The sequence below is a fragment of the Caretta caretta genome, chromosome 10, assembly GCF_965140235.1.
Source record: "Caretta caretta isolate rCarCar2 chromosome 10, rCarCar1.hap1, whole genome shotgun sequence".
NCBI lineage: Eukaryota > Metazoa > Chordata > Testudines > Cheloniidae > Caretta > Caretta caretta.
Window position 1 is genome coordinate 37,590,045 of NC_134215.1, and position 129,956 is coordinate 37,720,000.

General features: G+C 45.7%; 1 protein-coding gene and 2 long non-coding RNA genes across 8 annotated transcripts; 2 read left to right on the forward strand and 1 right to left on the reverse strand.

Moving 5' to 3' along the window:
• Positions 1-20,445: 20,445 nt before the first annotated feature.
• Positions 20,446-55,045, reverse strand: LOC125644313 (uncharacterized). Its single transcript, XR_007358959.2, has 3 exons — positions 54,873-55,045; positions 23,512-23,625; positions 20,446-22,240 (listed from the first exon to the last, which is right to left on the reverse strand). It is a non-coding gene; the product is annotated as an uncharacterized LOC125644313 (long non-coding RNA).
• A 5,320-nt stretch (positions 55,046-60,365) lies between these two features.
• On the forward strand, positions 60,366-118,318 carry TBC1D24 (TBC1 domain family member 24). Of its 6 annotated transcripts, none has more exons than XM_048868032.2 (8): positions 60,366-60,534; positions 77,505-78,539; positions 83,218-83,235; positions 100,458-100,616; positions 107,301-107,364; positions 110,089-110,184; positions 110,682-110,916; positions 112,562-118,318. In XM_048868032.2, exons 2-8 carry the CDS (start codon positions 77,581-77,583, stop codon positions 112,714-112,716), a joined length of 1,686 nt encoding a protein of 561 aa, XP_048723989.1. In that variant the 5' UTR covers positions 60,366-60,534; positions 77,505-77,580; the 3' UTR covers positions 112,717-118,318. The 6 variants fall into 6 exon arrangements, with proteins under 6 accessions (XP_048723989.1, XP_048723990.1, XP_074988992.1 ...); XM_048868033.2 differs by having other exon boundaries at positions 60,366-60,529; XM_075132891.1 differs by having other exon boundaries at positions 60,366-60,519.
• Positions 88,428-97,143, forward strand: LOC125644307 (uncharacterized). The gene is made up of 2 exons (XR_012670175.1): positions 88,428-91,295; positions 91,577-97,143. It is a non-coding gene; the product is annotated as an uncharacterized LOC125644307 (long non-coding RNA).
• Positions 118,319-129,956: the final 11,638 nt, after the last annotated feature.

The following is a 129,956-nucleotide window of genomic DNA, read 5'->3' on the forward strand; positions in this document are numbered from 1 at the left end:
GTGGTCCAGGCAGACAGAAAGGACCCCTCACAGGTGGCGGTGGTGGTATCTGCAACAGTAACGGCTGGGGCTGGGATCCCTCATTCCCCCCTCTGGGGAGCGGGCCAGCAGCCCTCCCCCAAGGGGCTGTAGTTGGAGCAGTAGCAGCACCCGAGGGTGGGGGGGTCCAGCAGCCAGCCAGCAACCAGGTAGCAGAGAAGGGAAGCAGCTGGAGCAGCAACAGTGGCAGTAGCAGCAGGGAGAGCCCAGGGCCTAACAGCAGCACCAGCAGCATCAGGAGCAGCAGCCCTGTCTCTCCTGCCTCCCTCCAGGCCAGAGGGCTACAGGAGAATGAGCCCACTACTAAAGGACCTCCCCACCGCCGAAGGGGAGTAACCACAGGTCTGGGATTCCAAGTGAATATGGGGGACAACTAAAGATAGAACAGGGACAGGAGTGAGGTCAGAGGGCTAAACGAAGGGAACGTGATGGAGGACACTGAGCAGAGAACCCCAGACAGCGCCCACTGCTCCTTGAAGGTGTCGAGGGAGACGAGGACGCCACCTAGAGGAACTCCGCCCAGATGCATGAGTGGACATAGAAGCGGAAATAGGCCCCATAATCACAGGAGACCCCGTCTGCCAACCTCCTCTCCCTGGTCTTGTAGATGGCCATTTTGGCCAGGGCTAGAAGGAGGTTGACAAGGAGGTCCCATGACTTCGTGGGGCCATGGATAGGGAGTGCGTAGATAAGGTGAGGGGAAAAGTGCAACCACAAACATGATATTTAAGAGGAGCCAGAATAGGGGCTGCAACCTGCCATGGACCAGTTTTCAGGTCTGGAGGAGGTCCTGGTAGAAGACCGGCAGCCTAGAGAGGTCTCGCATAAGACCTCTTGGATGGAGATAAAGGAGCTACCGGTCATATTGGAGCCCTCAGAAGCGGCGCAGGAAGGCGTATGCCAATACTCTCCACATCAGACTACCTGCACCATAAAGGAGCCTCTGCAGGGCCTGGAGGTGGAAGACATGAACCTGAGTGCGTAGGCACTTCAGGCCCTGCCTTCCCTCCTCCAGGGGCAGGTGGAGGACCCCTGCAGAGACCCAGTGCATTCCTGGCCAAAAGAAATCCAGAATCAATGTCCGGAGTTTGGCCAGGAATCCTGGGCTGGGACCAGGGTGTTGAGCTGGTACCAGAGCATGGACAGAACTAGTTGATTGAGCACCAGCGCCCTCCCTCCCTGTCCATTTCTAGAGCCACTCTGTCACCCTGCCCTCTAAACCGTGCCAGTTCTCCGGCGGAGACAGATGTGTGGCAGAAACATAAACACCAAGATAGAGCAGCAGACTCATGCTCCACCAGATGGCCTGAAGCGTGGGTGGGAGGGAGCTCGCTGTCCACTAGGAGCACGTCTTAGGAGTACACAGACAGGACCAGCCGCAGCTCCAGCTCTCACAGCACCAACCCTGTCAACCTCTGATGGAGGCCTTAGAGCTGGAGAGGCATCTGGCTGCCAGCCCTGAGGATACACCCCTCTGTGGAGCATGCCAGGAGAAGCGGGAGGAGCTCCGGGCCCTCGAAGAACATCGGGCCCAGGGTGCCTTTGTTCGATCCCACATCTGTCTCCTTCGGGAAATGGATTGCGGCTCCCGCTTCTTCTACGCCCCGGAGAAAAGGAGGGGGGCCAAGAAGCATGTCACCTGCCTTCTGGCAGAGGACGGCACCCCCCTCACAGATCCAGTGGAGATTGCGGGAGGGCCAGGGCCTTCTACGCAAGACTTTTCTCCCCGGATCCGACTGATCCTAACACTTGCAGAGTGCTCTGGGATGAACTCCCAATGGTCAGTGTGGGTGACCGAGACCGGCTAGAGCTGCCTCTCACTCTGGCCAAGTTCTTGGAAGCCCTGCACCGCATGCCCACCAATAAATCTCCGGGCATAGACGGGCTGACCATGGAGTTCTACCGTGTGTTCTGGGACGTCCTCGGCCCAGACCTAGTCACCGTCTGGGCCGGGTCTTTGCAGAGCAGGGTCCTCCCTCTTTCATGCAGGTGAGCCATGCTCGCCTTATTGCCGAAGAAGGGGGACTTCCACGATTTATGAAATTGACGTCCCGTCTCTCTCCTCAGCTCGGATTACAAAGTCGTAGCGAAAGCCATCTTGCTGCGGCTAGGGTCTGTGCTGGTGGACGTGATCCACCCAGACCAGACCTACACCGTCCCAGGCTGCACCATCCTTGACAACCTGTATCTGGTCCGGGACCTCTTGGAACTCGGGTGTAGGGATGGTCTGTCGTTTGCCCTCTTGTCCTTGGATCAGGAGAAGGCATTCGACAGGGTGGACCATGGGTATCTCCTCAGCACTCTGCAAGTGTTTGGCTTCAGACCCCAGTTTGTGGGTTTTCTCCGGGTGTTGTACGCCTCCGCAGAGTGTCTGGTCAGGCTCAATTGGACCCTGACCGAACCGGTCAGCTTCAGGCGAGGAGTACAGCAGGGGTGCCCCCTCTTGGGCCAGCTGTACGCTCTGGCAATCGAGCCCTTCCTCTGTCTCCTCCATAGGAGGTTGATGGGGTTGGTGCTGCGGGAGCCGGAGCTGCGACTGGTTCTGTCAGCATACGCCGACGATGTGCTCCTCATGGTCCAGGACCCTGATGACTTAGTGCGGGTGGAGGCTTGCCAGGCCATCTATTAGGCAGCCTCCTCTGCCCGGGTCAACTGGGTCAAGAGCTCTGGCCTGGTGGTCAGGGACGGGTGGCAGGCGAGCTCCTGTCCACCCGCGCTTCAGGCCATCTGGTGGAGCACAGATCCGCTGCTCTATCTCAGCGTTTAGCTTTCTGCCACGCACCCGTCTCCGCCGGAGAACTGGCATGATTTAGAGGGCAGGGTGATAAAGCAGCTCCGGAAATGGACAGGACTATTCTGATGCCTCTCCCTTTGAGGGAGAGTGCTGGTGCTTAATCAACTAGTCCTGTCCATGCTCTGGTACTGGCTGAACACTCTGGTCCCAGCCCCGAGTTTCCTGGCCAACCTCCAGACATCGATTCTGGAGTTCTTCTGGTCAGGACTTCACTGGGTCTCTGCAGGGGTTCTCCATCTATCCCTGGAGGATGGAGGGCAGGGCCTGAAGTGTCTACACATTCAGGTTCATGTCTTCCACCTCCAGGCCCTGCAGAGTCTCCTTTATGGTGCAGGTAATCCGGCGTGGAGCATACTAGCACACACCTTCCTGCGCCGCTTCTGAGGACTCCGATACGACCGGCAGCTCCCTTATCTCCACCTGAGAGGTCTTCCGCAAGACCTCTCTGGGCTGCCGGTCTTCTACCAGAGCCTCCTCCAGACCTGGAAGCTGCTTTCAATGACCAGGTCCGTGGCGGCCACCGTGGGGGCAGATCTCCTCGCAGAGCCCCTGCTACACAACCCCCAGCTCCACGTGCAGGTGGCAGAGTCCCCCTCGGTGCACCAGAGGTTGGTCCTGGCAGAAGTCACAAGAGTTGGAGACCTCCTGGACTACAACTGGGGAGACTGGCTGGATCCCTGATGCTCGCTCAGTGCATGGGGCTCTCCAGACCTCGTACTCTCCGGCGCGTATTTCAGGAGGTGAGGGCCTCTTTGCCACCTGCTGCTCGGGTTTACCTTGACCAGATCCTGCACAAGGGCATGTCCCGCCCACCCTCAACCCCAGGCCCTCCAGACCTTTTCATCGGGCCCCTACCCCGTGGACCCAACCGAGCCCCCCCCCCCCCCCCCGCCCCTTCACCATGAGCTGGCTGCATGAGCTGTAGCCAGTCTGCTTCCAGACCGCACCAAGGAAACATCTATACACCCTCATGCTCCACACCCTTCATGTCCTCACCCTCGTGTCCCGCCCCGATACAAAATGGCAGGACCTCCTGCCACCTCTGGAGGGTGAGGAGCCACAGTGGGCCAGCCTATATTCCACCTTGGTCCCGAGGCCCGCCAGGGATATCAGTTCATGTCTCCTTCATGGAGCCATGAGCACAGGCACGTACTTGGCGCGGTTTGCCCCTTTTGCGGCGTGAGGGAAACCCTGGCACACATATATATTTCCAATCCTCCATCCATTCATGTATCCGGGCGGAATCCACTGACTCCCTTGACACCTTTGAGGAGCAGTGGGCGCTGTCCGGGTTCTCTGCTCGGTGTTCCCACCCGGTTTCCTTCGTTTGACCCTTTGACCACACTCCTGTCCTTGTTATTTTATTAGTTGTCCCCCGTATTCATTTGGTTTCCAGGTCCTGTGGATCCCCCTCTTAGGCTGTGGGAGGGGGGGATCCTTTAGCAGTGGGCAGGCTTTGCCTGCCCATTTCCTGGATCCCAATAGGATCACTCTCCTGTAGCCATCTGTCCCGACTCTGTCACAATATATAGATGAAGTGGGCAATTAATGTGTGTGTGTGTATAGTTGGGATTATGTATATATTAGTTGGGATTATGTATATATATGTTGACTCTTCCACAGCCCATGCGCCCTTTTGTACCATTGGGAGGGGATCCCTAGAGCAGACACAAACACACATCCCTCCAGGACTCAGAACATGCACCCATTGTTTCACACTGCACTCATGGGAGACGCCCACGGCCACACAGGAATTGGGAAAGCAGAAATGCAGGAATTAGCAGGCCATGCTGGAAGATTCACACCAGGCTAGCATGGATTGCAGTGGGCTGCTCATTGAGCAGTGCTCCTCGCAGGCAGCACATGGCCCCTACTCTCCAGAGGTGGTGCTGGCTTCCAGTTCATTTCCAACTGCAAATCAAGCTGTTGGGTTTGATCTTGATGTAAGCAGAGTCAGGATGAGCTCCACCCTGACATCTGGTGGTGAGGTGTGGCAAATTGTGGAAAAGAACTTCAGGGGCTGATATCATTTGCATAGGCTCACCCACCCCGCCTAGAATGAGGCCATAGCTGCCCAAATGGTCACTTTGGCTGTTTTGGGATCCCCAGTGTCTCTGTTATTGGGGCAGGAAGAATAAATTGTTATTACCCTGATTATGGGAACTGTGCATGGAACTGTACTTGGCCTTTTGTTATGATGGAGGGACTCACCATCAACTAAGTAGCACTCGCTAGGCAAGGGACATGGGTTCCAAAACTCTGTGAATTGAGAGAGGCTTGAGACAGGCATTAGTACCTGGTGGTGTGGGCCTCTTTATGAGGGCCTGAAACACCAGTTGCACCTCTGTCTCTCTCTATGGTGGAATGTCAGAGCTAATTTTGGGTCTATTAAGAGTCTTGCTACAGGTATTGTGCTGAATTCACTTTGGCCTTTTGGTGCACCAGCACTAAGGCTCCCACTACTATGAGCTGAAATCACTGAGCGCTGTGTCAAGTAATGGGGAGCCGGAAGATCTAGAGTGCAGTGGTGCTGTTTGTGGATAGGCTGGTGGAGCGTTTGTGAGATGGTGAGCTGAGCTGTGCAGAGTGGCGCTGTTTGTGAGATGGCGGAGCATTCGTGAGACGCCGAGCTGTGCAGAGTGGAGCCCTGTGGGGCAGTCAGTTTCAGGTCACGTAAGGTGCCCCTTACCTCTTCCCCCCCCCCCCATAGGCACATTTTTAGCCAGACTGGGGAGTAACGCTCTGCAGATGAACTTTTGAACTCTGGGGCTGGACTTTTTGGACTTCGGATGATTTGTGGATTGCTGGACTCAAGAGACGTTTGGGTTCTGGGACTCAAGAACCCGAGGGAAAGGATGTGGCCCAATTAGCTGGGGTGGGTCTTTGCTCATGGTTTGGTTAATGAACACTAGTTGTGGTGTTTCCCCAATTTAATGCTGATGTCGTTTACCTCATGTTAGTAAAGATTCTCTGCTACACCGAGACTCTGTGCTTGCGAGAGGGGAAGTATTGCCTCTTTGAGGTGCCCAGGGGGGGTGTAAGATTTTCCCAGGTAACTGGGTGGAGGCTCGAGCCAGTTTTGCATTTGCTTTGATGAGAGGGAACCCCTGTGTACTGAACCTGGCCCTTGCTGCTATCAACTTGGCCTGGCAGAAGGGTTACATTTAAAGCCCTTAGTGCTTGGGCCCTGGATACCTTAGTGATCACTTTCTCCTTTCACTCTCATCCAGCAGTTGACATTAGCTGAGGTGCTAGAGCTGACAGTCCCCAGATTTAAATGGGAGAGGACCTATTCTCAGATCCATTCCAGAAGCTTTGCAGTACTACAACATTCCTTCTGTTGGTTCAACACAGGGGCCATGGCTGGAGCCAAGGAAATGCAGCTCTGACCCTGCTGGCAGACTAGATGGACCATTGGTCTGACCCAATATGGCTGCTCTTATGTTCTTATGTACAGTGCCAGATGCCTCCAACTTCCTCTGACACTCTCGCTGCCCAACCCAAACATGCAGGGTATACTGCCTTTATCTATCCAGGTGCAGGCGGGAGAGAGACAGAGAGCTGCCTGGGACTTGTTTCAGAGCAAGTCAGTTGCATGCGCCCACCTGCCCACTTCCCCTGCTGTTCCCACATGGCCTGCAGCTTCTTCTCTTCTTGAAGAGATGGTATACTGCTCAGGGGCCCTCTTTCTGCATCCTTTTCAAAGTCAACATTCCCTCCAAGAAATAACCTTATTAACTACAAAAGGTGAATTTTAAGTGAATATAAGAGATAACAGATTGAACAAAGCAGATTACTGAGCAAATAAACACAAGCTAAGATCAATATATGCAATATACACAAGCTAAGCTCAATATATTTAAGAAACAGGTTACAAAATGTAAATTCTCACCCTAAATGTTATTTTAGGCAGGTTGCAAAGTTTCTGTGGTTCAGAGTTCCAGGTATATTCTTTTTCAGACTGGATACCTGTCTCAGTCTGGACTCCCCCCTTGCCTTCCCTTCAGGTGACTTTAGCAGTCTTTCTTCTTGGGCAGTCAGGCCATGGAAAGAAGGAGTCCTGTTTGCCTTCCTCCCCACCCTTAAATAGGATTTACATAAGGCAGGAATCCTTTGTTTCCCAAACTTTACCCCCCTTCCCTTCCAGTAGAAAGTTACAAGAAGTCCCAGGTAATGTTTAGTATCAAGTGACAAGACCACCTGACTCTGTAGCATCACAGCGTCCATGAGTCAGTGGCAGTAAGGCATGTCCACAGGAAGGCTAAGCCTTTTCACAGTCCACCATCCTCGCCAGTGGGTCATCCACCCTGTCTGGCTTTTCCATTGTTGTACCTGAAGTGTTAGCAGTGGGCATTACCCAAAGTAGCATAGTTGAAATACAGATACATAGTCAATATTCCTAACTTCAGATACAGAAATGATACAGGCATACAAATTGGATAATCACATTCAGTAAATTATAACCTTTCCAATGATACTTTATGTCAGGGTTTCCTCCTCACTCTGAACTCTGGGGTACAGATGTGGGGACCCACATGAAAGACCCCCTAAGCTTATAAATACCAGCTTAGGTTAAAAACTTCTCCAAGGCACAAATCCTTTCCTTGTCCTTGGATGGTATTGCTGCCACCACCAAGCGATTTAGACAAGATTAAAGAAAAAGACCACTTGGAGTCCCTATTTCCCCAGAATATCCCCCCAAACTGCTTCACCCCCTTTCCTGGGGAGGCTTGAGAATAATATACTAACCAATAGGTTAACAAAGTGAGCACAGACCAAACCTTTGGATTTTTAGGACACTAAAAATCAATCAGGTTCTTAAAAGAATAATTTTATTAAAAAGAAAAAAGTAAAAGAATCACACCTGCAAAATCAGGATGGAAGGTAACTTTACAGGATAATAAAAGATTTAAAACACAGAGGATTCCCCTCTACGCTCAACTTCAAAGTTACAAAAACAGGAATAAACCTCCCTCTTAGAATAGGGAAAATTCACAAGCAAAAACAAACGATAATCCTTGCTATTACTTACAATTTCTATAATTTTAGATGTATCATTTCAGGACCTTTTTAGGATCCGGGTTACTTGCTTGGTCTCTCTATTTGTCCCAAGAGGGAACAACGAAGAGAGCACAAACAAAACCTCTCCCACCCCACCCCAGATTTGAAAGTATCTTCTTTCCTTATTGGTCCTTTTGGTCAGGTGCTAACCAGGTTATTTCATAGAATCATAGAATCATAGAATATCAGGGTTGGAAGGGACCTCAGGAGGTCATCTAGTCCAACCCCCTGCTCAAAAGCAGGACCAATCCCCAATTAAATCATCCCAGCCAGGGCTTTGTCAAGCCTGACCTTAAAAACTTCTAAGGAAGGAGATTCAACCACCTCCCTAGGTAACGCATTCCAGTGTTTCACCACCCTCCTAGTGAAAAAGTTTTTCCTAATATCCAACCTAAACCTCCCCCACTGCAACTTGAGACCATTACTCCTTGTCCTGTCCTCTTCTACCACTGAGAATAGTCTAGAACCATCCTCTCTGGAACCACCTCTCAGGTAGTTGAAAGCAGCTATCAAATCCCCCCTCATTCTTCTCTTCTGCAGACTAAACAATCCCAGTTCCCTCAGCCTCTCCTCATAAGTCATGTGTTCCAGACCCCTAATCATTTTTGTTGCCCTTCGCTGGACTCTCTCCAATTTATCCACATCCTTCTTGAAGTGTGGGGCCCAAAACTGGACACAGTACTCCAGATGAGGCCTCACCAATGTCGAATAGAGGGGAACAATCACGTCCCTCGATCTGCTCGCTATGCCCCTACTTATACATCCCAAAATGCCATTGGCCTTCTTGGCAACAAGGGCACACTGCTGACTCATATCCAGCTTCTCGTCCACTGTCACCCCTAGGTCCTTTTCCGCAGAACTGCTGCCTAGCCATTCGGTCCCTAGTCTGTAGCTGTGCATTGGGTTCTTCCGTCCTAAGTGCAGGACCCTGCACTTATCCTTATTGAACCTCATCAGATTTCTTTTGGCCCAATCCTCCAATTTGTCTAGGTCCCTCTATATCCTATCCCTGCCCTCCAGCGTATCTACCACTCCTCCTAGTTTAGTATCATCCGTAAATTTGCTGAGAGTGCAATCCACACCATCCTCCAGATCATTTATGAAGATATTGAACAAAACCGGCCCCAGGACCGACCCCTTGGGCACTCCACTTGACACCGGCTGCCAGCTAGACATGGAGCCATTGATCACTACCCGTTGAGCCCGACAATCTAGCCAACTTTCTACCCACTTGAGCTTCTTAACCCCTTACAGGTAAAATGTTTCTGTACCTCTGGCCAGGAGGGATTTTATGTTACTGCATTCATAAAGGTTGTTACCTTTCCCTTTATATTTATGACACCTTACAAGACCCATCTTGCATAAAGTACATCTCAGTTATGTCATATTCATATCATAAGCATATTTTCATAAAGAATATGGAGTGACACGTTACAAGCACCTCTTAAAATTGGGCCCCAGGTATTTCAGGCTGAGCACCCATACACCCAAAGGCCCTTACTTAAAATGGTGGCCTATGTGATGGGAGCCTGCTGGTTTACAGCCACCCATAGGCCAAGCCTGTACCCAGCTCAGAGGTCTGAGTCTGAGCCCTGCCAGCAGTGGGTCATCTGGGAGGTGTGTTTCATTTGCAGACACAGCCCTTCCTTCCTTGGTATCAATGGGCTTTGCCATGCTAATCACCAGTGTTTTAAATAGGGCGTGTCTATAGCCTGCTAATATTCTAGAGCTGCTGCCTGAATAGGATTCAGAGTAACAGCTGTGTTAGTCTGTATTTGCAAAAAGAAAAGGAGGACTTGTGGCACCTTAGCGACTAATCAATTTATTTGAGCATAAGCTTTCGTGAGCTACAGCTCACTTCATCGGATGCATACTGTGGAAAGTGTAGAAGATCTTTTTATACACATAAAGCATGAAAAAATACCTCCCCCCACCCCACTCTCCTGCTGGTAATAGCTTATCTAAAGTGATCACTCTCCTTTCAATGTGTATGATAATCAAGCTGGGCCATTTCCAGCACAAATCCAGGTTTTCTCCCCCCACACACACACACACGCAAACACACACAAACCCACTCTCCTGCTGGTAATAGCTTATCTAAAGTGACCACTCTCCTTACAATGTGTATGATAATCAAGGTGGGCCATTTCCAGCACAAATCCAGGGTTTAACAAGAACGTCTGAGGAGCGGGGGTAGGAAAAAACAAGGGGAAATAGGTTACCTTGCATAATGACTTAGCCACTCCCAGTCTCTATTCAAGCCCAAGTTAATTGTATCCAATTTGCAAATGAATTCCAATTCAGCAGTCTCTCGCTGGAGTCTGGATTTGAAGTTTTTTTCTTGTAATATCGCAACTTTCATGTCTGTAATCGCGTGACCAGAGAGATTGAAGTGTTCTCCGACTAGTTTATGAATGTTATAATTCTTGACGTCTGATTTGTGTCCATTTATTCTTTTACATAGAGACTGTCCGGTTTGACCAATGTACATGGCAGAGGGGCATTGCTGGCACATGATGGCATATATCACATTGGTGGATGTGCAGGTGAACGAGCCTCTGATAGTGTGGCTGATGTTATTAGGCCCTGTGATGGTGTCCCCTGAATAGATATGTGGGCACAGTTGGCAACGGGGCTTTGTTGCAACTGCTGACTCATATCCAGCTTCTCGTCCACTGTCACCCCTAGGTCCTTTTCTGCAGAACTGCTGCCTAGCCATTCGGTCCCTAGTCTGTAGCTGTGCATTGGGTTCTTCCGTCCTAAGTGATGTCCTGGCTGATGTGATTGGGTTCTTCCGTCCTAAGTGATGTCCTGGCTGATGTTATTAGGCCCTGTGATGGTGTCCCCTGAATAGATATGTGGGCACAGTTGGCAACGGGGCTTTGTTGCAACTGCTGACTCATATCCAGCTTCTCGTCCACTGTCACCCCTAGGTCCTTTTCTGCAGAACTGCTGCCTAGCCATTCGGTCCCTAGTCTGTAGCTGTGCATTGGGTTCTTCCGTCCTAAGTGCAGGACCCTGCACTTATCCTTATTGAACCTCATCAGATTTCTTTTGGCCCAATCCTCCAATTTGTCTAGGTCCTTCTGTATCCTATCCCTCCCCTCCAGCGTATCTACCACTCCTCCCAGTTTAGTATCATCCACTTCCTGGACACTACAGTGCTAATAAACGATGGTCACATAAACACCACCCTATACCGGAAACCTACTGACCGCTATTCCTACCTACATGCCTCCAGCTTTCACCCTGACCACACCACACGATCCATTGTCTACAGCCAAGCTCTGCGATACAACCGCATTTGCTCCAACCCCTCAGACAGAGACAAACACCTACAAGATCTCTATCAAGCATTCTTACAACTACAATACCCACCTGCGGAAGTGAAGAAACAGATTGATAGAGCCAGAAGAGTTCCCAGAAGTCACCTACTACAGGTCAGGCCTAACAGAGAAAATAACAGAACGCCACTAGCCGTCACCTTCAGCCCCCAACTAAAACCCCTCCAACACATTATTAAGGATCTACAACCTATCCTGAAGGATGACCCAACACTCCCACAAATCTTGGGAGACAGGCCAGTCCTTGCCTACAGACAGCCCCCCAACCTGAAGCAAACACTCACCAGCAACCACACACCACACAACAGAACCACTAACCCAGGAACCTATCTTTGCAACAAAGCCCGTTGCCAACTGTGCCCACATATCTATTCAGGGGACACCATCACAGGGCCTAATAACATCAGCCACACTATCAGAGGCTCGTTCACCTGCACATCCACCAATGTGATATATGCCATCATGTGCAGCAATGCCCCTCTGCCATGTACATTGGTCAAACCGGACAGTCTCTATGTAAAAGAATAAATGGACACAAATCAGACGTCAAGAATTATAACATTCATAAACCAGTCGGAGAACACTTCAATCTCTCTGGTCACGCGATTACAGACATGAAAGTTGCGATATTACAAGAAAAAAACTTCAAATCCAGACTCCAGCGAGAGACTGCTGAATTGGAATTCATTTGCAAATTGGATACAATTAACTTGGGCTTGAATAGAGACTGGGAGTGGCTAAGTCATTATGCAAGGTAACCTATTTCCCCTTGTTTTTTCCTACCCCCCCCCCTCCTCAGACGTTCTTGTTAAACCCTGGATTTGTGCTGGAAATGGCCCACCTTGATTATCATACACATTGTAAGGAGAGTGGTCACTTTAGATAAGCTACTACCAACAGGAGAGTGGGTTTGTTGGGGGGGGGGAAACCTGGATTTGTGCTGGAAATGGCCCAGCTTGATTATCATACACATTGAAAGGAGAGTGATCACTTTAGATAAGCTATTACCAGCAGGAGAGTGGGGTGGGGGGAGGTATTTTTTCATGCTTTATGTGTATAAAAAGATCTTCTACACTTTCCACAGTATGCATCCGATGAAGTGCGCTGTAGCTCACGAAAGCTTATACTCAAATAAATTGGCTAGTCTCTAAGGTGCCACAAGTACTCCTTTTCTTTTTGTGGCACCTTCGAGACTAACCAATTTATTTGAGCATAAGCTTTCGTGAGCTACAGCTCACTTCATCGGATGCATACTGTGGAAAGTACAGAAGATCTTTTTATACACACAAACCATGAAAAAATGGGTGTTTACCACTACAAAAGGTTTTCTCTCCCCCCACCCCACTCTCATGCTGGTAATAGCTTATCTAAAGTGATCACGCTCCTTACAATACAGAGAGTGATCACTTTAGATAAGCTATTACCAGCAGGAGAGTGGGGTGGGGGGAGAAAAAACCTTTTGTATTGGTAAACACCCATTTTTTCATGGTTTGTGTGTATAAAAAGATCTTCTGTACTTTCCACAGTATGCATCCGATGAAGTGAGCTGTAGCTCACGAAAGCTTATGCTCAAATAAATTGGTTTGTCTCGAAGGTGCCACAAGTACTCCTTTTCTTTTTGCCTGAATAGGAGTAAAAGCAACAGCTCCAAGATTCAGAGCACATGGTTATCTGCCTCTTGCCTGCATATTCCATCCAAGTCTGGAGAGAAGGATTTGGCGGGGTTGGTTGTTGCAGTTTTCAATACATGGGAAACAGTCGCAGGTTTGTTGGCTTGGGCTTCTCCTTTGCAAAGCTCAGACCACCCTTAGGGGTCAATCTGGTGGCTTTTCTCCCCCTCTGTGATGCCTAGACTGCCCTTGCACCCACTGACCTCTTCACCGGTGACATGATGCATGTGGTTTAAGCTCAAAGAGGCTCCTTTGGGCATGTTCTTACATCTCGCATCTCAATCATCTGCAACTTAAATGAGTCCCAGGCTACCTTCCAGTGCACAGGCATGGAATAAAACTGACACCATTTGTGGCCATCTCGCCTGAAAGACTATGGGGAGAACTGGGCAGGAGTTCTCCATCAGGGTGATACAACAATGGAAAACGCAGTGTCTGAAAAATCAACATTTTCTGTAGGTAAATGGCAATTTTGCCTTTTTTTTTTTTTTTAATTTCTGTAGCAAAATCAAAACAAAAACGTTATGTTAGTTTGGTTTAGCCTGGAACAAAACATTTCAGCTTGTTAAACTGACCCAGAATGTTTGTTTTGAGTCAGTTCAACAGAAAATGGCATTTCTCTGCTGTGGCACATTGCCGCATGATTTGGGCCCATTCTCTCCTCTAGGCATGACTCCCTCAGCTCCCCTGAGGCAGTGCTGTCTAAAGGGGCGAGCTGCACTGTGGAAGTCACACACCTGTGGCCCATATAGCTGTATACAATTTCAGAGAAAGGAGGTCAGTATCAATCAAGACAGTACAGCCATTCCGGGAATACACTGCAACATGGATACAAGGATTACAGTTCAATGCACCAGGGCTGCAGGGCAATTGGCACAAGAGCTAAATACATCCCTGTAAGACCCAGTATGTTCACTACATAATAAAGTTTTCCTGCAGCTTAACTAGGCCATTGGCATGGGGTAACCTTTGAGAATATAGTCTAGTGGGTTGAGCACAGGGATAGGAGCCAGGAGAAAATGAGTTTTAATTCTTACTCTGCCTCTAGGTGGCCTTTGCAAGTCACTTGATCTGACTTAGCCACATTCTCTGCTTGGGAGCAGGGACACAAAGAAAGTGGCTGCATCTCCCTGATTCTGGACGTAGTTCTCTGCACATCCCAACCCTGGGGTACATGGGAGCAGCCTGGTGTACTGATGTTGACTTTACTTAAGCAATACCGATTTTCACCAGCTGAGGATCCGGCCCCCTATTTTACAAAGAAAGCCAGCTCTACAAAGCACTCCAATTAGACAGCCGTAAAATGGCTTAGCTGGCTGCAGGGAGATTCCTCTTCCCAAGAGCAGAATGTGGATCTGGGCCATGTTGCCTTTCACCAACAAGGCTGCTGCCCCCATACCTTGTCCCTATTATCTTCCACCCTCATTTCCCTACCATAAGATCATTAGGGGTTGCCCGACTGGATCATCCAGTGGCCTGTGTACTGCAGTTGTCTCTGACAGTGGCCAGGACAAACTGCTGCAGAGGAAGATGCAAGAAACCCTTCCGGCAGCAACAGTCCTGTGATAACCTGCTCCCAGGGAAAGTTCCCTCCTGACCCCCAATAAGCATAGATTGGCTCATGCCCTGAAGCAGGAGGGTTTATTCCCCCCACTCCTTGTTCCTCTCTTCCCCTGTCTCGTGTCCGCATCCCTCCCTTGTGTCCTTGTTAATTACATGCAGATTTTGGCAGAGATGGACTCATCTCCTCCAGGCTAGTTAAACACACAGGGCCAGATTAGGTCCCTAAAGAGATTTATTCAAGTCTTTCCATGAGAGCCGGGCACCTATCTGCATCTTCAGGCACCCAGGTACATTGGCCCCCAAGGCCATCCATCTGATCTCAGTTATAACAGTCTGATACCAGTGTAACTCCACCATCTTCACTGGACTCATCTCCCGATTTGCCCCATTGTGAGTGAGAAGAGGATCAGTCCTCCTGGTTTCCATCAGATTGCCTGTACTTCTAGGTGTGCCTCAAGTCCAACCCCAAGTGCTTTGGAAACCGTGTATATCTTGTAGCCTAGCAACAGTCTGCCAAGCCATGACATCATCACACAACCTGCCCATGACCCTGTCAGCCCAGTTTCCAGCCAGCCACTCAGGGACTCATGAACACTTCTTAACAGGCCAGTCGAAGGGGTCGTAACTAATCCAGCAAGGGAGCTTTGCGTGTAACCAGATAGCTTTCAAGGGACACCTCTGCAATTACTGCCAGTCACTCACTTTGCCTCGTGTACACCCTCTCTGACATACAAGATCATTTTAACATTCAGCAGCAGCAGCTGAACCAGAGGTTGCTCTGCCAGCTGCTGCACCAACTCTCACCTTAGCGGGACCGGGGCACAAAAAAACTAACAAACTGAGCACATCTCGTGATTTTAGAATGTTGTGCCATGACACTGCTTCAAACCTGAAGACATTTTGGGATGTCTATATCTAGAGGGATCCATCTGCAGGGACTGCACCCAGGACCTCGGGATCCAAAAGCACATACCACTACTCCTGGAGCTAAAAGACCATGTTAACAGCGTTGAAGGTAGTAGCAGATTCATAAATTTCTACAAGTGGCCCAGCCACTAGAGGGAGACAAAGAGCCATCCTGGGGGATACCTGCAATGTTATGCCAGTTCCATGGCTATAATAATAATAATGATAGTTATTTAATGGTTATGTGGCACCAAAAGGGTGAATGGTGCTCTGCAAAAATAAAAAACATGGCCTATGACCCCACCTAGCCAGCATACTCACTCCCTGTGACATGCCTGGAATCACCTCTCTGCCAGGCGACACACACCCTCCCCCTACAGGTCATAACTGATCCGGAAAAGGGCACTTAGCATGGAGCAGACAGCCCAGGACAGCTTCACCCATCATACGTTAACAGCTCGATGCAGCAAAATGCCAAGCACTCATCAAATGAGTTTTGGTAGCAAAGGCCAAACGTTTGGTGAGGTGGGTTGTGTCAGGTGTGTAAGTAACAGCCTCAGTGTGAAGAGTCTGAGTCAACCATGTGGCTGGTAGAGAGGAACCCCTGGACTAATTGGCTGGAGCTGGTGTCCTCGACCCATAGCCAGAAAGGAGAAGTCCAAATGTGAAAGATATTGAATTCTGTGCGTGTGTGGATATGTGCACATGCACAGAGCATACATGTGCGTGGGTGTATGAATGTGCGTAATGTATGCATTTGGGTGGGTGTTCATGTTCATACTGCATATGTGTGGGTGGGTGTGCATGTGCATAGAGCATGCACATGGGCATCTAGTGCATGCTTATAGATGGGTATAGAGCATGCATGTGGGTGGGTGTGCACACGTTTAGTGCATGCCTGGGGGTAGGGATGTGTGCACATGCATAGTGCATGCATGGGGGCAGGAGCGTGTGTGTATGTGTAGTGCATGTGTGGGGGTAGGGGAGTGTGCATATGTGTTGGACAGTGTTCATGTACCTTTGCGTACACACATCTGTTGGTATCACTGAGAGCCAGAGCACCAGAGTTCCTAAAGCAGGTTGCCAACAGAACCAATAAAATAACAGAAATGTCACTAATTCCCCTGACTGTTACTCAGGCGTAGCCCTGTCCTCCGAAAGGCATGGGAGCAGTGCAAGAAAATGGGTGCTAGGAGAGTGGAGCACTCAGCTGGTAGGTGACTTCACAGAGAAATCACACCTACAAGATATGTTCACAGTGTTGCCAACTCTTGCAATTTTTGATATTTTTCTTGAAGCCGCAGCTCCTACATTTACGTGATTGCAGGAGAATTTCAGCTTTCACTAAAAAAGTAAGTTTCTAGCTTTCAAAGCTGCAAAGAAAGCTTGTAAATGTCACATGAGTGCACCCTAAAGACTCAAAAGCCACAGGGCAAATAAATGAAGACGAAAGTGTATTATTTTTGTATGTCATGATTTTTGAACACTGGGTATGGCAAGACTGCTGGGGAGGGAGCGGAGGAGGGAGTGGGGGGTAGGTCATTAGGGCCTTGGTAACAGCGGCTGCAGGAGCCCAGAGGCTTGCTTTGGGTGGAGAGCTGAGCATGAGCAGGGACCCTGATCAGTACTGAGAAATTCTGCTGCATATAGCTTAGGGTTACTGTCTGGAGGTGACTGTCAAGGAGGTGACCCTCTGGCCGTCCCCGTAAGTTGTTACTCACAGTTTCATTTCCCACTCTTTCGCAAAATGGCTTTTTTATGCTTCTTGGTGATTTATGAGGAAAGAGTGGGTCACTACCCAGACAGAGGCTTTCAAGTCTTTTATTCAGTGTCAGCAATGTTGAATCTCAGTTTGTGTGTATCGACTGCGCTGGCTTTGAAAGCACTGATGTGAGAAATCCAGGTGGGATAAGTCTTACGAGTGTGGGCGATAACAGATGTGGATGCTTTGGATTATTCGTCACAGATGTTGTGCATTTGTTTGTTTCTGCACCAAACACTGTTTTCCTGGGTCAACTGCTCAACTGGGGTAAATCAGCATAGCTCCAGTGACAATGCCCGTTGACACCACCTGAGGATCCTGACTCCTTTCCTCACTCCTATTTTTGGATTTACAGCAAATAGGATTGAGGAGCACGTCCATGGAATTATTGTCATTATTATTACAAACCATATATGTGCACCATAAAGGGCACTATATAAACATACATGTTCTCACCTACCTGGGTGCAATTCCCATTGTGGGAGGAGCACCCAGGTAATAGAATTGGGACACTAGAATAAGACATTTTCCCTGTCCCAAAGTGTATAAATTGTGCCCTCCCACTGGTGTAAATCTCTGTGCCTCTGTTTCCCCATCTGCAATGACAATACCCTGCTTTGGAAAATCCTTTGAGAGCCACACATGCCAGACTCTATAGTCTTCGGCCAGATCCACAGCTACTGTAAATCAGGACTAATCCACTAACTTCAATACCACAACACCAATTTGCACATGCAAAGGATCCAGCCCAAGAAGTGCAAAGCATTTTTCTCAAGACCTCTGCAATGCTCTTAGTCATTATGGAGTTGGCCGTGTCCACCTCTGCTTTTGTATCTCAGAAAATGTGTCTGATTCTAATTTATGACACTATCATCAAACCCAGGAAGAGATTACTAATCTCTCAAAAAACTGACAGACCAAATACAGTGAAACCTATACAACAGAGGCAAGTTTTTGTCTAAAGAAACCAGCCAGAAGAATACGCACACATAATCCATACAATGCCCTCAGCCCTTAATAACAAAAAAGCTGATAATTTTCAGGTCCTTTAAAACAGGTTTCACTGTAACAATTTCCTGGTCCTTTTCCCCAGCTTTCTTAAAGTATTAATAGCAAAATCGTAAGAAATCTCAATCTGCTTTAAAGTGACTCATTTGTCCATTCCTGCACTTCATCTGCTAATGGGAAGAGGGGGAAATTAATAAAAGTTTAATGTTTTTCTAATACCAGGTGAGAGAAAAGTAAATAGACTTGGGAGCTCAGGAGACACAGAGTAGGCAGCCCAGTCCTGTCCTAGACAGACACTTGATGCATTGACTTTGGCAACATTTACCGCTTCACGCTGTCAGGCCAATAAATATACTGAAATTGATTCCAAGGGTAGGGAATGTCAGTGGATGTGGAGGGATGGGGGATGGAATCTAGATGTCAAGGCAGGAGCAATGCTAAGCAGAGAGGGTGGGAGAGGAAAATCAGTGCTGCTCGTGAATAAGCAATAACCTGCCCCCTTAGACAGCACTCTCTGAATGAGGGAAGAGTGGGTACCAGGATTTAGGGGAGCTAATTATCCCAGATGCTGGCTCACTCTAAGAAGTTGTTTACAGCTGTGCTACTGAATAGTCTAGGAGGGTGGTGCTGAGAGTTATGAGTCACCCTTAGAGGCTGCGTTCCTCCCCATGCTGTGTTTCTTTACCATTAACTGCCAAGATGCACCATTTCTCCACAGACTTTTCTGGGGGAGGAGAGAGTCTCCACACTGACCTCTCCTCCCCACAGCCACACGCCCCCTGAAGCTGTTTGCCTTGGGAGGTGAGCTCATTTCCAGCATCTCTGTAGAAAGAAGGCACAGTCTGAAACACCACTGAAAGCAAACAAGGCCAGAGTCAAAAATGCAAAGCAGGTGGAATGATAAAGCAGGACCATCTGCCCTGAAATGCATGGAGCAATGGCATGCAAACAATTCTATAGGGGATCTCTGCAGTTTAGTGTGTGCAATATAGGTGCTCAAGGATCATCCATTGCTCTCACCCCCCACCCATCACTGTGGCTACCCTGTATTTCTAGAACATCTCTGTTATAGCCTGAAATCTTTAAAAACATGTTTTTCAAAGGAGGGGGCCCCTTTTTTCCCAGCTTCTCACACCCCAACATGCCCAGATTGAAATCTTAGCCCCACTGAAGTCAATGAGCTGTGCCTATTTACACCAATGGAGATCAGGGCTTTGGGAAATTTTCACCAGCACAGCCCTCTTGCTGGGTGGGAGCTGTTGGCTGGCAGGCTGGCCACTACTACTCTAGCTGATCCAGAATTAAATGAAGGTAGAGCTGAATCCCAGGCTAGTGTGGGCACTGGGTGGGGGATAATCCCCCATACAAAATGTCTAAGAAGTAAATTCCATCTGGGAGCATCTTAACAGCAAAAGAAACAGGCCCTCTTCTATCTCCACCTCCTGGCTGTCTTTCCATTAAGTTTGGCTGTAGTTTTCCTGCCTTAAACCAGGTTATTTGGACCTATCCTCTCTTTCCTGCCACAGCACGGATGCCCAAGTCAGAATTCCCTGGAGGCAAGACTCTCTGGGCATGACTCTGCTTTCCCAGAACTGTAAAGCAGAAGTAGCTCCTCTGAAGTCAATGCAGTTACACTAGTTTGGGATGAGAATCCAGGTCTCTATCTGTAACTGACGAGAAATACCCTTTCCATAGGGCTGGAGTCTCCACTGCTCCTCTTTTCACTCCTCCTTGGCTCTTTCTCTCTTCTTCCTCCAAGATGGTAGAACAGGGGCATGATTGCCACAGCTGTGGAACACCCACAGTTTCCATCAACTCCAGCTAGAACAGAGAGTGCTCAACAGCCTGAGGGGAGTAAAGAATGCCTTAGCAGCTACCCTACTGCCCCCACAAGCTTCCTTCTCTGGGTTTCAGGGGATAAGGCGTGAAGGTTAAGTTCTCTAGCAGGTCTTTCAGTGATCTCCCCTTACTCTAAGGGGGTAGAGATAGCAATTAGGGATTTCAATGCTGGCCTTTCTAACAATTACAGAATTTGTAGAAATGGGTCTGTGGCCAGCCCAGACTCCCTGATCCTTAGAGTGATTGGGTAGAGAAAATTTGGCTTCAAAAAAAGATGACTAATTTCATACAGGCCCAAGGAGAGGTAGATGTTTTCATCTGGATATTATTTATAATAGGGACGGGAGTTCAAGGGATGGGTGTGTGTCCAGGTCCAAAAATATCTTGAGTGACAGAATTCTTGAATATCAGACGTGGTTGAATACTGTTTATTGAAGATATTTTTCAAATGTTGCCATTTTCCAGAATAATTTATTAGAGAAGCAACTTTTCTCCCCCTCCAGTGCAATCAATATTTGTCTGGTACCTGACCACTTCTGTTAATTATTATCCAATCCAAATACAAGAGTTTTATCTATTCCTTAACAAAATACTATGAGAGAAGCTGTTCTTGTGGTATTTCCAGAATGATTAGAACCAGGATGTACCAGTCAATGAACATAGCTAGCATGAAGACAGAGTTCATAGTACATCTCTGCAGAGGTGTGTCTGTCAGTAACTCAGCCAGAGGATATGGGTCTATTGCAGGAGTGGGTTGTCAAGCTTCTGTGGTCTGCAATGTGCAGGAGGTCAGACTAGATGATCACAATGGTCCCTTCTGATCTTAAAGTCTATGAGTATGAGTAACTTGGAAAATCAGACCGACCATTTTCCCCTCTCACTAGCCTGCCATTATTCATTGTTACTGTTATTTGCATTATGGTACGGCCCAGAGCCCCCAGCTGACAGACAAATGGTAATGCCAAGTTATTTGGGCAGTGAGGGCAAAGAGAAATTCCTACTTCTAGAGCATGGGCTTGTTCAGCCAATCCTATTCTTTCTACCTTTCCAAAGAACCTACTGTGATGTTCTCCCCTGGTGTTACCTGGATCGGTGATCTGCTAGGTCATTCCAGTCCTTGACTCTGGGAGCCAGCCTTACCCTGCTCCACTGTGAGAACCCCCACTCCTGGGCTGTTCACACACAGCCACTGGCATGTAAGCTGCTCTTTGGATTGGGCAACCAAATGACACTAGCCAATATCTCCGGTCCGAGACACAACCCTAGGTAACCCATTCTCAGTGGTACCAGATGACAGAACGAGGAGTAATGGTCTCAAGTGGCAGTGCGGGAGGTTTAAGTTGGATATTAGGAAAAACTTTTTCACTAGGAGGGTGGTGAAGCAATGTGTTTGGTTTGAAGTGTGTCAGAGGCTCCCCTTGGCATAACAAGCCTGATACATATCAATTTCTTTGTTAAATTGACAAACCTTAGAGGGTTTTAAGGTCAGGCTTGACAAAGCCCTAGCTGGGATGATTTAGTTGGGGATTGGTCCTGCTTTGAACAGAGGGTTGGACTAGATGACCTCCTGAGGTCCCTTCCAACCCTGATATTCTATGATTCTATGATCTGAGCCCCTTTAAGCAATGCATTAAGCAACACGACTAATCGGATCCCTGTAGTACAAACAATTCCCACCCTATATTGTTTCCCTCTGTCTTGAAAGTGCTCTACACCCTGGATCGTCTCCCATGTCTCTGTCCTCCCCTTGAGCCTTTTTAGTCTGGGTTGGGGATGGCTATTTCACAGTAACTGCCTTGTTAAAAGGTTTCGTAACAAGCTCCCTGTGGTTGTGCTGAGTGGGCTGCATCATCTGGTTTTATTTTGTTGGGTTTGTCTGTGTTCAATACATCTTCGCAAGGGTCCCAATTCAGCTCTCATTGATGGCAATGGGAGTCTGTCCAATGACTTCAGTGAGAGCTGGAGGCACCCTGCCAGGCCTGGTTCTCAGTTGTTTAATTTAAATGCCCAGGTTGTACGTCTTCCAGATTCAAATCCTGCGTTTCTTATTGTTCTCTCTAAGTGATTTGTGGGTCTAATCATCCCCTCAGAACCGAATGGTAGATCCAGCTCAGAACCACTCCTCATTAAGCCTCAGGCCACTTGTGTTTTCATTTGTTCTCCTGGCTTTGTCCACATTTTCTGAGGCTTTTCATCTTCATCTCCTACTGTTTGGGTGACTTCTCCAGTTAGCCTCTTGCTAATGAATTAACTGCTGAAAAACAGATGAGACAAGTTTTGCTTTTAGGCTTTGTCACCTGGGCTTTCTAACTAGGTCTTCTAATTCTGAAGTGAACTCATCTCATATTGCTCCCATTTCTGCAGGCTGACACTAGATGAAGACTTTTACTCTGGATTGCTTTCTTTCCATTTTAACTCAGTCATCAGTGACTGTTGCTTTCCTTTATTAAATCTCCAATGGGTGCAATTAACAGTAGTTATCAAAGAAGAAGGATGGTCAAGTGGTTAGGGTGCTAGTCTGAAATTTTGGAGTCCAAGGCTCAATTCCCTGCTCTCTGAAGCTCTGCCTACAGAGAGATTAAAAAAAAAAAAAGCCATGGCTGGTGCAAGTCATCTGACTTGGGTATACAAGACTCAGGCTCTGAGGCTGAAAAGTGACTATGTAGTGGCTAGAGCATGAGCTCTGGTACCCTGGGAGAGTGGAGAGCCTCAGAGCTCAGGGTGGCGCTTGAGCCCAAACCTCTACACAGCCATTTTTAGCCCAAGTCAGCTGATGCAAGCCAACAGGGGCCCTGCTGTGGGTCTCTTATCCCTGTGTTTGATCTTGATAAAATCACTTTGTTTTGTCTCTCTTTACCTCAGTTCTCCCACATTGGTAAAACTAGGAATAATACTTCCCTATCTCACAGGCAGGGCTGGCCCACAACATTTTGGCGCCTGAGGCGGGGAGCTCAAATGACGCCCCCATGCCCCCTCGCTTGGGCCAAAACTTTGAAAGATCTCAATTCTGCCTTCTTCCTGTTCTATTCCTTTCATGGTACTGCTCTGCTACCTACCCTAATAAAGAAGAACATCTTAAAATGCCTTATTCAAAAATTTTAAGTAACACTTAACTTTCAAACACCGGAACAGCAAATGTAACTTTTCTAGTCTGCATAGTAAACACTTGCGTTTTTATCTGTTTGAATAATCAAAGTGGTGCTTTCCGCGCCTTCTTGGTTGCAAAGATTTGAACTGCTTCCTGAAGGACCACAGCCTGGGCCAGCTCATGCTCTACTGAGATGGTTGCAAGGCCGACCAGCCTCTCCTGTGTCATTATGGAGTGTAGATGTGTTTTTATTAACTTCAGCTTGGAGAAGCTGCGTTCTCCACTGGCAATTGTTACAAGAAGTGTTAGAAGTATGCGCAGAGCAACAAAAGCATTTGGAAAGAGGGTGGTCATCTTATTTGTGTTCATATATTCCAGAACAGCCTTTGGAGTTGATCCTGCTGAAATGTATCTTGAAAGGGCTTTCGGTTCCTCACCTAAATCACTCGCATCAATATCGCACATGACAGCTTGTTCTTCTCAAGTGGGTTCAGGGAAGCAGCAGGAAACAGGAAGCTCCCTATGAAGCTGGTGTTAATCAGTCCATGCTCCTGGGGGTGGAAGAAAGGTACATAAGAGGCTTCCCCTCCTCTCTCTCCCTGCAGCTCCTGCTGCTTTCTGTTATTCCCTCTCACCTTTTCTCCTGCCTACCTGTTATGTCTCTTGTGCCCTCCTTCCTCCAGCACAGCACTCCACCATCTCTGTGCATCTAGAGCAGAGAGAATACGTATGCACCAGCAGGAGACACAATTTTCTACACTCTGGGTCCTAGTGGTGCCCCCCCTCCCCAGTCTGGCACCTGAGGCGGCCGCCTCAGTTCGCCTCATAGTAAGGCCAGCCCTGTTCTGGTCTTTGTGCCGTTGTGGCTGATAAACTTGAAACAGACTCACTGCTCTCAAGTCTGTAAGTCCCTTCAGTTTCTACCCATGGAAGGTGAGTTTATGGCAGGAAGCTTGGTCCAGGCCCTAGAGGTGAGAGTAAAGAACTAGAAGTCAGGAAACCTGGATTATATTCCAAACCCCTTCACCCTCTCTGTGCCTTTGTTTTCCCATCTGTGAAGCAGGGATAAGGATCCTTCCCTTCCTCTCTGGGGTGGTTGTGAGGCTGAATGTATTAATGTGTGTGAAGCACTTGGAGATCTTGAGATGGAGGCTGCCGTGCAAAGCAGCATTGTACCTTGAAAGCATTTCATTTCCCCATGTCATTGTCTGAGCTGCCACAGTGTGGCGCCCCCCTCCCCCACAGTCTGGCACCTGAGGCGGCCGAGTTCGCCTCATGGTAAGGCCAGCCCTGCTCAAAGGGGTGTTGTAAGGTACTCAAACACTACATTACTGGGGGCCGTATATGTATCTTAGGTAGTAATAGAACTTTTCACCATCAAGCACTGTATAAACATGATTTAACTACTCAATTGCTTGCCTTTGTAGGAGTACTTTTACCCCAACACACTTTACAAATTGGAGAAACTCAAGTGACTGGCCTGATCTTTATGAGCTGCTGAATGCTCAGCACTTTGACCACCTTTCAAAATGTGGGCTAGCCCATTTCACCAACCCTTGAACTGTACTGCCTGCTTGACAGCCCAGTTCTGCACAGTGTTGAGTGCCCTCAACTTCCAGGGAAATCGATGGGAGTTTTTGGCTCTCAGCACAGCACATAAAGGGAAACCCAGAGGGGTGGGATAGCCCAGTGCCAGTGTCCCCCAGAACGTAGTCTGCTCCATCACCACCCTTCACTTCCAGAAATTTTCTTGGAAATGCTGTGCCAGGTGCTGTGAAGCACAAGACGGCCACTGTCTCACTCAGCAATTCACACGTGCTACCCTACTACATGCAACCTACAAGAAAATAGCAGGTTTCAGAGTAGCCGCCGTGTTAGTCTGTATCCGCAGAAAGAAAAGGAGGACTTGTGGCACCTTAGAGACTAACCAATTTATTTGAGCATAAGCTTTCGTGAGCTACAGCTCACTTCATCGGATGCATTTCCACAGTATGCATCCGATGAAGTGAGCTGTAGCTCACGAAAGCTTATGCTCAAATAAACTGGTTAGTCTCTAAGGTGCCACAAGTCCTCCTTTTCTTTTTAAGAAAATAGCAGTCATTGATCTGTTGCTGGCTGGAAGCCACTAATCAGTAATGTGTAACCGATTCTGTTTCAGGTGCCCTGATCAACTGTTTGCATTAGATTACCTGTTCAAAGGCCCTTCAACAACCCTGCTGGTTGTGTTATCATTGTGAAATCTGTCTGCCTGGCTACATAAATCCTTTGTTGTATCTTTGAACAGTGCAAACTGTCTGTCTGATTCTCATTAGTCTAAAAGAAACCTTGAGTAAATTACACCATGATTCTTGAAGAGAAGAGCTGAATCAGGAAAGAGAGAAGGAGGCAAGGAATGAAGGAAAAAGTAGAACCCTCCACTCATTCACCTCCAATTCTGGATTTGAAGCAGCTTGCTTGGAAGCAATTACACTGTCTTTAATTACACTGATGCTGCTTACACTTCAGACTCTTCCATGGTTTTGCACAATATCTTAGAGCAACAGAGATCTGTTTTCAATCAAAGGGGGAAACAGACATGTTAGGTGCAGAATTGAAATCCAGCAAAGGTAGGGTCAATTCTAGAGGAGGAGGCCAGTTTTTCTACCAGTGGGTGAAACCAGTGGGGGTTTTGTGGAAAAGATCAAGTTTCCTGTAAGCCTACGCAGCAATCAGGGAAAGGGCAGAGCACTCAAATGAGCAATCACTCTCTGTTCCAGTGCAAATGGCCTCCAGACATGACTCCATCCCAACAATATGCAATGGTGGAGTGCCCCAGGACATGAGAGTTTTGAGATGAGAAGAGAGGTAGATAAAACCACGATATCATGCAGTCATAGAGTTTAAGGCCACCAACACCACCCGACACCCACATACTAAACCCAACAACCAAAATTCAAAGAAAGTGTTTCAGCTTATATCAACAAGAACTGGGGTGAACTCTAAAGCACCATGAATCCCTGCTTCAGAGGAGGTCCTTCTGTCTAGAGGATCATGTCACCAAACTAGGATGGGGGAAGCTAGGCATGGAGAAAGAGGGGGACCCAGGGGTGAAGAAGGTGGATGAGGGATTTCACACTCTTGCTCAGGTGGACTATGGGCAATCATGGCAACTTATATATGGCAATGTTACACAGCCCGCTTGGGCCTACCCAGCCTTCCCCAATGCTGTAGCCTGCCAAGTTGCCCCATAAAACCCCAAACAAATTGACTTTGATTCTCCTGGCATTCCATGGCTTTGCCTCCTTCCCCTGCATGCCACAGGGGAAACCCATGCCTGTGTTCTTCAGCTGCCGGAGATACTTGTCTGTCATGCTGAAAAAGATATTTGTCTCAGTCACCATGATCAGCAGCCTGAAGTGGGCCCCTCCTCTTTCTCCTCACCCCCCTGGCCCCTCAATTCCATGCCTACATATTTTAAGAGGACGGAAGCCAGGGGGAGGAGAAAACCCACACTCTGTTGTTGTTGGTTTTGGCCCAGTAATGGCAAGCTGCTTCCAGCAAGAGCAGGATGAATAATTGCCCAATTAACTGAAGGAACTGCCAGATGTGTGTGTGCTTTCATACAGATCCAGCTCCACATGTCTAACGTCACGGAGAACCTGGGAGTGGGGAAGGAGAAAGTTGGGACTCTGCATGGGCAGGGCTGGCTGCTGGTTGATTGAGTGCCCCCAACCCTCCCTTTCTTTAAAGAGGGAAATGATCTGTTTAACAACCTTGGAGAATTAAATTCACCCTGCCTGCCAGAGTACAGTTACGCATGCCAAAAGCTAAACAGGCAGAGAGGAAAGTCAATCCCACGTTTTGACTTGTATCAGGTGCACATATAGTGAACCCTCTCAAGGCAGGTATGGTGTGGGGGTTTTCCACTGAACAGTTTCACACTAAGCAGAGGTTTCGGTGTAACCCGAAATGAAATCTAACCTTTGGGATGCACAGAGGCATTTGAGGACTTTGCTTCCCCTGTACTGTTGAGGGGGTTTGGAATTCACTATGAGCCGGTCCCCACTCTATCGCTGTACATCGCCACTGGACAAATGAGATGCTAAAGGAGCACTCAAGAACAATAAGGCCATTGCGGAGAAACTAAATGAATTCTTTGCATCAGTCTTCACAGCTGAGGATGTGAGGGAGATTCCCAAACCTGAGTCATTCTTTCCCAGATTAGAGGAGGTTTTGGAACAAATTGATAAATTAAACAGTAATAACTCACCAGGCGCAGATGGTATCATCCAAGAGTTCTGAAGGAACTCAAATGTGAAATTGTAGAACTGCTAACTGTGGTATGTAACCTATCATTTAAATCAGCTTCTGTACCAAATGACTGGAGGATAGCTACTGTGACACCAATTTTTTACAAAAAGAAAAGGAGTACTTGTGGCACCTTAGAGACTAACCAATTTATTTGAGCATAAGCTTTCGTGAGCTACAGTGAGCTGTAGCTCACGAAAGCTTATGCTCAAATAAATTGGTTAGTCTCTAAGGTGCCACAAGTACTCCTTTTCTTTTTACGAATACAGACTAACACAGCTGTTACTCTGAAACCTGTCAATTTTTTACAAAGGCTCCAGAGGCGACTCTGACAATTACAGGCCAGTAAGACTAACTTCAGTGCCAGGCAAATTGGTTGAAACTATAGTAAAGAACAGACACATGGATGAACATGATTTGTTGGAGAAGAGTCAACATGGTTTTTGTAAAGGGAAATCATGTTTTGCCAATCTATTAAAATTTTTTGAGGGAGTCAACAAGTATGTGGACAAGCAGGGCTGGATTATGACATTCTGAGGCCCTAAACTATGTCAAGTGTAAGAGGTCCCATAGAATAAAAAAAAGTAATGTATTATTTTCACAGAAAGGACATTGAATATATAAACATGAAAGCTTTATATTTGCATATATACAAAGGTGAAGTTGTAAAAATAGAATAATAATCTAACTAAAACACATCTTGCAATATGGCTGTTTGCATTATAAAATAGTTTCAAATTAATATATTTTCATCTATTATTTCTTAGTAGATATGAAAACTTTATATCTACAGCAACACAAAAGCAGTTACAGTTACACAGACCAGCTTACTTAATGGAAGCAGTACAACCTGCAGTATGTCTGTTTGCACATCACATCAATTTTAAAACTGAAATTTACATTTTCTTTTATGATTTTTGGAGAGCAAAGTCATTGATAATGTCCTCAAATGATGAGCTATGGCATTTGTCACTTTCAATGCACAGAATGCTTAGGGCAGATAGATTTTCTTGAAGCATTTTCTAGGCAGACATCTCTCTTCATAGACTAACAGATTTATTTGGGCATAAGCTTTTGTGGGTAAAAAACCCACCCTATCATGGTTTTTTACCCACAATAGCTTATGCCCAAATAAATCTGTTAGTCTTTAAGGTGCCACCGGACTCCTTGTAGTTTTTGTGGATACAGACTAACATGGCTACCCTTCTGACACTTGGTATCTCTCTTCACGTTCGCCTCTCTATCCTCTGTCTCCCCCAGGACCACTAATTAATCTCAAGTAAACACCTTGGACATACAGAGTGACAACAAACTATATGTGCAAAAAAGAAAGAAAGAATTTACCAGAAAAAAGACTGGTAATCTCTAGACAGGCATTGAGAAAGTAAGAAAAACTAACCTATATTTAAGCAAATATAATAAATATTATAGGCCTTAATAGCCTATAAATCACATAGTTTCAAATAACTTTCTCACCAAGTACTCAAAATACTGACAGAAGAAGCCAACACAAATTTATCCTCCTCAAGATCCACTCAAACCAAGTCCATAAGACAATCACCTGCAAACTCAATCATGTGAAGCATGGATAGCGCATGAAGCAGAAAGCAGCACGCACACTAAAATACACAATTTTAGTACATATGTACAGATCAAAAGAAGAAAGAACACACTAACACTTAAGAAAATGAAGAAAAACACAAAGGCACTATACAACTGAGCTTGCTGGACCATAAACAAAAGATGGAGGCCTTCCGGCTATTACCTGCCAAGGGGGATGCTATACATGATGTCACTCATAGGACAAGTCCCATACAAGTATGAGCGTGGCAGGATTGCTTCACGACACTGCAGTCTCCAACCTCACATTTTTCCTGATTTTATCGGCAGTGAGATTATTTATTTATTTAAATACGTTGTGAATGCACAGTCAGAATTTTACCAGTAGCAGCTGCCCAACAAAACTCTGCCGTAAGAGACTGATAGCAGACTTACTCATAGAAATACTAATTTTACAAGTGAAATTATCGGTTTTTTCTCAGCCCTGGCCTCTCGCATGTCAATAATGAACAATTAGTGAAGGGTAAGGGTATGGTAAGGGTATTTGTGTCGCAAGATGTGTATATTTTTGTCATATTTGAATGAAAAAGTCTATATTTAGAGAGAATCTTCTTTTTCCCATATCGCCTTTATTTATCAACCTATTTTGATAAAATTTTGATAAAATTTGAAATGGAGTCAGTTTTTCTTTTTTAGGGGCCCCTCATATTGTGAGGCCCTAAAATGTAGCTTAGTTATCTTATGTCTTAATCTGAACCTGTGGACAAGAGTGATCCAGCGGACGTAGTGTACTAAGATTTTCAGAAAGCCTTTGACAAGGCCCCTCGCCAAAGACTCTAAAGCAAAGTAAGCTACTATGGGGTAAGAGGGAAGGTCCTCTCACGGATCTGTAACAGGTTAAAAGATAGGAAACAAAGGGTAGGAATAAAAGGTCCATTTCCAGACTGGAGAGAGGTAAATAGTAGTGGCCCCAAGGGGTCTGTACTGGAACCAGTATTGTTCAACAAATTCATAAATGATCTGGATAAAGGAGTAAACAGTGAGGTGGCAAAATTTGCAGATGATACAAAACTACTCAAGATAGCTAAGTCCAAAGCAGACTGTGAAGAGTTACAATGAGATTTCACAAAACTGGGTGACTGGGCAACAAAATGGCAGATGAAATTCACTGTTGATAAATGCAAAGTAATGCACATTGGAAAACATAATCCCAAATATACATATAAAACGATGGGGTATAAATTAGCTGTTACCACAAGAAAGAGATCTTGGAGTCATTGTGAATAGTCCTCTGAAAACATCCACTCAATGTGCAGCGTTAGTCAAAAGAGAGAACAGAATTTTGGAAATCATTAAGAAAGGGACGATAATAAGACAGAAAATATCATATTGCCTCTTGTGGTGGGGCAGAGCCCCACCCCCTGAGAAAAAGGGCTGAACCAGGCCAGAGGGGCTGCGCATAGCAGCAGCCAATCAGTGAAGGCCTGGGGAGAGCCAATCAGGGTGGGGGAAGGGGCAGCCAATCAGGACCGGGTTAGGTCCTATATAAAGGCTGCCCAGCTAGGGAGAAGGTGGTCACTCCCTGGTCAACAAGGGAGAAGGTCTGGCTCCTGATGAAAGGAGCAGCACCTTGAAGAGAGCAGTGCTGGGCAGGCTTGGGGGAGCAGATAGGGGCTCTAGCTCATTACTTGCCAGGCTGCGGCCCTGCTGCAAAGGGTCAGGAAGGTGCATAGGGCCAAAGGGGAAGGGGCCCAGGGAAACTGAGCAGGCAAGAGGGGAAGGAAGAAGGGCAGAAAGAGGGTCCCTGGGTCGGGACCCAAAGTAGCGGGTGGGCCTGGGTCCCCCCCTTTCCCCCTTTGCACTGCACCTGGCCATTGAGGAGAGGGGCCGAGACAGACTGCAATTTGCCCTGAGAGATGGGGCTAGACTACAGGGTTGCGATTGGCCACCGAGGCAGGTGCGGACAGAAGGACTGCTGTTAACAACACACACCCCCCAGAAGGGGGTGAGGCTGAAGCAGTGGGCACTGCCGGAGGGCAGTGTCCTGAAGCAGACGAGGACTGCCCTGAAGAGGATGTCGCTGAGCAGGGAGCAATGCAGGTCCCAGGGCAGCAGAGCAAATGATGGGCCCGACACCATGCGTCAAGGGCTCTCTGCAGCAGTTGAGAGCTAATTCCCGGAGCGACCAGCAGGAGGCGCCAGCGGTGGTGAGTTAAACCCCGTCACACCTCTATATAAATCTATGGTACACCCACATCTTGAATACTGCGTGCAGATCTGATCACCCCATATCAAAAAAAGATATATTGGAATTGAAAAAGGTACAGAAAAGTGCAACAAAAACTATTAGGGGTATGGAACAGCTTCCATATGAGGAGAGATTAATAAGACTGGGACTTTTCATCTTGGAAAAGAGATGACTAAGGGAGGATATGATACAGGTTTATAAAATCATTACAGGTGTGGAGAAAGTAAATAAGGCAGAGTTATTTACTCCTCATAACACAAGAACTTGGGGTCACCCAATGAAATGAATAGGCAGCAGGTTTAAAACAATCAAAAGGAAGCATTTCTTCACACAACGCACAATCAACCTGTGGAACTCATTGCCAGAGGATGTTGTGAAGGCCAAGACTATAACAGGATTCAAAAAAGAACTAGATAAATTCATGGAGGATAGGTTTATCAATGGCTATTAGCCAGGATAGGCAGGGATGGTGTCCCTAGCCTCTGTTTGCCAGAAGCTGGGAATGGACAACAGAGGATCGCTCACTCAGTCATTGCCTGTTTTGTTCATTACCTTTGAAGCACCTGGCATTGGCCACTGTCGGCAGACAGGATACTGGGCTAGATGGACCATTGAGCTGATCCAGTATGGCCGTTCTTATGTTCTTATGTTATGTTCATTGTATTACTCATGTCACCGTGTTCCTGAGGGTCTGAGCTTGAAGGCCTTTGCATGGCAAACAGCAAGGAATGTGCAGTGCTCTAGCAGAAGCACATAAGCAGAGGCTACATGTGGGTGTTGCAAATATGTAAATCCCAAACCTTAACTGGCTGCTTCTATACTCTGCTCTGGAGAGGAAAGGAGGGGAGTGTGGTGGGTGGAGAATGGGCATGTCTCAGGAGACGGGCTCACTCTGCTGAGATGCCCATCACTGGTGGTCTCACTACTGCCACTGGACAGCAGTAACTTTGTGGCCATACAACCACATTTTCATTAATGGAGGCTGAAGATCCTGCCCTTTCTGTCTTGCTCAACACTTCACACCTACCTTTGTGCTGCAGGATCAAGCCCTATGTCTGAGAATCAAGGGGCTGGTTGGTCCAAGCAGCCTAGAATGAGAGGACACCTGTCTAAAGCCAATGCCAATCATTCTTGTCTTTGAATCCCCACCCCCACCCCTGAGGATTCCCTGGCTTGCTCCCGTGCTGAATCCCTTCCAAGTACTGAGTCATTGCTACCATCCCACCAGCTGAGCAGGTCCCACCACTACTCATTCTGCAACCCCAACAAATGCTCCCTGTCAGTGGGCACGTTCAGGCAAAGTTTTTCTCCCATCTCTTCCTGAAGATGATGGATGCCTCAGACAACAATGCACTACTCCCAGCCCCTCACCCTTGAGTTGGGGCAGCTGGACAAGACAGGTGCCCACCATCCAAACAACCTGAAATAACTAGCAGCTACAAGAGGCCCTCTGTGACAGATGGTAATTTCCTGCAATATCCTGGATAAAATCTATTGAATTCACTTAAATGTTATTGAATTAAGTTTAATACCTTTGGGGTCCATTGTATTAAAAAGCAATTTGATATGTTATTGTAGGATTGGATGTAACTTTGCCAGGAACATGACTAACGTACATGTTAGGAACTTCAGAGAACTGTTTTGGACAATTTTCAGAGTAGCACCATGTTATGCATCTGATGAAGTGAGCTGTAGCTCACAAAAGCTTTTGCTCAAATAAATTTGTTAGTCTCTAAGGTGCCACAAGTACTCCTTTTCTGTTTTGGACAATACATGTGAAGTGGGTTTCCTAGGAGGTACTTGGGAGGCCATTTGAAGCTATGCCTTGGGAAGAAAAATTCATTGTCTACTCATTCCCTGCTCCTGGAAACTCCAGATCAAAGATCCCTAAAGTATAGTCTAAACTTTTCATGAGTACTTGGGTTCTGACTCTGAGCTGAGGCTGTTATGAACTTATCAAAGAGACCCCTTTGTAGGGTTTGAAGAATTCTGTCAGAGTCGATGTTGGAGTTGGGGTGATCTATGATAAGCTTATTAGCATCCACGTAGGTTCTTTTATTGGTTTTACTATTTTCTCTGTAGTGCTTTTACCCGAAGAATAAATAAGCTTGCACAGAAAGACCTGTGTGATAGGTTAACCATGGGCAGTTACACTGTTATTAATCTCTGAAGAAAAAGCAAGCAGGCCCACTTGTGCAGTCTGACTTTGCTGGTGAGTTAACAGTATAATGAGGGAGTTGTGCAGCCTGAAAATACCTGGTCAGAAAGAGATACGCATGTCTCCTCCACCCAAAAGAGGCAATGGCTAGGGAGCCAGAAGCCAAGCCTGGGTGCCCTGCTGAGCCACTATGGGGAAACACAGGTGCTGCTGCCTTGAACTGTGACACCCTCCACAAGCAAATGTAACAATCTGGATCTCAGTGGAGGCCACTCAGCAAGCAGCCCTGCTCTGGCCTCTGGCAGCGGACTAGGTGATCTAAGAGGTTACCATGAATAAAGCCACAATCATGGCCAAGATACTTTACAGACAAGGATCTCTCTCTCTGAAGAGTTGACGATTGATGAACAACGTACAAAGAGAACAGGAAGTGGGATTTATGGACCTCTTGGAAGAAATGTGGGAAAGGGCAGAGGGCCAGCAGGACTGGTCCAGAAGGGCTCTTCTCCATTTCTGTGAAACACTCAGCATACCTCTGGCCTGGGCAATGCCGCCTCATTTATCCACAGATCTCTTCCATGGAACAGTAAGTACTAATGTGTGTGTTTTTTCCTTGCATGCATCGAATCTCTGTCCACTGAACAAGTCCAGAGTCAAGGCCATCTGCTGTGAGGCTACAAAGATTTGCGCACCCCTTCCGTCCCCAACGTACTTGCCAGCCAAATCCAAAGTAATGTTAAGAGAGGGTGTAGGTTACATTTCTGTAAGCAAGTCTGAGAGATGTAGGGAGGCTAAGCTGGAATAATGCCTCAGTTCCCAAACTGGGGATCTGCAGAGAGACAGCTGCTTACATGGTGCTGTCTCTCCTCCTTGTTTCCAGGATGGTGCTTCTACAGGCCTCCATGCTCTTCAAGGATGAGCCAGTCTAGAGGCCTCCTCTAGGAGCCACTCCTACATAAATGGGAGGAGGGAGAAGACACAGAAGCCACAAACTCAGGGACCAGCGTCACCAATGAGGCTAGAGCTACCATGCACCAGCAAGAACAGAATGTCCAAGCATACAGGGAAGAATGGAATCAGGCCAGCACTATGTTCAGGGAAGCAGGGGGAGAAAAGGACTGGTTGGCTGGGGAGAGGAGACAACAGAGAAATCGGTGCCAGGAAGCAGTAGGAAAGAGGGGAATGGAACAGATGTGAGCAGGGAGATGACATTAAGAGCAAAAGTAGATAGTGGCTCTGATTCTCTGTTGCTGTGCTGTTTGTGCTGTCAGTGACACCAGTATAAACTAGGTGCTAAGTGCTATCAAATCCAATTAACTGTGTTTTTCCCTCCCTTTGCACTTGTGTAATGACTGCATAAGGTGCAAGGCAATAAGGAATCAGGCTCAAAGTGATTAACATTTAACACAGTGAAGACAGTTAGTTACAAAGACCTAGTACCCTGTTGCCATGCAGGCAATTTCTGGAATTGTCAGCATATGTGATGCCAATGCAAATGGAAAGGGAGGTGGCCCGTGCAATCACCAGTCAGAAGGGAGGTGCCCAGGGGGCAATCTTTTCCCACCATGCAGACCACATTGTAAGAGACTTTTGGGCACCCACAAATGTATACACCGAGGGAGCCACCATCTTCAACCAACTCTTCAATGCAGCCCACCCCTACCTACTGCTGCCTCTAGGCTGTACAAAGGTGCGATGGGAGGCTGCTGAGATTGCCATTCCAATGGGGTTTCAGAACTTTGCTGTGGGAGAGGAGACGAAGCTCTCAGGGTCTGCAGCATTTTCTAAGGGTGGAACAACTGCTTTCCTCTCCTAAGCCCTTCTCCCTCCCCACCACCCTGCGGGACTGTAAGTGGGCCGTAAATGTTTTCGACATGGCACTTTACCAAGCATACTCCATAAATTACAGTCCCGTGCCGATAATAAGCCAGGTAATAAGGCCACTTTTTTGTCCCGCCAACTGCACAAAGGTGGCAATGGGGCGGGGGAGGGATGCCTATTAGCACTGAGCTGGGTTTTACATGCCATGGTAAATGTAACATATACATGTTTGTTCAGCTGGAAATGAGAACTATCCTTAGCCCAAGAAAGCACGTTAATGAAAACAGAGTGTGTGGAGGAGGGGGTGGCTCTGGTACAGAGTGGCAATTCACTCCCAAGCACAGATGTGAGAGGCTGGGAGGGAACTGGAGCCCAGGTCAGGGCCCCCATGGAGCCTACATTTGACCGGTTGCTGTTTCACACCTTTTGGAAACAGTAATTGGTTTGTGCTAGATGAGAACACAGCCAGTTCAGAGAGCAGCTTAGTGCCATGGAGGTTGATGCTGTGGAACTCCAATGCTAGGTCTGGCCAATCAGTGTGGCCTGATCATTGTATTTGGATAGCCGTAAGTACTGTCCATTCGGGACCCATCTAGGAACTTTACCCTGGATTGTTCTAGTTCTTTGATAAATTCAGAACATTTTAACTCTTAAGAAAGCAAGAGACTGAGACCACAGGGTGCAGACTGGCATTGCACTAGCTTGCTCTTGCATCTCAGTTGTAATCTAGGTGACTCCTGGCTGGTCTGTTTCTGGTCCATCGTGAATGCACCTCTAGCCTGACTTGCACTACACCCTGCTGGTCGTTACTGTGATGCCATACAGCCTTGCTAGTGAAACTGAGCTTTTAACACAGGAAAAACACTCAGTGATATTTCCAAAGAGGTTGGCTTTATCTGGCAAAATCAGCTTATCCTTGAATAAGCACCTGGTCATTCTGGGGGAAAGCAAGTGTTGTCATGTTCACAGATCTGAAAGGTTTGGGTTGATGGCAAGGCACACAGGGTTTTAGTGGAGACTAGGGTGCTTTTAAAGAGCATCCACAGCATTACTCAAGTGGTATTTATTTATTCTGATGTATAGAATGTGACCATCATATGGTTTCTGGATGCATGTATAGTACTCCTGCCCCTTGGAATAAACCTAACTACCTCAAAATCACCCAGTCAGGCAAAACCTTGAAAAAACAGACAGAATTTACAGGAGACCGTGAAGGTCAGAAAACTTCCATTCCACCATGGGAGGCAAATTCCAAAGTGTGAGCCCCTCACCCCCACCCAAGAATACTTTCCTTCCACATCCCTGATATTCTAATCTAAGGGCTGTTAACAAGAGTGCCGCAAAAGACCTCAGCTGATCAGACTGAACCTCATGGAATAGTGGACTCTCGAGCTGACAGGACCCAATCACATGGGCCTCTCCAAATCAATATCAACACTTGGAATTGCATCCGGAAGCAAAGTGGATAGTTGGTGTAATATGCGAGCATCACCAAACTGATGGGCAGCGACATTCCATGCCAGCTGCAACTTCTCAATGGTCTGTAAGATTAGGCTCATTGTAAAGTGCTGTGACCCAGGAACCTCTTAATGCCAACTTGCAAAGGGCACAGAGGTGGTACACAGGGGTTACAGGGTTGCCCAGGGTCTGATGTATACATAACAGTTCACCAAAGGGTGACATGTAAAGTCTCTAATGAAAGGCTATATCATCCTAATAATTATGAAATGTATGGACAGAAGGAGATACGCATCTATGCTGAAAATCACGTTAATAAGGTATGCAACTTGGAAGTTGATCACCTGGAAAGGTGAAAAGCAGGATTTTCCCTGCTATGTTTATCCACCTATCTGTTGACATGTTCATTGACTATTGGCTGGGTTCACAATGGGCACCCATTTACAGTCTGAGCCAAATGCTAATGAAGGATTATGAAATCTCTGAAGAGAGGAAATGTACAGGAAGAAGTGAATCAGTGGGGTGGGGAAGCCCCATTTACCACTAAAAACAATGAAACTTTGGGCTATAACTGTAGGCAGAGAGACTAGGCTGTATCATTCAGGAGGAGGCAAGCTGCAGTGTTGCATGCTTCATGAGAGAAAGATCAAAGCCTAACCTGGCTGAAATACACTGGGAGGACATTGGGTGAGGAAAACTTCTTTAGACTGAGGCCATGTCTACACTACAAAATTATGTCAACATAACTTATGTTAGCATAGAGTCACCGCAATTATTAAATGTGTGTGTGTGTGTGTGCAGACTTGTTCCTTGTGTCGGTGATGCACATCCTCACCAAGAGCACTTGTACCGATTGTATTGTCAGTGTGGGGCATTGTGGGACAGCTCCTGAAAGCCACTAACAGTCAATGTCTACATTGACACTGCATTGACCTAATCAACTGTGACTCTATGCCGGTCGACGAGGTGGTGTTACTAAATTGGTGGAGAGAGGCACGTACGTCGGCAGGAGCCAAGTTTAAGAGAAGACACTTCCGCAGCTAGGTCAACACATGTCAACATAAGTGAATAGTGTAGACCAGACCTGGAGGTTACCTCGTTAGTTACATTAGTTTCTAGACTGCATGTTATGATTTTTTTTAGTATGTAATCGTTTCTTTCTGTCTCTCTCACTGGCTTTTATTTGAATCTCTGTTCTTTCTTAAAAACATTTCCTTTTTGTTTTATAATTGAACTCAGGTGCTGTGTGTGATACAAGAGCAGTGGTTTAAGGTGAAACTGGTAAACGGTGGTACACTGCACCTTGGAAAACAGATTCGGGATGTGACACTGAACCCCATATTCTTCATAGTGATATTATGATATGATTATGGCATAACTATAATGCATTTTGTACAAGATGGGTCTTATGACATGTCATTGAAAAAGTTATGATTTGCTGAATATGATTATCCTATTTGTATGCATGTATCATTTTTGTACCTGAAGTTATAAATATTAACTATGGATCTGTATTTCAAATGGGCTGATCCTGGAAAACACCCACAGCCAGCCTTTCAGGTACAACAGTACAAGAGTGAAGAAGCCAGATGGTGCTAATGGCTCATCAACAAAGACAATGGGCTGTGGAATAGCGTAACCTTCCTGTGGACATTTCAGCCAGCCTGTAAGGCCTTCTCTACACTACAAAGTTTTGTTGACAAAAGCTGCCTTTTGTCGACAAAATAGTAAAATGCATACACACTGCGATGCAACTTTTGTCAGCAAAAATGCCCAATTTTGGCGACAAAATACAATCACCCCAATGAGAAACATAAGTCATTTTCCTCTAAATTTTTGCTGACAAAGTGCCAGTGCAGACACCACACTTCATTTCATCGGCCTCCAGGAGGTGTCCCACAATGCCCATTGTGACCGCTCTGGTCAGCGGTTTGAGTTCCGCTGCCCCGCAGCCAGGTAAACAACTATCCGCCACTCCCCCTTAGAAGCCCCAGGAATTTTTGAAATTCCATTTCCTGCTGGCTTGGCGTGGAGAGGTCTCATCGCATCTTCCCAGGTGACCATTGTGCGTTATCGCAGCAAACGCTCTCCCGTTTCCACCACTACAGAGCTGTTGGATCTGTTCAGTATGTGGGGAGAGGAGGCTGTGCAGTCCCAGCTGTGCTTGAGTCATAAGAATTGGGATACCTATGGGCACATTTCTTGAGGCTTGTGCGAAAAGGGCTATGATTGGGACATGCTGCAAGGCAGAGCGAAGATAAAGGAGCTGAGGCAGGTGTACCATAAGGTGAGGGAGGCAAACCAATGCTCCGGTGCTGCACCTAAGACCTGCCGGTTCTATAAGGAGCTGGACTCTATCCTCGGTGATGACCCCACCTCCACCGCCAAGAGCCCCATGGATACTTCGGCAGGCCTGGAGGTGGCAGAAAGAGGACCTAACCCAAAGAACAAAGTCATTGATGAAGAGGTGAAGTTAGACAATGATGTGGCGCTCCCAGCGGGGTCGCCCGGTGGGGCAGGCAGCCAGGAACTGTTCTCCACTCCAGAGGTGTCTAGCCAGTCTCAGCAGTTGCTCTCCAGCGAGCAAGAAGCAGGAGAGGAGACTCCTGGTAAGTGGCTGTGGTTTGTGTAGTGCGGATGTGGGTTCAGCGTATAGAAATGTGGAAGGTTGGCTGTGTTTCTGTGAGCTGGACATTTCCCTGTGTAGCTAATTGGTATGGCGGAACAGGATGTTGATGCATGCCGAGATCTCACAGAAATCCTCCAGAGAGATCTCCAGGAAAGTTTCCTGGAGGTACTAGGTAATCCTCTGCCAAAAGTTCCATGGCAGAGCAGCTTTGTTCCTTTCCCCATTGCAGGAAACTCTCCTGTGCCATTCGGCAATTGCGTGTGCAGGGACCAAAGCAGCACACAGGGCAGAACCCACAAGCATGGAGTACCCTTGTTTCCCTGCTTACTCTTACCAGTGAGATATCTGCTACAATGACCCCCACCTGGGGAAAAATGTGGGAGAATTTTAGAATTTTTTTCCTAGTTGGCTGCACCACAACCCTTGCAGAGTGCATACTCTTTTCCCCATGTGGAGTGCCCTTCCCGCACCAACACTCACCATGCTTTGAGTGTTCACAGAGATGTGTGCTTGCCAAGGGTCAGTGAGAAAGTGATTGCTATGTTGCAAAAGGTGTATTTAACTGAAATGTTTCAACATTGTTTAATTCATGCACAATCTTGCTTCTGTGCATTGTCCCTTGTGCTTTGGCAGATGTGGCCTTCAGGAATGCTCCACACAGAGGCCGAGCGACTCCACCAGATAAGAAAGCGTCCAAGACGCAGCAAAGAAGACATGTTCCGGGAGGTACTGCATTGCTCCAACGCAGAGAAAAGGGAACATAAGGAGTGCTGGGAAGCTGAAAGGCAGTGCAGAAGAGAGAATCAGAAGTTTGTTAAGGACGCTACTGAGTGGATGATTAAAGTAATCGAGGAGCAAACGTAGATGCTGAAGTCCTTAATAATGCTGCATACTGAGCAGATCCATGTCCATGCTCCCCTGCAGCACATTCAGAACTCTTTTCCATCCCCTCCCCCCCCCCCCCCCCAACTTCGCATGCACAGTCCTTTCCACTTTCCAGGACTTCTTGGTTTCCCCTTCACTCCACCCCCTCGGACAACTTTCACAATAGCTGGGCCTAGAGAGAGCTCTGAAAGTCTGCCCTTCCCTGGTTCCTCCTTTCTCACCAAGCATGTGCATGTGTGTTGTTTCTTGTGCAATAAAAACAAAGTTTTTGAATGGTAACTCATCTTTATTTGTTTTCTACAAATTGAGATAGCAGACACTACCAATACATACACAGGCAGTTTATTCATTTGCTTGCTGGAATGTAAGGCCCCAAATGTCACTATCACTTCATAGGAAAATTATATGTAATGTAACATTGCAGCATCAATCACAGACATATTCATTACTGGTTCTCATTTTCAAACTGTTGCCTCAAAGCCTCCCTGATTTGAATTGCCCTCCTCTGGGGTCCTCTGATAGCTGGTATCTGGCTGCTCAAAATCAGCAGCCAAGTGGTCTGCCTCAACTCTCCACCCCTGAGTAAACCTTTCACCCTTAGCTTCACACAGATTATGCAATGTACAACACGTGGTTATGACCATGGGAATATTATCCTCATTAAGGTCTAACCTGCCATAAAGGCATTGCCAGTGCACCTTTAATCTGCCAAGGCACATTCAACTGTCATCCAGCACCTACTCAGCCTGTTGTTGAACCACTCCTTACTGCTGTCCAGGTTTCCCATGTAAGGTTTCATGAGCCATAGCTGTAAGAGGTACGCCAGGTCTCCCAGGATCACTATGGTCATTTCAACATCCCCACTTTAATCTTCTGGTTTGGAAAGAAAGTCCCCACTTGTAGCTTTCTATATAGGACAGAGTTCCTGAAGATACGTGCATCATGCACCTTCGCGGACCACCCCACGTTGATGTCAGTGAAACGCCTACAGTGATCCACAAGCACCTGAATCACCATGGAGAAATACCCCTTCCTATTGATGTACTCCGTCGCAAGGTGATCTGCTGCCAAAATTGGAATGTGTGTGCCATCTGTCACCCCTCCACAGTTAGGGAAACCCATTTCTGCAAAGCCGTTCACTATTTCATGCACATTTCCCAAAGTCACGGTCCTTCATAGCCGGATGCAATTAATTGCCCTACACACTTGCATTAATTCAAGTGTTCTCTATTCGACATTGGTGAGGCCTCATCTGGAGTACTGTGTCCAGTTTTGGGCCCCACACTACAAGAAGGATAAATTGGAAAGAGTCCAGCGAAGGGCAACAAAAATGATTTGGGGTCTGGAACACATGACTTATGAGGAGAGGCTGTGGGAACTGGGATTGTTTAGTCTGCAGAAGAGAAGAATGAGGGGGGATTTGATAGCTGCTTTCAACTACCTGAGAGGTGGTTCCAGAGAGGATGATTCTAGACTATTCTCAGTGGTAGAAGAGGACAGGACAAGGAGTAATGGTCTCAAGTTGCAGTGGGGGAGGTTTAGGTTGGATATTAGGAAAAACTTTTTCACTAGGAGGGTGGTGAAACACTGGAATGCGTTGCCTAGGGAGGTGGTGGAATCTCCTTCCTTAGAAGTTTTTAAGGTCAGGCTTGACAAAGCCCTGGCTGGGATGATTTAATTGGGGATTGGTCCTGCTTTTGAGCAGGGGATTGGACTAGATGACCTCCTGAGGTCCCTTCCAACCCTGATATTCTATGATTCTAATGCAGCCCCAACTGTCGACTTCCCAACTCCAAATTGATTCACGACCAGCAGTCTGGAGTCACCAGCTTCCACACAGCGATTGCAACATGCTTTTCTACTGATAGGGCAGCTCTCATTCTGGTGTCCTTGCACCACAGTGCTGGGACGAGCTCCACACACAATTCCAGAAAGGTGGCTTTCCACATCCGAAAATTCTGTAGCCACTGCTCATCATCCCACACCTGCATGATGATACAATCCCACCATTCATTTCCCAAGCCCAAAGCAACGGTCTACCCTATGCAGCTGTTCTGCGAATGCCAAAAGCAATCTAAAGTTGCTCCTATCCATATCACACAGCATGTCATGCGACTGGGAGTCTTCTTCAGTTAGGGAACTTCACAATTAACTGTACTGCCATCTGCGATGTCATGACAGTTAACAGAGCATAGGAGAGCAGTGTGGGATCCATCCCTTCTCATAAAGATGCTGGGATGCACAGCAAAAAAGGGACGTTGAAAAATGCTGTGAAAGAAAGTTGAAAGCCCATGGAGTGCTGGGACAGAAAGCAATGCATCATTGGGACATTGAGCCCAGTCCCAAGATGTGCTGCAATCCATTCCACCTTCCTACAACACCTAGCAACAGAAGGTGTCGAGCTGAACTGTTGGATAGGTACCCACAGTGCATTGCGCACACTATCAACGGTAGTACCCCAACTGTGGACACACTCTGCCAACAGAGAGAGCGAATGTGAACATGACGTTCCGATTTTCATTATGCCAATCTTTGAGTGTCGACATCACCTTTGTCAACAAAACTTTATACTGTAGATAAGGCCCAAGTAATGGCTGCTATGACTTTGCAAGGGCATGTGACCAGGCCACATAACTCTGGACTCCATTTTGGGGTGCGGGGAGTTTTTCACAAGCTGGTCTGAGAACCAAGGTTGGAACAAAGGGTTCCCGCCATATGCTAGAGCTATATAAGGCAGGGAGTTACATCATCGGTTCTTCATTCCCCCAAAACAGAACACCTAAGAGAAGCTCCAGAAGAAAAGGACTTGGAACGGGAGTGCGGATCACAAGCTGGAAAGCAAATGCAGCTTGTCCCTTAAGAATCTGCAAGCCCGCTTGTATCATCAGCCCAGATGAGAATTTTCTCATTCATATCTTTCTAGTATCTTAGGCTTAGTTTGTATTTTATTTACTTACTAAGTAATCTGCTTTGATCTGTTTGCTATCACTTAAAATTTATCTTTTTGTAATAAACTTATTTTATGTTTTAATCTAAACCAGTACGTTGGGAGTGAAGTGCATGGCAACCTTAGCTCAAGGGGTAGGGGCTGTTGCATTTCCTCTCCACATTGAGGGGGAGGCGAACTGGATAATAAATTCATACTGGTCGGGGTTTAGACCAGGGCAGGACGGTACAGCTCTGGGTTCCTAGGCTGGGAAGCTGGTGGTTATTTTGGCTGTAGCCTCTTTATTGTTGGTTCATGCAGTGGCTGGTCAGAAAGCATGCATGTAACTGCAGCTGGGTGTGTCCCTACCTGTGTGAATGCTGGTGGAAGTGTAGGACCCGGAGCGGGTCCGCAGCTTCTTACAGCAGCACAGTGTGAGAGGGAGCTCAGGCTGGTGAGTCAGAGGGTTCAGTGATACCCCAGTCCCAGGTGGCACCCTCGGGGGGAACCTGTCACAGTGGCATACTCTAACCAGATTAAATGCACAGCTTGTTGTTCTGAGTGAGATTTGCACTTCATACACTGGTGGTGATTTTAAGTGAGATTTTAAGTGTGGTGGCTTGAGATCAGTCAAAGAGGTTACCAGCTTGTTAATTTCTGTTTGCTTATTTCAGGAAAGCTAACTAGGGACAGAAAAGCAGCAGAATGAGTGAAAGTGAAATTTACAGGCAGAAGAGAGGGAAAAAGAACAGGAGACTTATGGATTAAAACAGCTAGAAATTGAGACAAAGAATGCAAGACAAGAGGCTGCACACCAAAGAGCCATGGAACTGCAAGCCAAAGAAATGCAGGAGAAAGAAAGAGAAAGGAAATACCAACTGGACTTCTTAGAGAAGCAGAAACAGAACCCCATGCACCAGTGAGTCCCACCTCTCCAAAAATCCACAAATGGGAACGGTTGTGTCCTGCATACAGCGACAGGGGATATTGCTGAATGTTTTAATCACCTTTGAAAGGCTGTGTGTACTTCATAAAATTCCTGAGGAGCGGAAGATGCCCACTTTGGTTGCAAAGATGTCTGGGAGAGCTCTGGATATATTCAATAAGATGCCAATTGGAGATGCTTCAAATTATGGAAAGTTCAAGGAAATGGTTTTAAAACAGTTTCAGATTACACCTGAAACATACAGAGTAAAATTTAGAAGTCTTAAGAGCGGTGCTGGGATGAGTAATGTTGCAATGGCATATGTAAACCAGATGAAAGATTTGATGGAAAAGTGGATAAAGGGAAAAGATGTTACAAGCTTTGAAGGAATGTGTGACCTTGTTGCTCAAGAACATTTCCTGAGTAAAGGGAGAGATGATGTGAAACACTGTTTATGGGACAAAAAAGTAAAAATTGTGGAGGAGATGGCTACTTTAGCTGATCAATTTGAGCAAACTCAAGCATCTATTGCAAACAAACCACAGACAGAGGGGTTTAAATCTGGTGGGTTCCCATTTTACCCCTGGGAAGGAGGGTGGATGGGAGGCTGGGCATTCATCTCCTCAAAACCATTCTTCTAGTCCTCATCCCAAATTTCCTGTAAAAACAGAGGAGCCCAGAAGATGCTATCACTGTAATTCCACAAGCACCTGAGGAATAAATGCCCTGTGCTGGGAGTGAACAGGCTGGCAGCAAATAACTCATGGAAATACTGCTACCCTGAGCACAGAGGCATTTTAGGCAATTACAGCTTATCATACAAGGTTTGTAAAAGTAGCCTCTGCCCAGCCAGGCATGAAGCACATAAAGGCTGTCAGGATTAATGGCAGAGAACATCTGGGGTGGGAAGGCACAGGGGTAGAAATTTCTGTGGTTAGGAGAAGCATTGTACAGAAAAGTGACATACTGCCAGGACAGGTGGCAGAGCTCTTATTAGTAGGAGGATAGAAAATCCTTGTGCCTTTGGCTAAAGTGTATCTAGAAACTGAGAATTTGGAAACTGTATTATTTTCAGCAGTAATGGATAATTACCTGATAGATTTATTGCTGGGGAATGATTTTTTCCCCCATGTAGCTCAGGCTGTCAAGGGGTCTGCCTGTAGCAATAAGGAATCTCATGCTGAAACCCCAGAGGAAAATGGTAAAGTCTCAGACACTGTTTAAGGAATGGGAGATTGTCTCTTTAATTCCTCTGCAGCAGTAGGAAACTGTATGCTTCCAGGTGTGGATCTGGTTGAGACCAACTCCCACCCGGTAGCTAAAGGCAGCATTTCCCCTGGAAGGGAGGAGAATGTAAGACCTGCCAGTAAGAAAACTGTTCAGGTTGCTGACTGCCAGAAGGTTGCAGCTAAGCCAGGGACAGACCTCACTCTAGGGTGCATAGGGAGATGTCCTAGAGGGAAGTCAGAGGAGAGTGATGGAATCGTACAGACCACTGAGGTGGGTGAAGGTTCTATTTACCCTGTAGCTGGAAGCAAACCCAACTCAGAGAGGGAGGAGGGTGTAGTGCTTGCCAGTGAAAAAACTGTTCAGACTGTTAGCTCATCACAGCTGGACAGGGGATAGACCCTACTCCAGAGAGCACAGAGGTGTGTCTCTTTGAGGGGGGCCCAGAAGAGGAAGCTGAGAATTAGTGGGAGTACAGGAACGTCTCCTCACTGGTTACATGGGTGGGGGTTGCCTAGGACAGAACCGCTGGCTCAGCTTCTGTGCAGCTAGGTACCTTGTGACAGGTTGCCCTTCTTTAAGGTGCCACCTGATTTACTAGAATACCACTGAGCCCACCTGTTCCACCAGCCTGGGCCCCCTTTACCTGGTCTTGCTGAGCCAGGCTCTCAAGCCTCCTCTAGCACACCCACACACACACAGGCAGGGCCGTACCCAGCTGCAGAAAGACAGAGACACTCAGATCAGCTCTGGGAAGACTCACCTTAAGGGACTTGCCCCAGCACTCAGGTGCCCACCTCCCTTGGAGTGCAGACCCTAAGGTCTATTGTCTCGCACTGTGTAGAAAGATCTGTACAGCGCAAGCTCACAAAAATTCGCTCTCTCCCTCAATGTGAAAAGAGATATGCACAGCTTCTTGCCCCCCCGCCCTCAAGTTAGAAATTGCACAAACTGGGTTTAATAAAACAAAACTATTTTATTAACTATAAAAAGCAGATTTTAAGTGATAAGGATAGCAAACAGCTATCCCCGGAAAAATCATGGAGCAGGTCCTCAAAGAATCAATCCTGAAACACTTACATGAGAGGAAAGTGATCAGGAACAGTCAGCATGGATTCACCAAGGGAAGGTCATGCCTGACTAATCTAATCGCCTTCTATGATGAGATTACTGGTTCTGTGGATGAAGGGAAAGCAGTGGATGTATTGTTTCTTGACTTTAGCAAAGCTTTTGACACTATCTCCCACAGTATTCTTGTCAGCAAGTTAAAGAAGTATGGGCTGGATGAATGCACTATAAGGTGGGTAGAAAGTTGGCTAGATTGTCGGGCTCAACGGGTAGTGATCAATGGCTCCATGTCTAGTTGGCAGCCGGTGTCAAGTGGAGTGCCCCAAGGGTCGGTCCTGGGGCCGGTTTTGTTCAATATCTTCATAAATGATCTGGAGGATGGTGTGGATTGCACTCTCAGCAAATTTAAGGATGATACTAAACTGGGAGGAGTGGTAGATACGCTGGAGGGGAGGGATAGGATACAGAAAGACCTAGACAAATTGGAGGATTGGGCCAAAAGAAATCTGATGAGGTTCAATAAGGATAAGTGCAGGGTCCTGCACTTAGGACGGAAGAACCCAATGCACAGCTACAGACTAGGGACCGAATGGCTAGGCAGCAGTTCTGCGGAAAATGACCTAGGGGTGACAGTGGACGAGAAGCTGGATATGAGTCAGCAGTGTGCCTTTGTTGCCAAGAAGGCCAATGGCATTTTGGGATGTATAAGTAGGGGCATAGCGAGCAGATCGAGGGATGTGATCGTCCCCCTCTATTCGACATTGGTGAGGCCGCATCTGGAGTACTGTGTCCAGTTTTGGGCCCCACACTACAAGAAGGATGTGGATAAATTGGAGAGAGTCCAGCGAAGGGCAACAAAAATGATTAGGAGTCTGGAACACATGACTTATGAGGAGAGGCTGAGGGAACTGGGATTGTTTAGTCTGCAGAAGAGAAGAATGAGGGGGGATTTGATAGCTGCTTTCAACTACCTGAGAGGTGGTTCCAGAGAGGATGGTTCTAGACTATTCTCAGTGGTAGAAGAGGACAGGACAAGGAGTAATGGTCTCAAGTTGCAGTGGGGGAGGTTTAGGTTGGATATTAGGAAAAAAATTTTCACTAGGAGGGTGGTGAAACACTGGAATGCGTTACCTAGGGAGGTGGTAGAATCTCCTTCCTTAGAAGTTTTTAAAGTTAGGCTTGACAAAGCCCTGGCTGGGATGATTTAATTGGGGATTGGTCCTGCTTTGAGCAGGGGGTTGGACTAGATGACCTCCTGAGGTCCCTTCCAACCCTGATATTCTATGATTCTATGAAACATAACAAAGCAGATTACTAAGCAAATAAAACAAAACATGCAAACTAAGCTTGATTCACTAAAGAAACAGGTCACAAAATGTAATTTCTCACCCTAGATGTTGAATTAGGCAGGATGCAGTTTCTATAGTTCCAGTTATCTCTTCTCTTTACAGACAGGACCCCATCTCAGTCTGGACTCCCCACCCCCCTTGCCTTCCCTTCCTTTCAGGTGTTTTTAGCCATCTCCCTTCTTGGGCGGGCAGGCAGGCAAAATGGAGAGCCAGGAATGCCTGCCTTCCCAGCATTAAATAGAATTTACATAATGTGGAAAGCCTTTTGATTCCCAAACTTTACCTCCCCCCCTTGTTAGCAGAAAATGACTAGAAGTTGAAGATAGTGTTTAGTACCAGGTGACAGGACCATCTGACATGGTAGTGTCACAGCTATGTCCCAGGACAACTCTCTGGAAGGAGAGAGATTAGTATCGTCAGTCTTGTTGTTTCTTCCTAATGGCCCATTAAGGCTGATGGACTGTTTTCTGGTGGGTGTCTCCCAAAAACACAACCCAATTGTAATGGTTATATAGTCAATATTCCTAACTTTAGATACAGAAATGAAACATTCATACAAATTGGATAATCACATTCAGCAAATCGTAACCTTTCCAATGATACCTTACATGAGCCATCTTGCATAAAATATATCTTAGTTATGCCACATGCATATCAGAACCATATTTTTATGAAGAATATGGGGTGTAACATCTCACACACACACCCTGTGGCTCAGGTTTCAAGAGGAAACTGTGTAACTAACCTCCAGGAGAGGAGCAGTCACACAACTGACCTCTTGGGAATAGAGAGGTGTGATAGAGGATACCCCAATCCAGGTCTCACTTTTGCAAAATGCTGTTCCTGATGTACTTGTGGAAACTAACTCTATCTCTTTAAGACAGTATGGAAATCCTACTAAAGACTTGTGTGTCAGTGAAAATGCTAACCCACCTGAGAAAGGGGAGGAGGAAGCAATTTCCCGGGTCGGTAAGATACAGCAAGCAGCTAAGGAAAACCTGCTGAAAGATCACAGCTCTCTAGGAAAAGGGGGTGGGAAAAGTCTAGTGCTAGGAGTGAAAATTACAATGAAACCCTGGGTGGGGGTGAATTTTCTCAATGGGCATAGCCCTGGAGATCAAATGTAGCTCCATGGAGGACAAGCCAACATGCAAGATCCCCTCACACCCTTACCTCACCAAAACCCCAAAGACATACATAAACTAATAACCTTTACTGAAGGGGACACTGGAGAAAACACTAAAGAGGAAGAAAGACCAGTATGTGAATACAAGCTATGGTTCAGGGAGGAGTTGAAAAACACAATAAGTATTAAACAAACCAAACTGTCTAAACCAAAGGCATGGTATGATAAAAATACTTGGAAACACCTCCCTGTCATGAATTTGCTAGTACTGTTAAGTTTTAGAATATGCAGTTTGTCGGTTATGACAAAGAATTTTGTACTGGTGGTAAATACTTTGAAAAGATGGAACCTGCATGATTTTTGGGAAAAGGTTATGAACTTGCTAGGAGTGGTATCAAGGAAGTCCTATAAGGATACTGCTTCTCAGCTAATACCTGTAAACAGGCCTAGAGCTTGGCACAGCAGGGAAACCCTAACAAACCTAGTGGAAGGGGAAACTACGGCACATCGCCTCATGCCATTGGTGGCTAAATGCCAAGACATCTACACTCTAAAAGATATTGATATCTGCCTTATGTTAACAATGGTACACAAAAGAATGTTTTCAGGCAACCTGGAAAAAGAAACACAGAACTTTACAGGAACACCTGTGGCTGACACTAGCACTTGGGAGTTATGTAGCCAAAACCTAACTCATGCCTCCCCATTAGTCAATTACTAACTCTCTGGAAGTAATCTAAGGGGGGGGGAGGTATGACACTGCACCCCATATTCTTCATAGTGATATTATGATGCATTTTGTAAAAGACAGGTCATGTGACATGTCATTGAAAAAGTTATGATTTGCTGAATATGATTATCCTATTTGTATGCATGTATCATTTTTGTACCTGAAGTTATAAATATTGACTATAGATCTGTATTTCAAATGGGCTTACTCTGGAAAACACCCACAGCCAGCCTTTCAGGTACAACAGTGAAGAAGCCAGATGGTGCTAATGGCTTATCAACAAAGACAATGTGCTGTGGAATAGCTTAACCTTCCTGTGGAGGTTTCAGCCAGCCTGTAAGTAATGGCTGCTATGACTTTGCAAGGGCATGTGACCAGGTCACAGGACTCCACTTTGGGGTGCTGGTGTTTTTCCACAAGCTGGTCTGGGAACTGAGGTTGGAACAAAGGTTTCCCACCATATGCTAGAGCTATATAAGGCAGGGAGCAAAATCACTGGTTATTCTTCACTCCCCCACAATGGAACACCTAAGAGAAGCTCCAAAAAAAAAAAAAAAAGACTTGGAAGGGGGGTGCAGATTCTAAGCTGCAAAGCAAATGCAGCTTATTCCTTAAGAATCTGCAAGCCTGCTTGTATCATCAGCCACAAGGAGAATTTGCTAATTCATAGTCTATCTTTCTAGTTAGTTTGCATTTTTCTTTATTTACTAGATAATCTGCTTTGATCTGTTTGCTATCACTTATAAACACTTAAAATCTATCTTTTTGTAATTAATAAATTTATTTTATGTTTTAACCTAAACCAGTAAGTTTGGAGTGAAGTGCATGGCAATCTTAGCTCAAGGAGTAGGGGCTGTTACATTTCTTCTCCACATTGAGGGGGAGGCGAACTGGATAATAAATTCATACTGGTTGGGGTTTGGCCTAAGGCAAGACAGTATTGCTCTGGGGTCCTAGGCTGGGAAGCTGGCGGTTATTTTGGCTGTAGCCTCTTTATTGTTGGTTCATGCAGTGGCTGGTCAAAGCCTGTGTGTAACTGCAGCTGGGTGTGTCCCTACCTGCGTGAATGTTGGTGGAAGTGTAGGACCGGGAGCGGGTCTGCAGCTTCTCACAGCAGCACAGTGTGAGAGGGAGCCCAGGCTGGTGGGTCAGAGGGCTCAGTGATACCCCAGTTCCAGGTGGCACCCCAGGGGAAACCCATCTAACTGGGATTTCTGTGGTTATCCAGTGATCAGGGGCTGGATACAACATGGGGACACTTTGAAGGGACTCAGGGGCTGGTGTGCATCTGTTGTCAACCTGCAAGGCAAAGATTGGGTTGGTGTAGCCCTGAGGAGAGAGAATGGCTCCAAGTAGCATCACAGGCTCACTGTGGTCATCCAAGCTAGAGGTCACTAAACAATGACACTAACAGTGAGTACCCATGTGTATGCCAGGAGGAGCAGGTGGCACAAAGGGTCTTAGAGTGCATACTGAACTAGCACCGAATCCCCAGGAGTAAAGGCAGATAGCATCATACCTAGGGAGGAAGAAGATAGCAAGAAGTAAATAAAGTGAATGGGGATGGGAAACACAAGCAATGCAATCCTAGCCTCAGTATAAGGAAATATGGCCGACTGACCTAGAATAGCAGCTCCCAAACTGTGGTCCATGGAGCACTTGCTAGTTATCCACGAAGAGCTAGCTGGTTGGCTGGCCACATGGCAATGGTCCCTCCTTGTGTCTAGCTACTAAAAACTGTATTAAAAGAAGTGAAAAATACACACCTGCTTTCCTAATTTTTGCATGGAAGTTCTTGCTGAAATTGACACATGGATGTTATCCAATAACCAAGGAGAAGATAGGTGCTGTGCTATGACAGAGTAGAGTGAAGGCAGCCCACAAGACAAGTTCTCTATTAAGATGTGGCGCACACTATGAAAAACGTGTCCACTTATCCACATGGTAGTTCCCGTTTTTACCCACAGGGGGTCACACTTCCCCAGATTTTTCTGCCTTCCAGTTAAAGGAGAGTTCTGTGCATGCAGCATTGCTTGTTTCAGAGCCTGCAGTCCATATAGGCAATGCTTTCTGTAATGCTACAGAGACTGGCTAATTGTCTTTAGCTTTGTACAAACTGCTGCTCCCCCAGGCGCTCAGTCACAAACTGGGGCACACTCTAATCTGTACAGAGCACTGCAGCATGCTGTCTGCCCCTCATACACAGATATGTCCAGACCGCCCAGCCTGGAAGATCTCTGCTGGTGCATCACCCATGCTCAGCTTCAAAACCCATTTACCACTCTGTTGCCAACTCTCTCTATATCCCAACTCACTCCATCTACTCTGCCATTTCCACTCACTCTCCCCACCCACAACAACTCTCTATTCACCTCTGCCAAGGACTGATTTCATTGCAGCTACCATCTGGACCAAATTTTTACATGTGCCATGTGACCTTTCTAGTGCTTAAATCCTTCATTTATCCATAGAAAAGGCAGTGGCACTGCAAACATCCCCCATTGTCCCCTGGGGCCAACATACATTACTCCTGACCTTAGAGGACAGTTGAGTCTCCGTGGTCCACTCATCCCTTGGCTTCCACAAAGCTGCTAACCACGGACCCAATTATGGTGGCAATTTTTTGTGATTCAGACACTTATCCACTAGGATCTAGTCTTAGATCCCCAACCTGATTTTCCATTGGTCACCAAACCACTGTCAGATGTTATCTGCTTTTAGCCATTACTGCCAAACTATGTTCTGACCTAGACCGGAGCTCTACCTGGTGAGCTAGTGGTGAAAAGTCCCATGGGTCCTGGAACATCTAGTTCCCTCATCTTTTAAAAGCACAGTCAAAACCCACCTCTTCTATGCTGCCTTCACTCAGCAAGCTGTCAGCTATTTCCCTGCAACAGCATTTGCCAACCTCTGCTAGCCCTAGAATACTGTTTGGACCTACCATCTCACCCCACTGCTCCAATGTCTGCACTGGTAATAATCCAAGTCCTGATTTGCAGAGAGTTGCTTGAGATTGGCCTTAGCTCCCTGAAGGACTGTGTCTCTATCCTTCTCTCCATGACCACATCAGCTATGGTCCACTGCAACAATGAAACCATCATCCAGTAGGGAAGGACTCAAGAGAGATAGTGGTGTTATTCCCGTTCCTGAGAGGTATTCAGGTACCTCCATGTCAAGACTTCAGGGAAATATCTAAGGTTCTTCTCTGGCCCCCCATCACCATAGAATCCAGGCACCTCACAGTCTTTAATGTAGTTATCCACAAAACATCCCTGTGAGGAAGGGCAGTGCTATTATCAACACTTTATGGATGGTGAACAAAGAAGCTAAGTGATTGTCCAAGGTCACACAGGAATTCTGTGGCGGAGCAGGGAGTTGAACCCAGGTCCCAGGCTAGCCACTGACTACTGAACCATCCTTCCTCTCAGGTAGAGAGAGAACATTTGTGTAGTACTTCCAGGGCAACATTCTGCAAGCTGTTTGTATACAGAACTCCCACTGAAGTCAATGGGAGCTCCATGTCCTGAGGGTTTCCAAGCAAGCAGGTGAACTGTCAGGGTACCAGTTGCATGCACCTTTAAAGAGCCAGATCACCTCCATTCCTAAGTGGCAAAAAAAGCATAATGATAAAATGACGACTCCCTGGCAAAATGTTAATTAGGGCTCTGACTCCACTAGAAATTGCACCATGGTTCATGCCCTATCTCAAAGTCTATTCCCTCTTTCCTTGCCACTCCCAATGCTGTCGGACCCCTGAGAAAAGAGCCACAGCAGGTTCAACACTTAGTGTCCCTGTGCCTCAGTTCCCCCTATGTACAATGGAGATAATAGCACTGCCCTTCCTCACCAAAATTCTTTTAGTTGGTGATTTAAAACATGCTGAAGACTCTAGCAACTTAGCAGGGAACTACCCAGTTGAGATTGTCAGTGATTTCACCAACATCAGCTCTGTTGTGAAATTGAGAAAGAGCTTGAAGCTGGTACCGCAAAAGCGTCATCCATTATTGGGTGCCTAATCAAGCATATATTTCGCAGACCCAACATCTGATAAGTAGAGAGAGAAAGTTGAGGATATATATAGAATGCTTCAGCAGGCAGAATCTTGACCTAGGAGACTGAAACATGGCCTCTCACTGTCAAGCACTGTACATAACTTCACTCTGACCTCCATCTTCGACTTTGTATCTCCCTGTTTCCTCTCCCTTTCCTGCTACACTTTTCTTAATTCTCTTTCCTTGCTACTCCCTTCATTTTTCCTCTCTCTGGGGCAGGGAATGCATCTCTTTCCATGTGTGTAAGTGCTCTGTGTGACACACAAGAAATGAATATATAATTATAGTAAATTATATATTTTTACCACCAGCATTGGAAAAAGATCAGCAAAATGCTTTGATCAATTAATGATTTTTCACTATAGCTTCTGAAAATGGCCCTATCACACGCTTAAATTACACACTTTTGGAGCTTCCCACAGCAGTACTCAGTGAGTCTCAAGCAACTCCAAAAGCATCCACACATTAACAAGTTTATTTTTTAATTTCAGTCACAGAGGGGATCTCTGGCACTCTTTCCAAAAAGAAATGGAGTGGGATTATGACATCCTCTTCCAACTGTCAAGAGACAGGATAGCTGAGATGGACTATTGTGGCAGTGTTTGTGAACCTCCATGCACGGCTAAATCCATTCATTTCTGGGTGTTGAGGATCCTGTAACTTCTATCTTGTTTCACTTTACTGTCCAGTTGCATTTGGGTGGATATCACAAATACTAGGAACTCCTAAAACCCCACCCATTCCATGTAGCATTCAACTGCAACAGCAACCCCCTGCTTTGTGTATTTTTTTCTGATGTTCTCTTCCACTGTGTTTCTTATCTGTGCAGTTAGATTGCAAACCTTTTAGGACAGGGCTCTGTTAAGCAGGGTGTAAGGGAACTCAGCTGGGGCTCATCCCTTGGCGGGGTGGTGGGGCACCACACCGCCTCACTACACTCTCTGCTGGGTTGGGGAATACCCAGTCTATGGCCCAGACCTTCAGGCTGTGTACCGCAAGCAGTTCAATATAAGCCCAGGCCCTGGGTCAGAGTGGGGCAGCAGACAAACAGTCAGGGGCTCAGGCCCTCAGGCAGAGGCTGAGCCAAACAGTTCAATATAAGCCCAGGCTCCTAGCTTTAGCAACCACGGGGATGGGGAGACTGCCACCCGCGAAGTGGGTGGCAGGGGGGGACACAGGCCCACCCACTCCACTGTGTCCCAGCCCGGGGCCCTAGCAGCAGCCAAAGACCCACTGCTGTGTCAGTGGGGATCCCGGCCGCAACACACTGACATTGGCTCTGGCAGTGCTGCAGCCAGACTGGAGTCGGCTGCCCCCGGGCTACTTCCAGACTCCCCCTCGTAGGGTACCTGGGTCAGGGTGGTCTCCTTGGAGGGTTCCAGCACCATGGGCTCCTCTGGGTAGCTGGCGAGGGGTAGGCTCGACAGCTCCTCTGGGCGTCGGTCAGTGTCAGGCATTGGCCTGTCTGGCCGGTCCTCGGGTCGGCTGCAGCATGCCGGGGTCTCCCAAGCTAGAGCCAGGCCCCGGGTATCTGGCCTCTCTGGCTACTGTCGCCCAACTGAGCTCTGGGGTTGGGCTTTTCTACTTCCTGTCCTGCGCCTTGACCTCTGGGGGGTGGGTGCAGGACGCACTGGCTCTGCCCACTTTGGTGTCTGGGGAGGTTCTTCCCTCGGCAGGGTGGTGGGGCACCACACCACCTCATTACACAGGGACTTACCAACACATCACAAAATTGTACAGATATAGGGTGCTGTATAAAAGATTAATAATAGTGCTTTATTAGTCGCTGATTCATTTGTGAAAAGAAAAGGAGTACTTGTGGCACCTTAGAGATTAACAAATTTATTTGAAGTGAGCTGTAGCTCACGAAAGCTTATGCTGACAGCTGCTACTCTGATTCATTTGTATTTACTAATCTTTAGTGTGCTGGTTACTTACCCAGTTTTGAATAGAGAGCTTTGTTGCCAAATAAAATAAAACAAAATAAACATTACAGAAGTTCTTCCTTTCTTCCTTGGTTTCAGTCCTGGCCACTTCAAGCTTTGCTAAAAGACATTGACTTTGTTACTGAGTAGCAAGCTATCCAGATCTACAGTGATAATTATATTCTGTACTTATATAGTACTTTTCATCTGACGATATCATAATTAAGGCTGCATGTCTGTCACGGAGGTCACGGATTCCTTGACTTTCCGTGACCTCTGCAGTGGCCAGTGTGGCTGGCTCTGGGGCTGCCCGAGCAGATCAAAGGCAGCCCCTGGGCCAGCCACACCGGGCACTGCTGGTGCAATTTGGTTGTGGGAGGGGCTGGAGCAAGGGATTGGGGTGCAGAGTGGTGCTTACCTCGGGGGGCTCCCCTGAAGTGGCCGGCATGTCCCTGCAGCTCCTAGGCGGAGGGGCCGGGGGCTCTGCGTGCAACCTCTGCAGCTCCCATTGGCTGCAGTTCCCGGCCAATGGGAGCTGCGGCGCTAAAGCTTCTGGCGGGGGGTAGCACGTGGAGCCCCCCTGGCCTTCCCTCCCCCTAGGAGCTGCAGGAACATGCGGAGCCAGGTAGGGAGCCTGTCAGTCTTGACAACCTTCCCCCGCCCCCAGCACCAGAGAAGATCCTGGGCCGCACGCTGCCACCCGGTCCCGTCTCATCACCAGAGGGGGTCCTGGGTCAGACGCCACTGCCCACACCACCCAGCACTAGCAGGGGTCCCAGGCTGCGCGCTGCCGCCCGCCTCCACCCCCCCAGCACCCACTGCACCCCCGGATCACTCCCCCAGAGCACCCGCAGCCCCCCGGCCCAAGTTTTAATTAGGGGTATATAGTACAAGTGAATTTTTGTTTACTGCCCATGACCTGTCCATGACTTTTACTAAAAATACCCATGACTAAAACGTAGCCTTAATCATAATGCCTAGCTCTCATATAGCTCTTTTCATCAGCTCTCAAAGCACTTCACAACCTTCAATGTATTTATGCTCACGACACCCCTGCGAAATAAGGCACTGCTATTATGCCCATTATACGATCAGGAAATGAGACCCAAAAAGGCTAATTGTTTTACCCACGGTCATGTAAAAAGTCTGTGGCAGAGCAAGCGGTAGGCACGTGCCCTAACCACTGGACCTTGGTAAATAGCATGATCTCAATTTTACAGATGGGGAAACTGGGGCACAGAGCTATCAGATGATTTACCAAAACTCACACAGCGAATCATAGATACTAAGGTCAGAAGGTGGACCATTATGGACCATTATGATCATCTAGTCCAACCTCCTGCACAACGCAGGCCACAGAATCTCACCCACCCACTCCTGCGAAAAACCTCTCACCTATGTCTGAGCTATTGAAGTCCTCAAATCATGGTTTAAAGACTTCAAGAAGCAGAGAATCCTCCAGCAAGTGACCCGTGCCCCATGCCACAGAGGAAGGCAAAAAACCTCCAGGGCCTCTTCCAATCTGCCCTAGAGGAAAATTCCTTCCCGACACCAAATATGGCGATCACCTAAACCCTGAGCACATGGGCAAGATTCACCAGCCAGATACTCAGGAAAGAATTTTCTGTAGTAACTCAGATCCCACCCCATCTAACATCCCATCACAGGCCATTGGGCCTATTTACCATGAATAGTTAAAGATCAATTAATTACCAAAATCATGTTATCCCATCATACCATTTCCTCCATAAATTTATCAAGTTTAATCTTAAAGCCAGATAGGTCTTTTGCCCCCCCTGCTTCCCTTGGAAGGCTATTCCAAAACTTCACTCCTATGATGGTTAGAAACCTTTGTCTAATTTCAAGTCTAAACTTCCCAATGACCAGTTTATATCCATTTGTTCTTGTGTCCACATTGGTACTGAGCTTAAATAATTCCTCTCCCTCTCCAGTATTTATCCCTTTGATATATTTATAGAGAGCAATCATACCTCCCCTCAACCTTCTTTTGGTTAGGCTAAACAAGCCAAGCTCCTTGAGTCTCCTTTCATAAGACAGGTCTTCCATTCCTCGGATCATCCTAGTAACCCTCCTCTGTACTTGTTCCAGTTTGAATTCATCCTTCTTAAACATGCAAAAGAAAAGGAGTACTTGTGGCACCTTAGAGACTAACCAATTTATCTGAGCATGAGCTTTCGTGAGCTACAGCTCACTTCATCGGATCCGATGCATCCGATGAAGTGAGCTGTAGCTCACGAAAGCTCATGCTCAAATAAATTGGTTAATCTCTAATGTGCCACAAGTACTCCTTTTCTTTTGCGAATACAGACTAACACGGCTGATACTCTGAAACCTTCTTAAACATGGGAGACCAGAACTGCACACAGTATTCCAGGTGAGGTCTCACCAGTGCCTTGTATAACGGCACTAAAACCTCCTTATCTCAACTGAAAATACCTCACCTGATGCATCCCAAGACCGCATTAGCTTTTTTCACAGCCACATCACATTGGCGGCTCATAGTCATCCTGTGATCAACCAATACTCCAAGGTCCTTCTCCTCCTCCGTTACTTCTAATTGATGTGTCCCCATCTCATAACTAAAATTCTTGTTATTAATCCCTAAATGCATAACCTTACACTTCTCACTATTAAATTTCATCCTATTACTATTACTCCAGTTTACAAGGTCATCCAAATCTTCCTGTATGATATCCCGGTCCTTCTCTACATTGGCAATACCTCCAAGCTTTGTATCATCCACACACTTTATTAGCACACTCCCACATTTTGTGCCGAGGTCAGTAATAAAAAGATTAAATAAGATTGGTCCCAAAACTGATGCCTGAGGAACTCCACTGGTAACCTCCCTCGACCCTGTCAGTTCACCTTTCAGTAGGACCCACTGTAGTCTCCCTGTTAATCAATTCCTTATCCACCTTTCAATTTTCATATTGATCCCCATCTTTTCCAATTTAACTAATAATTCCCCATGTGGCACAGTATCAAACGCCTTACTGAAATCTAGGTAAATTAGATCCACTGCATTTCCTTTGTCTAAAAAATCTGTTACTTTCTCAAAGAAGGAGATCAGGTTGGTTTGGCACGATCTACCTTTTGTAAAACCATGTTGTATTTTGTCCCATTTACCATTGACCTCAATGTCCTTAACTACTTTCTCCTTCAAAATTTTTTCCAAGACCTTGCATACTACAGATGTCAAACTAACAGGCCTGTAGTTACCCAGATCACTTTTTTCCCTTTCTTAAAAATAGGAACTATGTTAGCAATTCTCCAATCATACGGTACAACCCCTGAGTTTACAGAGTGATTAAAAATTCTTGCTAATGGGCTTGCAATTTCATGTGCCAATTCCTCTAATATTCTTGGATGAAGATTATCTGGGCTCCCCAATTTAGTCCCATTAAGCTGTTTGAGTTTCGCTTCTACCTCAGATATGGTAATATCTACCTCCATATCCCCATTCCCATTTGTCATGCTACCATTATCCCTAAGATCCTCTTTAGCCTTATTAAAGACTGAGGCAAAGTATTTGTTTAGATATTGGGCCATGCCTAGATTATCCTTAACCTCCACTCCATCCTCAGTGTTTAGCGGTCCCACTTCTTCTTTCTTTGTTTTCTTCTTATTTATATGGCTATAGAACCTTTTACTATTGGTTTTAATTCCCTTTGCAAGGTTCAACTCTACTTGACTTTTAGCCTGTCTCACTTTATCCCTACATGTTCTGACCTCAATGAGGTAGCTTTCTTTGCTTGTCCCTCCCATCTTCCACTCCCTGTATGCTTTTTGCTTTTTTTTAATCACCTCTCTGAGATGCTTGCTCATCCAGCTTGGTCTACAACTCCTGCCTATGAATTTTTTCCCCTTTCTTGGGATGGTCCGATAGCTACTGCAGCTTTGATTTAAAGTAATCCCAGGCCTCCTCTGCCTTTAGATCCATACGTTCTTCAGACCAATCCACTTCCCTCATTTCCTTAATTTTTGAAAGTCAGCCCTTTTGAAATCAAAAACCCTAGCTGCAGATTTATTTTTGTTAATCCTTCCATTTGAACGGCATTAGCTCATGATCACTTGAACCAAGATTGTCCCCTACAACCATGTCTTCTATGAGATCTTCACTACTCACCAAAACCAAATCTAAAATGGCATCCCCTCTAGTTGGTTCAGCAACTACTTGGTGAAGGAATCCATCAGCTATCGCATCTAGAAAAATCTGAGCCCTAAACCTGTCATTATTATTACTAGCACTCATCCTCCAGTCTATATCTGGGAAGTTAAAGTCTCCCATGATCACACAGTTTCCATTAGTATTTACAGCCCTGAACAGGCCCAGGAGTTTCTGATTTCCAGCCTGCTGCCCTGGCCACTTTGCACAGTACCCAGTGAGCTCCTTACAGCCCCACTCCAAGATGCAGCCACTTCTGTGTCTTAAAGGTTCGGGGCATGGAACGTGCTAGCAGCTGAGACAAGTGGCCCATCATGCCCAGAACTCCGCCTCTTGCAGCATGCAAAACCCAGTGCCTCAGAGGAAGCTGAGCACCCCCACAACGCACTGGGTCTGTACTGCCGTGCTGCTCCCTGGCCCTGAGGCCAACCTCTCGCTCCGCAGTGGAGCACGTTTTGTCCAGCTCCACGGGAGACATTTCTCACTCCCCAGGGCCCTTGGAGCTGGGAGGACAGCACCAACCCGACCCTAGGACTCAGAGCCTTGGGTGAGCATGGGGGTGAGCGTGGGGGGGTCACGGGGGCCCTCTCTGTGTATAGCCCTAGGCTCACACTCGCAGCTTGCTCCTGCCGCTACTGCGCATAGGCAAAATATTCCTAGTGGCGGCCCGCCCAAGGCGGAGGTAAAGCAGTTCACCCCCTTGCGCATGCGCCTGCTGTATCGTCTTGAGGGTGGAAGGCGATCGTGTCTGGCTCCTGCGCCTTGGCTCTGAGTGGGAGCTCGTGTGTGCGCCTGCGCCGGCCTGTTAGGCTGTGGGGAGCGGCTGATACCCGAGCAGGCGGCGGAGGCGGCGCAGGGTTGGGCCGGGCCGGGCCGGGCCGGGCCGGGCCGGGTAGGGTAAGGGAGCGTGGCGGGGCTCAGCCTCCAGGAAGGGTTGAGGAGCGGGCCCGGGAGGTGGCTAGCTACTCCCGGCCCAGGCTGCGGGGGTGCAGCATTGGGAACTATGGGGTACCATGGAGGGCTGTGATGGGGTGGGAGAGCAGTGGGGCCAGCATTTGGGGCTATGGGGTACCATGGTGGGCTGTGATGTGGGTGGGGTGCACCATTGGGGGCTATACGGTACCATGGAGGGCTGTGATTGGGCGGGGGAGTAGTGGGGTGTAGCATCGCTTCTGTGGTGTAGCATAGGGGGTTGTGATGGGGTGGAGTTGGAGCGTGGGGGAGCAGTGGGGTACATCTTGGGGTTGATGGGATGGGGTGTAGTATTAAGGAGTAGGAGGGATGTGACATGAGTGTTATGGGGTTGGGGGTCCTGTATGGGGCAGGGGTGCACCTTGTGGGAGTAGTGAAATGCATTATGGGAGTTGGGGTACAGCTTGGGGTGTGTGAGCAGACAGGGGGGTGCTTCTAAGTGCACAGGGGTTGGAGTGTAGCAGTGGGGTTCAGTGGGTTTAGAGGTGCTGCTTGGGATGGCAGTGTGGCTAGTGCCATGGTATACAGGGGGCACAGGAAGATGTGGAATGGTATGCTGAAAAGTGGGGTGCACTCAGCTATTGGGGAGAGTGGAAGGGGACTGAAGAAAGGCCTTTAGTCTCAGATAGTAGGACAGGGGGCTGGAGGTTTTAGTTGGGCAAGGGGTGGGGAAACTTTGAGTAGCTGGGGAAAGATAGGGAAGGTTGGGGAGCCTCTGTGGTATCTGGAAGACATAGGCTCAGGCAGTGCTGGCTGCTGCCTCTATCAGTTGGCATGGATGTTGACACCATAAGCAAGCTGAATTGTTAGTGGTTACTGAGTGGTTGTTTTGGAAACACAAGTGACAAGCATGGATTTAAATTTGAAATACCTATCTCTGTTTGTTTTTTATTCATGTGACTGGGGTTTAATGCAGCGGACTGTTTGCTGTTGGATTAAAATTTCCATTATCCTGTAGATTATGGGAACTGCTTGTGTAAACAACATTGATGTGTGCTTGTTAATTTTTTAACATATTTGTTTTAAATCCAGTAAAAACTCCATATTGATTCTGCAACTGTGCACACAAAGTGGGACTAAAAATAATCCCAGGCTCCAATAATTAACCTGAAAGCCTCTAACTTCAGATGGTAGGTTTGAAGTTTATGGGTTTGATTCCTAGCTCCTCGGTTATAACAGTGTGTCTTCAAAACACCATGTGAGTTTATATTTAATAGAGGCTGATTCAAATGATGAGTTACCAATTAAGTACTGGCAGTGATATTTCAGGACTGTTCCACTGATAAACATTTTGCACAATATCTAGTTGTGTGTAAGGGGATGTTAGTTGCTCCTTTTTTGCCACCAAAAGGCCAGCTGTGGGCATCTCCCAGATGCACAGCATATTTCAATAACACACACATAGCAAAACTTGATAACTTCAAATACAACGGTCACACGTATAATTCAATAGGATAGTAATGTTCAACAGATCATGACCTCTGAAATGGTACCTGCACAAAGCATATCCTAATCATATCACTGTGGTGAACATGGGGTTGCAGGGTGCTATTTGAGGTACAGAGTGTCACACTGGTTCATAACCTAGGGCAGAAAACTAACAAACTAAAAAAACAACAACAAGCTTTAGGAAATGTTAAAGTTCCCCAAATACCGAACATTTAAAGTAAATAACTTGCAGAAATTAGTGCCCTGAAGGAAGATGAAGAGCAGTTTATTCTCCATATGCAGCCCTGTCTGCAGCCTCCATACGCAGCCCTCCATATGCAGACTGAGACTTAATGACCGCAAGGCAGGGATCCTTTCATTCCTTTAGGCAGGTGAAATCCTAAATTTCCAAAGTCAGGCCTAGCAGGGTTTTCATTCACTGAGATCTTATTTTACTGGTAAGTTCCTTTATAATATCCTGATCCATTTGCCCAACAGTTTCCCACCTTCTTGGTGGTGGTACATTTACTGTTTGAATAAGGAATTGCTAGTCTACAGTCATGCAATTTTTTTGGACTTGCCTGAACTGACCATATGACCACAGTAATATAAAAATGGATGTGGCTGATTGTGTTATATTAATGATTGACTTGCTTGGATCACATGTATTGATCAAAGCATGTGCTGGTGATGTCCAGCCATGGAGACAACTAATGTTTTGCATTACTTGCTCAGACACATGAGGGCTGTCTGCAGGGTTCATGCTCTTGGACTTTGCAATTTCATGTCTGTTGTTCTACTGGCTCTCTGCTGCTTAAACCAATAGGCATAATTGCTGAGTTTTCCCAGCGTAGTTAGAAAAATAGCTGAGCTCTAGAAACATGCTGGAAAATGCTCATCACCATTCAAAACCACTGTCCTTGGAAGAAGAGATTTCATAGACTAAAACAATAGTGTTGTGGATCATCCTGTTAGTGGGTTTCCTAGAAAACATACAAACTGAAGAATGATTTAACTCAGTGGTTCTCAAAGCCAGTCCGCCGCTTGTTCAGGGAAAGCCCCTGGCGGGCCGGACCGGTTTGTTTACCTGCCGTGTCCGCAGGTTGGGCCGATCGCGGCTCCCACTGGCCAAAGGGGGCTGCGGGCCAAAGGGGGCTGCGGGAAGGGCGGCCAGCACGTCCCTTGGCCCCGCGCCGCTTTGAGAACCACTGATTTAACTCAAAAAGAAAAGGAGTACTTGTGGCACCTTAGAGACTAACCAATTTATTTGAGCATAAGCTTTCGTGAGCTACAGCTCACTTTATCGGATGCATTCAGTGGAAAATACAGTGGGGAGATTTATATACATAGAGAACATGAAACAATGGGTGTTACCATACACACTGTAACAAGAGTGATCACTTAAGGTGAGCTGTTACCAGCAGGAGAATGGGGGTGGGGGAGAAACCTTTTGCAGTGATAATCAAGGTGGGCCATTTCCAGCAGTTGACAAGAACGTCTGAGGAACGGGAGGGGGGAGAGAGTTTTACTTTGTGTAATGACCCATCCACTCCCAGTCTTTATTCAAGCCTAAGTTAATTGTATCCAGTTTGCAAATTAATTCCAATTCATGGTCTGTGTGTATAAAAACATCTTCTGTATTTTCCACGGTATGCATCCGATGAAGTGAGCTGTAGCGCATGAAAGCTTATGCTCAGATAAATTGGTTAGTCTCTAAGGTGCCACAAGTACTCCTTTTCTTTTTGTGAATACAGACTAACACGGCTGTTACTCTGAAACCTTCCAATTCAGCAGTCTCTCGTTGGAGTCTGTTTTTGAAGTTGAAGAATTGCAACTTTTAGGTCTGTAATTGAGTGACCAAAGAGATTGAAGTGTTCTCCGACTCATAGGCTGTAAATATCTGCTCTGATAGTGTCTTGCCTCATCAGTTCCCACTAAAGCAGGTCTTTGTGGTGTTTCTGAAGAAGGGTTTCTTTATTTCTCAACCCATCAGACTTTAGATTGGACATAGCTGAATATGGGTATAGCAGAGTTGTTGTTAGTGCTAGCTTTCTATACACTGCACAGGGTGCCAGGAGTGGCACATCAAGGTACAACAGATTTGCTGATCTGAAGCCACGTAGCAGAGTCTAGTACATGTTTCTTCTGGTTCCAGGAACTGGTAGCACAAAATCTAAAAAGAGAAATATTACAAACGTCAGAGCCGGTTTTCTAGAGTATCTGTCACCTATGAAAAAAATGCTTCCCTATGCAATCCCAAGTAAGGAAGAAAGATGTCCTCATGTTGCCTGTAAGCTTTATATGTAATGTTATGGATTCTACTAAGTTGCTATGTTAATATTAAGGCCAAAATAGGAGAGAAGAGTCCAGGGACAGTCCATAATAAAAGGACATCCGCTAAAGCTGCATTATTTAGATACCACAAATTGCACCGTGTATGTATTGCACCTTGATACGTACGATGAACGTGCTCATATGAATAACAAGATGAGCTACTTATTTCAATCTAAGCGATAGGAACAGCAAGTAATTAACTACAGTACTGTATTTATGGGAATTTCATATTTGCTCATTCATGCTTTCATATACTTCAAGTGCAATTATTCTGGATAGCAGTTATTCTTTATAGGTGATTGAAGCCAGGAGGTGCAGGTATTTGGAATAAACCACACCTTTTAAAACTGTACATTTAGTGTTTAACAGTGCCAGTTACACAGTCTTTGAACCAGGTCCCCCATCCACTCGGTACCTCAAACTAGAGGCAACATCAATGCAGACTTCTCCATGCTACTCAGCCAATGTGCCTCAACCCTCATGTGCAGGGACAAATTTTAGGGGTAAGAAGGTAATTCAGTCCAATTTTGGTTCAACCCATAGTCTAATAATTTGTGCTGCAAACACTGCGTTTTCAATCACGATAGCTCTCTGAATATGAGATCACACTGGAGACAAGGCACAGACAGTTTACTTCTCGGTAAACTGTTGAGGTCAACCCCAACCTGCATGGAGTTAACCTTGACATAAGCAGGCAAGGGCAAAAACTATAGCTCCTTGTCTCCACTAGAAGTTTACATCAAGGTAGGTATCTTGATGTAAAAAGTTCACTTTTTTTGTATTGAGACATACCCCTTTCTGAGGGGGCTGACAAAAAAGGTGCCATTTGTGGTGAAGGATTTCTGTGTTGAACATTTTGCAACCTTTTTGCTCACACTGTTGTTGAATGTTCCTACTCTCCAGCTTCACCAGTGGGGCAGAACTTTGGAAAGACTAGAGAAGAAAACACTGAAGTGTAGCAGTTTATTGCCTGAAAGGTGTTTGTGTACAATTGTTGGCAAGCTGCTTGAAATTACAATGAAAGGAGAAACTATATTTGCCATATTGGCTCTTTGCCAGTGCCTGGCTGTCCTCCAAAGTAAAGAGATCATCCTTTGTTATTTTTTTGGTGACACTTGCTATTGGGAATTAGCTTTTTCAGGAAAGGGATTATCCATTAATTCTATGGTATAGATTATAATAAAAATATAAATTATATTTTATAATTATATTATAAATATATTATAAATATAAATATATTTATAATATATATAAATATAAATATATTATAATATATTTTATTATATATTATATATTTTATTTATATATATTATTATTTAATATTTATTATAATATATTTTAATATATATTATAAAATAAATATTTTATAATATATATAAATATATTATAATATAATATAATTATATTATAATTATAGTTATAATATAATTATATTATATTTATATATATATAAATTATAACAAAGTGTCAATCAAATTCATACTATTTTTTTAGTGTAACCTACTTAGAACAATTTTGAAAATATTTTTGACACTTGAAATCCCTCTTCTCTTCAACCTCAAGTCCTTGTATTATGGTCACGGTCCTGACCAAGTAGCTCCTCAGTGGTGCTGCTTGTTTGGCAACCTTTCCAGTAGTTAGCAACAGAGAACATTTATTTGAGGCTACCTTTGTTGTGCCGTCATTCCCAGGAAATGAGGGCAAATCTGGGACTGCAGTAGCAATCACCTGTGTAGCAGTCCAGAGCACTTTCACTGAGTTATTGTGCCTGTGAATGTAGGGGTGTTTTTCAGATGCAAAAATAAAACTCTGGGTAGGAACATCTGCCAGACTAGATTAGACCCATGGTCCATCTATCTCAGTGTCCCATCTCTAGGAGTGGCTAGCACCAGATTCTTCAGAGAAATGTGTGGGAATCCTGCAGTAGGCACATATGGGGTAATTCCCACCTGCCTCCTACACACACACACACGGTCTCTAAAAGTTGTAGGTTGACTTAAGCTCTGAAGCCCTTCCACAAAATTTTTATCATTATTAGTTATAACTCTGATTATTCTTGTTACTTGTATAAACACCCGGTCCCTTTTTGAATCTTTTAAAATTCTTGGCCTCAACCATTTCATGTGGCAGAGTTCCACCATTTAATTACACACTGTCATTAGTTTTGAATTTCACTCCTGTTTCAAAAAAAGCAAAGGAGGTCTTGTGGCACCTTAGAGACTAACAGATTTATTTGAGCATAAGCTTTCATGAGCTACAGCTCACTTCATCGGATGCATTCAGTGGAAAAATTTTTTCCTTTTTCAATTTCATTTACTGTCCCTTGTTCTTGTCTTAAGATACAGAGCAAACAGAACAGTAAGGTCCTAATCCACCTTTTCTACACAATTCATTATTTGACATACTTCTCTCATGTCCCTTCTTTGTCTTCTTTCTAAAGTAACAACAATCCCAATCTTTGTGAAGAAAGACTGAAAAGGAGTTTTTCCAGGCTCTTGGTCATTCTTATTGCCTTTCTGTGGATTCCCTCTAGTTCTACAATATCCTGTTTGAGATGGGGTGACCAGTACTGCACACAGTATTCGGATGAGACCACACCACTGATTTACATAATGGCATTATAATATTCTCAGTATTGTTTACTGTCCCATTCTTTATGCAACCTAACATTGTTTGCTTTTTTGATTTCCACTGCACATTGAGTGGAGCTCGCTATTCAGCTATCTGCAGTGACTCCCAAGTCCATTTCTTGAGTTGATATGGTTAATTTAGAACCCCATAAGGTATATGAATAGCTTTAATTTTCCCTGCCAGTGTGTATTACTTTACATTTGTTGTAAATGTAATTGCTTGCATCAGAAATTATGTGCAGATTCTGGTTTTAAGAATCAAGAACATTTGGAATCCTTTATGTTTGGAACATGTTCTATGTACAGTTTGACAGTATATTTAGCTCATCTGTGCTTCATCAGTTTGAGAGATTCTGGAAATGACCCTACACTTTCTAAGAAAGAAATCTAGTTTCCTTTAAGAAATCTCTAGCGCCAGTTATCTCTCTGGACCACTGGAGACTTAACTCCTGCTGTTCATGTGCATTTGATGGTAATTAAATGCATTATAGATTGGATCACATTAAGATGCCATTAATGCAGCCTTAATAATTGAAGCATAGGGTCCTAATGCCTGTTTTCTGTCACTATCCTTCATAAGGGGAGGGATAGCTCAGTGGTTTGAGCATTGGCCTGCTAAACCCAAGGTTGTGAGTTCAATCCTTGAGGGGGCCATTTAGGGATCTGGGGCAGAAATTGGCCCTGCTTTGAGCAGGGGTTGGACTAGATGACCTCCTGAGGTCCCTTCCAGCCCTGATAGTCTATGATTCTATGTGCAGCCATGCATGCTGTTCCAAGGGACCTGGTTAAGACTCATGAACCAGCTCATCCTACTGAGCACTCTTTTCCAGCTGTAAAAGTGAGACATGGAGTGTAGCAATTTTAGTTCATGGTGGACCTCCAGATCTTATAGAACTTTGTCCCCAAGGTATAAGGGAAGCTAGAGCAGAAAGCAATCACCCAGTTCTCCGTGGCTCTGGAGAAATTAGTACGAGGGTATTACTCAGATCTATGCTCATGAAGCTGGCTCAAAAGCCCAATTTAAGCCATGAGAGAGCTGGTGCTGCTGTACACAAAGCCTGGGGCAATTCGTAGGGAGATCGAATTGCATTTAACTTCAATAAGGCAATCCATTGAACTCAGTGCTCTGCTCTTGAAAAAAAGCATTTCTAATAAATCTCTTAGATTAACTGGACTAATTGCATCCTAGTGGATAGAAATTGATTCCAGTGTTAGCATGGTATGTTCAGTTTTCCCTGTGGTGCAAATATCTGCATACTTAGGGAAGCTAGCTAAAGTTGTAGGTATCTCTTGTTCACTAAAGAAAATCAACTTCTATTAGGGTATGTTGATTTCTATTGTCCCTGTCTTGTTTCCAAATTAATATAGTAGGAGTATTATTTATTAAGTCAGCTGCTACAAATGTAGGGGTATAATGGGGTGCACGCCTCGCCCCATTGGATTCAGCTCCTTGGCCCCACTCCTTAAAGACTCAAAGACGCTCCAAACTGGTGCAACACCCGTACTCTCTATTTTGTGTCCGTTCCCACCACCAGTTTCCCACTATTTACAGGCCATTTACATGGCTTGGCCTCTCACAGGCCTGACCAGCAACAGACTAGTAGGCTCTTTCCTCCCTCTGAGCCTGCCCTTTCCCTCCTGTCTCCACCTCCCTTCCGCTTCCTCCCAGCCTTTTAGCTCCTGCTAATGAGGCTGGCAGATGCAGGCAGTTCCCAGGTAAGCACTATTTACCCAGCCCCAATCCATTCCCCCTGATTGGAGGCCGGGATAGTAGGAGCTGATTCGGGGCTTTCCTAGCAGCGCCCTGCCACATGGGGGTAGAGAAGAAGCTGGAGGAGAGATTGAACACAGGGAGTAAGAGCACAAGTGTATATTAGCTGACATTCATTTCTTCTACAGTATTTTTGTACCAATAGGAAATTACTGTATTCCCTTTTAAGTCACAGACCCCTTGGTGTATACAACATCAACATCTCAGTTATGGCTCAGTGCTCTTGGAGAATGTGAAGTTATGTCTACTCAAAGTTGTGGAGAGGTTTTTTGTTTTATTTTTAATTGGGGGTGGGGAGAATTAATAGCCAATCACTTTTGAAGCAGTAGGTGTGATAATCTGTACATGTAAACTCTACTCAAATATGAGTGTACTAGGGATGCAAAGGAGACAGAGGTTAGTAATGCTGCAGCAAGTGATAAGGAAACAACTAAATGTGAAACCAGCAAGAGTGTGGGAATGGCTCTGCATTGCAGCATCAGGAGGTTAGCTAGTGGTCTTTATGTGGAGGGGAAAATAGACCATCTGTTTTCTGTTAACATGTTGTATAACATGTTTATAAAAATATATGCTGCAATTTAGTTTGATGACAGTTGTCTACCAATACCTCTGGAGTTCAAATCAGGGTAGCTATATGCAAGATCAACAAGAAGTACTTGTGGCGCCTTAGAGACTGACAAATTTATTTCATGGTCTAAACCCCACTTTATCAGATGCATGGAGTAGAAAAAAACAGTAGGCAGGTATATATACACAGTACATGAAGAAAAGATGGGAGTTGCCTTACCAAGTGGGGGTTAGTGCTAACGAGACAATTCAGTTAAAGTGGAAGTGGGCTATTCTCAATAGTAGAATACTAAGGGAGGAAAAATCACTTTTGTAGTGGTAATCGGGCCAATGTAAATAGGGTGGCCCATTTCAAACGGTTGACAAGAAAGTGTGAGTAACAGTAGGGGGAAATTAGTTTTTGTAGTGACCCATCCACTCCCAGTCTTTATTCAGGGCTAATTTGATGGTGTCCAGTTTGCAAATTAATTCCAGTTCTGCAGTTTCTCGTTGGAGTCTGTTTTTGAAGGTTTTTTGTTGAAGAATTGCCACTTTTAAGTCTGTTATTGAGTGTCCATGAAGATTGAAATGTTCTCCTACTGGTTTTTGAATGTTATAATTCTTGACATCTGATTTGTGTCCATTTATTCTTTTGCATAGAGATTGTCCGGTTTGGCCAATGTACGTGGCAGAGGGGCATTGCTGGCACATCTCCTTCCTTAGAGGTTTTTGAGGTCATGCTTGACAAAGCTCTGGCTGGGATGATTTAGTTGGGGATTAGGTCCTGCTTTGAGCAGGGGATTGGACTAGATGAGCTCCTGAGGTCCCTTCCAACCCTGATATTCTATGATGGCATATATCACATTGGTAGATGTACAGGTGAACGAGCCCCTGATGGTGTGGCTGATGTGGTTAGGTCCTATGATGGTGTCCCTTGAATAGATACGCGAACAGAGTTGGCAATGGGGTTTATTGCAGGGATAGGTTCCTGGATTAGTGTTTTGTGTGGTGAGTAGTTGCTGGTGAGTATTTGCTTCAGGCTGTCTGTAAGTGAGGATTGGCCTGTCTCCCAAGCTCTGTGAGAGTGAGGGATCGTCCTTCAGGATAGGTTGTAGATCCTTGAAGATGTTTGGGGAAAGGAGGTAATTGTCATAGAATCATAGAATATCAGGGTTGGAAGGGACCTCAGGAGGTCATCTAGTCCAAACCCCTGCTCAAAGCAGGACCAATCCCCACTTTTTGCCCCATCCCTAAGGGCTACCCCTCAAGTATTGAACTCACAACCCCTGGGTTAAGTAGGCCAATGCTCAAACCACTGAGCTATCCCTCGCAAGTTAAGCCAATGAAACTTCTGCTACTTTAGATGAATAATGTTGATTTCAGAACCATGGTTCATTGTTATGTCACAAGTATGCAAAATGTAGGTGAAGTGTCAGCTTTGGCAAACTTCCCTACTTTATCACCAACCAGTTAATAGGGAATTGACAAGATCTTTAAACATAAGGAACAAAGTTATCCAAGTGACTCTTAGCATGTCAGGCTTATTAAAAGAGGCAGTATCAGGTCAACATAGTTTATTTTAAACAATAAAAACACTGGAGATAAATTTTTTAAATGATTTTTAAAAAATTCAGTGAACACAGGTGTGTTTTCTTGATTTTTAAACGTTCTCCTACAGTGATGTAACTCAGATATTTCAATTCTTGCCAGTTCCAAAGTGTCAGAAAGTAAAACTGACTTGAAATAAGCTATAAGCAAAAATTACACCTGACTAGACAGTGTTCAGTATCTGGACTGATGATGATGCAAAAAATTAGTGCTTAAAATTTGTAGATTTTATAATCTAAAATATTTAAAAAATGTTCTTACCTTTTATTTATTACCAACAAATATCTTTAACCTGGCAGAGTCTCCTTAAAGTGACAGATTGATTTAACTCAAGATTATTCAAATCAATATTTTGCCACTTAACTTTTCTTTAGGAGGGGAAAAAAATAATTATCACAGGTAACAGTCAAAGAATTCTTGAGTCCTGTTCAAGTGGTGAAAGTGTTAGATTAATTACTGTACATTTTATTCGGATTCTTCATATGTTACAATTTGATGAAATAGGTTAAGGTTATAGTCATATAAATGGCAATTTGCTGAATTGGGGCCAAGACCCAAGTGTTTTACAGAGACTGTAAGCTACAGGAATCATATTGAAATGCAGCCATTTGCAGGGTAGAATGTGACAACCATTAAGCTATAATAATATTACACAATGCCTTTTAAAGGAAAAGAGAAGAATAACTTCTATAGTTGAACATCTGAGGGGAGGTCTAAGAAGGCAGAATATGATCACCCACATTAGAATTGGCCAGCATACCTGGGTTAAAATCTCCTCTTCTCTTTTAATAACTTCTGCGGAAAAGGGTAGTGCTACTATGCCATGGGTATCTGCTAATCATTCATCAATATCCTTGTGCATTTCAGTTGAGGTCTTACTGCCAAAAGAGCATAGAAGGCTGAGCCTCTTCAGTTGCTGGCCCAACCGTTTTAATTTTTGATGCACAGTTTCAGTGGAAAAATCTTCTTTTTGTCTGCAGTAACCTCTTCTGTTGGTATAGAGAGAACAGTCTCTTTCAATGTAGTTTTTAAGAAAGATAGTGGAAGGAAAGTAGCCCAAATGACAAGCACACAAGAGGAAGCAGATAAAGATAATTCTGTTCATGGAATAGGAAATGTCGCAGAACTAATTAATTACAAAGATCTGTCCAGTTCTCCCCTAGTCAATTGTCGGAAAACATGGCAATTTGGAGGCTATCCACATTCAGTGCATGGTTTTAGGATATAAGATTTCTTCATTCGGTCTTATTTATATGGTTTAATAGTAGAAGCTAACCCTAGAAAAGCCTCTAGTCCATGCCATTGCAAGGGCAGATAATCCTGACAGAGTAGTTGACAGAGCTTCCGTTACTTCCCTTTGACTATTTTATTGTGTAATAGATCTCACTCAGGAACCTCTTCTGAGAGTCAGCAAAAAAAAATCCTTTTCTTAATTTCATTCTGTTCTCCTACTTGTATGCCCTTGATGCATGCTAAATAATTCTATTCCTTCTTGACATACACAGTCTCTAAACACAATTGAGACAATTGTCTCCCCTTAAACAAACTGTGAATAGTTTTTTAATCTTTTCTCATCTTTTCTCCCTTTACCCCCTTTATCAGTTTTATTATTTTCTAAACCCCATCTCTTTCTGTTGCTGAGATACCCAGAACGTAATACAGTATTCTAGGTGCAATCTTGTCAAATCTTTATGAATCAGGATTATTGGCTCCATGACATGTTTCTGCATATTCAGCCCAGAATCAGCTTTTTTTGGTGTCACTTGCCATAATGCTAGTTTGCTGTCTGCTACCATCCATAGGTGTCTCTTGGCATTACTGCTTTCCAGGTACTCCTCTTCCATTCAATACTCAGGTGGCTTGTGTTTCTGTCTGCACATTGGGCTGTGTCACTCTTTTCTGGGTTGAATATCATTATGGTATGGACAGGAGAAAAAAATTATGACCCTTCGTATTTTCCTGTCCTCACTGGTATCAAGCATTCCGGTTCTTTGGTGTTCAGGACATTGTCTTATACTGTAGTTCCAACTAGTTTCCTAGGTTGGAGTGTCAGGTTCTCCAGGGTTGCTGTGGCAGGAGGGAAGATTTGTGGCTGCCAGGAGGTGTGTCTGGGACTCTAAAGCCAGTCCCCACTATATCTTGGTGGAACATCAATCCCCCACCACCCTTCTTCTCCACCAAGTCTACTTTGAATTGCCCCCAACTGCTGGATCCCATCCCCTTCCTTTCACATGGAAGCAGTAGGAAGAGATGGGTAGTACAGAAAAGCTGCAGTTGTTGAGAGTCGGAGTTTCTGACACGGAGATGCCTCCTGTGTGGTTATATGAAAGCTGTTCTGCCATAGCTCTGGGCTAATCCATACCCTGCTCGTGACCTCATGAAACTGGAATTTGGAACAGCCCAAGTTCCATGGCAGAATAAAATATGCCTTTTTGAATGTAGGACATGCAGTGGCAATGCACCATGGCTCATTAAGATGCAGGGGGAAAACCTAGAATGTCACTTACAGAGGCTTCAGGTACCGGTTCCAGCACAGGTACTTGGCTGGGCACCACTGCATTGAAGAATTTTGTTTCAATGAGCTGGTCGTGCTTTGGACAGCCTTGACAGTATCCCTTTGCTAATGTTAATGACCTACAGACCGATGGTTCATAGAATCATAGAATATCAGGGTTGGAAGGGACCCCAGAAGGTCATCTAGTCCAACCCCCCGCTCGAAGCAGGACCAATTCCCAGTTAAATCTTTTGTTTAGGTTTTGTTCAGGTTTTGTTCAGACGTTTGTTATCCTTCCTGGAAAAGCCTCCTTAGCAATGATCTGATTGGGGCTCTTTTGCCATCAGGGCTCTGCCCCAGAGTTTCCCAAGCTAGGATTGTCACCACACTGGATTTGTAGGATGGGAGAAGAACTGGTGGAGCAGGTAAAAGTCTGTGACTCTAGATCGGGGTGGGCAAACTACGGCCCGCAGGCCAGATCTGGCCCGTCAAGACTTTGGATCCGGCCCCTGGGATTGCCACCCCAGTGGCGCCGCAGGCTCTACGCCGCTCCCGGAAGTGGCCGGCACCACGTCCCTGTGGCCCCTGCGGGAGGGCAGAGGGCTCCGTGTGCTGCCCTCGCCTGTAGGCATCACCCCCTACAGCTACCACTGGCTGGGAGCAGGGAATCAGATTTTTTTGATAAAATACTACTTTGGGGAAAAAATCGATCTAAAGATACATTATAGTTCAAAGATATCTCATCATGGAATAGGGATTATAAATTCTAATTCTATAGTATGAGACAATGTATTCATGTAATGTTTAAGAAAAGTTTTGTAAGTGAGTTCCAAGAGTTCCTGGATTAGGGACCCAATCTTTGGGGTTCCAGGGGCTTCTGTATAGATTATTTAGGTTAATCTTTCTATCTACCCAATGGGACTCAGTGCTCAGTCTAGAAGAGCTACCTCTACCCCGATATAACGCGGTCCTTGGGAGACAAAAAAATCTCACAGCGTTATAGGTGAGACCGTGTTATATCGAACTTGCTTCCCCCCCCCGTTCCTTGTTCCCTGACCACCCCCTCCAGAGACCCCCATCCCTACTCACCCCCAGGACCCCACCCCGTACCCAACCCCCCGTCCCCTGACTGCTCCGACCCCTATCCCCGCCCCCTGACAGGCACTCACTGGTAGTGGCGGGAAGCAGAGCAATATGGCCCCAGCCCGCTTCACTCTGCCACCTCCCAGCTGCAGAGCTCCATTTCCCACCGCTGGTGAGTGCGGGGAGGTTGGGGAAAGGATGCCCCCTGAACTCACCTACGGCGGGAAGCAGAGGCCGCGGCTGGGAGCTGGCGGAGTGGAGCGGGCTGGGGCCGGGCTGCTCCGCTTCCGCCACTGCTGGTGAGTGGGGGGGGAATCCCTTCCCCCAAGCACCCACCCCCGAGCGACACGGCTGGGGCCGGGGCAAGGGAAGCGGAGTGGGCTGCTCCCAGCCCCCTGCTAATCCCCCGGGCCACTCTGAGACTGTGGAGCCCCCCAAAATGCCCCCCCACAGCTGCTGCCTTCCAGATCTTGGGGACGCGGAGCCCCTGACCGCCCCTGAGACCCTCTACCCCTTATCCAACTGCCCCGCCAGCCCGGAACCCTTAACGTGCCGCTCAGAGCAGCGTGTCAGAGCTTTACCACGTTGTATGCGAACGCGCGTTATATCGGGGTAAAGGTGTACCATCAGAGATGCTTAGTTTTGCAATTCTCAAACTACGGATATGTCTCTCCAGAGATAACATGCTTGTTAACAGCAAAAATGTTTTAAAATAAATAAATAATATATAGAGGTGAGAAATAACCAACCTCAACCCTCTTGTCCCTCTGCAAATTTGTGTACACAGTCAATCCCTTACCTCTCTTTGAAACTTTGCACTTTTAGAAAGTTCAATGAATAGAAGATTGTTGGGGGCAGAATAGATCTGGACAAGGAGAAGAAATCTGTAGATAAATGTGAGATGCAAGGGACATATGCTTGTTTGCTGTTGAAGAAAAAAAATCCAGAATACTTAATGTTGTTGTTTTAGTTTACTAAAACATTTTAAATATCTGTCTTGTGATGTTCTCCTCCTAATACAGCATGGCAAGAAAATCCTCCAAATATTAATGGTTAACCTGTTGAACTGGAGATAGTTCACCTCCCAATGACTTCAAAAATATCTTCTTCAGTTACCTTTGGTAAATGAAATAACCAAACAATCATTCATTTTCTGATATAGCTGTAAAACTAATCTGAAAAGTTTTCAAAATAAATCACTGTTTAAAAATGTATAGTGTGTACCTTCTAAAAATGAAACCTACATCTATCTATCTCTGAGTTGTGAAGAATATGTATGAAGGTTATAACAACCAACAAGAATACACTTTTATGTAAAAAACATAAAATCGAGTCTTCCTGACTAGTGATTTAAATCAAATCCACCCTGTTAATTAATGTTCATACATCTTTCTGGGGTCCTTGGTTGGAAGGTGATAGAGAAGTACAAAGTATTATTACTTTGTTCTGGAACTCCTAGTAACTGATGAACTTTACACTGCAATGGACCAGTATACTATAGTCATCCCCCAGGAATAAGCTGGTGGAAACCCCAAATTAGAAATTCACAGGAGAATTCAAACCTCTATTATTCATCCTTCCCAAATGTTGAAAGAAATTCTGCCTGTTTGAATAGGGGTGGGAACATGGCCCCACCCAATTCAACCACACACTGAAAATTGGTCTCAGAATCAGAACAGAACGATGGGACTGAGAACAGAGAGTGGCATAATCCACACTCTTAAGCAGTGTCTTTTTTTCCTCCCAAAATTGATATTTTTAATACAAAAAGCAGAAGCAGATTTCAAAATGAGAAAATATATTTTTGAACTAAACCTTTACTAAGAATCTTTTAGAGAGGCTTTTACTTGTTTTATCATGCTTTACTTTCAAAAGTAACTCCTTTCTTTTAAAAGTTGACACAGTTCCAAGATATCCAGATGAATATTCAAGTAGGATCTAGAGCTATTTGGATCAGAGTTATTGTTGTTCTAGCTAGCACTGGTTGAATATTGGCAAACATGTTTGCCTTGAGTAGGGAAAAGTTTTTGCTTCCCTTTAATGGGGGAAAGAATAGCTTTCATGGGCAAGATATCTATCTTAGGCATTTCAAAATATTTTTAATGCTACTTATTGTTGAGAGTGAACTTGCCTGTAAATGTTAATTTCCCAAAACACTCTGATTTATGGAGTGGGGAGTTTTTTGTTTTCTGGAACACTGATAATCTTTACTCTTATTTATAAACATTGCTGTGCAGCATCATAGCTGTACATTGTGCTTTACTATGGAGAGGTACAATGACTGTCCCTGGCAAATGTAACAAGTCCAGTTGCCTTAGGCCACAATTGTAATTACTAGATAACGCATGCATATGTGCCCTCCCTGAGGAGTTGGGGCCTAGACCCATGATCTCTCAGCTCTGGCTCATGTGGCAAAGATCTGTGTTTTTAAAGGAGATCTTCTGGTGCTGATAATAGGTGGTCTCTTTGTGGGACAGCCACTAGAGGGTGACTTGATCATACAAGTCTCTGTATGAAAGCTCACGACCCCACAGGCCAGTGCGTTACACTAGGTGCTTGCAGTCCAGGTAATCTTCACCTTGCACTAAGATCAAGGGGGAGAGGCTGGTACTAGACAACACATCACGATGGCTGCCTTTGAATCATTAGGATGATAGCATCTTCTTCATTACACAGTTAATGCAACCATAACTTGAGCTTGTGCAAATGTGCAGAGAAGTCTCTAGCCAGAACAGCTGTTCTAGGGAAACTGCACATTGGAATGTGTTTAGAATCTACACTTGGGCTGAATTTGAATGTACTAGTTAAATGTGGATTAACAACATGCTGTGGTGTGAAAATGGAATAAAATATTGTAAACAAAAATCTGCATCTGGGAACTTGCTTGCAATGGGAAGCAGCTTCACAGCAACACAGAGCAACCTGAATTTCTTTGTCCTGAAGAGGATGGGAAATGGTCTGTTATGAGAAACCACTAAACATTCTTTTCTTTCTCTTCCAGGAAAAAGTACAAGTCCCCTAATGGCCAGATAAGGTCTTTACTCTTCTGTCTTTCTGCAAAAACATTCTCCGCAGCCATGGATGAATATAGTTGCTTTGTGGATTGGGACAAGATGGATGCCACCATCCAGACCCAGGACTCAAAAGAGCTAATCTGCACAGATTTCCAGGAGTTCAAACAGCTTGCCCGACAGGGCTTTTGGGCCAAGAACCACTCTTTGAGAGCCAAAGTATACTTGAAGCTAATTGGCAACATCCCATGCCGCACAGTGACACCAGATGCAAATGTGTACCGGGATATTGTTGTGAAGATCGTTGGCAAGCGTAACACTGGCACCCTCCCATTGCCAGAGTTTGTGGATAATAGTCTGGTTCCCAATTACTGTTTGAATGCTGAGGGCATTGGGGCAGTCAGGAAGATAATCTGTTGCATCGCAAATCAGTTCCCTGACATATCATTCTGTCCAGCGCTGCCTTCTGTGGTTGCTCTGCTCCTCCACTACAGCAGGGATGAGGCAGAGTGCTTTGAGATGGTTTGTCGCATCCTTGCTTGCAATGATCCATCCAAGCGGCTCATTGATCAGACATTCCTGGCATTCGAGTCCTCCTGTATGACCTTTGGTGACCTGGTTAACAAGTACTGCCAGGCAGCACACAAGCTGATGGTGGCAGTGTCTGAGGACGTGCTGGAGGTGTACTCTGACTGGCAGCGGTGGCTCTTTGGAGAGCTGCCCTTGGTGTATGTTGCTCGGGTCTTCGATGTGTTCCTGGTGGAGGGCTACAAGGTGCTCTATCGGATTGCACTAGCACTTCTCAAAGTCTTCCACAAAGTGAGAGCAGGGCAGCCCACGGAGTCGGACAATGTGCAGCAAGACATTCGAGCTTTTGTTAGGGACATTGCCAAGTCAGTGTCTCCTGAGAAGCTGCTGGAGAAAGCCTTTGCCATACGGCTTTTTTCCCGGAAGGAGATCCAGCTTCTGCATATGGCCAATGAGAAGGCCCTTCAGCAGAAAGGCATCACAGTCAAACAGAAGAGGTAAGGCCCCCGGATGCTCTATTTACTTAGCCCTACCCAACAAGACCAACAGGCTCTTTCTCTCTAGTGAAGGGGACAGCCAGCTCTGCAAGGTCGGTTAGGAGGCTGAATGCTCTGCTAGCACGTCATGTTATCTTTATCCCAGAGGAGTCATTCTCCTGGGGACATAGCTGCAGCCCCAAATGTAGTCATGTAAACCTGGCTTCCATCTGTGTACTAAATTGTCTGAATGTTGCTGAAATACTAACAAGACATATAATCTATCTGTTATGCCATTACTGAAATGAAGCAATTTTGACAGTTTGCTACTACAGGAGCAAACTTCTAACTATTGACATAGTCAGATGTTCACTACAAATATTAAGATGTGCAAGTTTTTCTGGCTTTTTTAAGTTAAAACACAGTGAACCAAAAAAAGCAGTCCGAGAACAAAGCTATATTGGGAGGGACAGCACCTAAACAAATGTGAAAATTAGGTTTTTTACTGTGATTTTTATGTAAATTGTGATTTCAATGTATGTTTGAAATTGCAGCATTGAACACCAATGTATTATAACAGAAGCAAAGAGTATCTGAAAGTGGGAATGTTCTGCTTAATAGTGCAGCTGAGCCATATTTAGTTTTTCTTTCTTTCAGTAGAGTTGAGAGTAATTAAACTGTAATGGACCTTTATTTACAAGTGATATTTGAAAAGGAGCTTTACAGTCAAAAAGCCTCTTATACAAATCCAAGGACACTTTGTAAGGTTCACAGGTAGAGTCTTAATCTGTTTAGTGGTAGACATTTGTAATCAGATGTGCATCTGAGTGATTTGAAATAAACCAGTCACAGACAGAATGGCTATAGGCTGGGATAAAAGATGAACCTATAGAACATGCTTTGTCATCAGGTACGGGAAAGAGGCAACCAGGAAACTTGCAAACTGATCAGATATCTATCTAACCAGGCTAGACTATATGATACGCTGCTTCAGAATGGCGAAAAAAATACAGAACAGTACCAGCTTACTTATCTGAGAAAGCGCCTCGTGCATATACAACAGGTGCAACAAAGAATTCCTGGGAGTACAGCTTCATGCCTCACTTTTCTAGGCAGCTATCTCAATGTTTTATATATTTATATTAAACCCAACAAGATAAGACTTGGGTAAGTGGTGTATGAAATAAAAGCATATTTAGATAAACTTTAAACAGATCCTGAAATTCTACAGACACAGTAACATTTTCCTCCCAAGGCCAACAGTTTGGAGGAAATCTCTACTAAATGCTGTTTTTTTCAAATCTAAAGTTTGGAGAGTTCAGCAATAGCTTAACTAGCCCTTCTATCCGTCACAAGGAAAACTCTCCATGGAAACCTGTGAGCATAGTATCTGGAATGGTGTAATCCAGAGAGATGCTCTTCCACGCTCTTCTTCTAAATTGTGGGATCAGGAGGTACACATAACTAATGTATCTTCTCACAGCCACTTATGTAGAACAGTGAGTTTGAATCAGTACCCTTGAAGGACCTGTATTTGTGATTACTGAAACATTTTATTGGAAAATAGAAAAGAGCATAAATTCTGGCAAATGAAGTGTAAAAATATAATTAGGAAGGACAAACAAGAATTTGATGAACACCTCACCAAAGACTCAAAGTAATAGCAAAAAAATTAAGTACATCAGAATCAGGAAGCCTGCTAAACAACCAGTGGGACCACTGAACGATCAGTATGCTAAAGGAGAACTCAAGGATGATAAGGCCATTGCGGAGAAACTAAACGAATTCTCTGCATCAGCCTTCACGGCAGAGGATGTGAGGGAGATTCCCAAATCTGAGCCATTCTTTTTAGGTGACAAATCTGAGGAACTGTCCCAGATTGAGGTGTCATGAGAGGAGGTTTTGGAACAAATTGATAAATTAAACAGTAATAAGTCACCAGGGCCAAATGGTATTCACCCAAGAGTTCTAAAGGAACTCAAATGTGAAATTGCGGAACTACTAACTGTAGTCTGTAACCTATCATTTAAATCAGCTTCTGTACCAAATGCCTGGAATCCTGCTATCCAGCTAATGTGATGCCAATTTTTCAAAAGGGCTCCAAAGGTGAATCCCAGCAATTACAGGCTAGTAAGCCTGACTTCAGTACTGGGCAAACTGGTTGAAACTATAGGAAAGAACAATATTGTCAGATATATAGATGAACATAGTTTGTTGGGGAAGAGTCAACATGTTTTTTGTAAAGGCATGCCTCACTAATCTTCTAGAATTCTTTGTGGGGACAACAGGCATGCGGACATGGGGGATCCAGTGGATATAATATACTTAGATTTTCAGAAAGTCTTTGACAAGGTCCCTCACCAAAGGCTCTTAAGCAAAGTAAGCTGTCGTGGGATAAGAGGGAAGGTCCTCTCATGGATTGGTAACTGGTTAAAAGATAGGTAACAAAAGGTAGGTATAAATGGTCAGTTTTCAGAATGGAGAGAGGTAAATAGTGGTGTCTGCCAGAGGTCTGTACTGGGACCTCTCCTATTAAACATATTCATAAATGATCTGGAAAAAGGGGTAAACAGTGAGGTGTCAAAATTTACAGATAATACAAAACTACTTAAGATAGTTATATCACAGGCAGACTACGAAGAGCTACGAAAAGATCTCTCAAAACTGGGTGACTGGGCAGCAAATGGCAGATGAAATTTAATGTTAATAAATGCAAAGTAATGCACATTGGAAAACATAATCCCAGCTATACATATAAAACAATGGGGTCTAAATTAGCTGTTACCACTCAAGAAAGAAATCTTTGAGTCATTGTGGATAGTTCTCTGAAAACATCCACTCAATGTGCAGCATCAGTCAAAAAACCAAACAGAATGTTGGGAATCCTTAAGAAAGGGATAGATAATAAGACGAAAAAATATCATATTGCCTCTCTATAAATCCATGGTATGCCCACATCTTGAATACTGCGTGCAGATGTGGTCACCGCATCTCAAAAAAGATATATTGGAATTGGAAAGGGTTCAGAGAAGGGCAACAAAAACGATTACAGGTATGGAGCGACTTCCGTATGAGGAGAGATTAATAAGACTGGGACTTTTCAGTTTGGAAAAGAGACTACTGAGGGTGGAAGGGTATGACTGTGGTCTATAAAATCATGACTGGTATAGAGAGAGTAAATAAGGAAGTGCTATGTACTCCTTCTCATAACACAAGAATTAGGGGTCACCCAGCAAAGTTAATAGGCAGCAGGTTTAAAACAAACATAAGGAAGTATTTTTTCACACCACGCACAGTCAGCCTGTGGAACTCTTTGCCAGAGGATGTTGTGAAGGCCAAGACTATAACAGAGTTCAAAAAAGATCTAGATAAGTTCATGGAGGATAGGTCCATCAATGGCTATTAGCCGGGGATGGTGTCCCTACCCTCTGTTAGCCAGAAGCTGGGAATGGGCGACAGGGGATGGGTCACTTGATGATTGCCTGTTCTGTTCATTCCCTCTGTGGCACTTGGCATTGGCCACTGTCGGAAGACAGGATATTGGGCTAGATGGACCTTTGGTCTCACCCAGTATGGCCGTTGGTATGTTCTTATGTCATATGTTGGCCTATGAAATAACACAAGCCTTGATGGTGCTCTTATATGCAGCTATTCATCTCTTCATAAGGCAGATTTCCTCTCTAGCTGCTTGTTCTCCGTATCCTACATCCTATTAACATCCTTTCTGTATTTCTCCTGCAGACCTTGATGTGTGGCTTCTTCATCTTGGTCAGACCTCTAAAGAGTCAGCACCTTCCCTTGTCAGGCAATCCAAGCATACCTTTCAAGGCTTCTGTCTACTGGACTGTTGGTTAGAAACTTTGAACAGGGAAGCTTTAGTAGTTACCAGGGCCTCCAGACCACTGTTTTTGATGCACCACATTGGAAGCACTGAGTATGTGACAGTCTGGTATATCACTGGTTTCCTCCCTGTTGGGGAAGGGCAAAAGAGTTAAGACAGTCAATGTGTATGATCAGAGAGAGAGAGAGAGCCGAGTAGCAGCTCCTGACTTCTTCACTCCCCAACACACTAAGAAATGATTTCTCAATAGCCAGCCCAGAGCAACAAAGGTGCAGTCTTAGATTTCTTCCAAGCAAGGTTCAGGACTGTCATCACCAGGTGAAAGCAACAAGCAGAGTCACTGGCTAATGAAAAGTTATCACCCTTTCTGTGCCGTTTGCTGGAACATACCATAATCTCTGATGATCTCTCAAAGAGAGACCGTAGAGTAGGTTTGACGCAGGACATTAGGTAGGCAAAAGTAGGTGCAACAGAAGCTTTCTCTCCAGTCTTTGAGAGAACTCAATTTCCCTTATCCAAACTTGTTTGATAGTGAGTGAGCCACGCAGCGGATATGAATTGTTCCCCTAACATCCTGATCTATTTGACAACACAGCAGGAAGGAAACGGACTGAAGGTTGACAGGAGAACAGGAGAACTGATGCTAAATGAGGAATATTGTTAACCTGTCCTCCTCTTTTTTTTTTTGGGCATTGTTTGATTCAAACCTTATTCTGTGTTTCTCCTTAGGCGCCTTCCATGCATTTTGCTGGGATGTAGGAAATCACTGATCTCTTTTCCTGTCTTTTTTTTATGTCTTTCTCCTTGTGCGTTGTCCTTCTGTCAATTCCATATCCGCTGCACTCCTCCTGTTTGCAGTGTTTCATCTCCTAAAAGGTAGGTTAAAAAACTTTGAATGTTTGTGCTTTGCTCATTTCTTCTGTCTTTGCTTCGCTGCTTTTTTAAAGGCTGTGTGTCATCCCTGCCATGCTGGGGCAGTAGCAGCAGTGCTGATTGCAGCACCAAACAGCAAGGTAAATAGTTCCTGAATATGCTCTTGCAAAACTAGTTCAAAGTAACCTATAAAGGTGTTCAAATGAGAGTTCATGAGACCATTCCACTGATCTAGCATTATTGTTCTGCACTGCACAGCCACACAGGAGGCCTAGATTTCATTCATAAATGTGGGTCATCTTCTTGGGATGGAAATTCTAGTGTTGATGATTGGACTCCTTAGACCTTGTCTGCACTGGAAAAAATGCGCCATGTTAGAAAATGTGTTAACTGAACGTGTTTGTACCGTGCCTAGCCCTGACCGGGGCTACTGCAATACAAGTAATAAAACTAAACTAATCTGTCATAATTTACATAATAAACCTGGTTTTCCTCTTAGAAAGGTCATAGACATTCATGTTTAAAAACACGCTATGTGGTCATGGTTAATCCTAGCAGGGTAAACATTTCAAAACATGACTTGTCCATGCCTACACTAGGTGCTGAGTCACTTAGTGCACTTTCATCTGCATCCAGGTTCTGGAAGATTTTGAAAAAGTCATAGATTTAAAAACTTGCACAGGTCCTGGGAGATTTCAGACCCAATTCAAGATCTTGAGAAATAGAAAAGGTGATTCAGTGGCTACTTACACTTTGTATATATTTCAAGCAATTAATGAACATAACGATTCAAAGTATCTGCACTGGCTGTTGCTGATACATGAAATGAAAGCTAGCTTGATCTTGCTGAGCTTTGGTGGCCTTGAAGCACTTCACTTTTAGTGATGAATCTGTATGAGAACCCACATTCTCACCAAAACAGTAAATAAGCAAACAAATTTGTAAATATTAGAGTATACTACACTTTTGGTATGGTAATTAAGAAGTAAGAGTCCTTCTTTCCATGCATGGGATGTATTTTAAACACATTAAATAGAAAATTGCAATGCAGATTCCAGTAAACAAACTAATGTGAAGGATAAAAAGAACACTAATGAAAGAGAGAAATCTTTAATTGGTAAATGGCTACAGCTTTGCAGTGTGAGCTCCAACTAATGGCTATTACAATTGCATGGCTAATTCATCTTCAATAGGTTTGCTCAATAAACTACTGGTTCTTCCTAGATAACAGTGAGAGACTTCTTCTAATGGTGCAGTACTAACTCAGAACGCATACTTCTTTGAGTGGTGTGTGTGTGTGTGTGACACTGCATCCCATATTCTTCATAGTGATATTATTATGATATGATTGACATAATTATTATGCATTTTATGCAAGACAGGTCATGTGAGATGTCATTGGAAAAGTTATGATTTGCTGAGTATGATTATCCTATTTTTATGTATGTATCATTTTTGTGTCTGAATTTATGAATATTGACTATGTATCTGTATTTCAGATGTAGTTACACCTGGGTAATGCCCACTAGACAAGATCCTTTCAGTCTAGATAGCTAGTTGGGAAGGGACTACTCAGGGCAATGAGCCATTAGGGAGAACAATAGGCCTTAGGAGAAGCTTATCTCCCCGCTGGTGAGCCTTCCTGAGAACACTACAGACAGCCTGTGAGCGATGGCTGCTATGACTCTAGAAGGACATGTGACCAGGCCACACGATGCTGGACTCCATTTTGGGATATCAGTATTTTTCCACAGACTGGTCCAGGAACCAAGCTTTGGAACAAAGGGTTCCCACCATATGCAAAAGCTATATAAGGCAGGGAGTGACATCCTCAGGGGTTCTTCACTCCCCACACAAGAGGACTGCTGGAAACACCTGAGAAACAAAGACTGAACTGGGGGAAGTGCTGGACCCAGGCTCACGGGATTTCTAGCCTGTGTATAAAACACCTGGGGATTCCAAACTGTAAAGCAAGTGCATCTTGTCCTTTAAGAATCTCCAGCCTGCTTGTATCATTTCTCAGGGTGAGAATCTGCTAATTCATATCCAATCTATTTTGTATATTAAGTTTAGTTTGTATTTTTTGTTTATTTGCCAGGTAATCTGCTTTGATCTGTTTGCTATTCCTTGTAATCACTTCGAGTCTATCTTTTGTAGTAAGGACACTTGTTTTGTTTTAATCTACACCAGTGCGTTTTGACTAGAGTGCTTGTTCTCTTCACATTGAGGGAGAGGCGGACCGGGTATTAAACCCATATACTGGCCAGATTTGACTAGGGCAGGACAGTACTGCTCTGGGGTCCTAGGCTGGGAAGCTGATGGTTAGAGAGACTACGCGTAACTTCACCTGGGTGTTTCCCTGCCTGTATGAATACTGGTGAAAGTGCAGGCTGGAGAGCTTTGCAACTTGTCACAGCAGCACAGTATTAAGAGGGAGCCCAAGTTGGTGAGTCAGAGGGCTCAGTGGTACCCCAGTTCCAGGTGGCACCCCGGGGGGAGCCTGTCACAGTGGTATAGTTGTACAGAATTAAATGCATAGCTTGTTATCCTGAGTGAGATTTGCCCTTCATACACTGGTGGTGATTTTAAGTGTGGTGACTAGAGATCGGTTAAAGAGGTTACCAGTTTGTTTTTTTCTGTTTGCTTTTTTTCGGGAAAGGGAAGTAGGGTCAGGAAAGCAGGAAAATGAGCGAAAGTGAAACTAGTAAGAAGCTGGAGCTGTGTAGATTGCAGGCAGAGGAGAGGGGAAAAGAACACAAAAGACTTATGGAATTAAAACAGATGGAAATTGATGTGCAAGAAGCTGCATACCGAAGAGCCATAGAAGCAGAGAATGCCAGGCAGGAAGCTGCACACTAGAGAGCCTTAGAACTGAAAAAGATAGAGACTGACAAAGAAATTGAAGCCAGAAATTAGCCATGGAGGAGAAGGAATGCATCAACTGGACTTCGTGGTGTGCGGGGGTTCTGGTTCTGCTTCTCCAGTGAGACCCACCTCTCAAAAAATCCACAAATGGGAACAGTTGTGTCCTGCATACCGCAAGACGGGACATTGTTGAATATTTCATCACCTTCAAGAGGCTGTGGGTACTCATGAGATTCCTGAGGACCAAAAGATACCCACTTTGGTTGCAAAGTTGTCTGGGAGAGCTCTGGATATATTAAATAAGATGCCAGCATCTCTAGAGGCTTCAGATTATGGTAAATTCAAGGAAATGGTTTTAAAACAGATTCAGATTACACTGAAACATATAGAGTAAAATTTTGAAGCTTTAAGAGGGTTGTTGGGATGAGTAATGTGACATATGTAAACTAGATGAAAGATCTGATGGATAAGTGAGTAAAGGGAAAAGGTGTTATAAGCTTTGAAGGAATATGTGATCTTGTTGCTCAGGAACATTTCCTGAGTATAGGGAGAGGTGATGTGAAACAGTGTTTATGGGACAAAAAGGTAAATTATGGAGGAGATGGCTACTCTGGCTGATCAATTTGAGCAAATTCAAGCATCTGTTACAAAAAAACTACAGACAGAGGGGTTTAAACCTTGTGAGAAGCAGGGTTCCCATTTTACCCCTGAGAAGAAGGAGGGTGGATGGGAGGCTGGGCGCTCACCTCCCCAAATCTATTCCTCTAGTTCTTGTCCCAAATCGCCTGTAAAAACAGAGGAGCCCAAAAGGTGCTATCACTGTAATTCCACTGAGCACTCGAGGAATAAATGCCCTGGGAACAGGCAGCAAGCAACTCATGAAAATGCTGCTCCCCTGAGGACAGAGGCATCTCAGGCAATTACCACTTATCATACAAGGTTTGTAAAAGTAGCCACTGCCCAGCCAGGCATGAAGCACATAAAGTCTGTCAGCATAAATGGCAAAGAACACCTGGGGTGGGAAGACACAGGCACAGAAATTTCTGTGGTTAGAAGTATTGTGAAGGAAAGTGACTTACCGTCAGGGCAGATGGCAGAGCTTTTATTAGTGGGAGATTACAAAATCCTTGTGGCTTTGGCTAAAGTGCATATAAAAACTGAGGATTTGGAAGCTGTATTGTCTGTGGCTGTGGTAAATGATAACCCGATTGCTTTTGTTGCTGGGGAATGATTTCTTCCATGTAGCTGTCAAGGAGAAATTTTATGCTGGAACCCCAGAGGGAAAGGAACTGCTGGAGGAATGGAAGAGTGTCTCTTTAATTCCTCTGTAGCAGTGGAAAACTCTATGCTTCCAGGGATGGGTGTAGTTGAGACCAGCTCCTGCTGCCTGGTAGCTAAAGGCAGCATCTCCTCCAGATGGGGAGGGAAATGTATTGCCTGTAAGTGAGAAAACTGTCCAGGTTGCTGGCTGCCAGCAGGTTGCAGCTAAGCGAGAGACAAACCTCACTCTATGGTGCATAGGAAGATGTGTCCTAGAGGAAAGCCCAGAGAAGGGTGATAGAATCCTAGAGACCACTAAGGTGGGTGATTGTTCCATGTATTGTGTAGCTGGGGGCAAATTCAACTCAGAGAGAGGTGTGTGCGGCGCCTATCAGTGAAAGAACTGTTCAAGCTGTTTGCTGTGAGCTCATCACAGTTGGACAGGGGATAGATCCCACTCTAGATAGCACAGAGGTGTGTGTCTTAGAGGGGGCCCAGAGAAGGAAGCTCAGAGAGAATTGATAGGAGTACAGGAATGTCTCCTCACTAATTACGTGGTGGGATTTGCTCAGAATAGAACAGCTGTTCCAGCTTCTGTGCTCCCAGGCACGCAATCTGTGCGTGAGGCTTTAAGAGGGAGCTGTGTAACTGATCTCCTGGAGGGGAGCAGTCACACAACTAATCGCTTGGGAATAGAGATAGATGGGTGACAGAAGGTACCCCAATCCAGGTCCCACTTTTGCAAAATGCTGTTCCTGATATATTTATGGAAACTGTCTCTTTAAGACAGGATGGGAATCCTACTAATCTGCTTTGATCCATTTGCTATCCCTTATAATTAAGGCTATGATTTAGTCATGGGTATTTTTAGTAAAAGTCATGGACAGGTCACGGGCAATAAACAAAAATTCACGGCCTGTGACCTGTCCATGACTTACACTAAAATTACCTGTGATTAAATCTTGTGGGTGGGGCGGCGCTGGAGGGCCGTGGGGGGGGGGGGCTGCTGCTGAGGAAGGGTGTTGGGGGGGGGGGGCGCTGTCCAGGACTGTGCCCTGCAGCTGCTCCGGTCAGCCAGGGGGCGTCTGCCTGGGGCCCCGCCCCGGGCGGCTACTCCAGCCGGCCAGGGACGGCTGCCTGGGGTCTCGCCCCATGGTTGCTCAGGCCAGCTGGGGATGGCTGCCTAGGGTCATGCCCCGGGCAGCTGCTCTAGCCGACTTTGGGATCAGCCATCCAGGCCCCTGCAGAAATCATGGAGGTCTCGGAAAGTCACGTAACCCATGACTTCCACGAGCTGCATGACAGATACGGAGCCCTAATTATAATCACTTAAAATCTATCTTTTGTAATTAATAAACTTGTTTTTGTTTTATTCTAAACCAGTGAGCTTTGACTGGAGTGGTTGTGGAAAATCTCTGCTTGGTTACCAGAAGTGTGCATTGTTCTCTTCACATTGAGAGAGAGGTGGACGAGGTATTAAACCCATATACTGGCCAGATTTGACCAGGGCAGAACAGTACTGCTCTGGGGTCCCAGGTTGGGAAGCTGGTAGTTAGAGAGACTACATGTAACTGCAACCGGGTATGTCAGAGGGCTCAGTGGTACCCCAGTTCCAGGTGGCACCCTGGAGGGAACCCATCACAGTGTGGTGTACTAACTTATAGATTCTATTTTCAGCAACACACGTGCCAGAGTCCCCCACTCCTACCCAGACTATCTGAACTGTTCATTTTAATTTACCTTTACTTTTAAAGGTGCCTGCCCCGCTCTTGCAGGCATTTTAAAGTATCACTTTTGCTATTACTAAAATACAAATTTAGCTCTTCTGGCCTTCCATTCCATCAGTGCTTGTTAGTCGTTGTTGTCTAAAGTTTCTGATCCACCTCCTTTTGTCCAAATCCTTCAGTAATGCTGAGTCTAGTGTTTGTGTCCTGTCAATAAATGGAAAATGATGAAGGGTGATTGTCAAGAGTCAAAGATTCCATGCTTTGCATAATCTTCTTTTTCAAATCTGATGATGGCCATTTGGGGACTTTTGCAAGAGATAAGGTGGATAGGTGAATATGGAGTACATACAAACACTGCAAGCTTTAAGAGAAAAGCTGTAGGAAAGCAAAGTGGCTGCTAAGATTGAGGGTTAAACAAGAATGCTAGCGGGACACAGGATCAGACTGGAGTCTGGGGAGATGGGTGGCTTCTCCCAGAACAGTAGAGGTTAACCAGGAAAGGGAATAGAGAAGACACCAATGCACCCTCTTTAACATTCACGATCCTTTAGTGGTAGGTAGGGAATCATAGGTCTAAATGGATAACTATAATTGAGAGTAGCAGTGTTTAGTGTGGGGCTTCATACTAACTCTTAGCCTATTTACCATGATTTTTCCCCAGGAGTACTGTCACAAACCAATCAATAGTCTTCAGTGATTTTTGAGTTTTCCCTGAGTGTGGAGAAAGCTGTTTAATGCTTATGTATTGCAAGCAGGAATTTCTGCTACCTGTGGAAGGATATGGAGGACTTATCCAATTCTCTTCCATGATGCCATCATTTTTTAATTGCAGGGTAGGTAAAGTCAGAAGGCTGTGTCAGTGGACAGATGTTTCAGAGATCTAGATTCAGTTCCTGGTGCAAACACAGATTTCCTTTTTGACCTTTGACAGGTCAGTCTTTCTTGTGCCTCTGTCTCCTATCTATAGAATGGACATAATACTTCCCTACCTTACAGGTATCAGAGGGGTAGCCATGTTAGTCTGTATCCACAAAAACAACGAGGCGTCTGGTGGCACCTTAAAGACTAACAGATTTATTTGGGCATAGGTTTTCGTGGGTAAAAAACCCACTTCTTCAGGTGCACTTCTGAAGAAGTGGGTTTTTTGCCTACCTTAACAGGGGTATTGCAAGGAGAAAATCCATTAATAATTGTGAGCCACTCAAGTACTGTGGTGATGGTGTCCAGGGTGGATAAAAATCAATTATATTTTTTAAAAATAAAAATTGGATTTTTTATTTAAATCAGATTTTTTGGATAGGTTTTTTCCCTCAAAAAGCATTTTCTCTAAAGATCTATTTGAGCTATAATGTATCTTAATTAAAACTATCTCATCATGGAATAGGAATTATAAATTCTAATTCTATAGTATGAGACAATATATTCATGTAATGTTTAAGAAAAGTTTTGTAAATGAGTTCCAAGAGTTCATGGATTAGGGACCCAATCTTATGGGGTTCCAGGGGCTTCTGTATAGATTATTTAGGTTAATCTTTCTATCTACCCAATGGGACTCAGTGCTCAGTCTAGCAAATACCATCAGAGATGCTTAGTTTTGCAGTTCTCAAACTGTGGATTTGTGTCTCCAGAGATAACATGCTTGTTAACATCAAAAATGTTTTAAAATAAATACTATATTGAGGTGAGAAATAACAGACCTCAACCCTACTGTCCCTCTGCAAATTTGTGTACACAGATTCAATCCCTTACCTCTCTAAAAGTGCAAAGTTTCAAAAAGTTCAATTAATAGAAGATTGTTGGGGGCGGAATAGATCTGGACAAGGAGAAGAAGTCTGGAGATAAATGTGAGAAGGGAGGGACAGGCAGTAGAAACAAAAGTGAAACTGTTTGAGCAGCATATTCCAGAAGCTTTGAGGTCTTTCTGAGTGTAGCCTTCATTGATTTGAGACCTACCATACCATTCTCTCACTAGAAGAGAAAACCTATAATGGCAGCAGGCTGTAAAAGAGACCCAGTTTGGGAACATTTTAATTAAATAACGAAATACCCCTCTACTTGTGGGTAAGACAGGCATGTGTGCAAAATGCAAACAGTGCAACAAAGAAAGCCTCGTTGCCCAAAAGAAACATCATCATGAGAAGTGTTCGTTCTCAGAAGAAAGCTGTGTTGAAGATGATGAAAGGAACATGTCTGAACACGCAGGATCTTCAGGTTGGTAAACTTTTTTATTTCATACTTCTTCCTTAAGGACTGCCTGTCTTCCTTCTGAACTATTCTTGAATTCTCATGTTTGACCAAAAAATATAGTAGTTACTCTATGGTACTAACATTTCAGATGCAGTTGTGATTAAAAAAAAATAAATAGCTGAAATAGGCAGATCTTCCTTTTACAATTTCACCTTTAAAGTAGTACTGAGTGTCAGTGAATGCAATGAGTAATACTAAATGAGCAGTATGGTAATTAAATAACTGCATTGACTTATTTTGTTTAGGAGAATCTATCCTCAACATACAGGATTCTGAAGACTCTCCACCTTTCAGATCACCATCATTTTCTATACTTTCAGAGTTATCTGCCAATGATAGTGTTTTAGTCACATCATGTATGTCACATAGCCATAGTATATCACCTGTAGCAAAAGAAAAAAAGAATCTCCATCATCCAGAAACAACCATAGATAAGTTTGTGGTAAGAACCAGCAGATTACAAAAAGAGGTAATTGATGAAAATGTTGCTCGGTTTGTTTATGCTCCTTTTCGTATGATTGAGAACCCACACTTCATTAACATGGTTCAGTCATTAAGACCAGGATACAGTCCACCCAACAGAGCAGATGTCGCAGGCAAATTGCTGGATAAAGTATATGAAAGAGAAATTCAGCAGTGTGCAAAAGGTCTACAGGGTAAAATTGTTAACCTGAGTCTTGATGGGTGGAGCATTGCCCACAATGATTCTGTTGTATGTGCTTGTGTGACAACAGAAGAAGGGAATGTTTTTTGCTTACAGAAACAATTGATACATCAGGAAATGCACACACAGCAGAATACTTCCAAGAAGTAGCAGTAAAAGCTATAACAAACTGTGGAAAAAAAATTCAAATGTCTAGTACGCAGCTTGGTCACAGACAATGCTGCAAATGTATCCAAGATGAGAAGAAATTATTTAGAAGAGAGTCCCAAGCTAATAACATATGGTTGCAGTGCTCATTTGATTCACCTTCTAGCCAAAGACTTCAGTGTTCCAGAAATAAAAGCTAATGTTGTTGAAATGGCAAAATACTTCCATAACAACCACTTTGCAGCAGCTGCTCTGAAAAAAGTGGGAGGAACCAAGCTAACTCTCCCACAGGATGTGCGATGGAACTCTGTAGTGGACTGTTTTGAGCACTAGATTAAGAACTGGCCTAATCTGATGACAGTTTGTGAACTAAATCGTGAAAAAAAAAAAAATAGATGGCACTGTCACAGCCAAAGTTCTCAACATTGGGCTTAAGAGAAATGTTGAACACATGCTGAGTATCATGAAGCCTATTTCTGTAGCCTTGAACAAAATGCAGGGAAACAGCTGTTTTATTGCTGATGCTGTTGAAATTTGGAAGGAACTGAGTGAGATCTTAAGAAGAGAAATATGCAATGACAGAGTTTAAATTACAAGCATTAAAAAAACGAATGGGAAAAGCACTATCTCCAGCTCATTATCTCGCAAATATTCTCAATACTCGGTACCAGGGTCAAACCTTAACTGCTGAAGAAGGGAGTTGGCTATGACATAGACATAGAATCCTAAAATATTGGGGTTGGAAGAGACCTCAGGAGGTCATCTAGTCCAATATCCTGCTCAAAGCAGGACCAACACCAACTAAATCATCCCAGCCAAGGCTTTGTCAAGCCGGGCCTTAAAAGGATGGAGATTCCAGCAGCTCCCTAGGTAACCCATTCCAGTGCTTCACCACCCTCCTAGTGAAATAGTGTTTCTTAATAGCCAACCTAGACCTCCGCCACTGCAACTTGAGACCATTGCTTCTTGTTCTGTCATCTGCCGCCACTGAGAACAGCCTAGCTCCATCCTCTTTGGAACCCCCCTTCAGGTAATTGAAGGCTGCTATCAAATCCCCCCCATTCTTTTCTTCTGCAGACTAATTAACCCCAGCTCCCTCAGCCTCTCCTCGTAAGTCATGTGCCCCAGCCCCAATCATTTTCATTGATCTCTGCTGGACTCTTTCCAATTTGTCCACATGCTTTCTGTAGTGGGGGGACCAAAACTGGACGCAATACTCCAGGTGTGGCCTCACCAGTGCCGAACAGAGGGGAATAATCACTTCCCTCGATTTACTAGCAATGCTCCCACTAATACAAACCAATATGCCATTGGCCTTGGCAAGAAGGGCATACTGCGGATTCATATCCAGCTTCTTGTCCACTGTAATCCCCAGGTCCTTTTCTGTTGAACTGCTGCTTAGCCAGTCGGTCCCCAGCCTGTAGCGGTGCGTGGGATTCTTTCTTCCTAAGTGCAGGACTCTGCCCTTGTCCTTGTTGAACCTCATCAGATTTCTTTTGGCCCAATCCTCCAATTTGTCTAGGTCACTCTGGACCCTCCATCGTGTCTACCTCTCCCCACAGTTTAGTGTCATCTTTGAACTTGCTGAGGGTGCAATTTCCCATCATCCAGATCATTAATGAAGATGTTGAACAAAACTGGCCCCAGGACTAACCCTTGGGGCACTCTGCTTGACATCGAGCTGTTGATCACTACCCGTTGAGCCTGACAATGTAGCCAGTTTTCTATCCACCTTATAGTCCATTCATCCAATTCATACTTTAACTTGCTGGCAATCATCCAGCAATCATCCCTCCATAATGCCAACTATAATAAACTTCAGAGCTAAGGGTGAACCATTCAAGAAATATATGTTTGATGATGATGTTTTAAAGAAAGTCACACCAGTGAGCTGGTGAAAGTCACTAAGGCACTTGGATTCAGAGACTCTTGAAGTGATAATCTCACTTTTAACGGCAGTAGCTTCTTTAGCTGGTGTAGAAAGAATATTTTCTTCCTTTGGACTAATTCATTCCAAATCGAGAAATCGTTTGGGACCTGAAAAAGCAGGAAAGCTTGTTTTTCTTTTCCAGATTATGAACAAACAGGAAAATGAAGGTGAAGATGACTGAGTTAGCTGAAGAAGCCAATATTTTAAGTTTCTCATGTTGACCTGGCTGACCTAGTCAATTTAATTTTTGTTGATTTTTTTAAAAAATGTCATTTAACTATTTTAGTTAAAATTATTTTTAACAAAAAACCCATATTTTTAAAAACATGAATGTTTAACTAAATTCGGAAATTCATATGCTTGTTTTGTTAAAATATATGTTTGCTGTTGGGGAAAAGAAAATCCAGAATACATAATGTTGTTGTTTTAGTTAAATAAAACAATTTAAATGTCTGTCTGGTGATGTTCTCCTCCTAATACAGCATGGCAAGAAAATCCTCCAAATATTAATGATTAACCTGTTGAATTGGAGATAATTCACCTCCCAATGACTTCATAAATATCTGCTTTAATTATCTTTGATAAATGAAATAACCAATCATTCATTCATTCATTTCTGATATAGCTGTAAAACTAGTCTGAAAATTTTTTTTCAAAATAAATCATTTAAAAGATATATAGTGTGTACCTTCTAAAATTGAAACCTACATCTATCTCTGAGTCGTGAAGAATATGTATGAAGGTTATAACCACCACCAAGAATGCACTTTTATGTAGAAATCCATGATTAAATCAAGTCTTCCTGACTAATGATTTAAATCAAATCCACCCTAATGGGGTCTATCTAAGGGTATGGCTACACTGGCAAGTTAGAGTACATTAATGCAGCACCGGGCGCTCTAACTCATGACACTTCCACACTGGCAAGGCACATAGAGCGCCCGGACTCCGTGGCTGGAGCGCTCCTTGTAATCCACCTCGATGAGAAGCATAACGCTTGATGCGCCCTGGCTGGAGTGCCGCAGCGCCAATGTGGACACCCTGGTCTATTAATGCGCTCTGATTGGCCTCCAGACGTGTCCCACAATGCCTGTTCTAGCCACTCTGGTCATGACTTTGAACTCTCCTGCCCTGCCTTCAGGTGTCCAACAGTCAGACCTGCCCTTTAAATTCTCTGGGAATTTTGAAAATACCCTTCCTGTTTGCTCAGCAAGGCGTGGAGTACTCCCGGCGAATCTTTCCAGATGAGCATGCCTCCACACACACCAGGTGATCCCCAGTGTGGAGCAATGGCGATGTGCTGGACCTCATCCGTGTTTGCGGGGAGGAAGCTGTCCGGTCCCATCTGTGCTCCAGCCGTAGGAATTACGATACCTTTGGGCAAATATCAAGGGATATGATGGAAAGGGGCCATGGCCAGGATGCACTGCAGTGCAGGGTTAAAGTGAAGGAGCTGCGGAATGCCTACCACAAAGCCCACGAGGCAAACTGCCACTCCGGTGCTGTGCCCGTGACCTGCTATTTCTACAAAGGGCTGGACGCAATACTTGGGGGAGACCCCACCTCCACTCCGACGACCACCCTGGACACTTCAGAGCCCAGTTCAACGAGGCAGGAGGAGAAGGAAAGCGGGAGCGAGGGTGCTGAGGAGGAGGGGGACAGCCCGACATCCCTAGATGCATGCAGTCAGGAGGAAGGTAGCCAGTTGTAGCGTCCGGTGCTTTGGGAAGAACAAATACCAGAGGAGATGCCTGGTAAGCGGCTTTTATTTTGGGAAGGAAGTTCATTGCGGGCTCTTGGGGCAAGGAGAGTTAGGGCTGCATGCATGCCTAGCAGTGGAATAGGGGGTTGATGTGCTCCCTCACATCATGGTAATCAGGCTCAGTGATGTCTTCAAAGGTCTCATGTAGAAGCTGGGCAATCCGCTTGCGCAGGTTCCTTGGCAGAGCTACTCTGCTCCTTGTCCCAGTAAGGCTAACATATCCACGCCACTGTGCCATGGGGGGGGGAGGAACATTGCTACACACAGGCAAGCTGTATATGGGCCAGAGCGGAAGCTGCATTGTAGTAGAAGACCCTCCCTTGCTTCCCAGGTCACCCTCAGCAGTGAGATATCTCCCAGGACAAACTCATCCTGTGGAAAATGTGGGAACAGTGTTCCATATAGGGGCCCCCTGCAGCTGTTGGCTCTCCCCAAGGCACAGAACCCCAGAGGACAGTACGGCCGTGAAACAATCAGTCCCCCTTGCCCCTGTGCTTACTCACCATTTTGGGGCTCCTGTGGGTTACGTGCACTCGCTTTGGGGCGGACAATTTCTGCTATTGTGTAGACTGTGCTTGTCTACTTTAAGTACGGTCGAATCATTGCTCTGTCTGGTGTGAATAATGCTGCCTCTGTTAAGTGTTGCATTTTGGCTTTACAGATGCAACCTTGAGATCTCAGCCATCCTTGTTACCAGCGACCAAAAGATTCCAAAGAGTTAGGAAGCAGCCACGTAGAAGCAAAGAGGACATGCTGCATGAAGTAATGCAGCAGTCCCTTAATGAAAATCAAAAAATGCAGGAGTGGCGGGAGAGTGAAAGGAGGATCTGCCAGCAGAATGTGAATCGCCGGCACCAAAGCATGGAGCGGCTGCTAAGCATTATGGAGCACCAAGCGGACTTGATACAGGCGCTCGTAGCAATGCAGGGGGAGCACTTCTGTGCCCGCCCCGCCCTGCAGCCCTTGTCGCAAAACTCTTTCCCTTATGCTCCCATGTCACCTCCAACCCACTTTCCCCAACATCCGGGTTGTGATCGCCACCAGCTGCCGCCAACACCTATAGCTTTACCACCCAGTCCTGCAAACTACGACCTTTACCCACTGCACTCAACCCCCCATCACCATGCAGTATAGCCATCCTGAAGTGCAGCACTCATTGCACAGCACTCCAGACAGGAAGGCTGAGTATGATAACAGGACATACGCAAATCTGTGATTGTACTGTTCCCCACCCCACCCCTTTGGCCTTTCTGTTTCCTAAGCAATTGTGTATCTTTTCAATAAATGAATTTTCTTTTCAATAAATGTATTTTTTGGCTTTGAAAACATTATTATTGCATTAAGTAAAAGATACCTTAGCCCAGGAAAGAAACAGGCACTGCAAGTCAGTGTAGCAAACACAGATTCCTACTAACATTGGAACCACTGTACTTCACTCCCATGCAGGGCACCAAACGTTACTGGTGGCTTTCAGCCTCAAATTGTTCCCTCAAGGCATTCCTAATCCTTGCAGCCCTGCGCTAAGCCCCTCTAATAGCCCTGCTCTCTGGCTGTTCAAATTCAGCCTCCAGGTGTTAAACCTCCGAGGTCCATGCCTGAGTGAATCTTTCACCCTTCCCTTCACAAATGTTATGGAGGGTACAGCACACGGATGTAACCATGGGGATGTTGTCATCGGCCAGATCCAGCTTCCCATACAGACAGCGCCAGCGGCCCTTTAAATGTCCAAAAGCACACTCCATAGTCATTCTGCACCAACTCAGCCTGTTGTTGAACCACTCCTTGCTGCTGTCGAGGCTCCCTGTGCAGGGTTTCATGAGCCATGGCATTAAAGGGTAAGTGGGGTCTCCAGGGATCACAATGGGCATTTTGACTTCCCCTGCAGTGATCTTCTGGTCTGGGAAGAAAGTCCCAACTTGCAGCTTCCTGAACAGGCCTGTGTTCCGAAAGATGCATGTGACATGCACCTTTCCGAACCAATCTGCATTAATGTCAGTGAAACACCCACTGTGATCCACAAGTGCCTGGAGAACCATAGAGAAATACTCCTTCCAATTAACGTACTCGGAGGCTAGGTGGGCTGGTGCCAGAATTGGAATATGCGTCCCATCTATCGCCCCTCTGTAGTTAGGGAAACCCATTTTTGCAAAACCAGCCACAATGTCATGCGTGTTACCCAGAGTCACAGTTCTTCTGAGCAGCATGCAATTAATGGCCCCGCAAACTTGCATCAACACGATTCCAGTGGTTGACTTTCCGACTCCAAACTGGTTAGCAACCGATTGGTAGCTGTCTGGAGTTGCCAGTTTCCAGACTGTAATAGCCACCCTCTTCTCCACTGTCAGGGCAGCTCTCAATCTCATGTCCTTGTGCCGCAGAGTGTGGGGTCGAGCTCAGCACACACTCCCATGAAAGTGGCTTTTCTCATCTGAAAGTTCTGCAGTCACTGCTCGTCATCCCAGACTTGCATGGCGCTGTGATCCCACCACTCAATGCTTGTTTCCCAAGCCCAAAAGCAGTGTTCTACTGCGGTGAGCATGTCCGTGAATGCCCCAAGCAATCTCGTGTCATGTGCGTTATGCAAGTCAACATCATCGGACTCCTCATTGTCAGCTTGTAGCTTAGGGAGTAACTCAACTGCCATTTGGGACATGCTGGCGAGACCCATCAGCATACTCCTCAGCACTTCAGGATCCATTCCCATAGACTGAAAGGGAAGACAGAGCACGCCGTACAAAAAAAGTTGAAAGATGGTGCCAAATGTGGACGGGATTGCACAGGGATTGCTGGGATGCGAAGTGGTGCATCATGGGGCATTGGGACAGGACCCAGAATGCCCCGTACCCACTTCCCACAAGCCACAGCACCAGAATGGGAAGAGGTGCTCTGTGGGATAGCTGCCAATAATGCACCGCTCCCAATGCCATTGCAAGTGCTGCAAATGTGGCCACACCAGTGCACTTGCAGCTGATAGTGTGAACACACTGCAGCGCTTTCCCTGCAGCGGTCTCCGAGGGCTGGTTTGACTCACAACGCTCTACATCTGCAAGTGTAGCCATGCCCTAAGTACACTGATGGTTAGATGAGAATTCAGGGCTGCCATGCAAGTGGTAAGCCTCAATCAACATTTCTATCGGAAGGTTAGTGAGCTTCATAAAACGACTTGTGCCTAAACCAACACATGTTCGGGCTCCCAATTAGGAATGCTGACGGCGGGGCAGCTTAGAGATGCCCTACTTGCTATAGTAAATGACGCAGGATTGGTAACTTTGGGCAGCTCCCAATCTCTCTTTAGCAAGCAGTTACTAAGGTGTGCTGCAAGTGCATGAGTGACTACTCAGGACTCCCAAGTAGAAATCTTCATAAAATGATACAGCATTTCTCACACTATAGGGAGCTCCTAGCTACACTAACATACTCAGTGCATTATTTATGAGGTCCTCTCTGCATTCTGTGAAGTTGTGGGGGAAAGAAAAGAACTAAACCAACAATGGCTGAAATAAAAATACTGTAAAACCTATCAAACACTTGGGACCCTTTCCCACACTCAGTACACCCTCGTGGAATGCAGAATTGATTCTCCAGAGCTTGGTTCAGCTGATTGTTATCTGATCCTTTAGCACCTTGTTTGAGCCCTTGTGTCTCTTCCACCAGATGTACTTGGCTGTGGCACTTGTACTGATAACTTGCTTCACCATCAGATGCAGATGCAATAACACTTTTTAAATCTTCTGTTATCATGGGTTTGAGTGGATTGATTCCTCCTTTTAACCCAGAGTAATAAAGGGTGGGTAAATGTATTGATCCTTGTATTGCCAGTCCCAAGGGTTCACAAATCATGAGTCAGCCCCCCACAACTCAAGAGATTGGATTTTAAAATCACGAGATTTTAAAAAATAATACATTTGGGATCTTTTACTTTGGTTTCTGAGCGTATAGGGTGCACTCGGATCATGTTTTCAAGCTTATCTCTGCAACCATGAGGATGCAAAACTCTTTTTTAACAAAAGCAGAGATTCTCAATAATCCAGTGACTGCAGAAGCCAGGGCTTTCCGAAAACACCAAATATCATGAGACTCATGATAAAATTGTGGGGGATGGCAACTCTGATATCTATGCAACTCTTGTGTGACTGGGATATTTGCAGGAATTCTCAAATTCCACAAATACAAACAGGACTCGAGAGACCAGGAAGTGCCAGAATATTTGTGTGGACCTACTGTATTTTCTCCCCTGTGGGGTGCATCTCTCTCGTGCTGGTACTAGTGGGGCTATCCTTGAGTTGCAAATCTAACTGAATTTGTTTTTTTTAAGGTCCTGATAGTCCCCTGTTCATTCAAACATTTAGCTCCTCTGCACCAGCCATTGATAGCATGGCTGAGTAAGAGCTGCAAAGTTCTCTCCAGTAAAGCCACTAATAATTATGGATTCCACCAAACGGCAGCAGTGTTTCTTTCCTTCATCAAACCGTGCTGTCCTCACCTTGTGGCCTGAAGCTTCAGAGAGCAGGGTACCCACTGAGGCATTTCCACTTAGGCATGTTCTCACGTTCAGCTGTCCCCTTTGTGTGGTGTCTGTGAGATTATCTTCTCTCTCTCAACGGTGTCTCCCATGTTTCACAGACAGAACGTGCACTTGGCAGTGCATGCTGAGAACTTCAAGTCCGAAATTGTCAGCGTGAAAGAGATGAGAGACATCTGGTCCTGGATCCCAGAGCGCTTTGGACTTTGCCAGCCCCTACTGCTTTTCACCACCTTGGAGCATGGCTGCAGCCTAAACAGGTAACCTAGTCTTTCCTATTGTACAAGTAGAAAAGAACAGCCAACCAATGCTAACTGGGTACAGAAATCCTCATCCAAAGCATGGCTCACCAAAATGTGCATCCAAAGACTATTATGGGAGTGACCGATTGCAAGTGCCAGGGAAGTCTGAATCTCTCCTCCCCCATCTCAGTTACAATTACCACAAGGATAGCTTCCAAAATTAGAGGCTATGGTCCTGCCTCCAGTTAGGGCTGGACTCCACTACCGGGGAGATCAATGCTGCTGCAATCGATGCAGCAGGGATCAATTTAGCAGGTCTAGTGAAGACCCAGTAAGACCACTCTTCGGTCGACCCCGGTACTCCAGCTGTCTGAGAAGAGTAAGGGAAGTTGACTGGAGAGCATCTCCTGTCGCCTCAGCGCCATGAAGACACTATGGTAAGTCAAACCTAAGCTACGTCGACCCCAGCTACGTTATTCTCGTAGCTGGAGTAGCGTAACTTAGATTGGCTTACCCTTGTAGTAAAGACAAGCCCTCAGTGTGAGTGCTAGTCCTGAATTTCCCCTGTTTGAGTGCTAACCATAGGAATTGTAGTTAATTCCTAGAATCATAGAAATGTCAGTCTGGAAGGGACCTCGAGATCTCATAGAGTCCAGCCCCCTGCACAGAGGCAGGACCAAGGAAACCTAGATTCATAGATATTAAGGACAGAAGGAACCATTATGATCATCTAGTCTGACCTCCTGCACAGTGCAGGCCACAGAATCTCACCCACCCACTCCTGCGATAAACCTCTCACCTATGTCTGAGCTATTGAAGTCCTCAAATCATGGTTTAAAGACTTCAAGGAGCAGAGAATCCTCCAGCAAGTGACCCGTGCCCCATGCTAGAGAGGAAGGCAAAAAATCTCCAGGGCCTCTTCCAATCTGCCCTGGAGGAAAATTCCTTCCCGACCCCAAATATGGCGATCACCGAAACCCTGAGCATATGGGCAAGATTCACTAGCCAGATATCCAGAAAAGAATTCTCTGTAGTAACTCTGATCCCCACCCCACCTAACATCCCATCACAGGCCATTGTGCCTATTTACCATGAATATTTAAAGATCAGTTAATTGTCAAAATCATGTTATCCCATCATATCATCTCCTCCATAAACTTATCAAGTTTAATCTTAAAGCCAGATAGGTCTTTTGTCCCCACTGCTTCCCATGGAAGGTTATTCCAAAACTTCACTCCTCTGATGGTTATTTGTCTAATTTCAAGTCTAAACTTCCCGACGACCAGTTTATATCCATTTGTTCTTGTGTCCACATTGGTACTGAGTTTAGATAATTCCTCTTCCGCTCCGGTATTTATCCCTCTGATATATTTATAGAAAGCAATCATATCTCCCCTCAACCTTCTTTTGGTTAGCCTAAACAAGCCAAGCTCCTTGAATCTCCTTTCATAAGACAGGTTTTCCATTCCTCAGATCATCCTAGTAGCCCTTCTCTGTACCTGTTCCAGTTTGAATTCATCCTTTTTAAACATGGGAGACCAGAACTGCACACAGTATTCCAGGTGAGGTCTCACCAGTGCCTTGTATAACGGCACTAAAACCTCCTTATCTCAACTGGAAATACCTCGCCTGGTGCATCCCAAGACCGCATTAACTTTTTTCACGGCCATATCACGTTGGAGGCTCATAGTCATCCTATGATCAACCAATACTCCAAGGTCCTTCTCCTCCTCCGTTACTTCTAATTGATGCGTCCCTAGCTTATAACTAAAATTCTTGTTATTAATCCCTAAATGCATAACCTTACACTTCTCACTATTAAATTTCATCCTATTACTATCACTCCAGTTTACAAGGTCATCCAAATCTTCCTGTATGATATCCCGGTCTCTCTCTAAATTGGCAATACTTCCCAGCTTTGTATCATCCGCAAACTTTATTAGCACGCTCCCACTTTTTGTGCCGAGGTCAGTAATAAAAAGATTAAGATTGGTCCCAAAACTGATGCCTGAGGAACTCCACTGGTAACCTCCCTCCAGCCTGACAGTTCACCTTTCAGTAGGACCCACTGTAATCTCCCTGTTAACCAATTCCTTATCCACCTTTCAATTTTCATATTGATCCCCATCTTTTCCAATTTAACTAATAATTCCCCATGTGGCACGGTATCAAACGCCTTACTGAAATCTAGGTAAATTAGATCCACTGCATTTCCTTTGTCTAAAAAATCTGTTACTTTCTCAAAGAAGGAGAGCAGGTTGGTTTGGCACGATCTACCTTTTATAAAACCATGTTGTATTTTGTCCCATTTACCATTGACCTCAGTGTCCTTAACTACTTTCTCCTTCAAAATTTTTTCCAAGACCTTACATACTACAGATGTCAAACTAACAGGCCTGTAGTTACCCGGATCACTTTTTTTTCCTTTCTTAAAAATAGGAACTATGTTAGCAATTCTCCAATCATACGGTACAACCCCTGAGTTTACAGATTCACTAAAAATTCTTGCTAATGGGCTTGCAACTTCATGTGCCAATTCCTTTAATATTCTTGGATGAAGATTATCTGGGCCCCCCAATTTAGTCCCATTAAGCTGTTTGAGTTTCGCTTCTACCTCAGTTATGGTAATATCTACCTCCATATCCTCATTGCCATTTGTCATGCTACCATTATCCCTAAGATCCTCTTTAGCCTTATTAAAGACTGAGGCAAAGTATTTGTTTAGATATTGGGCCATGCCTAGATTATCCTTAACCTCCACTCCATCCTCAGTGTTTAGCGGTCCCTCTTCTTCTTTCTTTGTTTTCTTCTTATTTATATGGCTATAGAACCTTTTACTATTGGTTTTAATTCCCTTTGCAAGGTTCAACTCTACTTGACTTTTAGCCTGTCTCACTTTATCCTTACATGTTCTGACCTCAATAAGGTAGCTTTCCTTGCTGATCCCTCCCATCTTCCACTCCCTGTATGCTTTCTGCTTTTTCTTAATCACCTCTCTGAGATGCTTGCTCATCCAGCTTGGTCTACAACTCCTGCCTATGAATTTTTTCCCCTTTCTTGGGATGCAGGCTTCCGATAGCGTCTGCAGCTTTGATTTAAAGTAATCCCAGGCCTCCTCTGCCTTTAGATCCATAAATTCTTCAGTCCAATCCACTTCCCTAACTAATCTCCTTAATTTTTGAAAGTCAGCCCTTTTGAAATCAAAAACCTAGTCGCAGGTTTAGTTTTGTTTATCCTTCCGTTCAGTTTGAACTGAATTAGCTCATGATCGCTTGAACCAAGATTGTCCCCTACAACCATTTCTTCTATGAGATCCTCACTACTCACCAAAACCAAATCTAAAATGGCATCTTCTCTAATTGGTTCAGCAACTACTTGATGAAAGAATCCATCAGCTATCGCATCCAGGAAAATCTGAGCCCTATTATTATTACTAGCACTTGTCCTCCAGTCTATATCTGGGAAGTTAAAGTCTCCCATGATCACGCAGTTTCCATTAGTATTTACTTCATTAAAAACATTAAAAAGGGCTCTATCCATATCCAAATTAGATCCCGGTGGTCTATAGCACACCCCAAGCACTATCACAGGGGAAGCTCTAGTAGTTTTCTTCCCCAATGTGATTTTTGCCCAGACGGACTCTGTCTTATCCATTCCACCGCTTCTTATTTCTTTACATTCTATCTCATCATTGATATACAATGCTACTCCACCACCTTTACCTTTGTTTGTCTTTCCTAAACAGCACATACCCTTCAATACCAGTAGTCCAGTCATGACTACTATTCCACCACGTTTCTGTTATCCCTATAATATCTGGTTTCACGTCCTGCACCAGTAGCTCTAGTTCCTCCATTTTGTTACCTACGCTCCTCGCATTGGTGTACAAACATCTTAATTTTTGCTGTTTGGCCTCACTCACATTCTGTACCCGATTAGGCACTGTCATCTTACAGCCAGTATAACCTATTAGACTGGTATCCACACTGCCCTTCCTCCTTATGTCCATTCTCCTACCCACGGCTGTATCCTTTCTTACTTTGTTTTCTTCCCTCTCAATGCTAAAATCCGGCATGGAGATTACCTGGACATCTCCCAGCCATCTCCCCCAAATTCCTAGTTTAAAGCTCTCTTAATCAGTTGTGCCAGCCTCCATCCTAGAAGTCTATTTCCTTCCCTACTCAGATGAAGTCCATCCCGAGAGAACTGTTCTCTGTCCATGAACACCTCCCAGTGGCCATACATCCCAAAGCCCTCCTTATAGCACCGCTGCCTAAGCCATCTGTTGATAGTCATAATCTTGTCACACCTTTTGTTGCCCTTCTCTAGGAAGAGGCAGAATCCCACTAAAGATCACCTGAGCCTCGATTTCCTTAAGTGTCTTCCCCAGCCTAGCATAGTCTCCCTTGATAGACCAACGCTGACAGGTGTTTGTCCAACCTGTTTTTAAAAATCTCCAATGATGGGGATTCCACACACTGCCTTGGAGGCCTGTTCCAGAGCTTAAGTATGCTTGTAGTTAGATATTCTTCCTAATATTTAATTTAAATCTCCCTTGCTTCAGATTAAGCCAATTTATTTCCTGTTCTAGCTTCAGTGGAAATGGAGAACAATTGATCACTGTCCTCTTTAGAATAGCCCTTAACATATGTGAAGACTCTTATCAGTCCTCCTCAGTCTTCTCTTCTTAAGACTAAACATGCCCAGGTTTTTAACCTTTCCTCATGGGTCAGGTTTTCTAAACCTTTTATTAGTTTTGTTCCTCTCCTGTCGACTCTCTCCAATTTGTCCCCATCTTTCCAAAAGTGTAGTGCCCAGAACTGGAGACAGCACTCCAGCTGAGGCCCCATCCCTGCCAAGTAGAGTGGGACAATTATCTCCCATATCTTATATACAACACTCATGTTAATACAACCCAGGATAATATTAGCTGTTTTCCCAGCTGTGTCACATTGTTGACTTGTATTCAGTTGCTTTTTTTTTCCCCCTTCCTAAGTGTAGTACTTTGTACTTCTCTTTATTGAATTTCATCTTGTTGATAATACTTAGTCCTGCCTTGAGTGCAGGAGCCTGGACTAGATGATCTCTCGAGGTCCCTTCCAGTTCTATGATTTCAGACCAAATATCCAATTTCATAAGGTTGTTTTGAATTCCAATCCTATCCTCCAACATGCTTCCCACCCAGAGGTGGATTAACATTTATTGGGGCCCTTGGGGGGCAGGGACAAGGGCCAGGGGTTGCTCTCGGGCACCCCGACACCCCACCCAGGGCAGGCGGAGGGTCTGGGGCTCCCCACCACAGCCCAGGCTCCCTGGGCAGCTCTTACCATGGCCCAGCTTCGGCTTCTAGACTGGCCAGGGGACACCACCTCAAGGGGGAACAGGAGGAGCAAGGGGCAGGGCCATAGTTCTGTTACAGGTTCTACACAGGTTACGATGCTCCTGCAGTGCCCCCAAATTGGCTGTGGGCCCTGGGCACAGGCTCCATGGGCATCATGAGTTAATCTGTGAGTTTCCCACCCCTCTCAGCTTGGTATCATCTGCGAATTGTATAAGCCCCACTCTCCACTCATTATCCATGTCCCTAATGAAAATATTTAAATCATGTTAAGCCTGTTAGTGTGAAATTTTAACTGCTGTGGCTGGCTGGTTTGATGATGACCAGTCACTCACAAAGCTCTTACAGGTTTCAGAGTAGCAGCCATGTTAGTCTGTATTCGCAAAAAGAAAAGGAGTACTTGTGGCATCTTAGAGACTAACAAATTTATTTGAGCATAAGCTTTCGTGAGCTACAGCTCACTTCATCGGAATGCATCCCTTGATAGATGAGCCCGAAAGTCCCTTCAGACCAATGCACACTGGCTCTCTGAAAGCTTCTCATTTCACATGATAACAATAAGCAGAGGTTGCTGCAAAAGGAAAGAGACACTTAAAAATATGCAGGATGAGACATAGCCGAGCAAAAACCACTTTCCCCAGCTGTCTTCTGTGAAGTTGCTTTTATCCCTGAAATGTGTTAAAATGGTACAGCCTAAAAATTAACAGTCAAAATATGTCAGTCTTGCTCTGTTCCCAAGACAAGTGAATTTGTTATAGCAATAACTTGTCATCAGATGAAAGGCATTATCCTTGATCTGATCCTGTATTGTTCACAGAAATGACAAATAAATGGGATGGGAGGTGAAGCTACCAAGAGTGAGTTACCAAGAGAAACAAATAAGTGGGTTCCTTCATCTTCTGCCCCAGCACAGAGTGCCTGTGAGAGTGACAGACATCAGTGAGAGGAATGAGCCTCAGCATTTGCCTGTGGAGGCAGCAAAGTCTTCATGCACCATGACACCAACACACACGACCTGATTCTCTGCTGTCTGGTACCTTGCATAGCCATTTACCCCTGCGCAAAGTGGTTGTAAAATGATGCTCTTCCGTTTCGGTAGTGTCTTCCCCCCTCTCTGCTCAGGTGTCTCTGCAAGGAGCAAGGCAATGGAGAATCAGGCCGTAGTCTTTTTCAGGTTGCTGCTATCCTCTGCCTTGTATTATTGGAGACCCTGGCAGTGGTGCAATCAGCGCCCAGCAATCATTGTACCTCATGCCAGCAAACAAATCTTAGGCTGGAAGGTAGTGCGGGCACTGCAGGTCACATACAACGGTTAATGTAAGCAGTGCGATGTTTGCTTAAGGAGCCATCTCTTCACATACCAGGTTCTATTCTCACAGTGAAGGACATGAACCAACTCTCCTTGTGATCAAGACAACAGCCAAAGAGGTAAGTAGGGTAAAAGGTAACTGAGGAAATGGTGATGCCACATACCACCTGATTGCCTAAAATCCATCCTGCCCTACACAATTTATGAAACAATGAAAAAGGGGATGGTGTAGAAATTAATTTCTTATGGCCACATGCTTTTGACTTAGGTACTCGGTGTGGTGTTCACTAGCCATGAGGGACCTCCAGTAAACTTTATACCAGATTAAATACTTTAAGCGGGGTCCAGGTCTGGCATCCCCTTTGTTGTAGTCCATATGTAATGGTGGCAATGGTACCAGATTGCAGTAACTTCCACAGAGACCCCTGACATCCATTTTATTATGTACATGCCCTGCTAGGATGAGGACTGAAGTGAGAGCCTGTGGGATTGTGCTGAACTGGACATTCGTGATCCAGAGAAGGCGTTTTCCTTTTGGTCAAGGATAACCTGGTACAGTAGCAGTGCTCAAAAGGGAAAGCAGTACTGGATTTCCTATTACACCAAAAAAAAAATTAGAGTGCTGATCCTGTGGTTGTGATAAAACCAAATGCACAATAGCAGTGAAATTTCTTAGAGCTCTGAGATGAGCCACTGCACAGGAATAGAGGTCCTCTGGTGACAGAGAGTGAGGGCCTGCTGCTAAATACTGTGTGGCTTTTAAAATTCCATTGCAATATTCAGCTCCTGCTGCAGGCAGCCTGTGCGTTTCTCTCTCTGGTTATGTCCTTGCTGGGTGGCTACACCAAACTCCTGCAGCAGTGGAGGCCTCATTGTGCTTTGTTGCTCCCATATAGTGCCATTGCAGTCTGCAGGGGTCAGTTTCATTGGGTTTGTTTGCAAGTAAATTAAAGCAGAATTTGGCCCATTGTTTCTAATCCTCAGGCCACAGTGGCTAGGTAAGTGGCTGATGTGCCCATGGTATCCAGAGGAAGGGGAAAGAGTGCATCTGCCATCATAAACTTTATTTGCCTCTTGGCCTATAGAGTGCTATTAACTCTAGTTGTGCAGCTGCTGCTGGCCTCTTCATGAAGAGAGCAAATAATGATCTGTTGTATGATCCCTTAGAAAATAAGGAAGAAGAGGAAGGAAGGGGAGAAATGTTAAGTCTAAAAGGACACTGTCTATTTTCTGTTTTTTACTTTCCATGTTTATAATTGCATCTTAGAAGCCTGAAAAAATAATTTACTAATTTCTGCTCTTCCCTTCAGATATTGTGTTGTTGTTTTTTTCTTGCTTCTAGTGGAGCAAATTCCAGTATCAGGCCACCTTTTTGTTATCTCCTAGCCTTTTCTATGCTAGCAAAGCTACTCATTGCTAATGGGTGTCAGCAGTGGGAGAAGTTCTGCTGGTGCTGACATAGGCACGGGAACTAGGCATGTGGGGGGTGCTGCAGGGTCCCAGGCGCTGGCCCTGTGCCTGGGGCCCGCGCCTGGGGCTCCGCACCAGGGCCCCACACGTGGGGCCCCACACGTGGGGCCCCGTGCCTTGGACTCCGCTCCCTAGCCCTGCGCCTGGGGCTTGGGTCCTGGCCACTGGCCGTGCTCCCAGGGCTCTGCATCTGGGCCTCTGCTTATGGGGTGCTGGCCGCGTGCCTGGAGCCCCTCACCCCCCCCCACCCCCAGCTCCCAGGCTCTGCTCCCATGGTCCTGACCGCTGGCCCCGCAGCTGGGGCTCTGCTGCTGGCCCCGCATGCGGGGTCCTGGCTGCAGGCCCCGTGCCTGCCCCCAGTCTTTACCCCCTTACCCCTGTCTGGGTCTCCCCCTCCCAGAAACACGGTACTGCTCCCAGCCCTAGCTAGGGGTGTGTGGACAGGGGTAAGGGGGCTGGCTTTCAGCACCCCCACTACTAAAAGGGTTCCAGCACCAGTAGGTACTGTAGGAGATGTAACTGCATGCCTAACCTAGCATGAATTGTGCTGAATGTGTGAAACCAGGCTTTCTGACAGAGTCTAGAGTGGTGTATGTCCTGGGCTATCTTAGAGGTTAAACTGGGCTCAGCACCAATTCATCTGCACCTGTCCCTGATGCCCATTGTTGGCAGTGGGAAATCTTGCTAGTGTGGATGAGATTGTTGAAGGCAGCAGACATGCTTGTAGTTCTCTGGGATTATTGCCTGTTCGCAGCTGCTGCATAGTCAACAGTCTCATGTCTCTGATATGAGTGTTGATGCTTTTGGTACCAAAACAAGGAAGTGGCTATTTGGCTACCACAATTTCATTTTCTTGTTACTAGGTCTGTCTGTGATGCTTCTTCCTGTGGTACTTACATGCCCACCCGCCATCGCCATAGTATCTGAGCACCTCACAACATCCCTGTGGGGCTAGGCTGGGTTATTATCTCCATTGTACAGATTGGGAACTGGGGCACAGAGAGGCTAAGTGACTCACCCAAGGTCACACCGGAAGTCTGTGGCAGAGCAGGGAATAGCCCTGAACTCTGGAGAACAAGGGTCAAGCACCCTATCCACTGGACCATCCTTCCTCTCAGAAGTGGTGGATGTAAAATAATTTTTAAAATTTAGAATCTGCAGGCCATTCCCTAGCTGATCAGAATCTAGATCTAGCTTTAGGTCTAAATTACTTGTGCCCTCTTAATCCACTGATCTTGAGACTTTCAACATTAAACTACATTAGACCTTGAGTTGTGGGCTCCAAAACCTTTTGGTATCAGTGAATTTAAAATACCCTGTTTCTTATTAGCAGTAACTGGTGAAAAGCCTCCTGACCGTGACCTTTGCTCTAGGTCTGTGGCGCTTATTTGTCAACTGACTGGAGCGAGCGCAGGCGAGGAGGGAATAAACTGAGTTTCTTTGGGACTGGAGAGTGCTTTGTATTCAGGGTAAGTAGTAATCGCAGTTTTGCCTCAATATTCAATGGAGATGACTGGATTTTAATAGCTAATCAGTAACACCCCTTTTCCATTTAGAGTGGAATATATGGGCTGACAAGCTTGTGATCCAGCCCATGCCCTTCTAGCCTTAAAGTCTATGGAATCCCTTATGAAAGGGTAGGAGATTTCCTATTCAATTTTATGGGGAGGGCCTTTCTCCTGAGTACAGAATGATTCTCACAAGACCTGGGCGTGGATGCATGCCATATGTAGTAAGGTAATTCAGAAACCACCACGTATTACCAAGTCTTATTCTCAATCCTCTACAAGGCAGAGGTTTTTCTGGCACCATTCCTGTCCATTATGCCAAAGGGTTAGTCTGAATCACTCACCGGTGGTACTGGCAGTGTCTGAGCAGCTCCAGGGCTGCTTCGTATTCAGAACCCTCAGTGGAATGGATGCTCACGAATTGATTCCTGGCTGTCTTCTCTTCTCCTCTCACCTAGTTGCAGCCAGAAGTGGAACGCTATGAGTGGGTGATAATCAAGCACCCCGAACTGGCCGTGACTGCTTCTGAGCCAGGGGCTAAGTCCACGCAGGTTTCCACTATCCTGTCCTCCAGCAGCATCCCCTCGGACTCCTCGGATCGTCTTTCCCCCTTCCTAGCTGCTCGTCACTTCAACTTGCCTTCCAAAACCGCTTCCATGTTCATGGCTGGCAGCAATGAATGCATCATCATAGGTAAGTCTGTGCAGGATCCATGCAATTATCCTGCCAGTCTTCCTACCTATCGCAGCAAAAAATCAATCAAGCTGTTTTTAGCATTTATGTCATTCCTACTGTAGCTAGAATGAGAAAAGTGACTGTGAAAACATCCTGCTCTGCCAAATTTTGTATCAAAACTTGGATATCGCACTTGTAAAGAGAAAACATTGTAAGGACTAGATGCTGCAGGTACAGCTCCACCTATGGTCTGCTGCACACGTGATTGCGAATAATTCTGGAATATGGACTTAGCTGGCAATGAACTGGTGTTGAAGCACGAGGTGAACTAGAATACAGCAGCTTTCTCTGCTGCAACTGGAGTGCGTCTACAGTGCTGCTAACTGTGGCAAAAGCCTATTGGCTAATAAAGTAGTCAGTTATGATTGGAAATGCAGGCAACAGTTATGTACTGAGAAGTTTTCCCCAGAACAGTTTTTCTGACAGCCACAGTTTTAAAGTGCATCTACTAAAGTCTGATAACAGGGTTGAAAGAGACCTGCCTTGAGAGCATCTAGTCTGATGGTTACCAGATCAAGACTTCAGCTTTAATATCTAGTGCCTACTGATTCCTATTTAGTAATGTGCATTATAGTCCACTGTGGGGTGGGCTGCTCCAAACTCAACCAGCTCACAATACAACACGAGCTGAGTTGAAAGCTAGAGAGCACATGACAACTGGAGACCAGTGATGGTGTATCGTGGCTCATCACAAAGTTCTGTTATTAAGGGAGGCGGTACTAGTTACATCCATCTTAGTGCATCAGATTTGTATGTGGGAATTACTGTCTAGTCCAGTCTCTGACACAGAACAGGATTTCCACTGGAGTGACCCCTCAAGTGTGTTATGCCTTATCTAACTGCCTTTCTTGTGTAACTGCTCTTCAGACAACACCCTTCATTTTGTTTTGCCTGGGAGTCTTTGTCATCTCCATCCCAACAAGTATGTTTTTCATTGATCTAAATTAATTTAACTGAATTTCTTGTCCCTCTAAGATCTGTGCAATATTCTGTCAGTCTGGTCTCTCACAGATCTGATCAACATGCAATAAACTTTGGGATATCTTTTACAATGATCTAGAAGATTGTACCAGTCCCTTTTAGTACCCTGCTTTGTCCCGCTCCCCAGTTTGATATTGCTCATTAAGTTGTCCGAGGGATTCTATCTTGATTTGTCACTTGTTCTGTTTAATTCAAGTTCAGATAACCAGTTAGTAACTTACTGGAGCCTTCTTTTTTAAAAACATGAAAATAAAAAAATCAATGAAGTCAAGCAGGTGTGGAGTCAGTCTGCCTGGGTTCAGAGTAGCAGTCATACTAGTTTGTATCCACAAAAAGAACAGGAGTAGGTGCCACAAGTACTCCTTTTCTTTCTGCCTGGGTTGTCTTCCATGAATTTGCCAAAATGGTCACTTGCAGTTCTGCTAGCTTCATTAGAATCCATGCATAGAAACAAGTGTCCTTCGTTCTAAAAGACAGCAGCTGAACATCGTGGTGGGTCTTCCTATATTCCAGCTGTCCCTGGAGGTAAAGGCCATCAGACCCCTTCTCTGTGTAGCTGTAAGTTTCACATCCTGAGAAACACAAAAGCAATGTAACATTTTTGTTCTTCCTTTCTCTGTAGGAGGTGGTGATGGCCAGGCCCTCTACCTTGATGCAGACCTGAACCATGGGAGAACCAGCCACTGCAATACTTTCAATAATCAGCCACTGTGCTCTGAAAGCTTCCAGATCTCTGCCATGGAGGTGTGGGGCTTCAAGGACACCATGAATGCCTGAGGCGATAACCATCATCAAAACAATGAGCCTGTCAAACATCTCAAAATTCTCAAGACAAATACTAATGCAAAAGCCAAGCTAGCACAAAAATTCCACTAGGCTCCTAGCTTAGCTATTAAGGAGCATGCTAAATGCAGGGCTTAGTTGTTTACTGTTTCTCCTTATATGTAACATGTAAAAGGCTAGGTGGTGCATCTGGTTAATTCCTTTTACCTCTGGCAAACTGGGTTCAAATCCTGATTTAAGTAACAAGTGGAAATGTGGGTATCTCATTCTAGTCCTGAGTGGATGTGTATCCATATGCAATCAGTCTCTGAGGCCAGGACTGGAACAGCAGCGTGTTGCTCATCAGGATGCAGGTATATTGGCAGAGCTGTGTGTGGCTTGTACAATGCCTGGCTTGTGCCAATGACATCAGTTTGCCACTTGCAGGGGAAGAATATTGGTTTATAAAATATTTGACACAGAATATTGGTTTATGAAATCAATGGCTTTCTATAAGTAGACTTTGCATATGGGTCCACCCATCAGGCAGATCCATGTATCCATTTTCAGCACCCTTTCCTGAGCAAGTCAGCAAAGCTTCTGAAAGGAACAAAGACTAATAGTTGTCTTTCCCCACATCTGAAAGCTAGTGTTCTTAATCTGCTTACAAAGTCTGCCCCTCTGTAGGAAGCATCCAGTCTGGGAAAGCACTTCCTCAAAGGCTGACTTTCTGTTTACATTCCTATTACATATCAGAATCATGACTTCCAATTGTAATATTATGACTCACAACTCAGGCAGCTAAAAGCCAGCAGGCTATATGCAGGGCACAAACTCTTCCCCTTCTTCATGGTTCCTGGTAGCTGACATGAGATTTTGCACCAGTAGTGATAACAGGCCAGGCAGAAAATTAGCAATTGGATGCAGAAACACAATGCCTTCTCCAAAGAGAAGCAGATAAGGGTGGGCGGAGGGGAGAGTACCTACAGAGATAGAAAATGATCTCATCTATCAATTCAGTCTTGTGTCTGGGAATGTACTAGTTCCCCAGACAGGCTCTAGGGGTTGCTGTTTCTATAGCACTTGAATCTGCCTATTGACTGGAGAGACTAGTGCTCTCTCAGTGTAAAATGCAGCCATGCTTTGCCAGTAATGCCTCATGGTATAAGTTGGACAGGTTAAACAGTCCTTTCTTCTTGCCTGACAGTTCTGGCAGCATTTCTCCGCAGACACGCTTCGTGACTGGAAATGATTTCCCATTGCTTGACACACGAAGTTAGCAGTCCAGTTTTGAGACTTGTCCTTTCCTGGCTTAGTCTGTGCATCTCAACGGAGGATCAGTGTGAGCACGTGTTAGAGAGATTCCTCTGAGTACTTCAGCAGAGTGATCACTAGTGAGGGGGAGTTCTGCAGCCAGATGGAGGGAAGAGAGAGCACTGTTCCTCACCAGGTATATAGTGACACCAATTGCATTAAAATAGAGAATCTTGAATATTACCTTTTTTTAAGGTGCATTTCTTTTATAAAGGGAGATCAAAATATGCAGTGAAAAATCAGTGGCCCAACTCTTAACTAGGCTGGCCAAGATCTCCTCAGAATCCACTGGCTCAGATGAGGCTGGCTAAGACTTACTTGCCCGGGCCACATCTAAAGGGACTGGCAGACAGTTGTGTGACTTTGGCAGGGCACTGCCTCTCAAGAACCCACTGGCAAAGGTTAGCCTGGAAGATGAACAGCTTCTTGTGATGCCATTGTTGGAAGCCCTTCCATAAGAACCCAGGTCAGTAACGGATTGTGGATGCACCCTTTTAAAATGATAGACGAACATCAAACAGTCTGTTTGTAATCAGAATCTTTCTCTTGTTGGTGCAGAACAACATCACTTACTCCTGCAAGAGCTAGTAATGCCACAAGCACTCATGACGGAACAAGGAAGCATTGTCCTTGCCCTGTGTATCCTTGCAGTGCGTCAAATGTGTTTGGAGAGGGCAGCTGTCATGTGGCTAACCCAGAATCCTGGGCCCTGACCTTACTGAGTAATGGCTGCAGGAGCAGACTCTTATATTCTGGCTGAAAAACATGCATTTGTCAGTGTTAAATCTGAACAAATATTCTGTTAGAATCTTAAGCAGCTTTGGTTCCAGCTTGTTTTTGCTGCTCACCTTGAAAAGGCCTCCCTGTGCCTGTGAGTATAGATGCCATTGACTGACAGCCCATACTGTCTGACATGCTGTGGACTTTGCAATATTGTGTTCAGCACATGGCAGAAGCACATGGGAGGTGAATGAAGTTTGCCTCTGCTTAAAAGATCAGTTTCCAGATTTGAATTGACTGAACTAAGACCCTTTTATCTTCCAAGTGATAGTGTGCACTAGCCTTAGGGCGCATGTTCACCCCCATAGTTGCACCATTCAGGTTCTTAAATGTCAGTATTAGCAACTGGCTCAGCTAGTAAAAAAATAGTTCATTTCAGTGCCCCCTTAAGATCAGTCAGCAGGAGTTTCCATCCCAGATGGCTTATAACATAACTGGTCTGAGGAGCTAATTCCCCATTCCAGGCAGGGTTCTGGCCCTAGATCAGGGGTGGGCAATATTTTTGGCCTGATGTCCACATCAGGGTTCCAAAACTGTGTGGAGGGCCGGGTGTGAAAGGCTGTGCCTCCCCAAAGAGCCTGGACTGTGCCCCCTCCCACTTCCCATCCCCTTTTGGTGCTTAATGGCATCTTATCAACTTCCTTGGGCAAAGGATTCATTCAGAAAATGCACTGAGTACCTTGGGGGGAGGGGGGGGCTCTCAAATATGTTCTCCCCTCTGCCTCATTCTTCCAGCTTGTGTACAGTTTGTTCTTAGCCGTAATTTTCATGTAATTAAAATATCACTTGTCCCTTGAGCTCTGGGTTGGCAAGAGTGGGAGACTTTCACATTCAAGCAATTCTTAAGTCTGTCTGCAAAACACATCCAGAGACATTCTGGTTTTCTTGCCTTCCCCAACCTCTCCCACTCCTGCCCCACTCCTCAAATAGCATCTACAGAATCCTCCCCCGAGACTGCTAGGGTGGAAATGTAACCCCAGAAAACTGCTTGAATAGAAGACAACAGCAAACTCAGCTTTAGAATACTAGGCTGGTTTTTCAAAGAACCCTCGGGGAGGTAGGCACCCAAATCCTACTGAAAGTCACTGGCATTTGGGCATCTGCCTCTTAGCAGCAATGAAAACTCAGTTTTGACCTTTGCCAGGATTGCGTTGTGTACAAGTAGCAGATGCCCCTAATGCTTCCACCATGGAGGGCCCACAAAGAAGTCCCGAGGGTATTTCTACGCTGCAGCTGGGAGGTGATTTCCAGCACAAGTAGACAGACTTGGGGTGGGGTAGCTCAGCTCAATCGAGTGCACTGATAATAACAGTGTGGATGTTGTGGCTGCAGGTCAGGCTATCTACCCCACGTTCAGACCTGCGGGCTCGGGCAGGCTTGGATTTGAGTGGCTACCCCGAGCCGTCACCTCTCCCACAGTGTTCACACTGCTATTTTTAGCACATGCACTGGAGCTGAGCAAGCGCAAATGTCTGCCTGGGCTGGGGATCACACTTCACACAACCTATGCAGATGGCCTGTTATCCTGTTTCTGCAGGTGACCATAGCAGAGTCTTCACTTCCTTCTTAAAGGAGCTCACCACATTGGGTAATGGGAGTCTGGTGAGTAGCTTCTCATGAGGCAGTCCATGTCTAGGTATAAGCCTTGCAATTTGAGAGAAGGGGAGGATACTCTTATGACTTGGAACAAACACTACCTCACCAGGGTAATTGGGGGAGGGGAAGTTGCAGGGAAGGGGAATTGATGTTACAGGATGATCCGTGTGCAAAAGGGTTCCACTGCCTGAACCCCACTTCTGGAAGCAATGGATGATGAGTCAGTGAAGCTGTGCTAGAAGTAACTTCTCCCCTTGCCCAGGTGGGTGGGGAAACTAGTGACACCTCTACTGACTGCCATCTGTGTTCATAGGACTCTTAGGAGGAATGTATTGCAGAAGCAGTTTTTTTAACCAGGATGTGATGCTAAAAGATCTCATTAGGGTGAGTACTTGAGAAATAAAATCCCAGAAGACCAATTTAGTGTATGCAGGTCCGGCACCGGGATAACCCAACCTGACCAAGAAGCCACAACAAACATGCAAGAGGAATTGTATTATACAAAGCTGTCTTTCGTATTCTCCTTTTGTAGTTATTCCATAAAAACTAATGCTCCTTTTATATGTAAATGTTTGTGTATAATATTTCTTTGTGAGCCTAAGGCAGCTCAGAGCTGTGGTGCTATGAGCTGAGGACCTGTCCCTTCCTCTCCAGTGGCAAAGATGCATCTTCTGTCTGTGATTAAAAATTGATGTTAAAGAGAAATCCATCCAGGTTCATGTAAATCAGTGAGCGGTGTTGTGTATGTTACATGCAGAACTCTTGGGGTTGGGTACATAGACCAGTTTTTGAGAAGACTGCTAGAGTGGGTGGCTTCTCAGAGATCAGGGCTCCAGCTGGGAAGGGTGTAGTATGATGAGTTACTTTACTGTAACTCTGAACAGCCTTTGACGACATGTCCCTTTGGTGGTGGTATTGTGTGTTATCAGTGCCCTTCGATTTATGCTGTTAGTGTGGAGCTACGGTTCTGGCTGTTGAGATGTAGCCGCTGCTCTTTAAGAGCATCTCTAGCTTCCTGGGAACCCACTTCTGAGTTGTAACTTTCTATTAGACAGATGCTTTCTGGGGATGGGGAAGGCCAGAGAAGACTAGAACAACCACCCACCTCCCCTAGGCATCTGAAAATGGGCTGAACTCACTGTAAATAGCCTCTGACCTACTTACAGCACAGAAACCAACAGTTACGCTACCCAGGGTGGCTGTGTCTCTGGAAAGCTAATTGCTCTCTGATAATAATGCACTTTTTGTGATAGTCACCTTCCATCTTCTGTCCCTCACCAGAGAGGTGACAGACAAGGAGCCTCCTTGAGGGTTACATTCTCTTCTGTGGAGAATATAGACTGAATGTTACTGAAAGGGTTAAACTTATATCAGCAGAAGTATCTTTTAGCCCCCAAAAAATAATTTTCTTGCATATCAAATCAGCTGCTAATCCCAGCATTGGTATGTTTGAAAACAGTACCTACTGATTCACCTCTTTCTGGTTTTGGTTTTAAATCCTGGGGAATCGGAGTTTACACTGCCTTTGTGTCATCAGAGCTATGCTCTGATATCACAAATGGGCAGGGACCAAGACTTCACCTGAAGCTGGGGCAGAGGGAAAAGTTAGCTGCTGCAATCCACATCTGGAATCCCGCCCCAGGCACAAAATGCATAGAGGGCTCAGATACAGTCTCATCACTGTGTGATAACAGCTCTGTCTTCTTAGCCAACTCTTGGTTTGAGATGAATTTTGTACCAGTCTGTTTGTAGGTGATATGAATGCAAATTATATCCTGAGTGACATTTTTCTCCAGGTGATTGCAGTGTTGTCTAATTGTGACTTTCCAGGTCATGTAACTATGCCCTCCATTCATGTCAGTGTTGAATGTTTATGTGACTGCACAGAATTTGGGTTGAAGTATTAAAATAAAATTTAAACATACAAGCTGTTGGCTTTACCCTTTCAGCAAAGCTGTCTGGTACAGATTTCTCGTTCTAAAGCCAGATTTTGTAGTAGGCACTTGCTCTGCATCATGAGACATAACCACCTTCAAAAGCTACAAGGAAGAGTTGGTGTCTCCATTTAACAGATTGGAAACTGAGGGACAGAGATTAAGTGACTTGGCCAAGTCACATAGGGAGTCTGTGGCAGAGCAGAGAATTGAGCCCAGATCTCCCAAGTCCCAGTCAGGCGTGTTAATCACAAGACCATCCTTCCTCTCCCTCTTTCCAGGTGGTTTATCCTTGGCTGCACTTGTGGTTAAACAGTGTTCAGCACCAGTTGCCAGTTCAGTTACATTTCCTGGATGAGGTTTGAGTCCAGCTGCCCTCTGAGTATCTCGTGTCATCACCACTAAGTGATGTTCTACACAACACATTGTGCCCTCATTAACACCTGGGCAGCCCCATTGTCTTCAGATTGTTCTCAATCAGTGCCATCTAGAGCTTTGTTAGTCTTCAGTCTGTTTGCACAGGTGCAACTGGAATCACTGGATAGTGTTGTTGCACCGGTGTCACTTATGACATAATTTGGCTTGCAGAACCTCCAGTCACTGGTGCTGATGCGTGAGACAGAGAAAGCTCACTTGAAACTCTGAACTAAGGGTGAGTCTCTGGAGCTGGCAGTTAGAAAAAACAGTGCTCACAGTGCATTTTATATAGCGATTAGAGACAGCATGGAGCCTTAGAGTGCCATTTTTACACAGTCATTTCTTAGAGTAAAGCTGCACTTTAAATGTATTGTGAAGAGCAGGAGTGGGACTGTCTGACTGTAAGGGATCACTGAAACAAGCGTCTCTAGCGCCCTGCTCCTGCCTATCTCTGTTCAGCGATGAGTAAGAATGCTATGGAGAATGTTTACTGTAAAGTTAGGGTCTGGCCACTAGAGGCTACTCTTCAGCTGATCTCAAATTAGATGAGCAAGTTACCTGTGACAGATACCAGCTAAAAGAAAAACTGCTTCTACTAGCCAAAAAGCCCTATTTAGTAAACAGTAATGCTACTGTAAATGTATCAGTGGCTAATGAGGTCTCAGTAGGAATAGGGGTTTCTCTGAGGTTAGCTAAGGAGGTAAAGTGTCATTCTGGTATCACAAGAAGCTAGTGCTGGGTAGCAGGAAATGTCCCAAACCTAAAGTCCTTTAGGGCTGGGGCTTTTACAGATCAGTGACCTGGGGTCAACTTGCCCAGAAAGTCTAATCTTGGGCTTTGGAGCAACTGTGAGTGCTACAGAGCTTTATGTGCAAGTAGCTGTAAGAGTTAAAGCTGTACTGTTTGGGAGCTGGGAGGAGGTTGCATGCTTGACTGGTAGTGTCAGAAATTGGAAGGTCGCTCTCCTATGATGGATCTGTACTTGCCTGTGCCTGTAGGGGTTCATGGAAGAAGCCCTGTGCTGTGGAAGGCAAGTGTGATGTCTCCAAGGAATGCTAACATGTAACTGAGTATAATGGAGATGAACGAGTTCTCCTGAAGAGACAAGAGGTCCTCTGTGTTAGGTTGGATGTGCAGTAACAGGATAGCTTTTAGAAGGGCATATGCAGATTTCATGCTAGTTGTACCCACCTTCGTCCACCCCACACCCACTGTCCTGGGAAGCTGCGAGCTCTGTCACACACAGCGGTAGGACATTGATTCTGGCACCATTTCATAATATCAGCTAACAAAAACTAATCTTCCCACTGGCAAATCAAGGGTTATGGTAGGCTCTTCTAAAGGGCGGCAGAAAAGCTGTTTGCCTTTGTACACATCCCAGCTGGGGTTTAGTCCCATTCCAAAGCTCACTCCCTCTCCGTATCTTTTCTAGGTGAGCTAGCAGGTGGGTGGCTGTTGACAGTTCTTTGCTTGTTTCTTCCCCCTGCAGCTGGCTCTTAGCAAGTTTTCAAACCATGCAGAGGGCTGAACTGGGTGCATTAGTCTGCACTTCCTCACAGCGGTGCCAACCAGGACTCTAGGACCTTGGCTTCATGTGCAGAATTACTGGTTGCTGACAACTGATGTCCTCAGTGGGAGAAATTTGAACCAGCTCTGAACACTAATTGCAAATGTAACCCAGGACCAAACTGCTCAGTGCCCATTGCTCGGGTTAGTTCTGCTAATGTAGACAAGGCTCCAACGCTGTCTGTACACTAGTCCTTTTCCTGGATAAGTCCCATCATGGCTAACCCTGTGTGGGAGCCCTAGCCTAGCCAAGGCAGCAGGTGTGCCATGTCACCTGAACTCGGCCAGAGCAGGTCCGTGACGCAGGCTAGCACCTGATGTGTGCTGGTGCTCCCACCCTGGCTACTACTGGTGTAACTGTAGTGCTATTACAATCTAAACAAGGCTTAGCCACAGGGGCTTCCTTATTATTCCAGTACCTGGTCCTTGTAAGTGTAAACACTAGTGGTGCTAGGTGCAGTTCATGGCACTGCTGCTCTCTTCTTCTTGGCTTTTCCTGCTCATTTTCTCTGTCTGAATCATCCTCTCAAGCTTAACAGCACCCGCCTCTCCTCCCTGCTAGAGAACAAGAGGGTAATTCCAACTGTCGCTGACTTGCTCTCCCACGTGAGTGGGGTGGGGTGGTGAAGCTGACTTCATGAAGCCAGACAGCAGCCCAGTGTGCCTGGGATCACGGTGTTCTTCCTTCCTATGTGTACTTGGGCCCTCCACACCATAAACAAATCAAACTCCAAACCTTCAGAGCTGGGTCTGCTCTCGTCCAGCCAGTACCAGTGTCATTTTGATCAACTTGGCAGAAGGAGCTGATGGCAGTGCTTCCCTGCTGGCTGCTGCTCAGGTACAGTGCATTTCTCCTGTAGGTCAGCCTCTCACGGCTGCTGCACAATGGCCTCTGTAGCAAAGACCTGTCCTTGTCCTCTCATGTGTTAACCCCTTCTCCCTGGAACTAGTTGCTACAGCATACAAAATGCATCAAACGTGTCTCATTCCACCACTGTGAGATGCAGGCTTGTAAATCTCTATTTATACTCACCTGAGGTCTGGCTATGCAGTGTGGTAATGAACTGAACTTGCTGGACATCTGCATTGGAATCCTGTTTAGATCACAAGTGGAATGAGTTTAACCTCAGCATGGCTCACCCATACTGCAAAATGGACATGTTTGTCAGACTCTGCTCAAGGGAGACCCCAGGACAAAAATCGCTGGCATGTCTCAGGTCAGGTTTTGAGATCCATTGGCAGGAGTAGGCGGAGCCATTTACTCAGCACCTGCCTGGGTGATCTTGTCATGGTCACTGAAATTTACACAGTTGGGAAGTTATACAATATAGAATATTAGGGTTGGACGGGACCTCAGGAGGTCATCTAGTCCAACCACCTGCTCAAAGCAGGACAAATCCCCAACTAAATCGTCCCAGCCAGGGCTTTGTCAAGCCTGATCTTAAAAACCTCTGACAAAGTAAATTCCACCACCTCCCTAGGTAACCCATTCCAGTGCTTCACCACCCTCCTAGTGAAAAAGTTTTTTCCTAATATCCAACCTCAACCTCCCTGTAGCGGGGTGGTCACCCTGCTCCTGCCCTGAGGGGCTTAAAACAGCCCAGGAGAGGGCTGTGGCTGGGGGCAAGCAGCTCCCAGGCTGATGGGGGGGAAGCAGCCTCAGCTGTGGCCATGCCCCAATCAGCGCTCAGCTGGCCCTTATAAGAGGGCAGTGGGCCAGGAGCAGAGTGTCTCTCTCTCTCTCTCTCTCTGCCTTTAGAGGGAGAAAGGCCTGGCTGGTGGGGAGCGTACCTGGGTACCTAAGGTAGAGCAGGGCTGGGGGAAGGCCAGAGGAGCTGGGGAGCTCCAGCCTGGAAACCCCCCAGGCTGCAGGCCTAGTGGAAGGCCAAAAGGGGTATTGGGGTTGCAGGGCGCAGTCCACGGGTAGGCAGATGCAGCAGGTCCAAACCCCCCTTGCTGGTGATGAGTGGCTTATATACTGCAGTCTGCCCCAGTGAACGGGGGCTAGATGGTGACTGGTAGTTGCCCAAAGACTGAGGCGAGGTGGGAATAGGGGGTTGGGAGTTCCCCTGGGAGGGGGAGACCCAGAGACTGTGGGGGCACTGCAAGGGGGCAGCATCCCAGGGAAAAGGGCATTGGGGTCCAGGAGGGACATGGGGGCCAGCAGCAGCGAGACACCGGCCACGAGAGGGCGCTCTGGAGGCTGGAAGAGCTAATGCCCTGAGATACCAGCAGGAGGCGCCGCAGGGGTGAGTCTCGCACTGTCACACTCCCCCACTGCAGCTTGAAACCATTACTCCTTGTTCTATCATCTGGTACCACTGAGAACAGTCTAGCTCTATCCTCTTTGGAACCCCCTTTCAGGTAGTTGAAAGCAGCTATCAAATCCCCCCTCATTCTTCTCTTCTGCTGACTAAATAATCCCAGTTCATAGAATCATAGAATATCAGAGTTGGAAGGGACTGCAGGAGGTCATCTAGTCCAACCCCCTGCTCAAAGCAGGAGCTATCCCCAATTTTTGCCCCAGATCCCTAAATGACCCCCTCAAGGATTGAACTCAAAACCCTGGATTTAGCAGGCCAATGCTCAAACCACTGAGCTATCCCTTCCCCCCCAGAATTCCCTCCACCTCTGCTCATAAATCATGTGCTCCAGCCCCCTAATCATTTTTGTTGCCTTCTGCTGGACTTTTCCCAATTTTTCCACATCCTTCTTGTAGTGTGGGGCCCAAAACTGGATACAGTATTCCAGATGAGTGTGACTTCTCAGCAGAGACACTGTAACTTCAGAGTGTTAGGCAGGAGCAATGTTACAGCACACCCAACACATAGTAAAGGATAGTGTGGTTTGTTCCTTCATTGAAAGATTGCCTCTGTCAATTTGAGTCATGGCAATCGGCTGACTCTGAGGTGATTCAGACAACAGGGAGTATATTAATCACTTATTCCCCATATCACGGAGCCCACAAAAGCTCTTCCTTATACCAGCTTCATCCTCAGATGTGATTTAAAGAGAAACAGTCTCTCCCCCACACTAAAAATGTATAGTAGGAGGAGCCATTCGAAGACAGTGGAACAGGGGACTCCGTACTTCCTTATCACTGCTGCGGGCGTGCATTTCAGGGTGTTAACTCCATGTAGCAAACACTTTGCCTGAAGAGAGAGTATAGTGTGCTTTAAAGTCAGACTCTTTGATTACCTGCTTCTTTTAAGAGATCTTCACGCTTGTAATTCAGGTAATAATGATATCTGACCCAATTGACGAGATCTTTAAAAAGCAGGGTGACCATACGTTCCGTGTTGGCTGGGACAGTCCCCTTTTTAAGTCCTGTCCTTTTTTTTTTTTTTTTTCTCTCTTTTTCCAAAACTGGGCATTTGTCCCATTTGCTCTTGCCAACTGAGCATCAGAATTGCCCCAGACCCAGCTGTCCTACCCGATTCCCAAGAATTACAACTAGGGAGGAGCCTGGAGTAATTGTGGACTGTAGCACAATCAGTGCTACTTACCAACCTTCACACTGCCTCCTGCTGGATAAGAGCTGGAGCTGATGTGTGCTCCCTTGTGTTCCTTAGCAGAGCCACTGTAACTTCAGAGTGTTTGTCAGGAGCAATGCTACAGCACACTAAACATAGTAAAGGAGTGTGTGGTTCGTTCCTTCGCTAGAAAGATTGCCTCTGTCAATTTAAATCATGGCAGTCAGCTGACTCTGAGATGATTCAGACAACAGGGTGTCTATTAATCACTTATTCCCTATATCACAGAACCCACAAAAGCTTTCCAGGCTGCAGCTACCCTGACAATTATAGATACTAACAGTGGCGGGAGTGGATACTGCCCACTGAGAGAGGCATTGGGGGAGCTGTGAGTTCTCACTAACACCCAAGCTCCAATGCCATTCCCAACATTAGCATTGTGTCTCATCCCTGCATCCTAGGCCTTGTCTACACTACAGAGTTTTGTCAGTAAAAGTTTTGTCAACGATCAAAAAGCACTATAAGCAAATCGGTATTGCATGTTCATACTATGCTCCTTCTGTCGGCAGAGCGTGTCCACACTTGGGGCACTAGCATCGACAGTGAGAGCAGTGCACTGTGAGAAGCTATCCCACACTTCAGTTTACCACCTTCTGTGGCTAGGTCTTGTGGGAAGGCAGAGTGGATTGCAGCACATCATGGGTCTGGGCTCAATGTCCCATGATGCATTGCTTTCCATCCCAGCATTCCATGTTTTTCCATCTTCAATTTCCTGCATTTTCAACGGTCCTTGTTTTCTGTTTGCCCTGTCTTCTCTATGTGAAAGGATGGATCCTGCATTGCTCTCCAGTGTTCTAACTCTCATTAACACATCACAGATGGCAGTGCAGTTAATTATGACATTCCTAACTCAACAGTATTCACAGTTGCCTGATATGCTGTCTGACATGAATAAGAGCAACATTAGATTACTTTTTGGATTCATAGAACAGCTGCACATGGTGGACTGTCACTTTTGGGCTTGGGAAACTAGCACTGAGCGGTGGGATCATATCATCATGCAGGTATAGGATGATGAGCAGTGGCTACAGAACTTTCAAATGAGGAAAGCCACCTTCCTGAAACTCTGTGGAGCTTGCCCGAGCACTGCGGCACAAGGACACCAAAATGAGAGCTGCCCTCTTGGTGGAGAAGCACTTGGCAATCACTGTGTGGAAGCTGGCAACTCCAGATTGCTACTGGTTGGTAGCGAATCAGTTTGAAGTCGGGAAGGCAACCGTTGGGGCCGCTTTAATGCAAGTGTTCAGGACCAATAATCACATCCTGCTATGAAGGACCGTGACTCTGGGAAATGTGTATGAAATAGTGGATGGCTTTTTAGAAATGGGCTTCCCGAACTGTGGAGGGGTGGTAGATGGCACACACGTTGCAATTTTGGCATCGGACCACCTTGCAACGGAATACATCAATAGGAAGGGGTAATTCTCCATGGTGTTGCAGGCACTTGTGGATCACTGCAGGCGTTTCACTGATGTCAATGCGGGGTGGTCCAGGAACATGCATGATGCAGGCATCTTCAGAAACACTGGCCTGTACAGAAAGCTGGAAGCAGGGACTTTCTTTCCAAACCAGAAGATTAAAGTCGGGGATGTTGAAATGCCCATAGTGATCCTGGGAGACCTGACATACCCCTTAATTCCATGGCTCATGAATTCCATGGCTTGCATAGGAAACCTGGATAGCAGTAGGGAGCACTTCAACAATAGGCTGAATAGGTTCAGGATGACCCTGAAATGTGTGTTTGGCAGATTAAAGGCATGCTGGCAATGCTTTTATGGCAGGTTAGACCTCAGTTAGGCTAATATTTCTGTGGTCATAGCTGCATGTTGTATATTGCACAATATTTATGAAGGTAAGGGTGAAAACTTTGCTCAGGGGTGGATTGCTGAGACAGACCACCTGGCTGCTGATTTTGAGCAGCCAGATACCAGAGCTATTAGAGGGGCACAACAGGGGTCAATTCAAATCAAGGAGGTTTTGAGGCAACACTTTGAAAATGAAAACCAGTATTTTATATTACTATGCTTGGGACTGCAGTGCTTAATGAAACCAAATTTTGCTAGGAAGCACTTGTGATTTTTGTGATCTAGGATTCCAGTAAGCAAATGATTAAACTGCTTGTGTATGTCTTTCTGCCACCTGCTATCACAATTTGTAGGAAACAAATAAATATTACTTATCATTCAAAAACTGCTTTTATTGCATCACCACACACACGCATATGCTTGAGGTACCAGGAAAGGGCTCACTTTCAGAGCTGTGCGTAAGTCCAGCTATCATTTGAAAAGGTGTCCATGGGGGTGGAGTGAACAGGAAAGTGAGAAGTCCTGGAAAGGAGAAAGGAATGCATCAAGTTTGGGGGGGGGGGCACATGGGAAAGAGTTCTGAATGTGCTGAAGGGGCACAGATCTGCTCAGTCTAGAATGTTATGAGGGACTTCAGCATTTGAGTTTGCTCCTCCATAACTTTAATCATCCTCTCAGTGGTATCCTTAACAAAGGCCTCATTTTCTTTTCTGTCTTGCCTTTCAATTTCCCTTCATTCCATGTGTTCCCTCTTTTCTGCATCTGAGTATTGCAGCAGCTCCCAGAACATGTCCTCCTTGCTCTGACTCAGGCATTTTCTTATCTGGAAGAGGTGCTCCCACAGTGTGTAGAGGGTGTCTCTGAAGGCCACATCTGCAGAACCACAAGGAACAATACACAGAAGTATGATTAAGTACATACACAGCATTGAAACAGTACAGTAAAAAGCACCTCTAATAACATACCATTCACTTTCTCACTGACCCTTGACAAGCACACATGTCAGCGAACACCCCAAGCATGGTGAGTTTACCTCAAGGCGGGAGGCATTCTACATGGGGAGAAAAGCAATATGAAAGCATTGTGGGGCAGTGGGACAATATTCTAAATTTTCCCACCCTTTTCCACAGGCGGGAGTCATTGTAGCAGCTATGTCACTCCTGAGAGTAAGCAAGGATGCATTTTCACTTCCAACTCTGTCCCTATGCTGCTCAACTGTGTGCTGCTTTGGTCCCTGCACAAGTGATTGCAGAATGGTGTGGTAAAGTTTCTTTCAATAAGGGAAGGAACAAAGCAGCTCTGCCACAGACCCGACCCTTCAGTAGAGGATTGCCAAGTACCTCCAGGAAAGTTTCCTAGAGATCTCTCTGTAGGATTCCTGTAAAATCTCATACTGGTTACCTGCACAGGGAAATGTCCAACACACAGAAACACAGCCACCCTTGTACATTTCTACGCCTTCAACCCACCTCTGCACTTCACAAAGCAAAACCATGTACCAGGGGTATCCTCTCCTGCTTCTCGCTTGCCAGAGTGCAACTGCCAAGACTGGGTGGAGTGAAGAACAGCTCTTGACTGGACACACCACCAGGCGACCCTGCCATGGCCTCCACATCGTCCTCTAACTCCACCTCTTCGTCAAGGACTTCGGTCTCTGAGTTATGTCCGCTTTCTACCAGCTCCAGCCCTGCTGAAGTATCCACAGGGCTTTTGGCAATGGAGGTGGAGTCACTGCTGAGGATAGCATCCAATTCCTTATAGAAACAGCAGGCCTTCAGCACAGCATTAGAGCGATGGTTGGCCTCCCTTGCCTTCTGGTAGACCTTCCGCAGCTCCTTTTCTCTGCACTGCACCGTGTCCTGATCAGAGCCCTTTTCACACAAGCCTTGAGAAATCTGCCTGTAGGTATTGAAATTCCTCTGGCTGGAGTGCAGCTGGGACTGCACAGCTTCCTCTCCCCAAATACTGAGCAGATCCAAGAGCTCTGCAGTGGTCCAAGCTGGAGAGCATCTGCTGCATGGAGCCGCCTTGGTCAGCTGGGAAGATGCAAAGTGAGTTCTCTACACCGAACAAACAGGAAGTGGAATTTCAAAAATTCCTGGGGCTTTAAAAGGGGAGAGGCGGAAGGTTGTTTACCTGGCTGCAGGGCAGCAGAGTTAGAATTTCTGACCAGAACTGTCAGGATGGGCATTGTGGGACACCTTCCGGAGGCCAATTAAAGCGATAAAATCAAGCACGGTGGCTACACTGGCACTTCGTCGACAAAACTTTTGCACAAAAAGCTGTATGTCTGTCGTCGAGATGGTTTTATTTTGTTGCCAAAAGTTTTGTCACCAAAAATGGCATTGCAGTGTGTACACCTCCACTGTTTTGCTGAAAAAGCTGCCTTTTACTAACAACGCTGTGTAGTGTAGACCAGGCCCTCGTTCAATACCCCTGATGCTCTACTGACTGTGTAATGCTTACAGTGCTTCTCTGCAATAGGAATGATCGCTGAGCTCATTGTTTTCATAGAATATCAGGTGTGACAGGGTCAGGCCAGATGGCTACAAGAGAGTGATCCTATTGGGATCCACTGCTAAAGTTCCCCCCCCCCCCCCCGCCCACCTAAGAGGGGGATCCACAGGACCTGGACACCAAATAAATCCAGGGGACAACTAATGAAATAACAGGGACAGGAGTGTGGTCAAAGGGTCAAATGAAGGGAACCGGCTGGGGACACTGAGCAGAGAACCCCAGACTGCGTCCACTGCTCCTCAAAGGCATCAAGGGAGTCAGTGGATGCCGCCCAGAGGAACTCTGCCCACATATGTGAACACATGGAGGATTGGAAATAGGCCACACAGTCACAGGAGACTCCATCGGCCAACCTCCTCACTCTGGTTTTATAGATGGCCATTTTAGGTAGGGCCAGGAGGAGGTTGACCAGGAGATCCCATGACTTTGTGGGGCCACGGATAGGGAGTGCATAAAGAAGAAGGTGAGGGGTAAAGTGCAACCAAAAACATAATAAAATATTCGTGAGGAGCCGGAATAGGGGCTGCAGCCTGGCATACTCCAAATATATGTGTGCCAGGGTTTCCCTTACGCCTCAAAAGGGGCAGGTGTCTGGAGTAGGGGTGAAGGAGCCACCAACTGATATCTCCGGCGGGCCTCGGGACCAATGTGGAATATAGGCTGGCCCACTGGGGCTCCTCGCCCTCCAAAGGTGGCAGAAGGTCCCGCCATTTTGTATCAGGGTGGGACACGAGGATGAGGGCATGAAGGGTGTGGCGCACAAGAGTGTATAGATGTTTCCTTAGCGCAGTCTGGAAGCAGACTGGCTGCAGCTCGTGAAGCTTGTTCACGGTGAAGGGGTGGGGGAGTTTGGTTGGGTCCACAGGGCAGGGGCCCAATGAAAACGTCTGGCGGGCCTGGGGTGGAGGGTGGGAGGGGTGGGAGGTCGAGGTAAACCCAAGCAGTGGGCGGTAAAGCGGCTCTCACCTCCTGAAGTACGTGCCAGTGAGTACGAGGTCTGGAGAGCCCCAAGCGCTGAGGAAGCATCAGGGGATCCAGCCAGTCTCCCCGGTCGTAGTCCAGGAGGTCTCCGACTCTTGTGATTTCTCCCAGGACCAACCTCTGGTGCACCAAGGGGGACTCCACCACCTGCACGCAAAGCTGGGGGTTGTGTAGCAGGGGCTCCGTGAGCAGATCTGCCCCTTCAGTGGCCACCATGGACCTGGTCGTTGAAAGCAGTTTCCAGGTCCGGAGGATGTCCTGGTAAAAGACCGGCAGCCTGGAGAGGTCTCGCGGAAGACCTCTCAGATGAAGATAAAGGAGCTGCCACTCGTATCGGAGCCCTCGGAAGTGGTGCAGGAAGGCGTGCACCAGTATGCTCCACGCTGGACTACCTGCACCATAAAAGAGCCTCTGCAGGGCCTGGAGGCGGAAGACATGGACTTGAGTGTGCAGAAACTTCAGGGCCTGCCCTCCCTCCTCCAGGGGTAGATGGAGAACCCCTGCAGGGACCCAGTGCAGTCCTAACCAAAAGAACTGCACAATCAATGTCCGGAGGTTGGCCAGGAAACCCGGGGCCGGAACTAGGGTGTTGAGCTGGTACCAGAGCATGGGCAGGACTAGCTGATTAAGCACCAGTGCTCTCCCTCAAAGGGAGAGGCATCAGAGTAGTCCTGTCAGTTTCTGGAGCCACTCTATCACCCTGTCCTCTAAATCATGCCAGTTCTCTGGTGGAGAGGGATGCATGGCAGAAAGGTAAACGCCGAGATAGAGCAGCGGACCCGCGCTCCACCGGATGGCTTGAAGCGTGGGTG

Excerpts from the sequence above, each read along its gene's own strand:
- TBC1D24 (XM_048868032.2), top strand. The coding sequence starts at position 77,581 with ATGGATGAATATAGTTGCTTTGTGGATTGGGACAAGATGGATGCCACC. Across the intron at positions 107,365-110,088 it reads TCAAGACAACAGCCAAAGAG|GTCTGTGGCGCTTATTTGTC; the intron begins GTAAGTAGGGTA and ends CCTTTGCTCTAG. Across the intron at positions 110,185-110,681 it reads GAGAGTGCTTTGTATTCAGG|TTGCAGCCAGAAGTGGAACG; the intron begins GTAAGTAGTAAT and ends CCTCTCACCTAG.